Source organism: Rhipicephalus microplus, chromosome 10, assembly GCF_043290135.1.
Source record: "Rhipicephalus microplus isolate Deutch F79 chromosome 10, USDA_Rmic, whole genome shotgun sequence".
Lineage (NCBI taxonomy): Eukaryota > Metazoa > Arthropoda > Arachnida > Ixodida > Ixodidae > Rhipicephalus > Rhipicephalus microplus.
Genome location: NC_134709.1, coordinates 15,772,204 through 15,892,948, shown reverse-complemented (window position 1 = coordinate 15,892,948; position 120,745 = coordinate 15,772,204). Strand labels below are relative to the sequence as shown.

Here is a 120,745-nt window from a genome sequence, read left to right as displayed (position 1 = left end):
ATGACCGCCTCATTTTTTATATTTGTGGTTACGTTGCAAGGAAGTTTTTGTTGAAATCACAGTGTGATGAATGCCACAAATTGCTTCTCGCAAAGAAGGATGATGTGGATTGTCTTGCTGCTGCTCAGTACACCCGGCTGCGAGACAATGGTGGCCTACTGTACCCAACTGGATGGCTTTTCAGGTTTATTCGAAGATTAAAAAACCTGTTCACAGCCACATTCAGTACACAGGAGCTGCATCATGAGAGCATGATGGATATCATTGCTCTTGTTAAGAGAAACCGCCAAGACCACATTGGATGTGCCAGCCATGCGGAATCGTTGACAGTGAAGGTTATAGCTTTTTATGTCACCACTCGGCTGCACTTTTTTGTGAAGTCTTTAAATCGTTCCAAGAGTAACAGTCGGGAGACTTCAAAATACCTGAAGTTGAGCCGCTGTACATAAGTATGTATAATGGTATTGCGTGCTTTCTTCCGTGGAACTCTTCGCCTGCAGTATGTTTTGTGAATATGCCTCCCCCTGCCATTGATAATGTGACCTAAATAAAAGTGTCTGCAGGAGGCTCGTGCTTCTGAAATGTACGTTTATTGCATGCATTCATTCAGCAGAAAAATATTTTTTGTTTCCAACAGGACTTTTGACTGGTGCAGCTAAATAAAGTTTATAAACACAAAGTGAAATTTCTATGCGTTCTGCTGCAGCAGCACTAAGTGCATGCATCCCGATCAGATATTGCTGCAGGTAAGCACCATGTACTACCATCGCATGTTACAGATTTTAGGGTTGCTTACATAACACCTTGCTGACATACTTGATTAAGAGTTCGTAGCAGCGCAAAGGACAAGAGTGGTCAGAAGAGAAGACACATCAGCGCTCTGTGTCTTCTCTTCTGTCCCGTCTTGTCGTTTTGCACTGCTACGCACTCTTAATCTTGTTGTACCAACACGTCCAATCCTACTGTCCTTTAAGTGACATATTTGGCACGAGGAAAAATAAACACGACATTCTACAACGCTTCGACGATGCACTCGCTCGTGGTGGCCAGCCTGGAGAAGGAATGAACTATTAGATACTTTCAGCTGAGCGTCGCTTACGCTCAGCCTCGCATGCTTCAAAGAACTGCATACATTTCGCGTTTTTCAGGAGCACATCTTGCCGAGACGGACTCAGCTTGGCTGCAAAACGACGGCAAACGCTCCGGTCAGTTACCTTCAAGCGGAGCGAGAGATGCGTTCTGCGTTCCACCACTCGCACGATCGTCCTGCGCACGTGCTTTACACTTCATACAACGCGCTTGTGTGTAAACGAGTATTGAAAAAAAATGCTGGAGTGGAAACTCGCAAGCGCTCGCAATGCATAGGCGGCAAAGGTGAAGCCACGAAATAGGGGAGCGACCAGCCGCTGCTCGGGAAACGAGCTTGCGCGCCATGTGGCGACCTTTTATGCACGATGCATCACGCCTAGGCCGCCACTCCGGCCACTACCCAATACTTCTAGTACACTGTAGCGTAACGCTCTAGCAGTATGGGTCGAGGAGGACAAACGCCGCCGCCTTGATGCTCGCGTCGTGTAACCGAGTCCATCTCCTAAAGCCCGACGCCTTCAGGCAGCGTCTGCTCATCAGCAGCTTTGTAGCAAGCTTGCAATCCCTCCACTCCAAGCGCATTGAGCAGCAACGCTGTCTTTGCGTCTGGCGTAGCCTCTGGGGCCGCCACGTCGACGTACACTTGCAAGACGCGACGCCAAGTCTTTTACGGAATCGGAGGCACGTCAGGGCAATGCAGGAACGGAGGTGGTGGAATTGCGGGGAACATGCTGCTGCCGAGACAGACCGGATGCAGAGGAAATAAATGTGGAGCCGCCCGACGTATAAAGATCTGCAGTCCCGTAAATCTGCCAAAATATCCTTAGGTAGTGTTTTGAATGCGAGCCGCACAGCAGAAGAATGAAGAATGGCGCACATTTCGGCAGGATAGACGGGGGCAAGGCAGGTATAGTCTCGGGGTCACGAACTCGTGATCCGCAGAAATTGAGTATCGGTGGGCTGTATCCAGGGTGCTGAACATGGTAGCACAAGTAGCAAATGTCGTATGCCCACCTTGGCCGGATGCACACAGATCCCATCTTTGTCACTAAAATGTAGTATCGTGCGGCGGACGCGCCACACGGAGAACACAGGGCATGGCGCTGAAGCGCCGGCCGACAAGCAGTACACAGCAGCCGGTAGCCAAGCAGGAACTCCCTTTATATACACAAACATCACTATATATACATATGTACAAAGCCCCCTAGGGGCCAGCCAACTGGTTCCAAAACCGGAACAGAAACCCCGACACCACAATTCTAGAGTGCCAAAGCGAGCAGATTGATTAAACTGCAGAAATTTTAAGCATTTAACATGATGATGCTTTACAAATGTAGGAAGACCTAGCTGGGAAAGGAAATTGTTGGAGAAAAATCTTCATCTCTCTTGCCTATATGCCTATAAAGCACACAGCTCTTTTTTGAATGGTTTCTAGTTTCTTGATGTCACATTTCTTATGGGGGTTCCAAACCACGCCACCATATTCAAGAATGGGTCGAATAAGAGTTTTGTATGAAGGCAGTTTGGTTTCACAAAAAGCAAGACGTAACGTACGATGTAAATAACCTAAACTCTTAAGGGCTTTGTTGTATACGATATCAATATGTTTGGGCCATGATAAGGATACCAAGGTACTTAAATTTAGACACCCTTCACAGACTGACATTGTTGGAATTGTAGTCGAAAATCAACGGGCATGAACGTCTGGTACATGACACGACTGCCTTGGAGAAGTTAATGTTCACTTCCTAAGATTAGGACCAGCTACAAAAATGAGAAAATGAATTGTTAAGAATGGTATGACCCAGTGAAAATTTAACAGTATGATACAAGATGCAGTCATCAGTGAAAAGGCTTATTTTCACAGTAGTGTGCAAGGGGTGGGCATGAGAAGTCCTAGCACAGAACCCTGGGGAACCCCTAATGAAACCAGCATCAAAAGAGGGTTAGTAGAGCTGAAGCACACATATTGTAAATGCTGCAAAAGAAGGCTTGATATCTAGCCAACCAATGGCGCACTCTTCACTATAACAATGATACTGTATCAAAGATCTTGACAAAGTTAATGAATATGGTATCAACCTGGCCACCTATGTCTAATGAGCTGCTGATGTTATGGGCGAATTCTGTCAGTTGAGTAATGGTGCCAAAACTACACCTGAAACTGTGCAGAGAAGTGCTCAAAATTTTGTTTGTTTCAAGGAATTCCACAATGTGCTTGAAGATATCCTCTAGCATTCTACATGAATGTGCAGTTAAAGAGATGGGTCTATAATTGCTTAATAATTAAACAATATTTTATTTAAATAAGGGGGAAATGAAAAGCATGTTTCCACACAGAATGAAGTGTCGCTGTCGGGAAAATTTTCCAAAAATAACAGAGGTATCTGGTACACCAAAGAGCGCATCTTACTAGCAAAGCTGTCTGGATGCTGTCAGGACCGCATGACTTCTTGGTGTCCAAGTTAAAATAAGATCGAATTCGCCCTCAAGTGACACTGACACATCGTCGATACCAGAACGAGATTCTTAATGAAAAGTAGGAATGTACAAGTGGTCAGTAGTCAAGTCTGGGTGGAAGTAGGAGTTGAAGGTTGAAGCGATTATGCCCAGATCAGAAACTGAAACATTGGCAATTGTGATCGTGTGTGAAAAACTCGATGGTAGGACAACATTCCAGAATTTATGGGAATTTCCTTTCATTAGCCTCACCAAGGTTACCCTGTAGCAATGTTCTTTAGTAGCCTTCATTTTAGCAGATAATTTTTAGGTCATCGCACACATTTATTTTCGATGGACACCGTAAGTGCCAAAGATCAGGTCCGATTTGTCCACACCTAAAATTCCAGCATAGCTTTTGTGAACCAGTAGTAACTTTTCGACAACTTCAAGAGCTCGAAAGGTGCTTCCTTCTTAGTCTTCTATATGCCAGGACGTGCTTATTTGCTGTGCGCATCGCTCCCATCAAGTTCACAGCATGACAGTCTTTCTGCTGCATGTAGAGTATGCTACCCTTCTCAATCCACTGAATGTCTCCACACTGGCTTTTTTTTTTCAGCTGCAAACAGTTCAGCTGAAAAAATTGCCCGCAGCTTCCCTCGGGGGAACACTGAGGAGGATGCGGACCATATAATTGGTTAACGGGGTGTTAAAGTGCGACTTACTTGGGTCGATGGCTAAATTGGTTAACGTGGTTGTGAAATGGGGTGTTAAATTGCGACTTACTTGGGTCGATGGCTAAATTGGTTAACGTGGTTGTAGGAGGGGGTGTTAAATGAGTGAACACGTACACACGTATGCGAAAGGGCGGCGCTGGTCGAAGAGACGTCGATCATTGTGTTTGTGGATTCGTTGGAATTCATTTCACCGCGACCTTGGACGTCGACGCGCCGTACAAACCAACCGACGAGCGGCAACTGAGCGAGCGAGCGCCGACCTTGAGTATATATACAGCGCGACGGCGCATGCACTGTCAGCTGTTGAATGTTCTCGAAGCGCGACGCCACATGCGCGTCCACTGGAGAATCAGGAGAATTGTAGATGTCCAACGCGGTGTGTAGAGGAGGAAGGGTGCACAGATGGTGGAGGAGTGAAGCGCGCGCGGTGTGTAGAGGAGGAAGGGATGCAAAGATGGTGGAAGAGTGGGCGACGGCGCATGCGCGCGCGTCAGCTGTCGAATGTTCGAGAAGTGGTGCGGACGGCGCACTACAAGGCGCGAGTATAAGATGCTTCCGCATCTAAAACAGCAGAAGGTTTAGTTCTGTTGGAAAGCAGCGACTGTCCTTGTGAATTGTTCCACTAAATAACTTGCGCTTAAGCAGATGTTCAAAACATTTTGCCGTTTTAAGAAAAGGATTCGTGTAAACCTCGTATCCCTGATTGGGGTAGTAGGGGTGCAATCGCCTCCTGCAAGATCAATCACTCCTCGTGTTGCACATGTGTCTCACAGACAGGCTGCATTTAAGATTAACCATTGAGCGGTAGGCGGCGCAGTGCTCGCGAGTGTATCACAATCATCATAATGGTTAGCGAGGTGGCGCCAGAAGCAACATCTAGCAAGGAGGCTGCATGGCAGCATGTGAGACATGAGCGGCTTTCTCTTCACAATCGCATCATCATGGTTAGTGTTGTAGCACGAGCTGCGACAACTGGCGGGAAGGCTAGGTGGCGGCAAGCAAGACGTGAGCGGCTCTCTTTTGCGTGTGGTGGCTAGCAGCGATGGTCGTCTCCCAACAGGGTCCCCCGGGATGCGGCGACAGCATATCTTTTCTCGTGGGTTCCTAGCAGCGAGTGACATCAGCGAAGTCTTGCATTTGTCTTTTTAAAGTGTAGTAGAATATTGTATAATGTTTATCATGTTGATCCCTAGTGATGTATTTCATTTAGCTGGCGATATCGTCGATGTAAATGTGGTTCAATAAATGTTTTTCTTTGGTGTGGCTTCGAACATGATGTCTCTGTTTTGCGAGAGCGGCTCTCATCGCGAAACCCCTACAAGGTGCTGCGTACAAAGGCAGTTTGCTATGTCAAGGGCCGGGTATGAGGCTCTGATACTTCGCACCTGCCAGTGTACACGAAGAAATCTGCTAGGACCTAGAGTTTATACAGAAATGATCACTTTTTTTCTAATAAAGCGCATAATTTCCGATTGGGCTTTAAACCTGACCATGCGCATATTAACAGATATGCTGCACTATGGCTTGAGAAAATTAAGAGATTGCCAATTTCAGTGCATCAGAGGCAGGACACTGTCCCAGCGATAGAAAACACATTTTGCTTTTTGGAGCAGATGCTATAGCTTAGGGTTGCTATTCGTGTTTTCGGAGCAGATGCATGTTCCTAACGACTCCTGAAATCTAAAAGATCACTTAAACATCTCAAATATTTATATTTATTATTAAACATCCCATATGCTAGCACGCAGCCAGTATACAAGAAGTATAGTAGCATCATTGGCGTAAATCATGGGGCGAGGGGGGGTGGGGGTGAAAGTAGTCTGGTTTTTTGTTGTGTTCAGGCTGGGGAGTACAGCCCTTGCAAGACCCTTTAGATTTAGCTTTAGCACATGGTATAATTGAGTTAACAGTTAAGTATAGTGCAATCAAATTTTTAAAAGGCTATTTATCTTTTACTGTGTAGATGTGGTAAATGCCCCCCCCCCCCCCCCCCCCTCCCCGAGCAGTGTGAACTATGCAAATCACAATAAAGTGAAAAAAAAAAAGACTTAATATAACAATGCAATTTCTCGAGCTTGGACCCCATGCTCCTTTTTGAAAATTTTATTTGTAGGCTTGATTTAATTATTATATAAATAAAAATAACACATTTTAAAAGCCTTTGCACAGAGTTGGCCGCCATGGCCCGATATGTGTCGCCCCTTGCGATTTTTCTGGATTTACGCCACTGAGTTGCACACTAGGATGATAGTGTGTATACAGCTTTCTTTTGGTTTCGCTTAAGCTCACGGGAAGGTCCCATGGCTCAACATCACCCTTTCTAGTTTGCCAACATAATTTCCGAGTAGGTTTGGAGCAGTTGCGAGCAAATATTGCACTTTGGAGCAGCATTTCTGTTTTGAAGCAGGTTGGAGCAGATCTTCCATCACTGCTGTCCAAGTCTTGCCATTGAATGCAGCAGGCGTCTTCCGGGTCCTCAACATTTAAGACAAGCAATCAATGTGAAAAATGCATCTCATGACATTAACAATTGGTGGCGAAAGGCCCCCGAATATTCAGTGGTCTGCCAACATATGGTCAGTTGTGACACTTCGACAAGTCTCATGCAGGTGATGAACCCAATTAGTTGTAACATCTGCAGTGAACTTGCTCCTAGGAGCAGTCATGCCAAGAACAGGTTCGATTTTCACAAGTTCCTCCAGACATGTATAACTGCGCTTCCACACAATCTCTTGATTACTTCAGGGATGAAAAACAAAAAAAAACCCAGGGCTCTAGAGAAGTGACGTTTGCGATAGGCTTATCGAAATACTGAATTTAGGTTCTAGGCGAATAGCGATTTTGATCCAATAATTTGGAATCAAAGTCTTAGTATATATTGCTTATTATAAAGCATTGATGATTTGATATGTGGGGTTTAAAGTCCCAACACCACTATACGATTACGAGAGATGTCGTAGTAGAGGGTTTCGGAAGTTGTTTCAACCACCTAAGATTCTTTAACGTGCACTCAAATCTGAGCACAAAGGCCGACAGCATTTTCGCCTCCATCGAAAATACAGTCTCATTCAGCCGGAGTTCGATCCCGCGACCTGCGGGTCAGCGGCCGAGTACCGCCGCAGGGCTATTATAAAGGAAAATGAGCATAATCGTCCTATGTTACCCGCACAGGATTTTAAGAATTAAAACCGGGCCTATGCAAGTGCCATCCTTTTTGGAAGTGGAAGCAACTTTGAAACAATGACTTTCAGTAGAACGCAAGTGATAGCCTTAAATATCTGTCAAGATTTAAAATTTAGCATTTCAGCTGGTATAACAGGCTTTTAGGCTTTACATATTATGAACCTATGCGAGTGTAATATGTTCATTTAACCTTAAGTTAGGCTTCATGACAGTGCTTTTTTTTTATTAAAATGTTTTCACGGCTTAGCATCCTTTCACTGCAGTGAAGCCATCTTTGCAGAAATTGCATGCGGACTGATGTACACTTATTCGTTCACTTCGAATACATCAAAATTTTCAACAACTTAAATTCGAACCGAAGGGAATTCAAATACAAAATATTCATTCAAATATTCAAAGCATTCGGAACATTTACACAGGCCCAGTTTGCTCCATAACACTGCTCCAACAAAGGCAGCACCTTGTGTGCTTGGCAAAAACTTGACATGGCACAATGAATTGGGCAAAATAGCCTGGTGCCATAAGTTGAGGCCCGAAACTGTAGCCGCTTTAAGGAACATGTAAAGGCCCGTCCTCGCCAAAACCAATATCTAATTATCCCGAATTGTGGCTCAAGCCATCGCACTACTGCTGGAGGTCAGAAATCTGAAGCGGCTGAAATGCTTGCAAGAGGGGCCTTTAGAGGGGCGCGGCTTGGCTGGGATGTCATTTTAGCACGAAGCTAGAAACCCTTTTCAGTTCAAGTTTTGTTTTCAATGGGACGGTGGATCACGAAATGTCACGAAAAACGGACAGTGTGAAACTGCCAGCGAGTATGCCAGATGGTATGTGTTGCCTGTAAGGTGTCACTTTGATGTCTTGCGGGAAATTTTAAGTCACCGAACATCTGCGTCCAATGGTCAAAATTATTATTCGTGTTTAATGTCCCAAAACCACCATATCATTATGAAAGACGTCGCAGTCGAGGGCTCCAAAAATTTCGACCACCAGAGGTTGCTTAACGTGTGCTTAAATTCAAGCACACAGGCCTCAAACATTTTCACCTCCATCGAAAATGCGGCCACCATGGCCGGGATTTAGTCCCCCGACCTGAGGGTCAGCAATCCAGTGCCTTAGCCACTCGACCACCGTGGGGCGTGTCCAATGGCCAGTGAAACTTACTGAAAGTTAAGGTAAACTGTTGAGCGGCTTATCAGAGACTGGCCTTCAAGTTCACAGCACACAATACAAAAGCTCGCATGAAAATCTGGGTTTAAGCCAGAACTGAAGCCAGGCACTTCGAGAGACGGTCAAGCATTCTACCGTAGAGCCACACTAGCACTTGAAGGTTCTCTGTAAAAAGACCCTAGACCAGTGTCACGTCGGACAAGCGGTCCCGTTGACACACGTAATAATGCGTGGCAAAAGCTTGGAACTGCATAAGAAATCAATGTGAGCTGGATAACTAGTTCGTTGGTGGTTTACAACTGACCAATCCGGTACAAAAGGCTTGGCCTTAATTTATCATCAGGCACAGAATTAACACAGTGTGCAGCTATGCAGGTACACAAATTTCCTTACAGACACATTGTGGCTACTTTTCTACTTTACAAAATGATGGGTTATAATGCATCAAACGACTTTTGGTTTTGAGCCATCTTGAAAGAATGCATAAGGGACTGTTTCCATCTTGTATATATCTACCTCTATATTTCACACGTAAAAAATGGTGGTGTGCAGTTATATAAAATGACTGGATTTCATAAAAACAATTGTTTATATACATAAATGCATAAAGCAAAATAAAATGCACACATAATAGATGCATATTAAAACACAAATAAAATGCAGCGTGCACTCTATATAATTAACCACTAGTCAGCTTTTAATGTTTCAAGAACACTCGGGACTAGCTACATGTTCACTGCATAAATAAAAGAAGTAAGGAAGGCTAATCACTAAAAACGTGATTTAGAGAAACAGGAAACACACCAACATTACATTTACCATAGAATAAAGAAAAATCACAAGGGCTGGCGAGTAGTAGTGTTACTTGATGGAGCATCAAAAAAGGAACGAAAGGTCATTTCTCCTGCAGAAATCTTCGAAGCTTTCTTCTGCTCTGCAGACCAGCACTGACGAGGGCAAAGTGGGCGGTGGTTCCACCATGTCAGCACTGGCAAGGGACGACAGGACAGCTGAGGGGGGGCGGCAGGATGATGGTTCGATGCCCTTGTCGAAGGCCTGCTTGCGGTTCCAGTGCTCGGCCGACTCGTAGTGGTTAAATGCATCATTTGCGCACGAAAAGCTGGGGATGTTGCATATGTGGCACTGAAAGTAGCCTGCAGGCAAACAAACACCAGCAGTTTTGGTTGGAACAGTGAACCTATGTATACCTATGCACACAGTAGGTTTCAAGAAATGTGTTCACTACGCGTTTACACAAAGGAGGAATCTGCGTGCTATTTGTGGTGTTCTCTGTACTGTGGCAGAAGCCACCCTCAGATGCGTACGAACAATTACGGCAGCAATTATAAAAATTGCTGCACACTTGACCTTAACCCGCGAAAATTAGCGGTCGAGTCAAATGGGGGAAGTCAAGTCCTTCAGGCGAATAGTCTAGATCCACTTTGAAATGTTTGAAAGGCAACCACTGGCAATCGCAAGAGATCGGGTTATAGTCAAATGCCTCTTTTGTTTCTTGCATTCCTATCATGCCACTTTTATATGTGAGCATAAATTAAAGATTAGGAAGAGCTTTTATAGTGTTTTTGTACTGCTTGTAATGCCCATTTTTTACTTTAGTGCCGAAATTCCTTTAAGTGACTACATATGCTCATTTAGAAAATTGGTGCCCATTTGAGCTCAATTTAACTTCAACTTTTGCTTTCAAGGACAGTTGGACACCGGTATTTACGTTACCGGGCAAAATTGAGCTTTCAAAACTATGTGGCGTGCAACCTATACTTTATCTCGCCAAGTTACTTTCGGCGCTATCAAGGCTACAAGGCCTCCTAGCTAAAAGAAAGGCCGATTAGCTATATTGAAGTTGAGGTCGGACCGATGGCCCAGGTCTTCTCGCGGTCAGGCAGGCTGTCGCAAACATCCCCTTCTCGAAGAGCTGCTGTATAAGGGGATCGGACTGACGAACGGAAGAAGAGAACGAGAGGTTTAATTACATATTTACAGAAAGAGAATTTAAAACAGGAATCAACGCTCAGGCATTTGCCTGCAGCGTTTTGTCCTTTCACAGTCCCTAGATGCCAGGCCTAGGGAAACGGGGAAAGCCATTTTCACCCAAGCAGGTCAGCACTGTTGGGGGTCATTTTGCCGGCACCACCCGTAACACACACACACACACACACACGCACGCACGCACACACACACACACCCGTAACACACACACACACACACACACACACACACACACACACACCCGTAACACACACACACACACACACACACACACACACACACACACACACCCGTAACACACACACACACACACCCGTAACACACACACACACACACACACACACACACACACACACACACACACACACACACACACACACACACACACACACACACACCCGTAACACACACACACACACACACACACACACACACACACACACACACACACACACACACACACACACACACACACACACACACACACACACACACACACACACACACACACACACACACACAAAACCAAAAGCAGGTATTGTTCCGGCCACCCTGTCGTATCCGGAGATCATGCTGCCAGCAAACATGATGTAACGAGTCCGTCGTGTCGCTGCTCGGGCTGACCACCCACATGGTCAAACGGTGGTCGCAGGCCAGGCAACTCCAATTACATGTGCTTGATCATCTGGCGTTTCAAGCTTCGGCGACTTATCAGCCAGAGACTCGCAGCGTGGTGGTCCGTCTTCGGCGGAAACTCTGCGTACCGGCTTCAGTGCACAACGGCACGATGTGTCGCATTTCTGCGACGGCACAAACGACAGCCCTGCTGCATGGAGTAATTACAACCATGCACCTCCCAATAGATGAAAAACAACACGGAGCCTTCGCGTTCCTCCTTATCGGTGGCTGCCTTTCTTCCGTCTCGGCATCCGCAGCAAAGGTTGGCTCGCCGATCACAACAGCCTTTGCACAAGTATTCATCCATGTCCGAGTCTTCTGCTCGGCATTTATCAGGCGTCTGCTTGCATGCATAGGGAACAGGATGCTTCTGTGCAGTTGCAGGATGACAAAGAACGAATGCGATACCGTAGAGTCATCACAGCAAAGTAGAGTGGAGATAAAAAATAAAAGATGTTCACGTGGCGCTTGTCATTTCCTTTTTAAACAAGGCTTCGCTAGGTCGCATGAGAAAAATTACTCGTACAGTGGAAGTTGTTGTGTGACCAAGTCAATGTTTTGTACCACTAGAATTTTTTAATTGGTTCATTACAGGCAGTGAAAGCAAGATGCGAGGAGGTGAGCTTGAAACCTTAGCCACACGCCCGGTGTAGAATTTGCAAGCCAAATTTTTTTCCTGCCCTGTTCAGTATCGAAGCAACTCTAAGCCGCATGAACATTTCATTTGCAAACAAGATACATTCGCATGACATGCCGAGATCCACGCAAGCGCCGTTTTGTCATTTGGACGTTCTCTGCACTGTGCTGCCTGTTTCTGTGGGATGTATCCCTCTATGCACGCACGTTTGGAGATGCTGGCATGGATCATGTATTCTTACCTACGATACAAAGCGTCACACCGCTGGAACTGCTTTAAGGAACGGTGCACCAGAAAACACACCGGCATGATGTGAGAACGGCGAGAACACCGAACCAAACGAAATGAAGGCAGCTTAATCTCGCATCTCGCTGGATACAAAGTAAAAAAAAAAAGACAAACATGCAGATTCCATTTGTATATTTTAATATTTCCGTAAACATTCACACTTCCATTCAGGCAACAGATTGAACAAATTATGCACGTTACCTCGAATAATTCTCGGAGTGTCACGTACTACTTTGACGCATGCAGGACCATACCATGCTGTTTACGCAACCTCCACCATGCTGGGTGAACGCCCGAGAAATGAAGTTCTAGTGGCATTCAGTCGGACATTCACCTTCTTACAGGGCTCGTAGCATTGCAAATCTAAGCAGATGAGACCATGAGCAGCCAGAGCACGCATTCCTTTTGCCTGCTCGAAGTTCTCAAACTTGGTGAATTGCCTTTAAGGTGTCCACAGACAGAAAATAAAATTGACCATGTGCGAATACACCAAGTTAATACGAGGTAAAAAAAAACCTTTTCCCCTATTATTGCTTTATGTATTTGCTTTTGTGTTACCCTTCTCAGCCATGCAAAAAAAAAAAAAAAAAAAAAAAAAAAACTCGGGAGGGTGTTCATTCGACAGTGGACACTTGACTCTCCATGCTGGACTAGAAAAGGAGAGGCCGCATTCTGCAAATCTTGAGGGGGGGGAAAAATGCATGACTATGGTAGACTATTGACGCCTTTGTACAATCCTCAACTAAAACATTTTTGGATGCTTTCCTGCTGTAGACACGGATACCAGATGCAAATTCCTCGAAAACTTGAATTTTGTCAAAGTTTACTGTGCCTATACTTACAATTTTGAGGCCTAAAAGAATGTTTTGTCCGCCTGTCTTCGGCATCTAAAATGCGTGTTTTTTAGTGCCTATAAATCCGGCCACAAAAAATCATGGCCGGGCACTGAAAAGCTGGCCAATTTAGCAGGCGAAACCGACGCACCAAACGGCACATATGCCATTCGCTTCTAAAATGCTCTCAACGGCAACTTACTGCTTTTGTTAGCACTCGAGCTGGCCAGCCTAATAGACTTGGTTTCCACTGGTGAAGCTGGCCCCATCAATGCCTGATGCATGGCCATGGCTTTGGCGTGGCCTGCACTGGCCATGTGTTCCCGCATGGGAGCGGGACCCGTGAAGCTCATGCGGCATGGCTCGCACACGAGGCCGGACTGGAAGACTGGACCACTTTGAATTTTCTTTTTGTGCTTCTCGGAGGCTATGTGCTGGTTGTACGGTTCAGGCCCCGTGAACGTTTTCCCGCACGGTGTGCAGGTGTAGGCAGAGGAAATCATGTCCGTGAAAGAACGTTTCCTACAAGATCTGAGAGAGAGAAAGAAACAGCCGCCTGTGAAAGACACATAACCGTCTTGTTTATAGAAGAGGGTTTGGCATGTGCATACATATGCATATCTATGAGCTTGTCTAATTACTTCATGCCCACATGCACATGCACCAGTGATGCGACAGACTGAAGCAGCCAAGATCTCGTTTTGGAGCAGCACAACCTTTTGGAGCAGTTACGAAGCAAACACTTGCTAACAAACAAGCATCTGCCTCAAGTAGACCTGATCAGTTGTACTACATGTTGAATAAAAATCAATATATGCATGAATACATGCATTCTCACTTGGAATACCCCTGAAAAATGAAACTTTACTGCTCGCAACTTTTCTACAGACAGCTTCAGGTTCCTCCCGAGTGCCGACTTTAGGCCGCCTAACATTTTCCCAGAGTGCACCGCATATTTGTGAATGAAGACGACTATCTGATTTTTCAGTTACACTGCTGGAAACAATTTGTGGAAAATTTCTATGCACTCTGTTTACTACTATCCAGAAAGTCTGCAATATTCATACTTTCATAGCAACCAAGGGTTTTGCCGAGTGATGCAGTGCCTGTGGTTTCGCTTGGGCAAGAGAATTGACAGGATGCTAGTTCATGAAGATTTGATAAAGCATGGCATTCAATAATAAGTGGATAGCAAAATGGCGCATTTCTTACGGTACTTCCAGTTCATGGTACTTCCAGGGTTTTGAACGCAGTGCGAGATTATGCTTTGAAACATGTAATGTTTCCCAGAACCACCTCAATTCAGTAATTTTGATCACAAACGACGACCATTTCAAAATCGCTCGCACTCGATTGGACGTACTGCCGAATGTCAACATACGTTCAATGACAACAGAAGCATGCATACTCCGAGATTTTTGCCCCGCCGTGGTGGTCTAGTGGCTAAGGTACTCGGCTGCTGACCCGCAGGTCGCGGGTTCGAATCCCGGCTGCGGCGGCTGCATTTCCGATGGAGGCGGAAATGTTGTAGGCCCGTGTGCTCAGATTTGGGTGCACGTTAAAGAACCCCAGGTGGTCGAAATTTCCGGAGCCCTCCACTACGGCGTCTCTCATAATCATATGGTGGTTTTGGGACGTTAAACCCCACAAATCAATCAATCAATACTCCGAGATTTATGAAAACCGCTGAGCGCATAAAAGGCCCACGGGACAAAAAGGCCACTCTATTAGTGGTATCGTGAGACTCAAAACTATCGAAGTAGCTTTTTAAGCAACGAGTAGCATACTATGGCATATTTATTGGGTCACACTTGCAAGCGTAAAGTGCCGATAGGCTGTGTTTTGTATGTTGTAAGCAAAGAATTCTTCCTGCTGGTTTCACCTCTTGGCTCAGCTACCTGTGCGCACACATACTCACATACACAGCAGAAAAAGAGGGCTACAAGCATACAAAACAAGCTTTACCAATGCTTTGACTGAAGGACCTGTCTTCGTCATAATCACGCTGACGGAGACGAGGGTGTCCTATTTTCTTCTCTATAAATGCTAGGACTCTACGTGCCAGAATCTTAATGATTATGAGCTATGCCGTAGAAACAGGCTTCCAAATAACTTTGGCCACTCCAGATTTCTTGATGTGCATTAAAATGAAGGCCCCCCCGCCCCCTTTTTTTTCTCTCATTCTCTCCATTGAAAGGGGGCCACTGGGGCTAAGAATCGAACCCGCGCCCCGTACTTTAGCAGCACAACACTGTAGTCATTAAGCCACCATTATAGCAGACTAACCTCATTATCAGTGAGCAGAACCATACATTACACCTGACACACCTCGAGCCAGGACCAGGGATGCTGGGGTCGTGTCAACAATGAAATGTGCCACCGAATCGAATGATCAGTTTCACCGACACTTCCGTTGGCCGAGATTAGTAATGGAGGGAGTTTCTCTGCCCGATGTTAGCATACTTGGACTAGCGAGCAATGTCACAATCGCCTGCTGTGGTCCAGTGATGACCAAAATGCATGCAGTGCCGATTTCGCAATCCTTCTAGAGGCAAGAAACGGCACAGGCACATACTCCCGCAACAATGAGATACTAACACCTATCACAAAGTGTCATGCATAAGACGAAATAGGGCGCATTCATAAGATGACAATATGCAGCGCCCAATCGGAAGGAATGCACACATGCTGCATACCTGTTCCAAACTCCAGATGGCACCACTATGAACAGATAATACATAGAGTGGGGTGCACCATCTGATACTAAACCAAGTTTCGTGGCCATGCAGCAATCCCATTTCAGCACATATTTATCATGTCCGATGAAAGCAGACTCATCAGCTGATGCAGCAAGCATGACGGTCATATTGTTACCTTTAGAAATGTGTATCATGCTGTGGCGTACTGGTAGACCTGAAGGGGTCGTGCACCAGAGGCCTATCTCGGTGCATGACCCCTTCAAGTCTAACATGCACCGAGATAGGCCTCCGGTGCACGACCCCCCTTCAAGTCTACTAGTACGCCACAGCGTAATAAACACATTTCTAAACGTAACAATATTATTCATGGTGTCTGTATGCCAGTAGCAAACTTGCAAACATGCAAACTTGCAAACATGCAAACTTGCAAACATGCAAACTTGAAAACATGCAAACTTGAAAACATGCAAACTTGAAAACATGCAAACTTGAAAACATGCAAACTTGAAAACATGCAAACTTGAAAACATGCAAACTTGAAAACATGCAAACTTGAAAACATGCAAACTTGAAAACATGCAAACTTGCAAACAGCAAACTTGCAAACAGTGGCCGACAAAAGGTGGACTCATCTGCAGCAGATTGTAGGCATGCTCCTTGTCATAACTTCGGCTTCAGGAACATACATTGCTCAATCGCTGCACAAATGTCCAAGTTCCTTCAAAGCTTTTTTTTTTTTTGGTTGAACAAAATTAATTCAATGAGACAGTTAAAGGTACTGACAATAGTTTTTTTATGGTACCTATTTTCTTTAGCGCAACATAAGGTTTACCAGTCAGAGCGTGTAACCACGAAACTAACACAGAAGACTGCGTGAAACATTTGTAATCGATTTTTCAATCTGAGGCAAATATGAAGTCTCATATGCTGGCGACGACACATGCCGCAAAAAGCGAAACGCGAGAGCAGTTCATGTTCAAGCGCAGCGGCTTGCTATGCATGTGTGCACTTCATGCGCATGCGCCGTGGCTCGACACAGTCTGCTGGCTTCGAGCAAGCAGAGTCTCTTTTCAATGCGCAATTCCTTTACCATGCAAGTAGCAAAGAATACAGCAAGGATGAATAGCAATATACATATTAGAATTCTGATTATTATTTAAATACACATGGTGGCATTGAACTACACGACAACATGAAGCAAAATTAGACTTTATAATCCAGCTCCAGGTTATTCCACTAGGTTTTGAGACACCCGTTTTATTATTTCTAAGCACATTTAACACTTATGTATCCTACTCGAAAGGCAATATGATTATGGAATCCGTCACTAAATTTTACAGTTTGTTTCATTTCCACCAGATCTAACCACACGTTCTGACCACTTGTCAACGACTTGCGAACAGAGCAGTAACATTTACCAGCAGCTCCTCTCGCCAAAGAGGGAAGAGAATCGCTACGCTTCCTTGAAGACCAGCTGGATGCTGTGAAGAACAAGATAAAACAGTCACAGATATGACTTAACAAATATGCAACAATGCAAGCAACGGGTCTGTGGTTAAGACTAAACATTGAAGCTTAACATGCGGGCAGTCAACAGTGTTAACTGCCACCGTTGATTGGCCCATTCCCACTGACAATCCGCAGTGGTTGTGACGTCAGTCATAATTAAAGCTGTAACTAGATGTTACTGAACCCGATTTTGTGGAGCTCTTGATCCAACAAAGAAATTTCCATTCCCCAGCAGGTACCCATAGCTTTTGATGTAGTCATTAACCCCGTCTTCAGACTAAGTTGGCTGCCAAATCTGGTATACGAAGATTTTCCTAAAACTGAGGGGAAAAAAAAAAGAAGAGCTTTCTTTGCAATTTTGAAATATAACTTTCTTAGAGTGTCTCAGCTCGGCTGTCTCATAAGTGATGGCAATAGGGGTGGTCGTGGCTGCTTTGGTTACTTGTGCAACTGATGGCACCGATAACCTCCTTTCTTGCATGGCTTGCTAACACAATCGCTGCATTTGTTTTCCCCACCTTTGCATATTGGCCCCATGTTAGCTTCATGTGAACATCTACCCGACCTGCATTGCCTGGATGAGGAGCCTCCCATGTTTGGGCGCAGTGGGAGGCTCCACGTGGGAACTGCCCTTGCACACTTTTCACACATGCAGGCATGGGTTAGTGTTTAACACAAAGCCACAATAGCCTTTTGGGTAACTGCATTGCAATTTCAGACTTCATAGTCACAAATTCCATTCTCGATTTTACAAAATAATTTGAACACGATCACGATTCATTGAATTGATTTTCAAATAGTCTTTAGTTGATACAATCGCTTTGAGTCAGCAGCAGTTGTTGAATTATGCAACTGCAAAGCATGTGCACCGATTAAGACGTGCAGGAACAAAATGTTTTACAAGAAGGTGGCGGCGAGAGCAGACATGATGATGATATATGGTGTTTTTTGGCACAAGGGCCACTTGATGGCCAAAGAGCGCCAGTTCATGGGACAAGGAATGTGGACGATGATTGTGATTAGCGGCTGTATAAGGGCCATAAAATTCCTCGCGGTAAGGCGGGTAAAAAACATACAAGTAATAAAATCATGACCATGCCGTGAAAGGTGTGTGTGGTGCGAATAGATGACAAAAGTTGGTAATAATAAAAGACGATGGTGGATATGTATGGCATTAGCAAGCACAAGTGCCTCACTCGTTCATACCCTTGCGTACAAGGGCCGTGAGGCAAGTGCTTTCTTGTGTAGCCACCGCAACGAAAACCTCTCAGGAGAGGTCGTGCTGCGGAATGCCCGGGTATATGATATGAAAACTATGAATTTCTTTTAAAAACGCTAACAATGATTTATAACTAAAATGCGGCTCCCTACCGACGAACATTGCAGGGTGTAAAGGTATATGTTGTCGGTAGGGTAATGGAAAGTGTTTTCTTATAGTGTCCAATTGTTTGCACTGAATTAAAATGTGAAGAACTCTTAGTGCTTCACCACATTTGTCCCACAATGGTGGGTCGGCACCGGACAAAAGATATGAGTGTGTCGTGTATGTGTGTCCTATCCTGAGTCTCCTTAGTATTACCTCTGTATGACGCGATTTTGATACTGGCAGCCAATAACCAAGGTGTGGCTTAATAATGTGTAGTTTGTTTTGTGTGTGTGTATCCCACTTGCTCTGCCAGTAGTCCCTGAGGTTTCGTTTGAGAGACGGCTTAAGATCAAGGGCCGGGATTAATATGGGTGTAGGGGCAGTGCTTTTGTGGACGAATGCAGCGAGCTGATCCGCCCTCGCGTTGCCTTCGATCTCACGGTGCCCTGGCACCCAGCACACTACAACATGTTGTTTGAGTGTGTAGAGTGTGCACAAAATGGAGTAAAGTGAGACAAGGACCGGGTTTTTTTGTTTTTTAAGACTGTGCAGAGCCGTTACCACACTGAGGGAGTCTGTATAAATTACTGCTTTTTGTATTTGTAATTGTTTGATGTGTTTAGCTGCCACAAGTATCGCGTAAGCTTCTGCTGTGAAGATACTTGTGCCTGGATGTAGAGGGCCAGCATCCGAAAAGGATGGGTCGACAGCAGCGTAGGACACAGAGGAGTTGGACTTGGAGGCATCTGTAAAGAACTCAAGACGTGTGTATTTGCGCTGAAGTTCCAGGAAGTATGTTCGGATATGGGCAATAGGCGCGTGTTTTGTAACTTCTAGAAAAGACACATCGCAGTCTATAGTCTGCCATTGCCACGGTGGCGGATATGCGACAGGAGCCATTAAACTGTGTTCAAGTGAGACTCCAGTTTCCTCAGCTAGACTTTTCACGCGAACTGAGAAGGGCTGCCTCATCGAAGGCCTGTTTTGAAACATAATTCAGCTCGACAAATCATTAAGAGTAGAGTATGAGGGGTGGTTCTTATCCGCTTTCGCCTTAAGGAAATAAACAAAGGACATGTAAGTTCTCTGCAGATGAAGCGACCACTCATTTGACTCAACATAAAGGCTTTCTATGGGGCTCGTGCGAAAAGCACCCGTAGAAAGGCTGATGCCCAAATGGTGCACGGGGTCCAGCATGTTCAAAGCACTTTGAGTTGCAGACTGATAAACAACGGCCCCATAATCTAAGTGGGAGCGAATGAGGCTTCGATACAGATTCATGAGGCATTGCCTGTCACTACCCCAAGTAGTACGTGACAACACTTTTATAACATTCATGGCTTTTAAACATTTTGTTTTTAAATACTTGATGTGTGGTACGAAGGTCAACTTGTTGTCCAAGATTAAGCCTAAGAATTTATGCTCTGCTTTGACGGACAGACGTTGCCCGTTCAGTCGAATGTCAGGTTCCGAGTGCATGTCTCTCTTTCGAGAGAACAAGGCACACGTGCTTTTTTGTGGGTTAAGTCGAAATCCGTTTTCATCTGCCCATTTGGCGACCTTGTTTAAACCCAGCTGAACCTGCCGCTCACACATTGCCAAGTTGCACGACTTGAAGCCAAGCTGAACGTCGTCGACATATGTACAATAGAACATATTGTGGGGGATGGACAAGTACAAAGAATTCATTTTGATAATAAAAAGTGTGCAACTAAGCACACCACCTTGTGGCACGCCTGTTTCCTGGACAAATATTTGGGAGAGAACACTGCCCACACGGACACGGAATGTCCGGTTTGACAGGTAACTTTCGATCATATGAAACATTCTTCCGCGCACACCAAGGTGGGACAGGTCTCTTAGAATTCCAAAACGCCATGTTGTATCATAAGCCTTTTCGATATGGAGGAACACAGAGAGAAAATATTGTTTATGGACGAAGGCGTCTCTGATCTGTGCCTCGATACGAACAAGGTGGTCTGTGGTGGATCTACTTTCTCGAAACCCGCACTGAAATGGGTCTAGCAAATTGTTTGTTTCAAGGATAAGTACGAGTCTGCAGTTTATCATTTTTTCGAAGACTTTGCACAAGCAGCTTGTAAGTGCAATAGGCCTATAACTTGAAGCTGAAGAAGGGTCCTTGCCCTCTTTCAAAATGGGAATAATAGCCTTTTTCCAGGAGGTAGGGATAGTGCCAGAAAACCAGATAGCATTGTACAAACGAAGTAAGGTTTTTCGTGTTTCAGCTGGTAGGTTTTTTAACATTTCATACACCACACGGTCAGAACCTGGGGCAGAAGTACTGCAGGAGTTTAGAGACGTTCGCAGCTCAGCTAGACTGAAAGCTTGGCTATATGCCTCGTATCTAGTGCATTTGTGTTCGAGTTTCTGCTTTTCTATTCTTGTTCTGTATTTTTGAAAAGTGTCAGTATAGTGGGATCAGCTGGACACCTGTTCGAAGTGTGCACCGAGGAAGTTTGCCTGATCTTCCAAGGTATCCCTGAGTGTTTACGAGTGGAAGTGTGTGTACTTGTTTTCCTGCTATCCTACCGACCATGTTCCAGACTTTAGCCTCCTGTGTGTGTGAATTAATCCCTGACAAAAACTTCTGCCAGCTTTCTCTTCTGGCCTGCCGACGCGTTCTCCTGCCTTGAGACTTTATTTTCTTGAAGGTGTCAAGATTTTCGGCTGTCGGTGAGTTCCAAAGCAGCCTCCAAGCTCTGTTTTGCTGTTTGCGCGCGTTTCGGCATTCAGAGTTCCACCATGGCACACGCCGTTTTCCAGGGTGTCCATTTGTTTGTGGGATGCATTTTGTTGCAGCATCAATCAAAAACGCTGTGAAGAAGTTGACAGCAACATCAATGTTCAAAGTACATATGTCATTCCAACCTAGACGAGCGATGGTATAAAACTGTTCCCAGTCGGCTCTGTTCATGAGCCACTTGGGAACACGTGGTGGACACTCAGTTACTGTAGTTGTGCTCAAAACTACGGGGAAGTGGTCACTTCCGTACAGATTAGTGACAACTTTCCACTGGAGTAGAGGCACAAGAGATGGAGATACTATGCTTAGGTCTATGGAGGAGTAGGTGTTATTGGCGAGATTATAATAGGTTGGTTCTTTTCGATTTAGGAGACACGCGCTCGACGAGAGAAGGAACTGTTCAATCAGTCGACCTCGCGCGTCATACCGAGAGTCACCCCATAGCCTGCTATGCGCATTAAAGTCTCCAAGGAGAACATAAGGCTCCGGAAGTTCATCAATTAAAGAGTGTAAATCACGTTTTTGCAGCTGATAGCTAGGAGGAATGTAAATAGTGCAGATTGTGATCAGTTTATCAAAAAGAACCACTCGAACAGCCACTGCCTCAAGGGATGTTTGGAGTTGTAAGTGTGTGCATGCAATTCCTTGATTCACTATGATGGCAACACCTCCAGATGATATCATGGCATCATCACGGTTTTTTCGAAAAGTAACGTATTTACGAAGAAAATTTGTGTGTTTTGAATTAAGGTGTGTTTCTTGTACACAAAGCACTTTTGGTGAGTGCTCGTGTAAGAGTTCTTGGATGTCGTCAAAGTTTCTGAGAAGGCCCCTGACGTTCCATTGTATAATTTGAGTGTTCATGGTGAATGTAAAATAATGCTGTGTGTACGAAAAGCGAGTAGCTGTTTAAACGGGGAGTTTGAATTCACTTAACAGGGCCGTCACCAGGCCCTGTTATTTGCTTTTTTGTTTTCTTGGCGCGCTCCAAGGAGCCACGCCGCTCTTTCGGCACCAAGGGTGCCGACGTATCCATTGCCTCCTCGGAGGCACTGGATGCCCGCACGTGCGGGCTGTTAGTTCGGATTTCGGGCCTCGCCTGGTGAGGGGAGGCCTTGAGACCCGAAGACTCTGGAGTCTCCGGTCTCTGTTTGGGAGTAGGCGGTGTAGCCTGGGCTACAGCCGCCTTGGGGGCAGGTGCCACAACCGCCGGCTCGGTATGCGCGGGCCAAAGGAGTGGCGAGGGCTGGTGCGGCGGTGCCCCCTGACGCGCCGCATCAGCGTATGTAGGTCCATAGAATGGAGCGACTCTTCACCGTGCTTCCTTAAATGATATGTTCTTCACCTTTAATGTAATTATTTCTTTTTCTTTTTTCCAGTATGTGCAGGAACGTGAATATGCGGCATGGTTTCCTTCGCAGTTTACACAGTGTGGCGGTTGTTTGCAGTTCTCAGACACGTGGCCTAGGACTCCACATAGTGCACAAGTCTGGCGACCACGAGAGGTTTTAGAGCCATGGCCATACCTCTGGCATTGGAAGCAACGACGAGGGTTTGGTATATACGGCCTGATAGATTGTCTTCGTGTACCCTGTTTGAATGGAATCTGGTAGTTTACTGGATGCAAACGTATCAAGTGTTTCGTTGGTATTTCCTTATTATCTCTTCTGATGATAATTCTCTGTACATTATTGACATTTTGGCTCTTCCACCCTTCTAAAAGTTCAGTTTCGGTGAGGTCAAGTAAGTCGGCATCAGATACCACTCCGCGAGTGATGTTCATAGATCTGTGTGGTGTTACGGTGATCGGTACGTCACCAAATGTTGAGAGGCTGTCTAGCTTTACAAATTGTGCTTTGTCCCGAATTTCGAGAAGAAGATCTTCGCTAGCCATTTTAGTTACGTTGTATCCAGCCCCGAGAGTTTCAGTAAGACACCTGGCAACTACGAAAGGAGATACGGTCCTGGCTTGCTTTCTGGTTCGTTCACAGTGAATGACGTGAAAGTGAGGAAAAGTTTCTATTGGCTGGTTGAAGAAATTTATGTCGTCGGTGCGTACCCGCTTTAGGCCGGTACGATCAGCCAGTTGAGGGAATGCTCCATGCATGCCGGTCTTATTTTTGTTCAGCAGCGTTGGCGGCCACCCACCACGGAGCCCAACAAGGAGACGCTGCAAGTTTGCAGGTGCTGCAAGCTTGCAGACGTCAGCCGTACAAGACTGCCATAACCCAAAGCGCCTAGACCAAGGTAGGCTATTTGCACAGGGTTAACCCTTGCCGCCGAGAAAATTGGAAGTAAGCAGAAGAGAGAAGTAGACAGGAAAGCTAAAAAAGTAAGAAAGACGAAGATGTAGGGAGAGAGAGATAGGAAAAGGCGACTGCCGATTTCCCCTGGGTGGGTCAGCCCAGGGGTGCTGTCTACGTGAAGCCGGGGCCAAAGGGGTGTGTTGCCCCTGCCGGGGGGCCTTAACGGTCCAATCACCCAGCGTCGGCTCAACCCCCACGATCCCCTTTTCCCCGGACACGGCAAAGCCACGCACGGCTAGGCGTGGGAGGGAGTAGAAACTCCCCCGTTAGCTTGGGTCCGTGGTGTCGCTACACACCAAACGCTTGCTTTCACAGGCGCCCCTGCGGGGGGCGAGAGCAAACATCAACAGCGTATTACGCAAGTGCTGCGGCATAAATCGTGGAGGAGTCAGGAGAGCCCCATCGCCGCTTGTGTTCAACCTGAGGGAAAGTGTCACCCCTTGCAAATATTCCCTTTCGAGATTTAGCTTTCGAACATCATATTTGAGTTGACATCTAAGCTTTACACATTTCTGAAAACTCTGAATTTGAATGCTCCTCCAAAAAGCAGAAACGAAACATGAAAGTGAAGTCTGCTTTAATTTCAAAAACTGCTGGGAGCACAAGCTTCCAGGAATGCTACAGGTTACTTCTGATGTGTCGCATATTTTCCTTGTGCTGCCCTTTCATATGCGAAGTAAATATAAAATCCTGGTCATCTATCTACCGTTATTTTTATAGTAGATGTCAATATGTTACAATCCATTCACAAGTAAATGAATCCGATTGTTCTATGCACCACGATTGGGTTTTTGGGGAAAAAAAGCAATCACCGGTGAATATCCACATGCTTGAAGAAAATGTTTCTAGGAGTAAATCATTGGAGGCTATGTGAAACAAGTAAACAGGATGGGCCATTGAGCTAAGTTAAAAAGATGTACCTTAACGCGTTACAACAAAAAAGTTTCCATTTCGCAGCACACCCCGAATGGCATATTAAAGGACCCCTGACAGTAAAATTTTCGCTGCAGACTTTTTACTGTAATTTGTAGCCTGGTGTCTGGTAATGCTAAAATAAAATGCTAATTGCTCCAATGAATTGTGAAATTAATGCCAGCATCCCCAAGTGTGACTAATTATAGCACAACTTCGGAACGCCCATCTAAAATTGTAAGAAACTAGCACCCCACTGCCCTAGACCAAGCTTTGGCACGCAGGTTTTCAAATTTGGGGCTCCGCACGTGGTGAAAAATGAAATGATGCGAGTGTCAAGCATATCCCCTGAAGAAGAAGAAAAGCACTCTTAGCACAAGAAGCCAAAACCATCTTGAGAGAAACCCGACAACACAGCGAGAGGGGCGAGGCACAATAGCCCTCTTTGGGCACCAGCCATAGTTTTGTGGACGCCCTGAAAATGTTCTTCAAAGTTGACAATACGCTCTTTTCTTGCAGAACATCACCCGGGCTCTCATCCACGTCACACTAGTGGCAATGTCGCGAGGTGCTGTCATCTCAGATGAGCACTCGTACCGACTAAGACCAAGTTGAACAGCCCGAGAGGCTACACTATACTAATAACTGGCCACAAGAGCCCACTTATACATGGCAATAAAGAAACACAAACATCTCAAGGTTTCAATGCTAGTGCCAGTGGTTTTTTTTTTATATAACTAGAAACGTGCTAGAAACTGGTAGCTCGGTGCTTTTAGGTCAAGCTCCCTCACCCAGCATCGAGGCACATACTCATCTTTTTTTCTATTTGACTGCATGATTTTAATTTTCATATAAGTAAACATAAAATTACACCATGTGTAAACATTCATTTCACTAAATATATAATTAAACAAAATCCGCAGTCCTGCTCTTTGGATATTAATATTTTTCAACAAGGTGTACTCAACATGCCTCTGCAATTGCACACAAAAACTTCTTTGATCCTGATAACATTCCCAACTCCTTCCTCCAGCGTTATACTGAACTAAGTAAATTTCATGTAGTAATCTTGCAGGCCTCCTCTACATACCGATATGCTTACACCCAATAAGAAAATTGCACGTATTGTACCAATTCTGAAAAAGGGCAACCTTTCTTCAGTCTTATATTATCATCCGAATTCTATTTTATAATCGTCTGGCAAAATAATTGAGCATATTGTTGCACACTACATTAATAACTTTTTAAATGGGCATAACATTCCAACTCCCTTTCAACATGGCTTTAGGAAGGGTCTATCGACAGTCACCCAATTAGTACGGTCATCCGTTTGCTTCTGTCCTTTCTTTACAGGCGTGACCAAATTGACAGTATATTTCTAGATTTTTCAAAAGGATTTTCCTGTAGTCCCGTGTGACAAATTAATCTGCAAATTACATTTCCTTGGGTTTCCTGCCTTCATCCTGCCCTGAACATTTCCTTGTTTATTGCATCTGAAACAGCCTGTTGCGGTTGGTAGACCACATTCTCTGTAACCTCTGGCATGCCCCAAGGGTGTGTACTTGGCCTACCTATGATTTTTTTTATTTGCTATAACATAATAGATGTCATACAAGCCCTTGTTAATATTAATCTTTACACAGACGACTGCATTATTTTTAATGATATTAATACAGCTGAAAATCTGCTGTCGCTTAGTTAAGCCTTGAACAGTATTTACGGGTTGAGCAATAAATTGGCATTAAACTAAACTTCTAAATCTGCACTTCTGCTATACTTAGGAGCACAGATATAGAAAAGTTTAGAAAAAAAAAGTGCCCCTGAAATTTTCATGCTCTATTGGCCAAGACCCTTTGACAGAAGTTATTGAGTACAAATATCTTGGAGTTACCATTACTGACAAGCTTATTTAGAGCACCTATATTATGGCCTCTAGAGCTTTTAGAAAATTGTCTTTTTCACAACAAGCTTAAACATGCACCTCGTGACATGAAAACTTTAGCCTATACGACTCTTATCAGACCGAAATCAGGATATGCCTGTATACTTGAAATCCCTTCAACAAAACCAGTACTGACTGATGCTTTTGAAAGAATACAGAGAAAACCCATGCAATTCATTTTTTTAGATACAGCCGCGATGATTCTGTAACTGAACCTTTACATTCCAATGAATTTCTAAGACCTCAAATGAAGCACGAGATGTCCCAACTGAAGTTCCTGCATTTTTTAATGATAATGTTTTTTCATAGATCCCAGACCTCACATAACGCTTTCCAGGACTAGGAAAACTTGCCATTCCCACTCCTTCCCACTCACCCCCCCCCCTTATTTCGCCTGAACTGAACTCTATTCTTTTTTTCCCCCGAACTGTTGAAGAATGTAACCTGATACGTTTTCATAATTGATTTGATATGTGGGGTTTAATGTCCCAAAACCACCATATGACGCGGTAGTGGAGTACTCCAGAAGTTTTGACCGCCTGGGGTTCTTTAACGTGCACCCAAATCTGAGCACACGAGCCTACAGCATTTGCGCCTCCATCAAAAATGCAGCCGCCGCAGCCGGGATTCGATCCCGCGACCTGCGAGTCGGCAGCAGAGTACCTTAGCCAGTGGACCACCGGAACGGGGCTACCTTTTTATCATCCAGACTTAACTGAATGAACACAGAATTACATTCTCACTGTTTCTTAATTTTTTTTTCGATTTAGAGATGTTTGTTAACCCAATTTCGTTTTAGACTTTAAATTGTGCATTATACGTCTATTTTGCAGCTTTCCACTCCTGCTTGGGCCACATGGCCTGCATTATGTTGTGAATAAAAAATAAATATAAAATCTATACAGCATTTAGGAAAAGCAATATGGCCACCATCACATCACGAGTGTCCTGCCTTGGAATTCTTTCGATTTACACCATTGATTAGTGAAAACACCTTCGTATGGAGACAAGTTGCACTAGTCAGTGTGACACTGCCACGAGTCAGTTTAATTGGACTCCTTGTCACATGCAAGTGTAAGTGCCTCTGCCAATTGCCAGAGTGACAGATTAGTAAACTGGTTAAAAACGCATACACAACTGTTATGGCGTTATAGAACAGGGAGGTGTGAAAAGTGGCGTTTTCTCTGCCCCCCCAAGTGCCACCTTGCGTGATCACTCTTCTAGGCTGAGATATATTGAAGCAGTCGGAGGCACTGCCAGCTAGTGTGGGCAAGACTGGACGCGAGCTTGTCAGCTGCATCAGAGTTCTGCATGGTTTAGGGAGCGATTTTAGCCAATGCACCTCCAGAGGAATGATGTCTACAAATAAAAAAAATTGCCCCACCCCCCTCCCCCAAAGAGGGATACCTCTCCCTACCCCTGTCGCCATTAAAAACTGGTCTACATCCACAAATACACAATCCTCCTGATGCACAAGTGCCTTAATTACCATCGAGCAGGCTGAAGGCATTTTTGACGGCAGCATCACTACAGCGATATTATGAATAAGGGCCAGCTTGGAACGACCAGTTTGCACACCTTCCAATTCTAGCAACCCCTGCTATGTTCGAAAACCTTGAATTATTAATCCCTAGTTAACAGAATGAAACATGCAGGAACAAGAAATGAAGCGACAATGTAAAAAGGAAGCATGCACAGGCATTAAGCCATGCACAATTGTGTTAACACGTCACAACAATGCAGTGAACTAGATTATTGACAGTGAGGAGGTTATTAACAAATGTTAGTCTTGAAACATGGGCCTGCGAGTAATAAAGTTAAGCAAGGCAACTAAGCTTGGCGTCTTTTTAACCAAGTAGGAATCAGAACTACTGCGCATCTCTCTTCCGGTCTTCAGTGCAGCCGCGCTGAGGCGGCTATCCCTTTTAACCACGCAACGGTTCTTTGAAGCACAAGCCATGTCCCGACTCTACACATTGGTGTTCGAAAGTAAGTCACCGCCGGCGACAGCATCGATGAACAGGAAGGGATGATCCGACATCAGTCCTTCCACCCCTCTGGAGTTTGTCGTAACTGTTCTCAAAGAGTGCAGTTTAAAAGAAATTGTTCTTTGTGAACCAAAACCACCACATGTATGTGGGACACGCCAATGTGGGGCACAAGGATTCACTATCACTATCTAGGCGGATGTTCTTGCATTATTCCGCCCCCGTCTTCATGGCCCAGCGACGCCCGCGTTCCAGAACAGCTGAGGCGTCTGAACTCGCCGGTCACTACTTCGCCCACTGAAAGTATAACGACACCCACTAAGCTTGGGGCTTTTTTGCACTTGCCTCTTGGGCATAGGCGTGCGCACTGGTGGGAGGGGCGCAAAGTCAGCCACAAACATGATAGGGAGAGGGGACGCAGCGACGAACCCCCCCCCCCCCCCCCCCCCTCTGACGGTGAATCCTGCGCACATGGTCTGTGGTCTTTCGCACGTCTGCCCGGTGGCAACAACGCGACGTGAACGGTTCGGCTTAAGTGTCGAGGAAGGGAGATAAATGCACGTGTGTGCTCAGATTACCATCCCTGTCTTCACGTGCCGTCTTTATCGTTTCGAATATGCATCTAAACCAACCGCCGCGTCGGTCTGAGCCGCAACTACAGGCGCACTGATGCAGTCGAGTAAGAAATGTCACCACGCTGTTGCACTTACCCCCGTATTCAGAAACGCTGCTTGACTCGACTTGCCACCGACTTCAACGCAGCAGAAACGCGTTTCGAACGTACTGCCTTGGCACGCGCTTCATACGCGCTGCATTGAAGGCGGTTTCAAGTCAAGCTCAAAGTCAAGGAGCGTTTATGAATACGGGGGTTAGCGTTGGAACATCAAGACATCTTGCCAACAATAACGGAATACCAACTGCCGTAAAGAAACGGGCAACAGCATGGCCGTGGCGGAGCGGAAACCACAAGCTTCCGAACCGGAGGAACGCACGAGCTATCATTGCCAGATGACCCGGCCGCCACCAAAGCAGTTAGAACACCAGCACATCTGCAGACTAACGTAATTCAGATCTAAAGCTTCCACGCGACCGAACATTAAGGAATTTTCGCAACTTACGTGAAGACAGGCATGCTTATTGCGCTTCAGAAATCGCTCAACATTCGAAAGCTATGCGCCAAAGCCAATGCTCAGCGACCACTGCCCCACAGAACACTTACCTACTGACCGCGCTTGCGCGATTTTATACATGATTTGTATAATGACGACGATGACACTGTAGCTGTGCTGCCGTGCTTTTTACAACAAATATTGCTACATTTCAAACTGTTGCTTGAAATAAATATACTAGCATCAAAGAGCGTTCAAACGAGTATTGTGGTGCGTGAATGCATTAGATATGTTGTTACTACCGTGATCTTAAAAAAAAGGCAAAAAAAAAATTCTATGTCATGAATGTTTCAGCAGCGCTTCCTCTGTTTGAGAAAAATAGGGAAGGCGCTAGTAAACAACGTTACTAGAAACGTTGCTAGTAAATATATTCCAGGCACTGTGGTACACTATAGTGGTGGTGGTAGTAGTGGTTAGAAGAGAAAGGCACCTAATTTCTGCAGCCCAGTCGGGAGCACGGCGCAGTGCCTACACTATTGTGCCTAGCAATGTATTTCTATGCCATATAACCGTAGTTTTCATGAATGAAGTTTTTTCCTTCCTCTATGGTAGTTTCAGGTTCATCGGCTTGCATTGACTTGAAGCCGGTTACTTCGTCGGCTGCGCCGCCGCGCGCGCCATCTTATGTGACGCGGTTGAAATCATCCGCGGTCTGTTGCATTGCAACAGCGACAACAAACTTATCGTTGATCGTTATTTACTACTTCACACAGGCCTGAGCCAGGATGAGTGGCGGTGTCTACGGTGGAGGTGAGCCCGGCGTGTCGTCCGGACACTCCGATACATCCTTACTAAACTTTCGCATCGCCGCTGCGCACAACGCCGGTGCGCCTACGCTATGGCGATCGCATTTGGAAACAGCATGCGGTGGTTTTTGCCAAGCTCATGAGGCCGCCTTTTCAATTGTGACACTCGCTTAAGTAGCTGCATTGCTTCGCCGAGTAGCGCAGTCCGCGTGATACCACTGCTATACGCGCCAAGGCAGCCTTATGGCACGTTGCCGCTCATCCAAAATAGTCATCCAATGAAAGGATCGCCGATCGAAAAGTACTAGCAGCGCTCGGAGATACCTATATGTGGACGTCTAAGACTGCGTTAATGTTCTTCACCTGCTCGTTTGTTACGTGCTGATATGCTTAAACGACCCGCCGCAGTGGTTTCGGTGCTTGGCTGAGCCGGAGAGCGCTGGTTGGAAGCAAAATACTAGAGACCCCCGTGCGCTTAAACTTAGGTGCACCCCAAGTGGTCGAAATCTCCGGAGCGCCCCACTGCGGTGTTTTTTAGTCATGTCGTGGTTTATGGGCATAAAAAACCAACAATTATACACATGTTTACACGTAAGATGAAGGTTCATGTGTCTGTGACATGCGGTTGATTCGGTTGAGCAGCGTTCTACATTTTTTCCATCAGGTACCATGTCATCGGTATTCCTCTTCTCGGATAACGGGCTTCGCAATTTTTTAAGCCAGATACCGAAATATATTCCGATTACTTCGTAAAGTTTCTACCTGTAACAATTCTTCACTTTAAAAGTGTACGCCAGGATGGCTATACTGATATTTTTCATCCTGAGGACTTAAATGAAACTTGTACGAGTGATGGTATGACATTCATACCCCTGCATTTGTAAGCACAGCTTGATCTCAAGCATTTGCTCCAACTGGAAACCTGTAGCATTCCCTTCCTGACCGATAATTATTACAGCAGCCTTATCCACAGCAGTCAATAAGAGCGTTCAGTCCACCAGAAGAGCGAAATATGATGAATCGGCCAATGTGCCATATGAAAAACACCTTGTTGTTTGATGTCAAGTTGGTCAAATTGACAGTAATCCTTTCAGGTGTGACGTACCTTTAGAACTTTCTGTAAATGTGCCACATTTGCACATTTTTGAAAGGCACCCAGTATTTTATTGCAACAAAGGTTATAAACTATAACACATTGATTTAAATGTTTTATAGCCTAATTTTCGGTTTTGTTTGTTTTGGGCACAGAAAAATTATACTTCGAACTTGCCTTGCAGAAAGCAGTCTTGTGAATGGCTCGTCGAGCATCGTGATGCCTTCAGCAAAGTAATCATATGCAAAAGTACACATCAGCATGAAATGCAATGAAGACACGTTTGTAATGCAGCACGTTCACTTCATTCAAGTCTCGATGTATCTTGTCTTGTCGACACAACCAGCGAATGCAATTTGTGTACACCAATGCAAACATACAAAGGGTTAATTAGGTGAATATGCTCGCTTTTCATATTTTCAGATGAGGTCGGAGCCTTGGTCTTTGACTTCGGACACTACTCCGTGCGAGCCGGATACGCTGGTGAAGACTCTCCAAAGGTAAGTGCACATCCAGTGGCATCCTGTTTGCAGTCGATACCGGTTATGAAGGACAAGCTTATGCTAAAGAAAAATAGTGTTGTCCTTTAGTAGTAAGAAGTCGTTGGAGCCAGCATCTTAGTATGGCAACTTGGCTTTGCCAGGGCAAGGACGAATTGAACTTTATCTGAATACCTGTTTTGTTAAGGCGGCATTAGTTCTACTACGTGCACTTGTCATTTCACTTATTTTTGGGTTTTAATATATCGGGTAATTGTGCACAACTAAACTTGCCTGTAATGAATCTAAGCAAACCTTCTGAATGTGCTCATGGATGCCCAATTCGTATCGCCATTTTGGAAAGAACCGAGGAAAGCACATATACCATAAACTGTATTCAATTGTATTCGAACACAAAATATTGTTACAGGATGACGGAAATATATGAAGGACGTGTGAGAGTCGCTCACCAACACGTCATAGTTCTCCAGACCTCCTTTCATCGCTTTATTACATTATAAAAGGGCGAATGTTGTATTTGCCTGGAATTGCACCCTCGCATAACTCACACTGATAACTCAATAGTATCTGAATTTTTTCAAATACTGCAAAGACTTTTGCGACAGACCTTACTAATACTTGCTCGTGAAGAGAACAGGATACGGCAAGGTTATTTTTGCATCATATGCGGTTCCATATTAAGTGCCATGAAGTACTTTTCATGTTGAATTCAACTTCATAATAATGAGGTGCAAAACTGTTGCTTTCTTTCCCCCTCCCCCCATTCAGGCAGAGATTCCTAGTACTGTTGGAGTCATAGAAGAACTACTGGCTGATGGACCTGACACAGAAACAAAAGACCTCGGTGCGTCAGCACCGGCTCCTCAGAAGAAGTACTTCATTGACACGACTAGCATTCATGTTGCAAGGGCTAACATGGACACTGCCTCGTTTCTCAAAGACGGCATGGGTATGTTGGCACTTCAACGTCAGCTCTTTCTGCGAAAAATTGAATTTCGATCATAGTGGACACAGATACGCAAAGTCAAAATATGAAATACCATTTTTACATGTAAGCTTGTAACAAGTAATACCCTATGCATGTAATTACAGAAACAAGTTTCCTAATATTTGTGAATTCCTTTTTTGCAAGACCAAAATCACCACACTTGCCACGAGAAGACTTTTGGTCAGGGAGATAATGCTCTAAAACAAAATGTTAGTGACGATGCCATCTTGAAGTTCCAGTATTAATCGCCTTGTCACCATAGATTCTAACAGCACCTACTAGGGCCTGCGTAATTAATTGCTTACCCAGTGAGCATTTACAACCTGCAGGGTCCAGAGATATAGCATACCAAGGTTCAGGATATCTCATTGAACCAGAGTTGCCAAAATACGAAAAAAAGCTGTTTCGAATCATTGACGTTGCGTGCAGAGATTTTGGCACGAAATTTAATGATGATACTTTTGACATTGATTTTCTGTTCTATTAATAAAACATATGGTGGTGAAACTAACAAATATAGTTTTCAGAGCATTTCTGATCAGTCTAAATTGATTCATTGTTAAACTTTAGTCTATATTTAAGGTAATTTCTTGTTGAGTTTGTCGTCACTGATCAGTCTAAATTGATTCATTATTAAACTTCTACATTTAAGGTAATTTCTTGTTGAGTTTGTCGTCATCGTAATGGGTTTGACTCTGCCATGTCAATATGTGACGGCTTTCACTGCACACTGGTGTGGAGAAGTAAGGTCCGAGAAAGCGATGAAAGGCTCATTTTTGCAGACTGCATGAAGTTCTCCAAGTTTGTAGGCAGTTTCAGTTCAAGTGTATGGTTCTAAAAAAATGTTCTCAAATAAGTTATTTTAATGCATCAATTAAATTCTGATAGATAGCTATGCCTTTTGTAAGAACACTCAAAAGAAAAATTATTGCCCTTGCAACATAAATAATTACCCTTGAAAAATGTTAACAATGCCACTTTTGCTGTGAGAGGATGTTGTGTCAGAAATATTTCAGAAACCAAAACCACACAGGCAGAAATGATGGAGTGAAATTCTTGCATCATCTCGCCATGACACCGCAGTTTTCTACTGCTTCTGCTGAGACCTACACTATGCCTCGTCTGGCTAGTTTCTGGAAATTTCGTCTAGCCTGCGTGGCCAAAGTGTGAAAAGATGCCTTGAAGCCTGTGACATTGCACTGTCGTACAGGTGTGTGGGATCCAACATAAAGATGTTAAATGAGGGAATCTCAGCTTCATGTCTCAGTTTGATAAGGAGCCTATGGTCACTGGAATAACTGAAGTAGAGCTCTCAAAGATTGGATATATATCAGTCTAAACAGATTTCCACTTTCAGGAGATGCCATTTTTCTGGACTTTGATGGCCTTTCAGTTACGCATGTAGCATCGAGCTTACGACCACCAGGAGAAGAGTGTGGGGCCTTGTTTCAAACATTCATGGCCATGCATATTGTTGATAAAATGTGTTCTTCCAGTTAAGGGACGTCATAGCCACACGTGCGCTACACACTTTCTGTTGCAGTTGAGGACTGGGACCTGTTCGAAAAAGTGCTGGACTACACCTACAGCCGACACGTCAAGTCCGAGCCACACCTCCATCCTGTACTCATGTCTGAAGCATCGGTATGTCCAACTTGGTAACAGTTTTGTTCAGAAGAAAAGAATGTAACGGCTGGTATGTAGTCAACTGTAAATACAAGCGTACGGTCATATTCATAATGTTGCGCCAAAAATATCAAGACGGACACAAAGAATGATACACCACAAGTGCTACTAACAACTTTAATGGAAAAAAATTGAAGGCACACATATCTTCCAACCGTCCTGTCGTTTTTCGCGCTACATTATAAATGTGATCCGACACCGACTAAGTCCAGCAACAAGTCCTTCTACGAACATATTGATTGCATATCAAAGTGAGGTATTCGGATGGCTGGTTTTGCATGATTAAAATAATGCGTGCTACAGTTACTGGGACATCAGAAGTTGGAGAGGACACATACTATGAAATAGGCACGACAGTTGCTAAGTGGACACAACATTGTGCTTGTCGTTTCCACTTTGTAATGTGTGTACTCCTCGACTTCTTATGTCCCAATACAACTGTAGTGTGGTATATTAATTGTGGATTGCATAGGGCACTCCAGCCACTGGTTAGAGCAAGCGAGGTCATATTTCAGCAAGTCGGGAGCCATGTTTCTAAACGTGATGGATTTACTTCATGTACAGCTTTATGAAAGGTGTGCTACAAAATAGCAATCTTAGTTTTGACATTTTAAATATTTCTGTTATTTTACACTGCAGTAACAACTTGGCTGATGCTGAATGTTGCTGTATATATGCGTCTCTTAGCCTGCGTGACTCGTCTCGAATCTCGATACTGTATAACAAGCCTGGATATAACGAAATATCAATTATAACAATGTAAATTAAGAATAGTTTTGCAAAGGCTATAGTGTTATAAATACACCTTTATAACGAATTCTCGAGTATAACAAAGTTATTTCCTTGTAAGATGCAACTCGGTTTATATGAGGTTTCAGTGTATAACCTTTCTGGTTCTCAGCAAGCTTGAATAGCAGCACAATTGGAATGCTGGTAAGGTGCAAGTTTTAAGCGCTGAAGTAAATTTTAAAATTTGTTGTACTAAGGCCATATAAACTTGTAAGAAGTGTTCCAAACTTATGTACCAAAACAATGTGCTTGGACATATAATATCACTTAATGATGAAGTGTGGCTTCGTGACAGGGCACATTTTCCCTCAGTAGGCAGCTTCACAGCGCAGTGGCTGCATGCTTCAGTCAAGCTGTTTTTTCAAGTGGAGTACTTCCAGTAAAATTCGTCCATCATTTGTTCATTTCTAATATTTTAAAATTTGGGAAATTGTAAAGTTGTTGAAGCAAAATGAAATTGTCTAATATTTTTTTTGAATATTCGAGATTCCCAAATATTTGCACAGGGTTGTGCATGATGCTTACATGTGTATGCATGTTTACAGCTTTTACTTTGTTTCTTTCTTACTTGAGGACTTTAGAACTGCATAGGTTTCAAGGTCACGCACGCCATTTATAATTAATTCCACTAAGAAATAAGGACATCAGTGAACCTCAGGGCGACAGCAAACACCAAGACATCTATCAACCTCTCAGTTTTACTGGACACGTTCAAATATCCCGACTTGAATAAGAAGTAGAACTAATCGAAAAAAGAGTGGGGATTGATTGAGAGCTTATTCCTTTTTTTGACACAATCTAATGAAGCCGACGGACAGTGAAACTAAGGAAGGTATTGGGACATCATTTGTATGCTTTAACTCTAGCTAAGTAGTTATGAATGAAAAGAAATCAAAGTGGACTAAAAGTGAACCCGACATAGCCATAGACTAAACCTACAACTATTGAACAGTGCCTCTGATTCCCCGCCACTCGAGTATAAAATCGGTTGTCCGAAGGTTGTGGGTTCTGCGTGGACGGTTGATTTTTAGTCCATTTTGATTCCCTTCCATTTGTTTCATAGTTACTATGCTACAGCTAAAACATACAAGTATGTCCCTTGTACCTTGCTTCATCTGTTGGTTGCATTAGATTAATGGTGCCTGAAGATTTTGTTTTCAAAATCTGAATTCGGTGTGCTACACCTCAGCATAGTGCATGCAGCGCCCGAAAGGAAGAAAAATTCTTTGGCGGAGATGAAACACTTACGATATTTCTCGCAGTGGAATGCCCGAACAAAGAGGGAGAAGCTCACTGAAATAATGTTCGAAAAGTACGGCGTGCCGGCATTCTTCCTCGTAAAAAACGCCGTCTTAGCAGCGTTTGCGAATGGACGCTCGACCGGCATCGTTGTCGACAGCGGAGCCAGCCAGACCTCGGCCGTCCCTGTGCACGATGGCTATGTTCTGACACAAGGTGCGATTTTGTTTTTTAAATCCGCGTTTTATCTACGCTGTAGTCTTCATTCCTGCCGCTCCTGCAAGGCCTAGTTGCCCAGCTTTGCACACCGGCTTCTGTCCTTAATTTGATGAGCTGATTTGTTCTCATTGCAAGTTTGCAGAAACATATAATCATTTCCGTCTTCATTATTCAGTATGGCATGTGGTCAGTCGATCAGCGTTATTCGTATGAAAAGCATTAATAAACATCTTGATGACTGGAGAGTCGGTCATCATCTCAGATAGGGGTGCAATTGAGGCTATAGATGGTTGATAATTGTCAAAGGTGCATAAACAATGGACAGGGACATAAGTAGTGAGATACTAATGTTTTGTCACTTTTTATTCATTTGTGCACTGTTTAGGCACTGTTTTGACCATCATCACGAACTCAGGACATGTCCATTTTGATTGATTCATTTATTCATTCATTGATAGATCAACTAGCTCTGCAACAACATTTTTACTGCCTAAAACAGGTGTATTGATTTCATTGCTGTGTGAGCTCTGTAAGCAAGAATGTCTAGCATTTGATTCAGTGATGCACACCAAAATATAACAGCTTCTCACAAATTTGAATGAAAGCAAAGCAGTGACAAGCAAAAACAAGTACACTCCTGATGTTATCAAGGTTGGTCAATGGTAGCTTTCCTGCCAAGAACCTGTCTTTGTGTCCTGACAACAATGAGCCTTTTTGTCAAAACATTGGTTAGGGTTGACATGCCTTTTCCAATCTTTGCTGAATACTTGAAAGCCTCCGTGTTCTCTTTGAGTTCTGGGTGATTTTGGATTCTCTCTATGTTGAAATAAAAAACACGCTTCACTATATAGGGGCAGGAAGTGATTTATGTCAGTTAATGGCAATTGAAGTTAAATATTCTTGGTGTCTCTCACAATCGTATGTGTGGCTTTGAAACGTTGAACCCCATTAATTGTGAATTTCAAATGTGTATTTCCTAACGTATCTGCTGCTTTTACTATTCTTAGTTACTACACCAAGTAGCTAGTGCATTTATTCTTGACACCATGCCTTTTTGAACATACCAGCAACCACCGATTAATTATAGGAATGACAGTGTGCGCTTTTTAATATTGCTAGAAACAAGTAATCATAATAGAGTGCAATTGCTTTTTAGTTTACATTTCAGGCCTGCCACTGTGCACTTGGTGTCAGTGCAAATGCTCATGTACTTTTGTGTTGTATCGTCGCTGTCTCATTACAATCAAACCCACATATATTTAACCCACATATAAAAGATTACTGTGCACGTCAAACACTTGTAAATCTCCTTGAGTACATTTTTGGCACAAATATTTTTCATTTTGAATTATATGTACATTTATATAGAACACTTTTGTGATCACCTTCTGATTAGATATATCGGGGCGCAACTGCAGTTTGAAATGATCACCCGCATAGTGGGCATCGGGACCGCATAGTTCTGCAGCTGTCATGCCGTACTTAGTAAGCACTGCATAAGAGTACCATTCTCACTCTTTCCAGCTGTCGTCAAATCGCCGCTGGCCGGCGACTTTGTCACCATGCAGTGCAAGCAGTTCCTCGAAGAGCAGGGCGTCGACATCGTCCCAACGTACATGCTGGCCGGCAAGGTATAATGTTGCCTAGGCTTTTCTTTTGGTCGCTATAAGTCCTCTCACACAGCTGTAGTAGAGTGTGTGCCAACAAAGTCTCGTTGGGTTTCTATCTGATTATTCCTGTTGCATGTTTACTCTTCGTTTCGAAATTCAGGCCATCACGGTGAATGACCGCAAACAAGAAGTATAGTTGGATACGACTTGGGAAGTCCATAAAGGCCTTGTCCGTATGACCGAAGTGTGGCAGCTGATCCCCTTCGCGAAGAAAAAGATGGTCCCGGCTGGGCTAGTGGCTGTTCGGCTCATGTCATACTGGAGAGCGGGCCCGCACTCCAGCATGACATTGAGAAGGAAATGCCGGGGACATCTAAAGCTGTATTCGACTATAGAGCGCAAGCTCGGTTCACGTGTTTTTGCTCGAGATGTCTGGCTGAAGCACCTGTCTTGTTTAAGTTCCAGCAGTGTCATGACCTGTGTGTTGTGGGTAATCATTTTTACTTTGTGTTGCCTGTAACAGCCTACTGTCGACGAGCTGCGACGGCACAACACTTACACCCACTTGCGCAGCCTTTTCCACCAACAGCGCTTACAGTAGCACGTTTTCATTGAATATACACTCAAACCTGAATATAACGAACTTGGATATTACGAAATGTCGGTTATAACATAAATGAAAAGAAGTCTTGCATTAGATGTAGTGTCAGGAATATATCTTTATAACGAACTCTCGGATATAACTAACTTATTTTTGTGTGAGATGTAACTTTGTTATAATGAGGTTTCAGTGTAGTCAGTTTATGAAGCTTCCATACAGTGAAACAGAATCAGCATTGCCGCTTATGTATTGTTACCGATTGCCAACCTTTAGATGGCTCTCAAAGGCAAACGTGAAAAAAAAAAAAAAAAGCACCAGCAGGGCACACGAGCTTTCTTGCTGATGTGCTCAGGTGCCTTGTGCAGGCACATTGTTACAGTAAAGAATTGTGTGGAAAGTGGCTGTGAATGTTGGAAGAGACTCTCATTAATGTACATTTGATCCATGTGTCCAGATGGACATTATATGCTCTATTTAATAAGCTTCACACTTTCAGTTGGTCCAAAAAATGTACTTGACATTTAATTCCCTAATCACCTAACAGTAATAAATAGTATTACTGAATAGGTTTTCTATAGTTTGCTGCCTTCCTATCAATGCATTATGCAAGTATTGTTGCATTTTGCATGTAATCGCAAGTGTAATCATATTTTCTATTTTCTCAGAGGGGACATTGTTAAGCCATGGTTGTCTATAAATGTATGAATGGATTTTTACAGCTTTTTACCCCCCGAGGGTGAATTTCAGTTTTTATCAAAGTTCACCATTCTGTCCTATTTCTCCTATGTCTGAACACTTCTCCTTTTTTTTTTCTTAGAGGGAATGGTTGCCTTTTCTTTTTCCAGCATCATCCTGCAAGCTTTTGATTAAGCTACAGCTTATGCTGTTTCGTTCATGTTACCAAAGTGTTGTCACTTTCAAAGCACTTAGCGAAGGTTCTGGCATTTTACAGTACCTTCGCGAGTTTGCTGTCTGGTTTGCTAACCCACCACAAATTATGTGCGCTTGTCACCTAGTCACCCTAGTAGATTTATGTTTACTAGTACACAAGAATTCTTTAGGAACCTTAGTTTACCTCTGTGAGGTAAACCGTTGGAACACCTTTGCAGGAGGCCGTCAAGGAAGGAGAGACGCCCAAGTGGACGAAAAAGAACAATTTGCCTGAAGTGACCAAGTCGTGGCACAACTACATGGTCAAGGTGAGATGCACTTAGCCTTCGAGGCTCAAACTCGCATTGCAGTTACTGTGTAGTGTTTAAGCGATGTTTTTCTCTTTAAATAGGATGTGTAATTGACTCCTGCGTGGTGTAATATAGTAAGTATAAAAATGAATGTAAGCATAGTACACATCATGCACAATATGAACATGCGGTGAACATATACCTGTCCTGAATTTTAATCGTAGTAAGGATATCAACTTTGTGATAACAAGGCCTGACACTACTTTGCATAAAGTAGGCCCGCATGACAATGTGTAACCTTAGGGCACCCTATCGTGGTATTTATTTTGTGTTGTTATAATAAAAGCTGGGAAGTACCTCGTTATTGGACTAACCTTATAGCATTCCAAAAGGGCGAGTGTTTTGTCACACGAGTGCTTGCCATGCGACATTGTGTCGCTTTGCTTTATTGTTTGTGTACCAGCCCCCCAAAACATGGCATGGTTATTAACTGTCACTACAAATGTGATAGTGTAGTGTCGAAATCGGTTCCTCCAAATAAAAAGTCTTGTGTTGAACCCACTGTCTGCACCGTCATGACGTGACAGTATTGGTTACCTTGAAGAAGGAAAAGTAAATTATAGGCTTGTGCGAACTTTAGATTTGAAGCAAATCCGAAGTGAATTGTGGTATCGTCAAATAATTAATTGAATTCAGATAGTATTTATCACAGTTATAAAGAAAATGAGCATATTTCTTATGACCCTAGTAACTCGCACGATATTTTTTTAACGAAGCATGTTCAATTACATTCAATTACATTTAGTGGTTCAAAGGCAAGTTGAAGCAACTTTGAATAGTAGCAGAATTCAATTTTTGGTGGAATGCTAGTGATAACCTGTAAAATAAGTTACGGTTTAAGCTTTACAATACTGAGAGTGTATAAGCCAGCATAACAAGCATTTAAACAATAAAACTGATGGATCCATGTGAGGGTAATATGTAGTGCAGATTTTTTTCTGAATATTCACGGCTTCACACTCTTCTACTGCAGTGAAACCACCTTTACCAAGGATTCCATGTGAATCAATATACACTTATGTGTTCATTTCTAATACTTTGAAATTTCTGATAGTGTAAATTTGAATAGAGGAATTATAATATTGTCATATCTATTCGAATAGTCTAACTGCTCGAATGTGCACTCAAGCCTTGTAAATATGAGAGTGATCAATAACGTGGACGGGAATGGATGACATAAAACAATGGCAATATCATCAAGCTGGGTAGTCGCGTGAAGGACTACCAAAGGGAGGCAATTTTTCCATTTTTCAGGAGGTTATCCAAGATTTCCAGAGCTCCGTTCTTCAAGTTCTAGACTCTCCTTATGACAAAGAGTAAGTTGCTGCTTCCATGAAAACCCACAGTTATTCAATCATGCAAAACTGCGTTCCAAAATTGGAAGCGTGGCGGTTTAGGCTAGTTGGTATGACATGACGATTGATATAGCATGAGAACTTCTTCTTGTCTCTTTGTCGTCGTTCTGTTCTCGTGCTATAACAATCGTCCAAATATGGGACACGCAATAGGCCCGATTTTGTGGGAGTTAGCAGACTGTCACGCCATCTGGGAGCGGCGACACCAAAAGAAACAGTGCGTTTAATAGCTGGTGTGCTGATCAACATGTTGCGCAACAATCTGCACACACCCGATACGTTGGCCAATGGCGCGTCAGGATTTCGATACATGAAGCTTATAGGGAGTTTTGCAACTCATATGATTGAATAACTGTGATGAAAGCCTTTATGCGTGGTCATAGCAGATATATTAGGTGCTGTCTTTTGTCAGAGGAATTTCAATGTATGTAAATTTAAAAAATCTAAATACCAAGTTCTTTCGATGAAAGCTCCTCTGCACTGCACGTGTCGAACTATATTTCGTTTCATTCATCAGGTGCAATGCTGTGTAAGCTAGAAACAGTTTTTGCAGTCAATGCATTCACATCAAGAAATAGTTCAATAGTTTTGTCACCCATAATGTGATTTTTAATTTTTTTTTCTTAAAAGGCTTTGTAATAAATGAAGGTGCCTTAGAAATACTCAAACCCCATTACTTATATGCCTGTGAACAAGTTTCTCTGGATCGTTTAGCGTCTCTGTGTTTTCAAAGTGTGGCCTCTGCAGTTAGTTGCGTTAGTGCGCAGCCAAAGCCAGTTGCGGAGGCCAGGTTTAGTATCACGAAATCAAAGTGTGAGACTCGCTGATTTACACACCTTGCTGACCGAACCTCGTGGGTAGCGTGAAAAACATGAAAGCAAGCATAGTCTCGAAAGTGTTGATGTCTATAGTGCATTAGGATGGCTTCCCCTCTGCAGAATTAAGCAGACATATTGATTGCGGTAAGCCAATGTGCTCATTACTTTTAGAGGCTGATGAGTATACCACAAGGCCAACAAAAGAGGTTTTATTTTCTAAGCGCCTTTTTTGTTTTTCCAGAAAGACAGCTGAAACGGCACACACAAAATCTGAAGACATAATTTGTATTTCTTGGATTCTAGCTGATTTATTCATTTATTTTGTCTCTGGTATCAAGGTCCACAAAGAGTGCACTTCTCTTGCATTCAAAGGGTGGTGTACAGTTGGAAATCACAGAATTTTGTAATAGTGCTGTTACACAATCCTCAGTCTCTTGTGTGTGACTTCCACATTAAAGGTGCATTCTGCAAAGTGTTCTTGCATGACGAACGCTTGTGTCCTTAAATCACACATGCACTGCTTGCAACGAATTCTCACTTTTGCAAATTGACTCGGTTAGCACTATTTGATGTGGCAGCAAGTCAAAAGTTTGGGTAAACAATACACCAATACATTTTAGGCATTATTCGTAGTTTGCTGAGTATGCTCACAGCTACAGGTACTGCTATATTTTTCAGTCCTTGGCTGTAACCTTTGTGTCGCCTACTAATCACTGCTAACTGAATTAGGTAGTAGGGCTCAACTTGTAGGTGCAGCTGTTTTATTCATAACTTGAGCAGTTATAGTAGTTATCGTACGTTGGGCGCTCTGTTGCATGCAGGATGACGTGATGTTTCGTGCGCATTCAGGAGTTTAAGTAAGGAAGTCTTGGACTGTTTGGTTTATTTATCCCCCCCTCCCCCGCCAAATAGTTGTTGCAATTAAATGGCATGTCTTATGTACGCATATCAGCCCTTCCTCTTACTGTGTAACCACTACCTCTGCAGTGGTTCCCAGAAATACCGAAGCACCAGATCAAGATTAACAGAGTAGCATTGTGAAACTTGCAGTTCATTAAACATGACCACCGTAATCTTTGAACTTCGTGCATCATTTCTAATGATCGTTGACCAAATTCAGCTTGTATGTGTGTATGTATGGGTGCATGTATGTATGTATGTACATGGGCGATGGAAAGCAAGGCGAACATTGTGGCTTTTACATCTGCTATTTCGTGCTTCTTTTCAAGCGGCTGTGGGATGGATGGTTATAAGAAGCCATTGCAGTCATCCATGATGAAATCAAGGATTTCACTAGCATCGTTTTGTTGCCACCAAGGACGTATGGTGATGAAAACACCGTGCTGCCCTGTTCGCGTTTCGTTCTATCACCACTGCACACCTCGTTGTAACAAACTTGCAGGTTACACCAAAATACCCTCATTATAGGCAAAAATTCATCATAAATTTATATTCATAACACTGTGGCAAGACTTGTGACTTATATATCATAGTGACATTTACTTCATTACAACTGATAATTTGTTATATCTCTGTTTGGTACATCAAAATATGAGTGTACGTATGTATTATGTAAGCATGCATATTTATTTTTCTCGCTCTGCCGATTGTGTACCAGGACAGTGGAAAACATGCCCACAGTGCATTACGAATTCCCCAACGGCTACAACCAGGACTTTGGCTCAGAGCGATTCCTCATCCCCGAATCTCTCTTCGATCCATCAACAATCAAGGCAAGTTGAGCAGCCCTAAAAAAACCACTGGACATTGTTGGCCAGTGGAGACCGATGACTCATCATGATATGTAGCAACAATGGCTTATGCTTGAGGTCATGCCACTGATTGGGAACTTCTTGCTCCAACAGCTTTCATGCGGCACCTCTGGAAATGCAGAGCTTTGCATTACTGCTTCATGATAACAGCATGTTTTTTTATTGACCCAGAGGACTAATTGAAACCGTTAAATTAAAAGATTTGGTTCCTAATCAACCTTTGTATTTATACCTATTGCTCCATTTTTTATTTAATTGACCAATTTTAGAAATTTTACGAAATTTCCAAAGCCTCAAATAAGGAAAATGGAGCTTTTCCCCTCAGATTCTATTTTATTTAAATTGGTCCTGTGTGGCCTCACTAAAGCATTTAAAATATTTTCAATAGAAAACCCTCAATCTTTCGCCTAATTTCTATTTCACATTTATTTGCATTTTAATTTGTTGTTTATTTTTTACACTTTTGCAGAGTGCACCCGGTCAGACTATGATGGGCGTGGCGCAAGTGGTCACAACCAGTGTCGGCATGTGCGACATTGACATACGGCCCGTAGGTGTATTTCAATTGACCGCCTTTCAATTCATTATGCGTAACATTTCCACCTGTGATAAAGTAAGACTGCAATGACATGAGCCGTGACACTTTTTTTTTAATCGTTAACCAGAGTTTGTACGGAAGTGTCACAATCACGGGAGGCAACACCCTTCTGCAAGGTTTTACCGAAAGGCTGAATCGTGACCTGTCTGCCAAGACTCCGCCTGTGAGTCGAATCTCCTCGATGATTTGCTTAGAGTTACTCATTGAATGTTTGTGCTGTAGGCTCTGAACACTGTTTGTAGGCTTGTGCGAATAGTACATTTTAGGTTCAAAGTGAATAGTGATTTTGGTCAAATAATTTCGAATCGAATTTGAATGGTATGTAAGACATATGAAAGAATGGGAATATTCATCATGACCTAACTAACCTGCACAATCTTTCTTTTGAATTGAAATAGGGGCTGTATGCAAATGCTTTTTTTTTTCATTCAAAGGAAGTCGAAACAACCTTGAGTAGTAGTTTTGGTAGGGTGCAAGTGATAACCTGTAAGATACTTAATGTTTGAAAATTTATTATACTTGGAGCATATAAGCCATCATAGCAAGCTTAATAAAATGAAGAATTGACCTGAGGGTAACCTGTTCTGTTAAAGAGGTCCTGCAACACTTTTTCAAGTAGCCATGGATCGAGTAAACATGCTTGTTGCTTCACGAATTCACCGCCACATACTTTCTAGAATCAGTCCGGTATGAGCGGAGTTCTCAAAATTTGTCGCACGCTGCAATTGCTTTCTCTCTTCTCATCCCGACGAATTAGCTGGAAGCTAAGCGGGGAGGAATGGCACGGCGAAAGAAAGTACATCACACGCACCTCGTGATCTTGAGCACCACTCTTTTTTTTTTTTCGAATACGTGGTCTTTCAGTGCGATCGCGCATGTTCTTGTGGACAAGCAGCGGCATCCCGTGGCGGCCCCAGTAACGACGAGTGCATTATGCTCAAATCAACTAATAGCTGTGACCAGAGCCGTATATTTCTTCTTGACTGTGACAAGTGATTTTTGAGCTTGTAGTGTCATTTACCGAGAGAAGAAAGCAAATAGCCTCGACTACCGATTGGTAGCGTTTTCTGACCATGCTCAGTAAGTGTTGCAGGGCCCCCTTAAATTTGAAGGGGGCTTCGCAGCAAAGCGAATTTTCCCTGAATAGGTGTTTTCACGGTTTAGTACACCGACATTCTAGTGAAACCACCTTTACAGGCGGGTACATGCGGACTAATATACATTTATTCGTTCATTATGAATACTTCGAAAATATTCGATAATTTCAATTCGAATCGAATCAAATTTGCTCAACTATACGTTCAAATATTCAAAGCATTCGAATATTCGCACAAGCCTAACTGTTTGCAAATGTCCGCTCATCGCGCGAGGTATAATACAATAGTGCATCCTGCTCAGCTCACGGTGGTTTTGAATGACGAACTGTATTGTTGAAGTAAAATGATTTCGAAACATTTTTTTATAACCTCAATATAATAAGTGATGGGGTTCAGTGTCCCAAAACTAAGATGTGGTTATCAGGGACGCTGTAGTAGAGGGCTTTGGAAATTTCTATTGCCTAGGTTTCTTTAATGCCCACCCGTACCCAAGTACACAGGTCCCAAGCACTTTCTTCTCCATCGAAGATGTGGCTGCTGTGGCTAAGATTCAATACCACGACCTTAGTGTCAGCATTTGAGCACTGTGATCATTTAACCACCGTGGTTTGTATGCCTATAATGTGGGGTGGTCTGAAATAATGCCTTGCGCTGTTTAAAGAAGCGCATAATCTCAGCTGCTGTTAGTGGAGGGCAAGCTTTTGCTCAGCTCTAGTGGTTCATTCCTTCAGGTCACTACCCTGAGCATTATTAATAATAAACCAGTGTTCTCTTTTGAATGGCCCTCAGAATAGAGCTACTGTGTTATCTGATGTGACACAACTACTTTCAGAGCATGAGGTTAAAGATCATCAGCACAAACGGAACTGCCGAGAGGAGATTTGGCGCCTGGATCGGTGGATCCATCCTGGCATCTCTGGTGAGCCCGAGCCCTTGTCATCTACCTATGCAGCTCTTTCAGACTGCTTTCCCATTTTAAAGACACGCTAAGGGCGAATGTAAAGGAGACGAGGGTAGTTGAAATAGCATTTCAAGTGAGGGAATTTCAAACTGCTCCTGGATGCTCTCGGCGCAGCCGAAGCCCCCTCGCTCTGCCATTGGATGACGGTGCTACCACTCCCGTTTGACCAGTTAAACACGCAATCTCTAACGCATTTTCAGCATGCTTTCGAGTGCTCCTGTCCTGCCAATGAAATTTGCCACTTATTTCTCAATGTGCATTCGCACCTCATTGCAACAAAGTTGCATCTTATGCCGAAAATAAATTTGTTATATCCGAAAATTTGTCATGAAGGTATATTCCTACCACTATGTCTATTGCAAGACTATTCCTTGTTTACTTTGTTATACCTGATATTTCGTTATATCCAGGTTCACTATATTGAGGTTTAAGTGTAATAGTGCCGTGTATGATATTGAAGATATACTCATTCTCAGGCATTGATCTTTTACTTTGAAATAAAATGTTATTTTGCTTTAGTTTCTTTAGGTGCGCTTAACCAGGTTTGGGCATCATAAAGTAATAAATTCAGCGCGTGGATCATTCATTGGCAGTTGCGAAGTATAAAACGGCCGCTTGGCATGAAAATGGTTGAGATTTCTATGCGAAGGGCAGGGCTCATTTCTTTTTAACAAACTTTGCGTCGAGCGAGATTTGAAGTCATACGCTTTGCTACCACTGAGAATCCATGCGAGAGCAAACTAGTAAGGAAAGGACAAAAACAAGAAAGGCTGGCATTTGTTATGTGAATATTGCACAGTGCCTCGGCTGCGGTATTCAACAGACTACTGTTAAACGAATCCTACAGGCGCCAGGAAAATGTGTTTCGCTTACCGAGACATAAACAGGGGCGCAGAGTTCAAGTGCAGAACCAAGCCTATTATAGACAGTTCCATTCAAGGAGAGATGCGGGTCAAAAAAGCGAGACTTTTTTTTTTTTTTTCGAAAAAATTCTATAATGTGTTTTGTATTCCTGTTGTGTTCTAAGGTAAAATGTTTTCAAATGTTGTTTTCTAATGTAGCCAGAAGCTTAACGTACCATGTTTCAGGAAATTTTGTAGAGAAAATCTCGGTTAAAAAAGAAAAGACGAAACCACATTGAAATCTGCGACATTGCCATCTGAGATTTCGGCAGCAAATGTAAAAGTGAAATTTTTGTATTGATTTGGTGATCCAATAATGAATTCATGATGATGAAATTATTGACACTGAGGTTTTTATTCTAGTACAATTTATTAGTACACTCAACCCTCAATATTACTAACCCAGCTATAATAAATTATTGGTTATAACAAAGTAAATGAATGACTCAGCCACGGGTACAGTGCTACAAATATGTTTTATAACGAATTATCGGATATAGCAAATTATTTTCGTGACAGGTGTGACTTTGTTATAACAAGGTTTGAGTGTTTAGACTAATTTGATTTACTTTAGTGTGCCTTTGCATCACTTGAAGCCTTCTTCTTGCTGTATATCTGGCTCTTCTCTCGGACTGCATTGTTTACCTGCTGCTTCCTTGATTCCAGGGTACGTTCCAGCAGATGTGGATTTCTAAGCAGGAGTACGATGAAGGCGGCAAGTCTCAGGTGGAAAGGAAGTGCCCGTGAAGGTAAAGGAGTGAGCTCCTGGAGATTGAGAGAAAGAGGAACACTTAAAGGCAGAAGGATGTGCCACCCCTCTCCCCCTTCCCCCATGTTGAACTATTGTGTTTCATTTGTACATACTGTAGACGACCCGAGATTGACACCATTTCGAATAAAATGGTTCTTTCTTGCTGCGGAGTGCTCACTGTGCTAATACTGTGACCGATCGTTCAGTAGATTGAGCTTGGCATTCCCCAAAGCAATGTGGGGTCTGGCAGAGACAACGTAGTTGAGTGCTTCAAGTTAATTGGCAATAAGTACTTCCTTAATCCGTGAGGGGTGTGGAAAAGTGTGAATTTGCACCCCCAAGTTTTATTACATTGCAGTCAATGCATCGAAGCTGATATATATAAAATGAAGACCAGCTGCCCAGAGTCATTTTAAATAAGATATGGAAATAGTCTTACTTCATTTTCATTTAATTTTTATTAGCAGCAATTATACATGCTGACTGCTTTCCAAAACATTAACTGTGTTGACTATGCCGTGTTTTGTACCAGTTTTGGAAATTAATTGCCTATGCCTGTGTATAGTAAAGCAACAGCAGTAAAATGTGGATGTGGAAGTCCTTTTAATGAATATGATTTATGCTAGTTCGCACCTGACGGCTTTTATTGTGGCCGAAACCAGCACTGCGGAATCGAACCCACGATCCCAACCCTAGCCACAAATGGCGCAGCTTCTGAATAGCCATGAATAGTTTCAAAACTTCAGACATTGTTTGGAGCGATCAATAAACTGCCTGCCATTAAACTGATCAACATTTCAACATAAGATTGATGATTTGCATCACTTTTATGAAGGAAGTAGAAAGCTATCTTGATTAACCGTTTCTTTTTTAATTATTGTGGTAAGCTATTGTCTGAAGCCCTAATTCTGTTGTTAAACTACAGTTAGGCATTGCCATAGCGAAGCAAATTGTATTCCTGTTGAGACTGACGAATTTAAAGTAGCGTTTTACTGGAAATAAACTAAGCGCAAGAAACCACTCGAGTTATTTTACAACGAAGGTTTGCTGATCACTACGCGCCTACATGCTCGGCTGCTGACCCGAAAGTCGCCGGTTCGATCCATGCTGCGGACGTATGATTTTCACAGTGGGCACTACTTTGAACTCGGGTAAACATAATTATCCACTCTATCGAACTATTTTCGATCACGGCAGTGCTTTATCGTCAGTGAATAGGAATATCTACGGCTACATCGAACAACCATTCGGCTTTTTTTCCCGGAAAGGGTGTTTCCCGTGTATTTCGGGGAACGGGCAGTGTGATTTGGAAGACGTCACGGGTAGCGAATAGAAAGTTACTCGGCCGCTGACCCGCAGGTCGCGGGATCGAATCCCTGTTGCGGCGGCTGCATTCCTGATGGAAGCGGAAATGCTGTATGCCCGTGTGCTCAGATTTGGGTGCACGTTAAAGAATCCCAAGTGGTCGAAATTTCCGGAGCCCTCCACTACGGCGTCTCTCATAATCATCTGGTGATTTTGGAGCGTTAAACTCCACATATAAATCAATCAAGCGAATAGAGACTACTGCATGTCATCACGTGTTTTCCAACCGCGATTCCTCCTTGTAGTGTCACCGGCCCGTTGTGCGCGAACGGAATTAAGTTCCACTTCTGCTCTCCCATCATGAATGCAGATACGCCAGGGAAGGGCAGTGGGGGGAGGGGAGGTCATACCCTCGCCTCCTGAAATTTTCAAATTTGCTTGCGTAAATATGCACGCGCACACACTGACACATGCACGAACATACATAATTAACATAGCTGACCCCCCCCCCCCCCCAAAAAAAAATCTCACCACGCTATCGGCTCCCATTGTTAAATTAACGCCAAATTGAAGCAATCAACCGTCCTAAACTGATAGATTGTAATGTGAAAACTGTAATGTCTCAGTCGTTTTTAAATTTCGCGCCAAAACCTCTGCGTGTGACGTCACACAATTCGAAGCTTATTGTTTTCGTATTTTGGCGACACTGGCTAAACGAAATTTCATAAAGCTTTGTATGTTGACTTTATGGCCCAATCAGAGAACAATAATTCAATTTCACCGATAAAGATCTTGATCGATAATTAAATGGTTTGCGGTAATACAGAAATGGCGCTGCCTCCAACATTTTCTTTTGGGGCGTTTTTTTTTTTTTTTTTTTTTTTGCTTGCCAACGCTGTTAGCAGTAAAGCGATCGGCGCGGAGAGGGCCCTTTCGGCGGCCGGAATGCTCAGTGTGAACACGGCCTAAAAGTGGCGTTTTCGGTACTGTGAAAGTGTAATTTAATAAAAGCGAAAAATCGTTTTTTCTCTTTATTTTCCTTTAATGCGGCGGATAACCGTAAACAACAAAAAACCCAGCTGCCACATAGCAAGTACAATAACTTCATTTTTTAAGTTGTATATAGTGCCACGCTCCTTCTTCAAAAGTGTGGCAGCTTGGGCTAGTTGGTATGGCATGACGATAGTTATAGCGCGAGAACAAAATGACGACACAGAGACAAGAAGGTCGTGTCTTTCGTGTCCTTCTTGTCTCTGTGTCGTCGTTTTGTTCTCGCGCTATAACTATCGTCCTTCCTGAAGTTTTGTTACCGCCCCGCTACACTGTCAGTATTGTGAGCGCAAACCGCGCCTGCACTGTTCGAGAAGCTTGAGGACTGTAGTAGATCGTTTTGTTAATATTACGCCCACTTCGCAAACATTACAGATTATTCGAGAGCCTGAGTGGCCGCTAGCGATAACGCTGGAATATTCGACGGCACGTGCATAAATGCCGGCGCGCTTCACCGCTTGTCAGTTGATCGACTGTCTACGCTCACTGTGCATCGCTGTGATCGGACCTTCCGCTATGAAGCAAACGCACGATTTTGGGTAAAATGTGTTGATACCATAAGGCAAATTAACGAAATAAACAGAAAGTACGCGGGAACTCTACGGCATTTCCTGCTTGAAATGCGGCCACCGGGGACCGGGATTTGATCCCGCGACCTGCACTATAGAACACCGCAACGGGCACAAACGAAGCGGCGTGGGTACTCGTCATTGGCCCGCTAGATAGAACTTGCAGCAGAATATTTTTATAGAGAAATAATTTTCAACCGTCGAACTACTGGCGTTGAGACGTTTCTCTCTTCAGGAAGGTAATTCACCGCCATATTTCATTAGGTTTTTGAACGCGTACTTTTTCAGGGTCCCATTACAAACGGAGAAGAATATTGGTGCTCGTCGCGGGCGGTCGAGATTTAATTTAAAATTTTTCATGATTTCAGGTCACTGCTTCAGTGACCTGACAGGTCACTGGCAGGTTGGAAGTGGGCACGACACCCAAACATTTGCGAAATAAAGTGTGGCAGCGATCAGAGGCGCGCGCATGCACGGTTCCCCACCAAGTGGGAACGGGGGGGGGGGGGGGGCGAATGTTCGTCGCTTCTTCCCCCTATTAAACCAATGTAAGGGGCAGACTTGGCGCGCCAAGCTCTTCTATAGTGACTTGTAGGGGGAGGGGACGCCTATGGCGGCGATGGTTTACGTACGACGTCGATCAACGTTACTAGAATCTGGTAACGTTGACGTCGATAGCCGATTTAATCTTTCCCTGCCAATAGAACTGTCATTCAACGTGTCAGGTTTGTTTATGCCCAGGTCGGCGTCAACATATATGACGCTCCTGGACATGGACAAACGTGCGTAAACGTACAAGCGAATTACGTCGCGCACCACAACGGACTCATGCATAGCAACATAGAGTGCGACAAGTTGCCCATAATAGTGCAACGTTATCAACCCCGTACTGACAGTCAAATTCATAATTCAAAAGGCGACGGACAACAGCCGATGAACGCAACGCTTGCCGCGCTATCATGACCATCTTGGGCACCCAACATCACTGCCCGAGTTTGAAGCGCCTTATCGTGAATCGTCGTTCGAAAACTCGTCTGCGATACACACATCCGCCCACAGTGCGGAACGCCCACCGTATTCCATCACCTAGATGGAACTTTCAGCTAAGCCTAACACGAGCTAGCGAGCCTTCCGTGTACACGCGTCGTCGTGTGACCGGACGCCGAGCTAAGCCTAACCAACTTTCCTCCGCGCCGTACTTGTTGAAGCATGCCTTCGCTGGCCGACGGTGCAGCGGCAATAAGCGACACGACTACGCCCGTACCTGCTGCCAGTCTCGGTCCACCTCTGTGCTCCCCGGACGAGAGCGTACTCGAGAGCCTCGTCGCCGTGTTGGTTGCGGCGATCATCTTCCTCGCAGCTTTGGTTCTCGCCGTGCTCCTGTTCGCCTGTTCGTCGCAGCAAACGAGGCGCGAACTGCACTGCAGTCACGACCACCACCGCCACTGCAACAAGAGACGGCGCCGCCGAAGCTTTCAGGAGGTCCGCTCGCGGGCTTGCTGTGGCGGTGATCGCGACGAGGACGTCGAGCTCTTCTGCGATGGTCGCGAGGCGACGGCCGTCGGCGGGCCGCCTCGGCGCTTCGATTACGGCAGCAGCGCCGGACGGTCATCCTCGCCCGACGCAGCGGCAATTAAGAGGTCACCGTACCACCCGGGGTACAACAGTCCGGTGACAACGTCGAGGCCGCCGCCGTCGTCCAGTCACCGCGAGGGATTCCGAAAGTCGAGATACGCGAGTCCCGGTGGAACATGCTCGGACCCGGCATTGCACTCGACAGCGGTGAGCTCATGCATTCGTGTTGAAAATCTGTATTGCGATGCTGCTGCGAACTTCTCTGTTTCCTTGGCTTAAATGCTCTGTTAACTACTCAAGTCTTGAACATTCACTCTCACAAAACATTCACTCACACGGTCAAGTTATTCAAGTCATTCTATAAGCCGATCTGTCCTGCGCAATGGAGATAATCATTCAACACAGTTTGTCGTCAGAGATGTTCGCATTCATTCGGTTCGATGGAAGGAGGGGTCTGCATTTCGTATAATCATGGCACGATAATCACATGCATAAAGCTTCTATACAGTTTTTAAAGAGCGAACCTCTTAAGGTCGAGGTGTGACCGCAAAAAAACCCACGGCGCCATTGGCCATGAATGCAACACCTGAGTTTAACTTCGCCTAGACTCCCATGCGCTGAGGAGCAGCCGCCGCTAAGCCATGTACGTCTACAGACATTAAGCGCAGCCGCATTGCCGAGTTTGCGTACGGGCATTAATATTTGGAGGTTGAGTTTGAAATTTTTAGCATGGCGCATGCTGTGGTTCAATCCAACTCGGTCTTCTCCGAGGAAAGACCTTGAATCAGCCAAGAAGGCTACAGTAAGGGCCAGTACACGCGCTTTCCGAACAGCCTAGGGCAAAAGGGCGAACGTTCTTTCGCTCTCCGCTTGCGTGCGGCAGGTGTCTTGGCACGTGCGGTGCGGCTGTAGCGCGTGTACAGGCCCCGAGCCCCCAAGATCGGCCAGCTTTGCTGCTTCTTGACCGGCTAGTGTAATCTACTTCCTTTTAAAAAACATTAAGCAGGAGTCGGCGACTGTCGAAGTTGAAGAAAATTGAACTTAGCTTCTATTAGCGCGGCACATATGAAAAGGAAAGAGGAAAGAATACAGAGACGTCAAGACAGGTAGGCGCTAAACTTCCAACTGTTTATTTCATGCCCTTGACACCCATCTTATACATGCGTAGAAACACGACTCATCTTGCACGTGGTGACATCCCAAGAAACGTCATTTCCTTATCTGTCAAAGCAATCGAAGGTGAACTCACACACAAGTTTCCCATTTTTTCTATTGCCTCGGCTTCTTTGATCTCACGTGTCAGCTGATTGCGAGACCGGCTGATAACGGTGCAGCTAAACAGATCAGGGGAGCACCCACACCCCTTGCAGTGCGCCGCCAAGAACCCTCCCGCTGAAAGTTTATTTCTCGCGTTGTAAGCATGTTCCCGCAGTCTATCATTAAGACACCGCTTAGTCTGTCCTATGTAATATCTTCCACACGATAACAAGAACACGTACACAACGCAACACACACAATCTACATATCTAACCTGATGTTTCTTATCACATACTAAGCGAATAGAACTAATTGGGCAGGTCAACTTGCAAAGCTCCCCTAGTTTTTTGGGGGCTGAAAACACCACACGTACGTGAGCCCGCTGGGCTACCTTCTTCAAGTTATGAGAGACAGTGTGCATATATGGGATTACGCCTATTCTGCTACCCGAACACTCCAACACTTGTTGCCTATCTTTCTGTGAAGCTTTGAGGATACGCTCAGCTACAGAGACCTGCAGCAGAACAGGGTACCCTGCTTCGGTGAGACGCTTACTCTGAGCCTCGAAACTGTGTGCCATTTTGTGATGACACGATTTTGCTAGGGCGTTTTTAAAACACAAGTTTGCGATTCCTCTCTTTATAAGCTTAGAGTGCGCCGAGACAAAAGAAAGCAGAGGCTTATTTGCCCGTGGCTCATACGACCAGCAAGTGTGATTTCCTAGAAAAAACAACCGGATATCCAAAAACCGCAGAGAGGCACCTTGGGGGAGCTCGCAAGTAATTTCAAGGGGTGCGAGACATTCCTTAATCGCTGGTAATACTTCTTCAACCTTCGCTTCTAGGTCAACTGGTGTACAGTCCATCAAAAACAGGAAATCATCGACAAAACGAAAAGATTTGCACACTGGAGTGTCGTCTAACGTTGAGGACAAGGAAGTGCTAAGGCTGGATAAAAACAGATCACTAAGAATGGGTGCTATGCACGAGCCGATGCATACACCGTTTTTTTGCAAATACAACGCGTTGTCCCATGAGATAAAAGTAGAGGAAAGGTAAAAAGATAAAAGTTCTAAAAAGTGACTCAACGATAATGAAGCTTCATTTTGAAAGCGCGTGACACCGTAATCATCTATGGCATGTTCAATAGCAGACAACAGAGCACCATGAGGTATCGAGTAATACAAGTCTTTTATGTCCACCGAGAAGGCTTGGTAACTGTCATGTGTGTGGTTATTCAAGAATTCAATTACCTGATCGGAGTTCCTAATCAAGAAAGGATCATTAACGGGTAAACAAGCAAGCCTGGCTTGAAGAAACAAAGCGACTGACTTTTGCCATGTGTCATTTTCTGAAATAATTACCCTCAACGGGACGTCTGGTTTGTGGGTCTTAGCGCTGAAGAGAACTTCAAGGTGACCTCGTCTGCTGTCATTGACACTTTTCTTTAGCTTATCAAGATTCAGCCTACTACACAGTTTCTTGGCCTGCGCCTTAACTTTTGTCGGAACGACCTGATCATGCACTTTGAAAACACTGGAGATGGCTTCCTTCGCCTTAGCACAAAACGTGGCTGCAGGCAAAACAGCAAAACCACCTTCCTTGTCGGCAGGCAACACACACAAGGAATTGCTTGTCAGATACTCCGAAACACGTTTTACAGAGTGTTTTGGACGCGGCATACGATTACGTGAAATAACATCTACACCTTCAGATACAACGCGGGACGCTTCCTCCTCAGGGACGAGTTTAGCAAGCTGTCTCACCATGGACAACAGTTCTTCCGGTGGCCTCCTCTTTTCGACCGCGAACTTCGGACCCAGTGAGAGCGCATCGTGGACGAACCCTGGACGAACCCTGGACGAGCTTGCTAAACTCGTCCCTGAGGAGGAAGCGTCCCGCGTTGTATCTGAAGGTGTAGATGTTATTTCACGTAATCGTATGCCGCGTCCAAAACACTCTGTAAAACGTGTTTCGGAGTATCTGACAAGCAATTCCTTGTGTGTGTTGCCTGCCGACAAGGAAGGTGGTTTTGCTGTTTTGCCTGCAGCCACGTTTTGTGCTAAGGCGAAGGAAGCCATCTCCAGTGTTTTCAAAGTGCATGATCAGGTCGTTCCGACAAAAGTTAAGGCGCAGGCCAAGAAACTGTGTAGTAGGCTGAATCTTGATAAGCTAAAGAAAAGTGTCAATGACAGCAGACGAGGTCACCTTGAAGTTCTCTTCAGCGCTAAGACCCACAAACCAGACGTCCCGTTGAGGGTAATTATTTCAGAAAATGACACATGGCAAAAGTCAGTCGCTTTGTTTCTTCAAGCCAGGCTTGCTTGTTTACCCGTTAATGATCCTTTCTTGATTAGGAACTCCGATCAGGTAATTGAATTCTTGAATAACCACACACATGACAGTTACCAAGCCTTCTCGGTGGACATAAAAGACTTGTATTACTCGATACCTCATGGTGCTCTGTTGTCTGCTATTGAACATGCCATAGATGATTACGGTGTCACGCGCTTTCAAAATGAAGCTTCATTATCGTTGAGTCACTTTTTAGAACTTTTATCTTTTTACCTTTCCTCTACTTTTATCTCATGGGACAACGCGTTGTATTTGCAAAAAAACGGTGTATGCATCGGCTCGTGCATAGCACCCATTCTTAGTGATCTGTTTTTATCCAGCCTTAGCACTTCCTTGTCCTCAACGTTAGACGACACTCCAGTGTGCAAATCTTTTCGTTTTGTCGATGATTTCCTGTTTTTGATGGACTGTACACCAGTTGACCTAGAAGCGAAGGTTGAAGAAGTATTACCAGCGATTAAGGAATGTCTCGCACCCCTTGAAATTACTTGCGAGCTCCCCCAAGGTGCCTCTCTGCGGTTTTTGGATATCCGGTTGTTTTTTCTAGGAAATCACACTTGCTGGTCGTATGAGCCACGGGCAAATAAGCCTCTGCTTTCTTTTGTCTCGGCGCACTCTAAGCTTATAAAGAGAGGAATCGCAAACTTGTGTTTTAAAAACGCCCTAGCAAAATCGTGTCATCACAAAATGGCACACAGTTTCGAGGCTCAGAGTAAGCGTCTCACCGAAGCAGGGTACCCTGTTCTGCTGCAGGTCTCTGTAGCTGAGCGTATCCTCAAAGCTTCACAGAAAGATAGGCAACAAGTGTTGGAGTGTTCGGGTAGCAGAATAGGCGTAATCCCATATATGCACACTGTCTCTCATAACTTGAAGAAGGTAGCCCAGCGGGCTCACGTACGTGTGGTGTTTTCAGCCCCCAAAAAACTAGGGGAGCTTTGCAAGTTGACCTGCCCAATTAGTTCTATTCGCTTAGTATGTGATAAGAAACATCAGGTTAGATATGTAGATTGTGTGTGTTGCGTTGTGTACGTGTTCTTGTTATCGTGTGGAAGATATTACATAGGACAGACTAAGCGGTGTCTTAATGATAGACTGCGGGAACATGCTTACAACGCGAGAAATAAACTTTCAGCGGGAGGGTTCTTGGCGGCGCACTGCAAGGGGTGTGGGTGCTCCCCTGATCTGTTTAGCTGCACCGTTATCAGCCGGTCTCGCAATCAGCTGACACGTGAGATCAAAGAAGCCGAGGCAATAGAAAAAATGGGAAACTTGTGTGTGAGTTCACCTTCGATTGCTTTGACAGATAAGGAAATGACGTTTCTTGGGATGTCACCACGTGCAAGATGAGTCGTGTTTCTACGCATGTATAAGATGGGTGTCAAGGGCATGAAATAAACAGTTGGAAGTTTAGCGCCTACCTGTCTTGACGTCTCTGTATTCTTTCCTCTTTCCTTTTCATATGTGCCGCGCTAATAGAAGCTAAGTTCATGGATAACCAACTCGCCCGAGCCACAACACTGTTGAAGAAAATGACTGCGTGGATGCTTGCTGTATCCGCAAATAGATGCGATAAGTGTAAGAGGCAAGCGCATGATGCGAACTTACGAAAGATGCGCTCTTGCCGAGCCCAGAGCACCGCCACATGCGGACGGGACGCTGACGTTTTTCTGCATAATTCCACGCACAGTCGCTTGCGATGTGAAGGTTATCGGTTAGCGTCGACCTGCCTAACGTTCCAGGGGCCTTGCGGCACGTTCCGGAACAGTCAAAAATCAAATCTGTGCATTCTTCTCTCCCTCGTCGGCTTTTCCATGCTACAACAGTCGCCCCCTACTGCGCCCCGACTGGTCTGCAGAAATTAGGTGCCTTTCTCCTCTTCTAACCACTACCGCCACGACGAGCTCTTTATTTTGAGTCTTCTATTTGTTGCGGTTAAGTGTATTCTTTGAGGGTTCTTATCTACGCTGGCGATGACAAAATTTCCCGCGGGGAAAAAATGTGTTAGAACTATATGCTTCGCACTGCTTCGTTTAATCAGCTTCCTCGGATGGGAATGATCGCAGCTTAAAGGAACAGCAAAAAAAAAAAAAAAAAAAAAAGAGAAGGAATTAGCTTGTTGCGTGATACCACCCTCTCTTCGAAAGAGCATTATTGGACGTGGCGCTGTTGTACTTATTCGTCGATGCTCGCGCGATAATCTTCGAATCGCACTCGACGGTACCCTTTCGCCTAAAACGTTTGCGGGCGTCCCTGTGTGCAGTGGTCAACAGTGCCACTTGTATAGAACGACGGAGCGTCGCGCTAGGGACAGCACGAGCGACACCTGCAGTTCGAAACGGGCCCCATCTGAGCATGCGCGTCGACAATAACGAGCCTGTCTATCAGTTTCCGTCCTTTTTTTTTTTTTATCGCCGCGGCAGAGGCAACTCCTTTGGCCTCAAGATGCGCAATCAACTGTACGGAACCGAGAAAAACAGTAACAACAAAAGAACAGTGCAATCACCCGGACTGGCGCCTTATGTACTGCGAACTTTATGTTGGTTCATGGTATGACATCATAGTGAGAACGGCTGTCTTCGATATTTGTACCCCCTTTCTTTTTATCTTTTTTTTTATTTTTGCGCTAAACTGCTGAGAGCGCTTTCGACGTTCCGAGTGGATTTTACATTCGTGGCGATTAAAAAACAAAACAAAGAGCAAGGCAGGCGCGTATACGCGCGCATGCTCAAATGTGGCTTATCTTTATTGCCGCATTGATTATGCGACTGAACGAGTACACGACTGAAAATGTCGCTCGTGCAGTTCGGAGCGCAAAGCTCCGTCGACACGAGGGTTAACTGTAAAACCTTGTTCCGATAAGCGATGTCTTGCGCGCGCATTCACTCCTTCCTAGAGGTGCGCGAACGGTAAAATTTGGAACCAGATCGAATAGTTATCATGTCTAGTACGAATATAATACTGTTCGAATAGTAAGGCAACCATTTTCAATGCAGCCCTAGAATTCTAAACTTTTTTTTTCTTATTTCAAGACGGATATTCACAAACGTTAGCTCAGGAACATTACCGTTACATTTAACAGACGAAACACACCGCAATTATGTGAACTGAAGTAAGCTCGTATACAACAGAGACTAGAGCCATCGAGGCACTACTTAACTGTAACATTAACGCAGCAGTTACTTCAGTATTCCAAGTGGTACTTCATCGCCCGATTTTAATTAGCAATACAGTACCCGAAAGTCTAATAATGCTTCATTAATTTGCGTAGTTAATATCGTTATAATGATAGTGGATTGAAGACATACTCGCCTTGGCGGCACTGGAGTTTAAAGCAAAGAATTCGTTCACCTTTTGATGAATAAAACATCGATTGTCCCGCGAAAGCTTTAACAGCAAGCGACTTGGCAATTCACTAATTCAAATAAGAACTTTGATATCCTTTGCTTTTTCAACATGTTGCCCCCTTTGGGATTTTACCGCTGGTGCTTATAATTCGAAAAATATTCGCTTTGTAAGATACGCACTATTCGGTCCGAGTACCGAATCGAATAGAATGCTGCTCGATTCTTTGTTCAAAGATTGTTTAATATTCGCACGTGCGTATTCTTTCCGTATCCATGAATGACTGACACTGCATTCGACAGTTCCGGAAAGGAAGATCTTGGTTTTCTCGTTTCCGCTCACTCTCATGAACTATAACGTTTAAATTCACATATAAACCCAATAAAGGGTCTGCGGGGATAGCCGCCGTGGTAGTTCAGTGGTGAAGCATCGAACGCGTTATTCGAAGATCGCAGGTTCGGTTCCTGCTCACGGCAAGTTATCTTTTGACCCACTTTTCTTCACATTTTACATTATAATTGGATCTAATAACTTTCCCTATACATTCCTTGGCATTATTGCCTGTTAGATCTCATGAATATATTGTCTCAAAACATGGTAAAACGAGCCCTTAGGTATACCGTGACTTCTTTAATATATATATATATATATATATATATATATATATATATATATATATATATATATATATATATATATATATATATAGTGGGAGTAATAATTCAATGGGCCAGTTAGTCTTCTTGCAGGTATGGGATATGGCACTACGGGAGCGTTGTCAACAAGGATAAATATATTTATTTCCCAACAGTTTCGGGAGGGGTCCTCCCTTCTTCAGGGGATGAGTTTGTCTACGCCAACTCATCCCCTGAAGAAGGGAGGACCCCTCCCGAAACTGTTGGGAAATAAATATATTTACCCTTGTTGACAACTCTCCCGTTGTGCCATATCCCATACCTATATGTATATATATATATATATATATATATATATATATATATATATATAAAAGGAAAAGGGTGCCTTCAGTTGGCGTAGACAAAGAGGAAAAAAGTCAACTTTATTGGCGGCCGAAACGTCGACCAATAAACAGTTTTGAACAAGCGTAAACCCTTTTCCCGACACACACACACACACACACACACACACACACACACACACACACACACACACACACACACACATATATATATATATATATATATATATATATATATATATATATATATATATATATATATATATAAGCGACCCAATCGTGTTTGCCCCCAGCTTTCAACTCCCACTGCATGCTCTCCGCCTTATCACCAATTAATGTAAGGCAGAATACAACTTAAGAACGCAGCAGAGGCCCCGTCCTGATCACCGAAGCACGGCAGCAGGCGGGCGCTACGACTTAACTAGTACTACTGATGCTGCACTGAATGTTTTCCAAAGCCGGAGTCACCGACATGGTCACCGACCGTCCGCCTTATGACGTCAGTCTAGCGCGCGCTCTCAATGGTTGCAGACTTGAGTGCATGCCCCTTCAAGGCGGATATGCCACTGCCATCTGAAGCTGTGCTTATCTATAGTTTCTGTTTATCTTTGCCCACAGTTCCGATCGGGCGCTTCACGTCAGCTGCCTCGAGAACGCCGGGCCGCGCCGGCCGGTACGGCGAAGCCCCCTAGCGGCGAAACGAGCGACTCCTCGCGGCCGAGCGCGGGGACCGGCTCGGACACGCGTTCCCTGGAGTGGGACAACTTCCAGCCGCCTCTGGCCACGACGTCATGGCCGTCCTTCAGTGAGCTGTGCACCGATGAGTCGTTTAGCGGCGCGGCCGCGGATGGCTCACAGCAGCGACAGCCACTGCCAACTCAAAGAGAACATTGGGTGTGACGCCAGTATTGCAAAGCAGCTGGACGTTACATTGCACCGACCACTCCTAGGTCCTCGCTCGTGTCAATCTGATTCTTCCTCACGCACACACGCCTGAGTTAACGATCATAAGTATCTGGTCGACCATCCAGATTTTCAATGGATGTACAATAAAATGAGCGTCCTCATCAATGGTGAATCGTCTCCTTAGGTGGGACTATATACCCGACGCGGTGGTCTGGTCCCTACTGTTCTCGACAGCTGAACCGAAGGTCGCGGGATTGAATCCCGGCCGCCGTTTTTCCACGTGGCTTTATTGGTCTAAATGGTTGAACACGTGAAAAGGTGCCACAGCGCTATAGCCACACGGACGAGAAAGAGACAACGGGACGAGCGTTAAACGAGGCCGCATTCTGATTGATGCGAAAAGCTGGAGGCCTGTGTTAGGGTGGCTAACTCTGTATCAAGAATCACCAGGCGGTCGAAATTACCGGGGCCCTCGACTACGGCTTCCCTGTTAATGATATTGTGATTTCGAAGCGTAAAAGCTCAGCAATTATCAAGTGCGAAACGTTTCTTTGAATACTATCTATCTATCTATCTATCTATCTATCTATCTATCTATCTATCTATCTATCTATCTATCTATCTATCTATCTATCTATCTATCTATCTATTTCATGGTATAGTGTTTTTTTAATTCTATCATGTATACCTACTGACCATACGGGCTTACGTTACTTGCGTGAAAACCTCGATTTCATCCATTAAGCCGTTGGTTTTCTGACGTGCGATGGCAGATCAGCGTAAAGAAGATGACGACAACAGTAAACGATGCTCGAGACGCCATTATCATCATCATCGTGACGCCATACTTTCTTTGCCAGCACCTAGAGGAGAAGAAACACAGCTCCGACTACGACAGACGTCCGGCAGGCACGGTGCAACTCGACTGAGTCAACATGAGTAGTATACAGTCATCCATGACATCCAAGTGAGCGCATATGTCGAGCTCGCTGTGACACCCTCCGTGAGCCTCGCGATATCGCGTATTCGTCTCACGACGATAAATAAGGCCATTAAATGGACCAGTTATATTGGCTGAATAATTACGAGAAAAAAAAGGGGGGAGGGATAACGCCGAATTCACACCGCGAAAGCTTCGAAAATATGTTATTTAAGCACATGCACTATAAGCGTAACGCTCTCTTGGCAGCTCCCGCTCTGGTTTCTCGCTCGTGTATGCTTGCAAGAAGCGCACGCCATCTACGGCTCGCACGGGGTTCTGCTCATCCCCATAGCCGGTCGGGTCTCTGGTTTACCTCTCCCTATGGTCGCGTCGTGGAGTCTCCTCCGCGCATCGCGTTGGTTACCGCTTTTCCTCCTCGCACCTGGCGCGGCCTCTCATTGGTCGCCTCATCTCCCCGCCTCTTCCGCAGCGGCACTCTCCTTTTGCCGAGCTGCGTAACGACAACGGCGACCGGTCGACAGAGAACTATCTTCGCTGTTAAAAACGACGCGAACGCGAAAGGGCTCTGCAATACTTTTCCTAGTAGCCATGGAAAGAATTCACTAAAAGAGCTTATTGCCTCACGAATTCACACCCGCAAAAATCTTCAGAATACACCTGGTACGAATGAAGTTACAATGAATTCACTAAAGGAGCTGCCTCACCAATTCACCACCGCGAAATATTTAGAAGCCGTCTAGTACGAGTGGGGTTAAAACGGATTCACTAAAGGAGCTTATTTGCCTCACAAATTCACCGCCGCAAACACTTTTACGATCAGTACAGGACGGGTGGAGTTACAAATATTTGTCACACGCTGCTATTGCATTCTCTTCTCTCGTCTCGAAGAAGGCGCAGGAAACTAAACAGGGAGGGGGGCACGGATTAAGAATATACGTCACGCGCGCCTCGTGACCCAGAGCACTTTCTCTCTCTCTCTCTTTTTTTTTTCTTTTTCGAACGGCTCTTTAGTGCGATCGCGCGTACGCGCGCGGACAAGTCGCGGCCTTTACGGCGGCCCCCGTAGCAACCGAGCACACCATGCTCAAATCGGCCAATGGCTGATACTTGGCCTGTGACGTAGTGGTTTTCGAGCCTGTAGCTCCATTTATCAGGAGAATATGAAGTTATTTTTTGCTGACTTAGGCAATTTATTGTAAATTCCAGGTCACGTGCTGCGCTATAACCTTCGGTTCGCGTGTTCTCGGGAGCCTCGAGTAGAACCGATCGGCAGCGTTTTCTGACCATGTTCGTCGGTTTCCTAAAGAAGCTTTGCAACGCTTCTCGAGTACCGTCAAACAATGCTTTATATCAGCAGAGGGGGATCCTATCAATGGCATTTTAAATAGGGGAGGCGCTCCTTTTACGAACATGCAAGGCAGGTATTGCATCACCGCTCGCGGCAGGGAATTTGCCAATCCATATCACTCCCTGTTCTCTCGACAAATTACGTTCACTGAGTAAAGGGCTCTGCCTTAAGTATGCGCACGGGGTGGGGAAAAGGGAGGGGCGCGAAGGCAGCCACATACATTGACATGATAGGGATGCGGCACTGCGACGAATTTTCGCTTAATTCCCCCCCCCCCCCCCGCTATTGGAAGGGGAACCCTGCGCACGCTTATTTACACCGCCATTGCCTGATACAATGATAGCAGGAACACGCTCAAGGTCACGGCGCACGCCGACCTTGACCTCTAGCCGAACTTGACCTTCTTCTACCTCGGTCATTCGCCCCCCTGAGGAGCTTTCGGCGCGTTCCTTGGGACGAAGTGATCCCCTGTAACTCAACTATCACTGCTGCGCATTCCAAAAGGCTCTGCGGCGATCGAATCACTCGGGAATCAACTCCGATACAGAGGTCATTGGAAGATTGCTAGGAAAAGTGTTACACGGTCCTTGTGAACGCAGGGAACAACCGAACGAGATTTAGCACGAGTGAGTCCCAAGCACTCCCATGCCTTTCTGTAACTGACTATCCTGTGCGCACCTGTCTCCAGTATGCGAACTTGAGACTCTAAACAAAGGTTGCACCTTTGGGAGCTTCATTAAATGCTTTGGCCTCAAACAGTGTTGTGATCACGAACGGCCTGCTACATATACTAACATGATGTCTAGAACTTCTTTTGAGGCTACTATTGTCTAGGCTCTTTCTGGTGCAAAGACTGAAACTTTAAAAAGATCACAGCATATCCGCGAAGTGAATGATGACGAGTGGGGTGAAGCATTCGTCGTTCATCCGTACGTGTGTCCATCCGTCCGTGCATGCGCCCATGCATCCGATCGTGTTCGAGAATGCAGACGGCGCGCGGATAACACCGACGAGACGCGAGCCAAGGAAGCCGAGCGCAAGCGTCTTCAACGCGCCCGCCGCTCTGCTTCGTCCATGCCCCACCAACGATCCGCCACGTACAGTGACTATCCAGAAGAATGAGAGATGCACTCGTTCTCCACGTACTCAGGCAAAGCGCACGTAGCAGCCAATAAGGCAGTATCGGCACTTCGGAGAGTAGCTAAAACTTTTAGCGGCTTTAAGAATAGCGGTTGACATGACGTCATCTAGGAAATAAGACGAAAAACGGTCGTCCATTTCTTTTGCCTTACCGTCTCTTGTTTTCTCGGTTACGCTTGACCAGTGAAGAGCTTAGACTGTGAGGAGCTTGGCCCCTAAAAAAAGTTCAGCAGATCCAAACTATCATGGAAATAGACGTTATGCCAAGCATGCGGAGTGAAGGCGATTGTAGTGTAATTTTTCATTGATGTATACATTACGAAATGGCACTGAAGACATGTATCGTACAAAGGTTGTATCACGGACTTGTTGAACAGTTGCATATGTCTGATATAACGAATTGTTTACAGTTGAGTAACATAACAGTCACGTTTTCAGTTGCGTAAAGAAGAAATGGGCTTGGGCCAGGCATGTAGCGTCGGCGGGATAACCGCTGGTCGCTAAGGGTAACTAACCGTATTCCAAGAGGAGGCTAACGCCTGATGGGGAGACCGAAAATTAGGCGCGCATATTATACCAAGAAGTTTGCAGGTATAACGTAGCAGCAGAAAGCGCAGGACTGGTTTGTTCGGTGGAACATGGGAGAGGCCTTTGCCCTGAAGTGGGCGTAGTCAGGCCTATGATGACGATGAACCATAGCAACAGACCAAGCTCGGTGAATAGCACTTAAGCATACAAATGACTCCAGCCGAACGTGATGCCCCTATGACAGGATTACATATGTAAATTTCATAAAGTTCGACAGCCAGCATTGCAACCACAATTGACGTGTCACCAACTATACGGCTCTTTTTTTCCAAAGCAGTTTCCAGACCTGGCGTGGTTCTGTGGCATAGAACGCTTGACTGGCACACAGAATGTTTGGGTTCGATTCTTGCTGGGATCCTGACCTTTATCATTTGCATTCATCGGGACAACGCTGCCGATGTCAGCATTTCATTACGCTCTCGAATGTAACTTCCGAATGTCTGTTTTCACCGTTCCTGACTAGATATAAACTATCAATCACCTGTGGCGCATACCGCGAACCGTCGTATATGGGTGTGCGCCGCACGGCTCAGGAGGAAAGGGTTCGAATACGTAAGCGACGGAATTTTCACGTCATTCGTGTTTTGATCAGACACACATATTAGTCAATCCTTTTTACCGTCCCAAACTAATTTTGGTTCACACATAGTTAAAGGGGCAATCACGCGAGCACCCATGCTCAGGCAGCTAGATAGATAGATATACGTAGATGGAAACGCTCAAAGTTCCAGCAATACGCGAGGAGGGTACGGGGGACGGGACAAGTAACAAAGGTCACTTTCGGATAGGGAAGGGCTCCTGCTCTTTATTTATTTATTTTTCACTACCAAGAATTACGTTTGCAAGCTTTTCGTGAAGCATTCAATCGCACTTCGTGTATAGTAACTTGCATTAAAGCGGTTGGTTCCATAAGAACACGACGTAAGTAGACCGATGTATTGTTGTTACATGTGTTGTGTTTCGGGGCACTTTCGTTACCAATTGAGGGTAACCTCGATTAGCCAACAGTAGAGTTCGCCCGCGTAGGTCCACTTTGTGTTGACCAGGTGGGCAAGTAAGAAAGAAGTGTCACTCGCTGCTCGCAGCACTTAAATAAAATGTTTACTACAGCAGAAATATCAGGCATGTCGTGCAACTGAATTTACGCGTGTCACGCAGGCGCAAGAAGGGCCACCGCAGGGGTGGCGTGGGCTTCAAGAATGTACCGGCCGATGAAAAGCCCATGTCCAAGGCCGAAGAAGGTAGTGATCTTTCCCTGTCCAAACAATATTGCCATGCAGTGTTGAAGTATACGATTCCGGGACTTAAAGGGAGTCAGTCAACAGGCTCCGGCTTCTTTTTTTTTTACTCCCACACAAAGAAGTTCAACAATTCGTAGAGCAGATCACGGCGATAACGTTTTTTAAATATTACATCGCCGCCCAGAGCCTACCTTTAGAAAAAAACTCCCAAGCATTTCCCCGAGGGTGAACATAGTTAAGTGCGAATACACGGGGTGATGCTATGAGGGGTATTTATTAATTCGCACTATTATATTTATTAATCACACTATGGTGCCTTTATGGTGTAATGGTTCCTGGGAATCGCAATTTGTTCACACGGGGGAGTTTACGTTAACTCACTGGCGAATGCCAACGGATTTTAACTTTACTCCCCCTCACGACCAGCTCTCGACGGGAGACTGAGAGAGAAGGCGGGCGCGCGAGAGAGAGGGGTGCGCGCGCAGCTGCAGCGAGCGAGGAGAGCGGAGGAGCGAGCGAAGGGGGAGGGGGTATAAGGCGCGTTACTGACACCGATATCAGCGTCGCGTCCGTGGCTTATTCGGTAGAGCGTCGCGCTGCGGCCCGCCAAGTCCTCTTTCTTTTAAAGAGAGAGAGAAGACTGCGGACGCCGCCGACGGCGGTGGATGGTTTGGGGTCGCTTACAAAGTGTATTCAAACTTAAAACAATTCCTGCGTTCCTTTCCTGCGCCTGGCCAATCCTCCTTTCACGCACAGTGACGCGAAGTCACCGATCGGCTATCTGACATAGAACAGAGCTCGATTGATATGTGGGGTTTAACGTCCCACAACCACGATATGATTATGAGAGACACCGTAGTGGAGGGCTCCGGAAATTTTGACCACCTGGTGTTCTTCAACGTGCACCCAAATCTGAGCACACGGGCTTAGAACATTTCCGCCTCCATCGGAAACGCAGCCGCCGCAGCCGGGATGCGAACCCGCGACCTCCGGGTCAGCAGCCGAGTACCTTAGCCGCTAAACGTAGCACAAAGCTCGTCGGCTGGTCTGAACCAGTCACGACAACGGGCTGCGCCAACGGAAATGCGGCACGCAAATACGGTGTGCGCGGTCTCACCCTACCGCTCCTTCTTTCTCGCTTGTTGTGCTTTTTGCCGCACCCAATTGCATGGCCTCCGAGATCGCGGGCGCGTGGCGAAATTAGCCGGCCGCCCGCAATCTGGGAGGCCATGCTAGTTGTATAGAGCTTCCTAAAATTAACTGCAGAGGACTCTGGCAGTGCGATCTTTCAGGGACTCAAGATCGTTCAGCCATCGTGGGAATTATGGGTAGTACACAAACTTACATAGTCTTGCGTAGTGTTCGTACTCGCGGGATTTGAACGCATTCTCGTTGCTTTGTTTTTTTTTTGCTGTGTTTTGGTTTTGTTTCGAATAAAAGAACGGACCATTGGGAACGTCGTGACGCGATTTGAATTCGTGATCCAAGAAGTTCAAGGTGGTGAAGTGTAACTGCTACACCTTTGCTGAAATTCGTATTGCGACAAAGCAGATTCAGGTCACACGGAGCCGAACGGAGGCAAAAGAACGAATGGGGCAAGACTAGGGAAATATATACCCATCATTCCAATGCTCGCTGGGGCGCCGTGCGTTGCAGCCGTGCGTTGTACTCGGGCCCATAGTTTCCTCTAGTGTACTTATAACACACTCTACGCCTAATTCGAGCGAGGTCACTGGAACACCACAAATGCATTTCCAAAAATTACTGTGTGGATGTAACAACTAATTATTGTCTCCACGGCCTTCGAATCGTTAACGAGGAAACCGTCGTTCAGGTGACGCCTTCTGTCACTGGATCTGGGAGCGTCTTCAGCACAACGAGCCATCGGATGATTACCGTACCGTATTGGGGTAACAAGATAAAAGATCCTAATGTAGTCATTTCAGCCGTCAACTAAGCATGGCAGTTTCGCTCTTCAGAAGTTCAGACTCGCTGTTGAACCTCGTGGAATTTCGTCAAAAAGTGTACTGGTGGGCTTTCCGTCGAATCGCTAGAGGTCTCTCCCTCTCTCTCTCTCTCTCTCTCTCACACACACGCACGCACTCTCTCTCTCTCTCTCTATCTCACTGTATGTCTGTACATTTGTCTGTTTGTCCACTCCTAACGGTATCAGGTACTTGAAACGCACACACACTAGATATTTTAGCCCGCCGCAGAGAACTCTCGAAAGGGCAATGAGTATAATAACTGTTGTAATGAATAATAATTATATCTAATAATCTCTACTAAACAATAGAAGTTTGAGAACACAGAAAAGCTAACAGCAAGCAAAAAAAAAAACAGAATCTATTTTCGGGGGATTTTCACACAACGCAGTTTTCGCGACACTCAGATGAGCGTTGCGTTTAAAGCAAAAAAAAAAAAACCCTCGAAGCTGTGCGAGGGCTGACGCCCGAAACCCCGTTGGTTAACGTAAAGGCCTGACCCCATGTATCCGTCGCTGCGCGTCAGCGCGAGGCTTTTTGGCGCGGCACCGCGCCTACGTGGATACGCGAAGGCGCTATTTCTCTCTCTCTCTCTCTCCACATAGGAGAGGGCTCGACGCCGCGTCAAAAAGACACGCGCCGGCGCGCTGCAACGGGTACGTGTGAAACGTTTTAGGGGCGTTAGGTACGTGTGGTCAGACCTTAAACGTGGTTCGCTCGCGTCGTTTCCCCGTTTGCAGAAAAGCACCGGAGATTCTTGAAGATGCGCAACGAGCACTACCACAACGAGTACATCAAGGGGAAAGACATGCCGCCGCTGGAAGACGACGATGACGATGGGGACGCGAACAACTCATCCGCGGAGGGCACCTCGAGGAAGTGAAGAACGCCGCCACACAGAAGGGCCGCTAGAGTGTCCCATCACTGCAAAGTGACTGATGACTGTTTTTTTTTCTACGTTTTTGTTGTAAATAGGCCTTTTTTGTTTCTCCCCACATTTTCCCCGTTTCTTTTCTCTTGTTCACCAATAAAAAAGTCTTAACGCGATAGCGACAAAGAGCTCGTTTCGCAGAAATTTAGGTGTCGGTGTTGGCGTCGTTTTCAGCAAAAAAATCATCTTGTCCGCCACTGAAAAATCAAAAAGGTGCAAATGAAATAAGTAATGAAAGATTAGACATATCCCAAGTACCGTGGGAACGAGCGGTTTTTGAAGGAAGGGAAAAGGAGCTAATTACTGTCTGCCTAATCTGGCGACACGGTTGAGCTTCGTGTAGGGGAGGGCATAAAGGGACACAGAGTAGTGGATAGATGAAGAGAAGAGAGAGGAAAGATGACGGACGTGGTTGAAGAAGTCAGTAGCCCCATTACAAAAGCTAGCAATACAAGTAAATCTACCAGTAATTTTATCACTTGGCGGAACTTCATTTGGTTACTGCCACAGGGATGTATGCTCCACTGTGTTTGATTACATCAATGCAACTAAAAGATTACCGTGCTAGTGAACCCCAACCTTTTCAGATTTTTAGTTTATAATTCGTAGTTATGTCTATCAAAAACAAGAGATGGTTTGACCGCTTGCTCAGCAAATATTTTTGTTTTTTTGGTAGTATTATTTTTGAACTACTTTTTCAGATTGGCTTCATTTTCATTTTAGTTTCATTTAATTATCCTGCCGCCCGGTTCCTGGCCCATCCCCCTCTGTGGGTGAGCGCCATCTATGAGAGGTCATCATCATCATCAAGTCCGAGCATGCAGCACCGATCGGCGAGAGCTATGTGAGATTGCGGACGGCGGCCGAACGACAAGCTACGCTGGCGTCAGAGATCGCGGACGACACAATCCTTCAGCACGAAATCCACCGAGCGTTTCCCACCATGGGAATCGATGTCATGCGCAGCATGCGGATGGAAGGTGACAAATAAACACAAAGCACATAAACAAATGTTCGCATGTTGCCTTACGGAAGCAGTGTGGGCGCAGCGGTATTATAATAGTGATTATGTTTTTTGCGTTTTTGTTACTTAATTTCCCACTTTCTGGATCTTTTTTTTGATAATGTCTTCCTTCTTGTACATAATTTTTTTTGGTAATCAATAGTGCAGTACCGTTCATAGAATGCTATATGTTTTCTTGATCATACCCTCAGAGTGGGTATATGCCACAGATTCCAGGCTACAAACAAATAAGGAATGTAACACAGTTGCGCTCATCTTAAGGCTTAAAGGGTCCCTGAAACACTTTTTCATATACCCATGCAATGGATTCAACAAAAACGTTTATTGCCTCACGAATTCAGCACCACAAAATTTAAGAATCCGTCCAGTATGAGCGGAGTTACCAAAATTTGTCGCACGCTGCAAACGCATTCCCTCTACTCTCGTCCCGACGAAATCGCTGGAAGCTAAGCAGGGAGGGATGTCAGGGGCAGCGAAAATACGTCACGTGCACCTCGTGACCTTGAGCACTTTTTTCTTTCTTCGAATACGCGACGTTTTCAGTGTGATCGCGCGCGCGCGCGTGGGCAAGTCACGGCCTCTCACAGCGATCTCTGTAACGACCAAGCACGCCATGTTAAAATGAGCCAATGGCCAATAAATGGCTTTCTACGAGTGATTTTCGAGCGTATTCCGCCATTTTTCGACAGAAGAGAAAGTAATTTTTGCTCACTTTGATAATTTATTGTGTTTTAGGTCACGTGATGTTCTATAATATTTGTCTCACGTGTTCTTGGAAGCCTCCACTACCGATCGGCAGAGTTTTCTGACCACGCTTAAAAAGTGTTGCAGGGCTCCTGTAAGTCACTACCTTTATAACCACTCTTCTTCTTTTTCAGCCTAAGATATCATACATGTACACAGCTTCAGCAATGACGATGAAGATAAAGTAAATGATGATGAATAAATGGTTCTATTTTCCATAACAAGCCATAAATTACTGTTAGAACAACTAATCTTCTCGTTTAGCTAAAAAAATGTCCCTTTAGGCCTCCACTCCTCGTCTCCTCCACCCCAAGATCCCACTGCCGCATGATTCATCCCATCCCCCTTGGTGGGTAGAGTCACTCCTCTAGTGTCCAACCATCCATTGATGTGTCCTAACTTATATGCACGACACAACAGCTTGCTTGCTAGTAACTCTGCTTTGGCTCATACCCACTAGGGGGAATAGGCCATTAAACCGGCGGTTAATATAATAGGGAAAAAGAACTTCGAATTCGATGAAGGTGAGTGAATTGGCCAGATATCCAGGGAATATAGAAACATTGAAGAATTATGAGGTGACGTCCGAATAAAGTAAGTAGACGTCTTCCAGCGGCGGCATGTCTTTCCCCTTCACATACTCGTTGTGGTAGCGCTCGTTGCGCTTCTTCAAGAATCTATGGTGCTTTTCTGCAAACGGGGCAACGACGCGAGCAACCACGTTTAAGGCCCGATTTGAGGTGAATAAATGAATGACAAGTCTACTGAAATTTCTATTACGAATAACCTAACAAGCAATTTTTCTTGTGTGTCTAACAAATTCGCAGACGGCTATACAGATGCTGCTGTTGCTGTGGACCAGAGAAGAAGCCCCCAGGTGAAAGGATCTTTTCAGAATTAAGAGTAGTGCTCAATTTTCCGAATAAAGTTTGTCCCGACCGGGGAGTAGAAACGGCTTTCTTTTTTTGTTCTTTTTCATGGTCAATGAATGGATGGATGCGAAACTTTATTTAAAGCCCGAGGTGCACGACTCAACGCGCAGTGGCCCGCTCCCACGTTTGCACAGTCAGGCCAAGCCCGACCGCCACATCATGGACCCTCTGGCCTGCCCACAGTTGATCCCCGACATCGGGGGATCTTGATAGCGGATAACCACTTTTGTTCATTCGATCAATTCGATTCACGGATGGTAGAAATTTGAAGAGTTATGAAAGAGGCGACTATAGTGCGCTGTGCCGTTCCCTTAATTCTATCATATTACTACCTGCCTACCAGACGCGCTTCCGAGCAAGACCTCGATTTCAACCAGTCCATCGCGGTGGCGTAGCGGCCACGCTTCCCCGATGCTGACTCGCAGGTCGCGGATTCGATCCCGGTCGTAGCGGTCACATTTAGACGGAGGCGAAATGTTAAAGGCCCACGAGCGATGCCTGTGCGTGTTAAAGATGGTCGAAAGTTCCGTAGCCCTCAACTACGGCGTCTCATAAGCATATCGTGGTTTTGGGATCTAAAACCCCAGACAGTATTATTATCGATTTCAACGCTCAGGCAACTTGTTTCGTGAAATACAAGGGGACGTTAGCAGAAAGAAAAAAACAACGGTAAACAATGCTCGCGATGCCATTCCTTCTTTGCCAGCACCCAGAGGAAAGGGAACCCAGCACCGACTATAAAGACGTCCGGCAGACAAGGTGCAGCGCGGCTGAGTCAACATGAGTCACCACCAGTCGGCCTTGGCGTCCAAGTGAGCACACATAGATGTGTCGATCATCATGCCGAATTCTCCATGAGCCTCGCGATGATGCGTGTTCGTCCCGCCACGATAAGCTCATTAGATGGATCTTTTAGATACGTTGAATCATTCCGGAAGGTACACCACTTTCACGCCACGAAAGCTGTCGAAACTATACTATTTAAACGATCTTGCCGACTGCCGCCCTTGCTTCTTTCTCGTGTGTATACAGACGGAATCACGGATGTTTAGAGCGCCAAGCAGGCCGCTGCAGCTGCCGTTTTGCGCAGACATATGCAAAGACCGACGCCGTAATGGTACCAAACATGGTCATACCGCATGCTAGGCCCTTGTGCTATAATTCAAGCATGAACGGAGGCTAGTAGTTGACGTTAGGTAGAAGCTGTGGGAAACAACAGTGTCGACAGCCACGAGCTCCACTGCTCTGTGATTCCAACCGTACTGATAAGCCTATATCTAATCTTAGGCCCACATGAAGTTCCGCGCATACCCATCGCAAAACACCCTTGCTGGCACACACTCAAACGACGAAAAAAAAAAAACAGGGTCGAGGATGCAGGCAACAAACCTTTTCCGGATAGAGCAAAGGCTTTTGATTTTTTAGCTTATTTTATTTCACTACCAAAAGCTTCTTTTGCGAGCTTTTCACGAAGCAGTCACTCTTACTTCGTGAAGTAACTTAATTGCATAAAGACGATTGCTTCTAAACGAACACAACCCGAATATACACCAAAGCTTCGCTGTAGCATTGCTGGGTTTCGGGACACTTTTGTTACCAACCACGTAGCTTCGATCAGCCTGTGGTAGAGCTACCATGTGTAGCCTGTACGTGTACCTTGTGTTGCAAAGTGGGCGAGTAAGAAAAAATTTTAAAAAATCTGTCACTCGCTGCTCATGGCACTAAAAATGTTTACTGCAGCCACCAATAACAAGTTTGCGTGCGTGTCACGCAGGCGCAAGAAAGTTCAACGCAGAGGTGGCGTGGGGTTCAAGAATGTGCCGGACGATGAAAAGCAAATGTCCAAGGAACAAGAAGGTGGGGATCTTTACCTATCCAAGCAAAATTGCCAGTCTGAGAAGTGTATCGTTCCGGGACTTCGCGCACTTGAATCACCCTAATAAGATCGTGCATGAGGCAGCCTGTGGTGAGGTAATGGTAAAGGGCCTGTGCACGGGCTACCCACACAGCCGCACCGCACGTGGCGGGAGGGACACCTGACGCACGCAAGCGGAGAACAGAAGAGCGGACGCTCTTTCACCCTCCTCTTGTATGTCACTATTTCGTCACCCGCTTGCGTGCGGCAGGTTTTCCGCCACGCGACACCTGCCGCACGCAAGCGGAGAACAGAAGAGCGGACGCTATTTCACCCTCCTCTTGTGTGTCGCTATTTCCTCGTCCGCTTGCATGCGGCAGGTCTGCCGCCACGCGACACCTGCCGCACGCAAGCGGAGAACTGAAGAGCGGACGCTCTTTCGCCCTCCTCATGTGTGTCACTATTTCGTCGTCCGCTTCCGTGCGGCAGGTTTTCCGCCACGCGACACCTGCCGCACGCAAGCGGAGAACTGAAGAGCGGATGCTCTTTCGCCCTCCTCATGTGTGTCACTATTTCGTCGTCCGCTTCCGTGCGGCAGCTCTCCCGCCACGCAACACCTGCCGCACGCAAGCGGAGAACAGAAGAGCGGACGCTATTTCACCCTCCTCTTGAGTGGCGCTATTTCGTCGTCCGCTTGCGTGCGGCAGGTTTTCCGCCATGCGACACCTGCCGCACGCAAGCGGAGAACTGAAGAGCGGACGCTCTTTCGCCCTCCTCATGTGTGTCACTATTTCGTCGTCCGCTTGCGTGCGGCAGGTTTTTCGCCACGCGGCACCTGCCGCACGCAAGCGGAGAACAGAAGAGCGGACGCTCTTTCGCCCTCCTCTTGTCACTATTTCGTCATCCGCTTGCATGCGGCAGGTTTTCCGCCACGCGACACCTGCCGCACGCAAGCGGTGAACTGAAGAGCGGATGCTCTTCCGCCCTCCTCATGTGTGTCACTATTTCGTCGTCCGCTTCCGTGCGGCAGGTTTTCCGCCACGCGACACCTGCCGCACGCAAGCGGAGAACTGAAGAGCGGATGCTCTTTCGCCCTCCTCATGTGTGTCACTATTTCGTCGTCCGCTTTCGTGCGGCAGGTCTCCCGCCACGCAACACCTGCCGCACGCAAGCGGAGAACAGAAGAGCGGACGCTATTTCACCCTCCTCTTGTGTGTCGCTATTTCGTCGTCCGCTTGCGTGCGGCAGGTTTTCCGCCACGCGACACCTGCCGCACGCAAGCGGAGAACTGAAGAGCGGACGCTCTTTCGCCCTCCTCATGTGTGTCACTATTTCGTCGTCTGCTTGCGTGCGGCAGGTTTTCCGCCACGCGACACCTGCCGCACGCAAGCGGAGAACAGAAGAGCGGACGCTATTTCACCCTCCTCTTGTGTGTCGCTATTTCGTCGTCCGCTTCCGTGCGGCAGGTCTCCCGCCACGCAACACCTGCCGCACGCAAGCGGAGAACAGAAGAGCGGACGCTCTTTCAGCCTCCTCTTGCGTGTCGCTATTTTATCCTCCGCTTGCGTGCGGCAGGTCTCCCGCCACGTGCGGAGCGGCTGGACGCGTAGCGCATGTATGGGCACTTACGAACGCCCCGATAACAAAGAAGTTTGAACGGTTAGCTACAGGTTGGCAACACGAATGAAGGAATTCTCCAACCCAGGTTACCTATGGCTTCTGATGTGAAGCAAAGTCGTTAATTGAACTCGCTCAGCATTACTCGAGTAACAACCGTGCAACTGTGAATCTTCTGTTCGGTGGTCTGATGGTTATGCAAGGCGCTCGACTGTCAACCCAAAAGACGTGTTATCGAATCACGGCAGCTCGCACAGGCCGCATATCCATGGAGGCTCGAGGCCCGTTTGCTTACATTCTCGTGCACGTGAGAGAATAACAGACAGTGAAAATTTCCGGAGCCCTCTACTATACGGAGGCTCCCACCACTTCGTGGTTTTGGGACGTAAAGCCCGAACAATTATTATATTCCTCTGATCTGATCCCTTCCTTGTTATGTGCCAAACAAAATGTTCCTCATCCCGTTTCTGGAATCCGGTCATTGAAGTGTTGCGCCGGACACGTATCATTAACTGAATAGTTAAATGTTAAACTTAGAGAGTTAATTCATACTAGATTCCAGAAGTTGGCAAGTAACGAAGAAGTATGTTGTCATAAAAGTGTGTTATCATGAATGCACTTATTGCGCACGTAAGTTGACGCATGCAGGACTAACATCAATGCAACCGTTCTTGGAAACAGCGCAGACTCCTTGGAACTTGATGTTTCAACAAGCGGACTGGTAATTCTGCATTCAACTTTCTGCATTCAACGACAATGCATTTAAAATAAACACACACACACACACACACACACGCACGCACACGCGCACACACACAAACACACACACACCCACGCAACACACACACACACGCACACACACACACACACGAACTCCAAAAACTCAAGTGGGGGAAATACACTGCTGCTGCATATCGACCTGCTCATTCCTGAGAAGCTAACTAGTTTATTTATTACAGTTTCATGCTGCACTCACTAGGTTTTACCCATGTTATTTTTTTTAACTAATTGGCTTTTTCAAATAAAAATAAAAATTTGGGAAGTTTCCCCTCTTCATTTATGTTAGATTGGCTTGAGCCCGTTATACCTCCTGGTGGTACGGGCTACCCCCCTTTTTCCTTTTAGTTATTTTTACATATAGGGGGCGGAAAAAGCACACACACACACACACACACACACACACGCACGCACGCACACACGCACGCACACACACACACACACACAGAGAGAGAGAGAGAGAGAGAGAGAAAGAGAGAGAGAGAGAGATGAAGAGGGATGAAGAGAGATGAAGATGAGAAATGCAGATAGACTATCTCGCTTCAGAGAAATCTCTAAGTGGCAATGGGCTCTTCACAGGAAGAACTTCCTTCTATTCTCTAGGTCATTTGACCCACCTGTCTGTCATCCGAAGATATAACTGCTGTAATTAACAATAATTATATTCTTTTTAAACATTACATGATTGACATCATGCACAGAAAATGTAACTGTTTATATATGGAGGCAGCAAGTAAACATCGCTATTAAACAAATTTTCGAGGATATTCAGACGGCGCGTTTTTTCGGAACACCGGGGTGAACCATGCGTAATAAAAAAAAGATCGTCGACGGGAGGGAGGGGGCTGAAGGACGCCCAAAACCCCGCTGGTTACGTCAACATGTTTTTCTTTTTTTTCGTTCGCGTCATTGCCCCGTTTGCAGAGAAGCACCGGAAGTTCGAGAGCCTTCGCAGGTTGCACTACCACAACGAGTACCTCAAGGGGAAGAACCTTCCCCCGCTGGAGGACGACGAAGACGATGGAGAGGCGACAACCATGGAGGGCGCCACGACGTCCAACAGGAAGTGAGGAGCGCCACGACACAGGAGGCCCACGGTGGACCGAGTCGCCACGACATGGCCGGAGCCCAGTGTACCGAGTAGCCCATTGCCGCACACAGTGACTGATGAACTGTTTTTTTTTCTTCTCGACTTGTCTTGTAAATAGACCTTTTTTATTCTTTTGTCTCCGCATTTTGTTACCATTTTTTCTTTAATTGGTATGCCCTTCAACAAAAAAAGTCACAACTTTGCCGCAAAGGCGAAGCAACGAACGCGATAGCAACAAATTGGAAGGTCACTCGAAGACTGGCAAGCAGATCCAAACGTGCCCCACGTTTCTCACGCACAAATGACGCAAGGAACGTACTCACAGGAAAAGATGAACGCGAATAAGCGTCTCAGTTGTTACTTCGCTGTGTCTGAGCAGAGCGCCCCCTTAGCAAGACGAGACTGTGCAACAATTGCAGTGAACTTTGTGAGCCAGGTAACTACAACAGAATCGTTCCGGTAAAAGCCCAAGGCCAGCCAAGACGTATGATTGTCCCCACCGCAAGATAAGCGCGCGTTAGCGTTCACCCTGCTCCCTCTCCGCAGGGCAAAGTACGCGTGGGAGATGAGAGCGCGCGCCGCCGCGTCGTGACAATGTGGCGACGCGCGCGCGTAGCGCCATCTTGCAGGTCCTATTCGGTGACTTCAACCTCCCGCTGATTGATTGGACAAACTTCTCATCACCATGCTGCCTTTCCACAGAATTCATTAACTTAGTCTTGGACTTTAACCTCTCGCAAGTCATTGATCAACCAACCCGTGGTTTAAATACGTTAGACCTATTACTAACTAATGCTCCTGATTCAGTGAGGACAGTCTCTTGCCTAAGGGGCTTCAGTGATCACAATTTAATCGAGGTAACGTTGGACTTACCTGTACCATTTGCAGGAATATCCAAAAAGAAAATTCGGGACTACAGCAAAGCAGAGTTTGACAAAATAAGTGCACAGCTCGAAGAATTTTTTAGCAATGTCATCTTTCCGTCATTCTACAACAGGTCTGTAAATGAAAACTGGGTGCTTTTTATGACAAGATGTCTTCATTGATAAACCAATATATCCCTGTTATCACTGTTTCTAATGATCTATCTAATCCCTGGTTCACTAAATCCCTCCGTAAGCAAAGAAACAAGAAAAAAACGCCTGTACTGCAATGCCAAACGCAGTGCTACGCCCTCCGCTTGGGAAAAATACAAGCAGTACTTGACTGACTACTGTAAAGCAATATGCAACGCCAAAGAAAAATATTTTCACAACGACCTACCTTCTCTTCTGCAAAATAATCCAAAAAAATTCTGGCGCCTCATATCCCCTAACCACGGTTCCAACCAGTTGTCATTACTTAATGAAAACAACATTCCGCTTTCAGACTACGAGTGCTCCACTACTTTTAATACCTTTTTTTCATCTGTATTTAGCCAAGAAGATTCTTCTGACGTACCACATATCCCTGATTACAACTTCCAATACATGCAGCCTATTGAAATTACGGTGGAGGGTATCGCGTGTCGAATTAAACAGATTAAGGCATCCTCATCAGCTGGTATAGATGATATCAACTCTAAGGTAATTAAAAATACTGTTTCCATATCTAGCATTACATTATACCACATTTTTCGACAGTCGCTATCGTCTGGAAAACTTCCAGACGACTGGAAAATAGCCAAAGTAGTACCCATTTTTAAATCCGGAGATAAGAACTCACCTAAAAATTATCGCCCAATCTCGCTCACATGCATATGTTGCAAACTCCTCGAACACATAATCGCCTCCCACGTATACAGTCACCTCGAGACTAACAAATTCTTCTTTTCAAACCAGCACGGATTCAGAAAGGGCATGTCATGCGAAACACAGTTACTAGAATTCACTACAGACATTCATTACAACATAAATAATGGCCTACAGACTGATTGCATATTTCTTGATTTCGCCAAAGCATTCGATCGTGTCGCCCATTGTCACCTTATTTCAAAATTATCTGCCCTCCGATTAGACTCCCTCACTTTATCTTGGTTACGCAATTTTCTGTCACTTCGCAAGCAGTTCACAATCGTTAATAATTCTTCCTCTCCCTCTTCGTATGTCTCTTCTGGCGTCCCACAGGGGAGCGTTCTTGGCCCATTACTTTTTCTTATCTACATCAACGACCTCCCAACTAACATATCATCGCATATCAGAATCTTCGCTGATGACTGCATGCTCTACAGACCTATAAACTGTCCTAACGATCACTCCATCCTTCAAGATGATCTGAACACTATTTCTAATTGGTGCAGCACTTGGCTTATGAGGTTGAATACTAATAAGTGTAAAGTTGTTTCTTTTGGACGTAAACAGGTCATATCTAACTTCACTTACCATATGCAATGTGACAGGCTCTCCACGGCGACTTCTTACAAGTATCTTGGCATCCACCTTACACCAGGGCTTTCCTGGTTTGATCACATCACTAACGTTTGTGCAAAAGCCTCCAAAACATTGGGGTATTTACGCCGAAACCTTCGTCGTTGTCCCACTAACATTCGCAAAATGTCTTACCTAACTTTCGTCCGCCCGCAACTTGAATATGCCTCATCTGTTTGGTCCCCTTCCGCTCAGTATCAAATTAACATGCTGGAAACAATCCAGAACAGAGCCACCCGTTACATTTCTAGAAACTATGACATCAATTCCAGTGTGACTCAGCTTAAACTCCATCATTCCCTCCAAGCATTAAATGTTCGTCGTCACGTGTCCTTGTTATGCCTATTTCATAAGTACGTCTACAGTAACAAAACATCGTCGTTGCACCTTCAACGCCCGCTCTACACGTCACGCAGATTACATAACCATCTCAGCTTCACTCGCATTTTTGGAAACACGAACGCGTTCAACACATCCGCACTACCACAAGCCATCCGCATGTGGAATGATCTTCCCGACGATATCGCCTCTGATAGCAACCCCAACACGTTTCGGCAAAAAGTTCAGACGCATTTCCTTAATATTTCATCTTGACGTTCTTTTACTTCTTTTCCGAGGGTTTTTATGTTACGGAGTGTTCTTATATACTTCATCGCCATGTTTACGTATTGCTGACTTATTGCTTTGTTAATTTTTTTTGTTATTACTAACCGACATTGTACCGTTTTTATTTTGAAATTTACATGCGATTTTTCACTGTAACCCCCCTTACTCAATGCCTTCTGGCCTGTAAGGTATTTTCAATAAATAAATAAATAAATAAATAAATAAGTAATGCTGAAAACAATATTTCCCCTGAGATACCCGTCACCAGCGGTAAATGGTAGATATAAAGAGCTTGCAGTTTGAACGTTGATGAAGGTGCTCCTTCATGGCTCAGTGGTTAAAGCCTTGCACTCATGATTCAGAGGTCCGACGCTCAATTCCACGCGCCGGAGTCGTTTTCTGTATTTTCTTTCTTGCGTTTTCATATATATAGAAACGTATACATAAACAGTGAGTGACATCGACGCCGGCGGCGAAATCCAGCCGAGAGTTTCTGTATAATTGTTATCGCCATAAAAAAGATTTGGTGATTATCATAAACGACTGGCACTGTTGAACGGAAGGATCGAAAAGTTTCGGCGTTTTGCCTTAGTTCCTCAATAGCTTTTGCATTGTTGAAGGAGTAATGAAGGACTTCGGTTTGGCGGACGCCATTTTTTAAAGAGCGAAGATATGTAGCAAGCAGGTGTATTCGCTGTCACAAAAAGGCTAAAAATAATACAATAGTATAATAATAAGAAATTAGAAATGTATTAGTAAACAGCTGTCTAGCCCCTGCCAAGTCTGCTTTAGATCTGTTCATTCAATGTGGAATGCACACTTAGACCTCAAACGTCGAGCTCACATTGCCCGGCATAAAAAGCAATCAACTTTAGTTACATTAGACATATGTAAAGCATATGGCAGTGTCGAACATCCTGCTTTAATAAATCAATTACAATGTCACGGATTCCCTGCTTATATCGTAGTACGGGTGACGGAATTCTTCTGCAAAAAGGGAGTTTTACTATCAAGATTACTTTTCTTCCTGCAGACACAAGACGCGAGGTGTGCCTCGGGGGGGGGGGGGGGTGTCACTACTTTCACCAGCATTATTTAACATCCTGATGATGTGTACTATCCCCATTCAATCATGGGTGCGGTCTTAAGTTTATGCGGAGGACATTGCTTTTTTTGCTATGGCCGCTGCCATATACATCGCACTTACAATACTTTGGCATCATACTTGAGTGAACTCGAAATTTGGCTAGCTGGTGAACAGTTGAGTCTGAAGATTAATAAGTGTGCTGTTCTAGCTATACCTATTTATGACGCAGTGCGCAAATCTATTATTTACAAGCTGTAGGATATCCCACAAGCGGATTCATTCAAATACCTCGAAGTTATATATCATGAATGTCCATATTGAACATAGCACAACAAAAGGAGTACGCGCAATGGCTGTTTTGCATAGGCTGAGCAGCCGCGCATATTTGGTATGAGAGGGAAGACACTCTTGATGGTCTATAAAATGCATGCACATCCGGTATTAGAATTCGGCTATGCTCTTTATTCCAGGTGCGCCAGCATACAAGCTTCGGCCATTAGCCGTTTCGGAACGAGAGGCTTTATGGTGGTGCTTCAAAATATGTGGAACATGCTGCATTATACCAGGAATCGCGCCCGCCGTGGTGGTCTAGTGGCTAGGTACTCGGCTGCTGACCCGCAGGGCGCGGGTTCGAATCCCGGCTGCGGTGGCTGCATTTCCGATGGAGGCGGAAATGTTGTAGACCCGTGTACTCAGATTTGGGTGCACGTTAAAGAACCCCAGGTGGTCTAAATTTCCGGAGCCCTCCACTGCGGCGTCTCTCATAATCATAAAGTGGTTTTGGGACGTTAAACCCCACATATCAATCAATCAATACCAGGAATCGCGAACACCACTCCTTTATCTTACGGTGCAGATTTTTTTTAAAAAGTTTCTACAAATCATTGTCTAATCATACTCACATAGTTTTCGTCTCTAATCCCGACTTATTTTTCTTCGAGCACTGCTCGTTCAGATTCCACAAGATATTTGTTCAAACATTACTCCCCAAATGTACAAGTTCCCAATGTGCTTCCTTTGACTATGCAGCCTGACTCTATATAGACGTTTTCTACCTCAATATCTCTCCGAACAATGCGAAATTACTACCTCGTGGTATTTTAAGTGGGCGGTCGCCAGAGTACCTAAATAATTTGCCAACGAAGGTTGTTATTGCAACGGGGACCCTTATGAAAATGACTGTTGATTTTCCATTGTCGGACTGTGATCAAATGATTGACCCTATTGATCATAAATGGTTCCTCAACACTCATTGACTTGCTTCAATACTTCGTCGACAACATTTCTGTTGAGCACTTTGCAATAAAAATGTCATGGACGGATTTTCGTTGAAATACAATTGAGTAATTAAGTATTTCGTAAACAATATTTCTATTGAGCACTATGCAATAAAAATTTTATTGTCTCATTTCTATCAAAAAACCATGGACGAAGTACTTAAACAATAATTCTGTAGAACACTTTGTAATAGACATTTAATTGTCTCATTTCTATCGAAAAAACCATGGAGGAAATATTTCGTAAGCAATATTTCGTAAGAAAAATTGAGACGCGCGCCCGCTCATGCTCTCCCGCGGGCGCGCGTGAAGGAGGGAAAAAAGAAAACAGAGGCAAGAACCGCAGAAGCGTTGTAAAAAATGATCTATTATGAGGTACAGTGTGGCTAATCCCCCATGTGGGTATGAGCCAAGATCTCCTAGGAGACAAGACAAGACAAGACAAGAAGCCGAGAAGTTTCGGGTTCGCGGTGCGGCCGCTCTATATAGTGCATTCGCGACAGTACAGAATCACCGGCCTATATGTTGACGCTCGTGTTCTACAAAACAAGTTTAACTGATGATTTCAGGAAAGCATTTTAGGAAATCAAACGGCGGATTCTTGAAAGGCGGCGCTTTTGGCGCCGATCATTCGGAATTTTCCCGCTAACAACACACATCGCAATGGCAAAAGACTTCGCGAAATTGCAGAAAAACATTTGTGAGATCCCTGCATTGACGGATTCTCCGGAATATAAACATCTCTTATTTCCCTTGCAAAGCGATTTATCTAAGTCGGAAATAATGGAAGTGGCCACAGCCGAAATTCGTTGGCGCGTCACCTCCCGTAATTTTTACCTGCATAGAGGAAGTTAAGTACCTTCCCCTCCGTGAATCTTCTGTAATGAGGAGGATACGATTCGTCCTTTTTTTCCTATCCTGTCGCCAGTTTCCGTTATTGAGGACAACATTCATAGTACCACCTTTTCGAAATCTAATTCTGGAAGTATCAGAAAGAGCTATTCTTTCGTCTGGCACCTCTGCACTGGGTTGCAGCCACAGGGATGTTTCTTTCGCCATTAAGGGTTGATTTGTGGGCTTTAACGTCCCGAAACCACCATATATATGATTATGAGAGACGCCGTAGTGGAGGGCTCCGGAAATTTCGACCACCAGGGGTTCTTTAACGTGCACCCGAATCTGAGCACACGGGCCTACAACATTTCCACCTCCGTCGGAAATGCAGCCGCCGCAGCCGGGATTCGATCCCGCGACGTGCGGGTCAGCAGCCGAGTACCTCAGTCATTAGACCACCGCGGCGGGACTTTCGCCATTAAGGAATTCATCAGCCAGTCTAAAAGAGTATCTCACTAAATTATGCCTCCTTTGAATATTTCATGACCAAAAATTTGCGCTTCAATTAAATATATTAGTTACCTATAGCTTCTTCGAGTAAAAACACTGAAAATACCCCGAGTGGGTATGTGCCATATTCGGTAAGGCTCAAACAAACAAAACAGGTTTTTTTTGGGGTATAATTGTTCAATAGTACTGAAAATGCCCCAAAGATTTACGTAATCAATACTCGGCCACTATTTTTGTGTGGGTATGAGCCATGTTAGAGGCATCATCATCACCACCAGAAGAAGAACAAGCCCCGGGAGGCGAAGGCACGCAGCACCCAGCACCGACTACGACAGACTCCCGGATGGCACGTTGCAGCTAGACTCAGCGCCGAGTTCAAGGAACGGCACGAGGAACATCAGCCACCGAGGACGACAACCGTCGGCGCCTGAGTCGACGTGAGGCTACAGTCGGCCTCGACGTCCAGGTGAGCACACACGGTTGCGTCGAGCTCACGGCAACTTCTCCGTGAGTCTCGCGACATCACGTCTCGCGACGATAAGGTCATTAGATGGACCACTTCGATATGCCGAATCATCCCGGAAAAGGTAAAAGCCCGTTTCACAGCGCGAAAGCCCAGTAACGTAGGTGAAAGCTGCCGCGATGAACGAAACGCTCTCGTTGCAACCTCCGTTGCTGCTTATTTCTTTCTCGTACGACGTACAAGAAGCTCGGATAAACTTTCGCGCATACCGACACCTGGTCGAGTTTCCTCTTCTATATGGTCTAGCTGTGACGTCGTTTCCACCACGCCCAGTGCGGCGCCGCGTTGTTTACCTCGTCTCGTCTTCGCACCTAACCCGGCCTCTAATCGGTCGCCCGATCTTCCCGCCTTTCTCACGTCGGCACACGTTCTCTGGGGTAGGCTCCTTTAGCTGTGCTGCGTAGCGACAACGGCGGGGCGAAGGATCGCGTCGTTTCTTCTCCGTTATGGCCTCACAGCACAGCTAATATAGTTGTTGAGGTGACCTCTGGAACTTCTTGCGGGGCTACTTTTGTCTAAGCTCTAGGGCGCTCTTTCTGGCGTCGATTTAGAGGTTAAAAAAACAAAGGGGGGGGGGGACAAGTAACCAAGGCATTTTATGGATAAGGCAAGGGCTCCTGCTTTTTATTATTTTTTGTTTCACTGCCAAGAACTATTTTTGCGAGGTTTTAGCGAAGCATTCACTCAAGACTTTGTGTAGCAACTTGCCTAAGGTGGTCAAGGCGGTTGGTTCTACATGAACACGACTACAAATATAGAACAAGGTTTCGTTGTAGTATGCCTTTGTTGGATTTCAGGGCCCTATCGTTAACGACAGAGTAGCCTGGGTGAAGCTGTAGTATAGAGTTCCCGTTTGTAGCCTGTAGGTCCACTATGGGTCACCAAAGTGCGCGAGTAGGAAAAAAGAGTATCACATCGCTGCTTGTGCCACAAAAGAATGCTCACTACACCGTCAAATAACAGGTTTGTCATTGAACTAAGTCTGTACCACGCAGGCACAAGAAGGTGCACCGCAGGGCCGGCGTGGGCTTCAAGAACGTGGCAGACAACGAAAGGCCCATGTCCAAGGAACAAGAAGGTAGGGATCTTTCCCGGCCCCGCCGCGGTGGTCTAGTGGCTAAGGTACTCGGATGCTGACCCGCAGGTCGCGGGTTCGAATCCCGGCTGCGGCGGCTGCATTTCCGATGGAGGCGGAAATGTTGTAGGCTCGTGTGCTCAGATTTGGGTGCACGTTAAAGAACCCCAGGTGGTCGAAATTTCCGGAGCCCTCCACTACGGCGTCTCTCATAATCAAATGGTGGTTTTGGGACGTTAAACCCCACAAATCAATCAGGGATCTTTCCCAAACCAAACAACATTGCGAGTTTTGAAAATATAAAATTCTGGGACTGCGCATGCCCGTGCACACCGATAACACCGCGTGCACCCCGATAACACCGGGATGCACGCTGTGCTAAGACAATCGCTACTACCAACAACAAGGAAACGGCACGAAAATAAAATATATTTCGTAAAAATATTTGAGCTGAAGGTGGGACACAAATAAAGCAAGCTTCACCCGAGGTCACCTATGACTTCTGATGTGAAGCACAGATGTGAATCGAGCTCGCTCACATTACCGAAATGACAGCACAGCGACTGTGAACATTCCATCGGTGGTCTGGTGGCTATGAATGATCCCACAACCTGAAGGTTGTGGGATCGAATTTCGGCAGGGCGCGATGGTCGCACACCCATGGAGGCTCAGGCCCGCTTGCTTAAACGTAGAGGTTCGTGTAAACATTTCGACGGAAATTTGTCTGGCAACGTGAAAGAAGAGGGAATGCTGAAGCCGAGGTGCAGCAAGACGAGATGTCTTTATGACAAACGCAGTCACCCCCTGGGGAAGGGACCTAATCGGTCACGAAACGTTGGGCTCTTCAAAACTTTACTGGAACCACTACACAGAGGTGCACGTACGAAAATACCAGACAGTACCGTATCTGTATACTGTAAAATACAGACTTTTAGTAAGTCACGTGTCTCTTAGTAAGTGACCGAAATATGGTACTCAAATGCGGTAAGGCAGTACGGTAGCGCTCCGCCTTTCCAGTGACAGTGTGTCCCCCGCAAGACAGGTCACCTTTAACAATTGTTATGGGTCGGAAGGAAGGTCGCTGGAGGATACGAAAAAGAAAACAGGTTCATGGCACTATTTACACATATTTACAGAAAAGAAAGGTTAGGGGTTTCACAACCCACGAGCATGGTGGTTGAATGTTACATAGTTCAGAGCGACGTCCAGCACTCTGTGCCGTCGTTTTAAGCCCTGTCGGGCTCCTCCTCTCCGGGTGGAACACCAATCACACACACACAACAGGTGAGGGGGACGAGAATGCACGGTCCACGTGAACGTCCAACAGTGAGTCGTGAACACGGCACTGCAAGGTGGCGCCAGCAGGGCTCTTCCTCGTCGTGTGTGTGCCGCTAGTCGAGAGGTCCCACGGTCCTGACAGCATACCTCAAAAGGTCCGCCGATCGGTTCGCTCAATTAGCGGGGTGATTTGCGGTGGCCGCCGCGGTCTCTTCCAGGAAGATGCTTTCTTTGTTGTCCTCTCTGGAACTGTTTACGATGTCGTGGCGACACGACGTCTCATCCTCCGGCTAGCAGGGACAATGCCTGGCGGGCATAGGCAACCGGCCGGTCGGCTACTTGATTGGGGATTAGAAGGAGCGCCGCTCTCCTGTCAACTCTGGCGTCGGTCGCAACAGCTTCCCCGTCGCCAGATGAATCACCGAGGGCATCAGTCACCGCTTCTGCTCGAAGAGACGACAAAAGGGTCCGCATTTGAAAGACGGGAACTCGCCTTTGCTTGCCGCATTGTCTGGGTAATTGTTCAAATATTCGACAGCGTCTGGCAGACTGGTGCCAATGGGATTGAGAGCCTCCCCCATGGACTGGCTTACGCACAACGGCGACTGCCCAGACGAATTTCCAGGCCAACCTTAACACAATGCGTAGCCCGACAGGCCACAGCGAGGCGTGACAAAAGATCTTGTGTTGGGGTGCTTTCACCGGTAAAAGGTCAACTTACGCGAAAGGAAGAAGGGCGCGGGAAAACCATACCATGTGTGCGTACCGTATTTCCATAGCCTGATAAAAGCCCCCAATGTAGTCATTTTGGGCGCCAACCGGGGCACGGTAGTTGCGCTCTTCAAAACATCCATCTCGCCGTTGAACCTCGTCGAGGAAGCTTTGCCAGACATATTAGCCCGCTTCAGGGAAATCCCCGAGTGACAATGTGTTCTTCACAATAAGTGCTTCTTTCTATTCTCCAGACCATCTGACCCACCCGCCTGTCACTTAATATCACACTCATTGCTGTAATTAGCGATAGTTACAGTCACTAGTAGACATTAGATGTTTGACACCACAGAAAATGTAACCATGAAGGTAGCAAGGAAACATCGCATTTACACCGTGTTATTTTGGAACACCACAGTGTACCATGCGTAAATGAAAAAGAGATCGTGGAAGCGGGGTGAGGGACGACCCAGACCCCACCGGTCAAGGCCTGACCATACGCACCTGTTTCAGCGCGCGGGGTTTTTGACGCGGCGTGGCGCGTCAGAATTCCACGCGCTGAGGCACTGCAGCGGGTGCATGTGGTCATGCCTTTACGTCAACGTGTTTCATTCGCCCCGTTTTCCCGTTTGCAGAGCAGCACGAGAGATTGTTGAGCCTCTGGAAGAACCACTACCGTAACGAGTTCATCAAGTTGAAGAACATGCCACCACTGAACGCATCGACGAAGACGACGGGGACACCTAAACCACGGGAGCGCTCTTCGACGACCACGAACCCCGTGGCCCAGGCGATGCACAGTGGACTGAGTTGCCCGTCGCCACACACAGTGATTGATAGATAGGTAAAACAACTCTACTGAGGTCTTCAAGGAATCCACACCCGTTTTATAGTGGAAGGATGGCGAGCTGCTCCCGCGTATAAAATGTTTTTTTTCTTCACTCTTGTAAATAGCTTTATTGTTCTTGGTTCCCGAATTTCCCCTTCTTTCTCTTGTTAGTGTGACATCGACTAGATTGGGAAGCAGTTGGAATAAATATCGCCAAATAATATATGAGCAGGTTACGGTTTATGGCAATGAATTGATGCGATTGCGAAAGGGAATGGGATATTTTTTTTTAATCTTGAAAGTATCACCACTTCTTGAGCAGCATCAAAGACGGAGAAAAAAATCGGTGCAGAACACCTCATAAGTTTTTTTTTAAGTAATTGAGGTTTTTGTGTGCCTCACTTGTCCTGAAAGGTTTGCCTTAATTCTTACACAAGTAAGGGAAGCACCGCAAGTGCGTCGAACCCAAGTTCATTGTGTACTAAGTTCTCTACTATACGTCTTGAGTTACCGCTCGCTTCCCTGAGCAGCAGTATTTAGCAACAACGTGAGCCGAATGCGGCGCATTAGGCGCCGCAGTAGAAAGTAATGCCTATGCCTGCGGTGCGCAGTCACGACAGACTATATATGCACCATTCAGTCGAGTTTTTCAGTCTGACTGCAGCGCCACAATACATAGCCTAGCTGATAAAAAAGAAACCTTGAGACGGCGTCGGTGAAAATGGAACGCGACAGGCGCGTCTCGCGCCCTGCATCTGTCGGCGGATTGTGCCCGGAATATATTGGTAGGCCACCCTAACATTGGGGTCGCGAGCACACGTCTCTTTTCTGCGTGCCCCCAACGGCGAATGTCAAAGACTCTGAGACGGCACAGTGGGAGCACCGCAGCTCCCTCTGGTCAGTGTGCGGTGAACTAGAATTTTCTAAATATTCTAGTCGGATGCAGTGTTACAGTCCGTCGTACAATTGCACGGAAACTCCATGGGCAAGCTCCGCTATTCACCACGGGTCCACTCAAAGTGATAAAGTCGGCGGCGGGTTAACATACGCATTCAAAATTGTTTTCGTTTGAATCGTACGTAGCTATTACGACAGCAAATGCATGCGCTGAACGCAAGCAGCGTTCTATACGTTCACCCTCAGCGCGTCTATACGCACGCGTTGTCCTCTTGCCGAAATATACATGTGAAAGAGTGAAATAAAGGGATCATCGCTAATCGTTGCCTAACCACTCGATGTGTCGTTTCATGACCCGCATGTGTCTAGCGTGCGGCTTACGGCCAGTTTTCGTATGGGACGGCTTTAGGCTTTCCCATCGTCGAGTACTAAGTACTTGAAATCGTTCACCACTCTTTCTAAACGCATAGACGCTAATGATAAAGGTCAGAATAATCCTTCGAGACGTTTTTAGGCCCGCACCCCGCCATCGCCTGCTGAAATCTACATTCGAATGCGGTAGCCTGCGGTAGTTTTCGGAAAAGCCGGCATCAGGTATATTTGCATACTTTGAATGTTGTGGTTCATCCACAAAACAATCTCACTTCCAGAAAACCCATGCTCAGCATTTTGCACTGTTAAGTCAACCTGATGCGGACTCGAGCTTGCCAGATCCTTTTGCGCCCATTTACCAACGGCGCAAAGTAACTTCAAGAGGACATGCTGCATTACACTTTCCGGAGGAATACACTCTAGGCATGGCATTGTTTACTAAATACTGTAGCCATCAACTGATGCAGCTTTCGGTAGCACTCAATTATGGCGCTTTTACTATAGTAACCTGCGCTTCGCCGATGACATTGCATTGCTGAGTAACTCAGGGGCCGAATTGCAACTCATGATTACGGAGTTAGACAAAGAGAGCAGAAAGGTGGGTCTTGAAATTAATCTGCAGAAAACGAGATCGCCTTTTAACATTTCACGCTGCGCGGGATCGCCTTTTAACATTTCACGACATCTGTAGTCACTACCGCCTTGGTCGTTTATCCTTACCGCCGCTAACGTCGAAATCCATACGAAGGCGCGAAGTACTGTGGCGACAGCTGCAGACTCACACCTTTCCTTCTCCTTACATTCTTCACCTCATGTACCCTTCTCTTTACCCGTCCTCCTCCTGTAAATATTGCTCCGCACAGAAAGCAAATCTTAATCATATCATGTGGGGGTGCCCTAAGCACCCCCCTCCACCGTCCCTTCGAAAACTAATTAGTAATGAGGAGCAGTGGGAGGCTGCCATGCGCAGCTTGAAACCCGACGTCCAGGAGGCCATCCTGGGTTGGGCAGAGAGGGTTGCGGAGGACTATCGAGCGTAGCAATCTCTCCTCATCTCTCTTCCATTGCACCTTTCCTTTACAAAGGAAAAATAAAGTTTATACCTACCTACCTGCAGAAAACGAAAGTAATGTACAACAACCTCGGAAGAGAGCAGCGCTTCGATATGGGTAATAGTACACTTTGAGTTGTAAAAGACTATGTCTACATAGGGCAGGTCATAACCGCGGAGCCGAACCACGAGATTGAAGTAACTAGAAGAATAAGAATGGGGTGCAGCACATTTGGCAAGCAGTCTCAAATCATGACAGGTATATTGCCACTATCTCTCAGGAGGAAGGTATATAACAGCTGCATCTTGCCGGTACTTAGCTGTGGAGCAGAAACATGGAGGCTTACAAAGAGGGTTCAGCTTAAATTGAGACGACGCAGCGAGCAATGGAAAGAAAAATGGTAAGTGTAACCTTAAGAGACAAGAAGAGAGCAGAGTGGATTAGGGAACAAACGGGGCTTAAGGATATCATAGCTGAAATCAAGAAGAAGAAATGGACGTGGGCCGGGCATGTAGCACGTAGACAGGATAACCGCTGGCCATTAAGGGTGACTAACTGGATACCCAGAGAGGTCAAGCGTGTTAGAGGGAGACAGAAGGTTAGGTGGGCAGATGAGATTAAGAAGTTTGCGGGTACGAATTGACAGCAGCAAGCACAGGACCGAGTTAACTGGCGGAACAAGGGAGAGGCCTTTGTCCTGCAATGAACGTAGTCAGGCTGATGATGATGATGATAATCAGTGAGGTAAAGCTGCTGCTGACCACTTACGTCAAGCGGCACTTGGACCGAGGCTCGTGAGTGAACTGCATCGGGAGCTTGCTGCGGTGACTGGTGCAGCCGATGTCATCGCGGCGCGAGGCATGGCCGTGTAGACCGTCACCCCCGGATTTTCCGGGGGTGACGTGTAGACGTGGCGTACCACGTGGTGGTCCAAGGACCTCGAGCGGTTTAAACACACTTGCCATACTGTTTTTTTCTTGTCTGCCTGTCTGTCGGTAGAACTAAGGTCCCTAGACTTGTTTCATCTAGGGACCATAGGGAGACCATGACAACTGGCGACGAGAGATTAAGTCTGCGAGTCGGGCGCGGCAGAAAACACCCGCACCTGGATTCAACAAGGATGCCATCAGTGGGCAGATTGGAAGCCTTCGACGCAAGCACACAGGTGAGTGGCCGGAATATTACGAGCGTGTTTTGCTTTACTTCGCTGCGAACGATGTGAGCGAGGATAAAGAGACAGCAGTGGTCCTGACATGCAGCGGAGCCTCAACGTGTGTACTCGTTTCTACGGGACCTATACAGTCACTTACAAAACCAAGTGAATAAGCGACACTTGCCGCAATCTTCGCGGCCCTCGGTGCACACTTTAAACCCAATGCTTCTGAAGTGATCGGAGGTTTCAAGTTTTTTTTTTTTGTTTTTCTAGGAAGGTGTACGAAGGCGGCAGGCCATCGGCGACTACGTAGCTGCACTTAAGAAGCTAGTAGAGATAGGGAGTTTTAAAATAACGTTTGCAGGCACTGCGGGCGTTGCGGTCATGGCGGGCAACACATGAGCTTTAGTATAACGTTTGCCCCTCCAAGAGAACAATCTAGGGACTTTAGCTGCCCTGCAAACTCAAATGCACAAAAACTACACACAGCCTTTGCACCATGCAGCACTTCGCGGGCCTCGCGGGCCACGATCGCCGCACGCTATTTCGGATTTTCTGCGGGCGGGCCGCGAACGCAAACGCCGGCTCGCGCACGACACATGCGCAGTGGCCGTGACCGCACCGCATGGGCTCGCGGTGCGTTATTCTAAAACTCCCTAATGACTGCAGTATGCAGACACGTCTTCTGGAAAGTGCATGCAGTATTAGACGTGGAAACGGCGAAAAATCTTGCGCATGGCAATCGTGTGAAAAAGCTTGTGGCTTGCGCAGTATATGATGTCTCGATATGATCTGCGATGCATTTCGTGTGATTAGGAACAACCACCAACACCCAGGGGACCATGCACACAGACCTCGTCTTTGTCAGCTTCAGGCTAGACGACATACCACAAAGTGTAGCAATAAATAAGGTAAAACGAAATTCGGAACTCAACACGACATACCATCCATTTATGACCAATAAACCTTTTAAATAACTGTACACCGCTTTCAAAAAAAAAAACGGTGTAGAAAAGGGGAATTGGAAGCGTGCGATAAAAAAAAAAAAACGTAAACAGGGATTGTGTCGATTCGACATTTCGACATGCGGACTTGAGGAAGTCATGTACGTTTCTCGAAATGTCGGCTCGACACATCCCCTGTTAACAGATTTTTCATGTACACCGCTTTGTCGCTCATTTCTAAGAGTGAGTGGTCAATGTCACGCGTGATTTACGGTAACACCAAACGATCCCGCTGTTTTGTCCACTCATCATCATTCACTTCGTGGACATGCCGTGTTTGTTTTTTGTTTTGTAGTCTTTTCAAAGGTCAGTGACTTTTTCTTTTTATTCTATCACGTTACTTCCCGACCAGCAACAGCTTCCGCGAAAACCCCCGACTTCAACCGCAAGGCAGCTTGGTTTCTGAAATGCAAGGAAGAAAACGACTGTAAACGATGCTCGAGACACGTGACGCCATTCCTTTGCCGGCACCCGGAGGCGAAGGCACGCAGCACTGCGACAGACGCCCGGCTAGCACGGTGCCAGAGCTCGACTCCCCCGTCGAGTTGATAGGACGTCGCCTACGAAGGACAAGAGAGTCGGCGCCTGAGTCGACATGAGTCTGCAGTCGGCCTTGACGTCCAAGTGAGCGCATTGAGCTGTGTCGAGCCCACGGCGACTTCACACCGCGAGCCTCACAATATCGCTTGTTCCTCCCACGACTGTGCTGATACGCTGAATCATCATGAAAGAGAGAGAGAGAGAGAGAGAGCCAGTTTCTAACAGTGGAAGCTGTCGAAGCTATAGATGTAAAGTTTGAACACACTGTAAGCGAAACGCTCTCGTGGCAACTCCCACCGTCGTTCGCGTCTCTTTCCTCGTTCGTACGATAACTCTATCCCACCTTGGGCTCACGAATCTGGTCGCATAGTTTGTATGGTCGCGTCGTGGCGTCTACACCGCACATTTATAGGTCTGTAGACGCTCAACGGATTTCGCGCTTGACGGTCGCTCAATGCGCGGCGTCCTGCCTTCGAGGACCGCTCGCCGATCGGGGTTCCCGTCCGCGATTACCTCTAATCCTGTAATGCCCACGAATAGTTATGCCTTCAGAAAGATTGCGAGAGAACGCTGCCACTCTTCTTGTACAGTTCACTTCACAAAAAAAATATGAATGAAGTTTTGTTTGAGGCATGTAACTTAATCAGTAATGATTTGAAATGATTAGTTACTATTGTATTATATATAAGCCACTGTACCTTCCTCGTATGATGTCAAATCTGCAATATCTGCTTATCATGACACCTATAGTAGCTTTTAGTAGTTTTATTGGGGTATTTTATTCAAAGTATCAAATATGACACATGGGCATTGCAGGGCTAACCATTTCTTAATCTTTACTTTTCTCTCTAACTCTTAATCTCACCGTATCCCTCTTTATGTACAAAACTGCTGAGGTGTCCTACTTTGACGGAGACAGTTGTTGTTTTCCTCCAGACGTGGCTCACACCCCGCGTGGAGGAGATATAGAGACAGTTGCGGGGTGCTCTTTTATTTTCAATATTAGAAAAAAAAAACATTCTTTTTCCCCTCGCTTTGGCGCTGCTTCCTGAACTCCCGTTTTCGGGCTTGTCTTCTGCGTCTGCCTTGCCTTTCGGGGGCGATAGCACGTTCACGGTCGTTTTCATCCATGACAGAAACAGAATGTGTGGTCTCTAACGCGCTTACCCTTCACCGTCGCAAGCCACAGCTCAAAGTACACATAATGCCTCACAGGCGTGTAGCGGGTACCGCGCTTATCACCAGAATGACGAATGGCATAGAGGTATATCTATGCCATTCGTCATTCTGCTGATAAGCGAGGTACCTACTAGACGTCTGTGAGACACTGTGTACTTTGCGCTGTGGCTTCTCTATGTCATTCGTCATTCTGCTGATAAGCGAGGTAACCGCTACACGTCGGTGAGGCATTATGTGTACTTTCAGTTGTGGCTTCTCTATGCCATTCGTAATTCTGCTGATAAGCGAGGTACCTGCTACACATATGTGAGGCATTATGTGTACTTTGAGCTGTGGCTTACGACGGTGAAGGGTAAGTGCGTTACCCAGACCACACATTCTTTTTCTGCCATGGATGAAAACGACCGGCACCCACTACGGTGCCGAATGGCACCGTAGTGGGTGCGTCCCGACTTCATGAATGTTAAGGTAGGTGTATAGTGGGTACTTTGCAGGTGCTATGCCGGACAACGGACAGCACATAACGGAAAGGCCTAGGCCCTAAGATGCTTTACCTTAAAAAGAAAAAAAAGAGGAGGAGGAGACTGGTAACGAACTTCTTCCTGTTCCTGTTTCCTGTTCCTGTTCGCGTTGATCCTGTTCTGCGCTGCTGCTCACGGGTTGGAACGGCTTGAACGACGGGCGGCGGGATTGCACTTGAGTTTAACGTTTGCTTCTTTGTTGTTTTAGTGATTTTTCAGAAGTTGTTTGTGGTTTGTGCCATATGATTTTCTGAGTTCAAGCGACTCAGGCTATCTAGATGTCGGTTTCTTCGCCTGGCCAAGGGCCTTCTCCTTGGCTAGCATCTATACCGGTCAAGGATTGGCCAATTGATTCTTTTCTTTGCAGTGGGGTTATTAACGTCCCCGTGGCTTTGGTACCGACCAATGGAGGTACGATACTTATGAAGAACCCGAAGATGATTCAAATGGAGCTTCGGAAAGCCACAACACACTTTCAAAAGATCACTGAGGTCCGGCATTTCGGTCGTGGTGGTATTTTGTGCTGCTCTGCCGATCAGGAGTGCGTCCGAGAGCTTCTCAACTGTTCCGAATTTGCAGCACAGCCGGTGAGCCCGTTTATTCCAGCGCATCTGGCATGTTCGAAAGGCATAGTCCGCGGTGTAGATACGAGCCTGACCCCTGCAGAAATTCTTGAGTTATTTTCAGTAGCAGGTGCAGTGTCAGTATACAGGTGCACGCGTCTGGTTGACAATAAAAAATCACCTACCGAATCGGTCATAGTAACCTTTGCGGGAACGATAAGATTATCTGAAATTAAAGCTTGGCCTCTTATCTATAAGGTAGAGCCTCTATCCCCTAAGCCACTGCAGTGCTTGAATTGTTGGAGATATGGCCACAGCGTGAAAGGGTGCAGATCAACTGCCAGATGTCGACTATGCGGAGAAAATCACGACAGCCGTAAGTGCAACTCGACGGAAGAGAAGTGCTGTTTATGTCATGAGGCGCATCCTGCAGACTCTTCAGATTGTGAGGCGAAAGAGTGAGAAGTTAAGCTGTTGGAAATTGTGGAACGCAGGCGTTGCTCCCGGAGGAAAGCTGTGACTGAATTACAAGAACGCTCGAAAGGTTACGCAAGCGTAACAGCACGACACACCACTGCTATGGATGCATCGTTAGCAAAATATATAGCAGAGGCTGTAGAGAAGGCAACGGAAAAGGCGATGGAGCGTCTTGCCAGCAGTATTATTGGAGTCGTGGCTGAATTGTTAACATCTCAGTTGACCCAAATCATTGCTTCAGTGTCTATGAAAAATCAGACTTCACAGGATTTGGAGGTTTCAAATTGTGCCGGGACAGAAAGTCCGATAGCTCCTACACGATGCTCATCTCCTAAAGCAGGACCCTCCAATAAGATACTGCGGACAGATCTAGAAACCGTATCAGATGACACTGATGAATTCACAGATATGGATGCGGAATCTCATAATTTCTTGAAGCGCGCCAGATCTCCCCTATCGAAAAAGTCTTCACAGAAATCAAAATCTAAAAAGTTCCTGTCAAAGAAAGACGTTTTGGAGAACCTCTCCAAAAAAGACTTTTTGAAGAAAGATCTTTTGGATCAAGCAGTCTCTGCGGCGGGTTTATAGAATCAAAATAGGCTCCTTAAAAGTATTACAGTGGAATTGTCGATCAATAGGGTCGGCTACCACAGATTTATTGTGTATTTCTTCGCAAATTTCCCCAGATATTATTACTTTACAAGAAACTTGGCTTACAAACGGACAAAAATTTTACCTAAAAAATTATCGCTTATTTCGTTTAGACAGACCTAGCAGAGGTGGTGGACTTGCCATTTTTATATCAACTAAATTTAGTCATAGAGCGAAGATTAACTACCTGTGCATGGATTCTAACTATGAAATTATGGTATTAGACATCACTCTGCCAGGCTGTTCCCCTTTTTCTTTTGTTAACGCATACTTTCCGGTAGGAGTACAGGACACAAGATGCTTAGATGCAATGTTAGCTTCCTGCAGGAAGGGTGTAATATTAACTGGTGACTTTAATTCATACCACGTGTCTTGGGGTTTCAAGACTGATGTAAATGGAAGACGCTTGTGGGAATGGACTGTTGATAATAACTTATCTTGTGCAAATTTCCCCACTGTTACGTTTAGTAGGAGACAATCAAAGTCGGCGATAGATCTGACCTTTTGCAGCTCCTCACTAAACATTTCGTCGTGGAAAACATTAGATTGCGCAACAAACAGTGACCACCTTCCTATTAGCTTTGATATTAACTTTCCCGGAATATTTTTAACTGGTAAAATTGGCTCGTTTGTAAATTATGAGCGCTTACAAAAAGACTTGAAGCCCACTTTGGTTCTTCGCAAGGACATGCAGGAAGACATTCGGGCTATGAGTCTGTGTGCGGTACTGAAAAGAGCAATAAAAAAGTCAACTTTTTCAATAACTTCAGGCACAGGCGGGTCGTTTAGCCCATGGTGGAACGCTGATTGTACAAGGGGGTATAGAAAACGAAAAGCGGCGTGGAAGCAACTTATCCACAACCAATGCCCAAAAAACTGGTGTGACTATAAATACGTGGCAGCAGATTTTAAACGCACAGTACGCAAAGCAAAAGATGACTATGACACTAACAAATTTAGCTATCTTTCAAAACCATACAACAGAAAGGCGCTTTTTAGATTTTTGCGTTCCAGAAAAATGATACCACCATCAGACAATACTGATTCTTCAATTCTATCGCCTAGCGAACTCACTGAAATCTTAGAAAATGTTGCTAAAGGATTAGAAGAAAGATTCAGATCAACAATGCCAAGACACATAGTAAAGCCAATTGCAGGGGAGGAGTTCAACGAGGTGACATTAGCGGAACTAGCGGGTGTAGTGAGGCACTTACCTCCTACAGCACCTGGACCAGATGGAGTAACTTCAGCGATGATAAAAGTACTATATGACATTTCCCCACATGAACTCTGTAATATGGTTAATTACTCTTTGAAAACTTCTTGGATACCGGCGGATTGGAAACTTTCCAAAATAATTCCGATACTTAAAAAACAGGGGCTTGGGTATACACTTGACAATGTGAGGCCAATTTCTCTTACATCTAATTTGGTTAAACTAACTGAAAGAGTTTTGAATGCACGTGTGATAAAATACATTGAGGAGAAATCAATATTGAACCCCAGTCAAATTGGTTTTAAATCGGGATGCTCCATATGGTGTGCGCACGCGGATTTGGAGAGTCGTATACAGTTGGCTAGGCGTAGAAGAGAGTATTGTGCATTAGTTACTCTAGATTTGGCCAAGGCGTATGACAAAGTGGAGCATAAAATACTAATAGAGCAGATGGAAAGGTCACATTTACCAAAATACATGACATCATGGGTAGCAGAGTTTTTAAGGGAGAGAGAGTTTTATTGCTTTCAAAGGGGTTGTTTTTCTAACAGATATCGACAATACCGTGGCGTACCACAAGGTGCAGTGCTCTCACCGGTGTTGTTTAACATCTTCCTCAGTTCGATTCCAACACATAGCGATATTCATTTATATCTTTACGCAGATGACATTGCTTTCTTTGCGACAAACAGTGATCTGCAATTACTTTATCAGACATTACAGAATTACCTAAACATGATAGAGGAATGGCTTCAAAAAATTGGAATGTCTCTAAATGTAAACAAAAGCGCGCTTCTAGCGTTCTCGTTCAGGGATCCTGTTAACATCTCCTTGATGTATGGCACAGAGCAGATTCCCCAGGTGGATTCACTTAAATACTTAGGCATCATATATAACAGCTCGTTAAATTGGAAAAGCCACATCGATCACATTGCGTCCAAAGCAACACGAGCCATGGGGTGGTTACGCAAGCTCAGCAACATAAAAAGGAGGTTGCGAAGAAATACATTGGTAATGGTCTATAAAATGTACATTCGTCCTATCATGAAATTCGGCTGCGTCTTATTTTCGGGCAGTGCGACATATAAAATGAGACCGCTAATACTATTAGAAAGGGAGGCCTTACGACTGTGCCTTGGACTGCCCAAGTTTGTTGCTAACAACGTGCTATACATGGAAGCGCGTCTACCGTCATTGTTAAATAGATTCAAAATGCTTACTATCCAAACATTTTTAAAACTATACACTGTGCCCCAGAGAGCATCCTTTTATGCTTTTATTAAAGAACCAAGTTTATTTTTTGAAACTTGGTGGTCACGATTCCACTGCCCACAGATCTTGTTCGTTCAAGCGCTGCTAGAACCACTGAACGTCAAAATAAAACATATTTTCACAACAAGAGACGTTAACTTAGATCTTATGATAGAATTTGAGAATATTTATCCCTCTAACGCAAAGCAAATGCCATTTCAATATTTAAATGACCGGCTGCAGGATTACTTGGCGCATTTGAACTTGAACAACATAATTGCGACCGATGCATCCGTATCAAATGAAAAGGCTGGGGCAGGTATCTTCTCACGTTCCCTTGACTGGTCCTTTTCGGTTAGACTCCCAGATTACACACCAATATTCATGGCAGAATTATTTGCTATTGTACTGGCACTACGGAAACTTCCTTTGGGCGAATCGGAAGCAGTCGTAATTACAGATTCTTTTTCAGTATGTGCTGCTCTGTCTTCAGGAGCCAACTTAACACTTATGCACATGTTTCGACAACTCATACCGACAAACTTGAAAAAACTGCAGCTCTTATGGGTACCAGGTCATCGTGGCATATATCTCAATGAGATGGCGGATGCACTAGCCACAGTATCTCTTAGCGGTCCCATTATCCCGATTTTGCCTGATACGGCTTACGCGACAGCAATAAGGTTTAGAAACCTCTGTTTGCATGAATACGACTGCTACTCATTGGATAAATATCGAGATTTCGCACATCTAAGATGCCGCTGGAATAGACAGTGGTGTGCAACACGGCACTTGGAAGTTACTTTTACAAGATTGCGTTGCAGAATTCCTCAACTGAATTATTATTTGCATAAAGTTGGTCTAAAGGCGTCACCTTTATGTCAGACTTGCCAAAAAATGGAAACGATAGATCACTTCTTTTTGTTCTGTCGCCGGTATTCTCATCAGCGGAAAAGATACCTGGTAGCTCCACTTGAAAAATTGGGATTAGAATTAAATGTGGCAGTAATTTTGTCGTTTGGCAGCATTAAATTCGGTTATAGCCACAGGGACGTCTGCTCTGCGGTATTTGAATACATAATTGAAACAAAGCGATTGCCATGTTAATCTGCCTATATATGTATGTATATGTGTGTGTGTGTGTGTATGTATATATATATATATATATATAGACCCACCATTACCTCTGTCTCAAATCGCATCTGATGGCCTGCATCGCTCCCTGCTCAGATATACTCCTTTTTCGATTTTCTGCTTTCCTTTCTATATTTTTTTTAGCCCAAAATTACGTTTTCTTTGAAAAACCATTAGCCTTTTAGTTAAGATCCTGCCGCCCGGTTCTTGGCCGATCCCCCTTTGTGGGTGTGCGCCAGAGTGTCAAGGATCATCATCATCATCATCATCATCATCATCTTCCTGATACGGCAATGGCCCCAGATTTTTTTTTGATTGTTTTGTTTCTCTGTCCAGAACTACTTTTGCGAGCTTTTCGCGAAGCATTCACTCTCGCACTTCGTGTAGCAACTTGACTAAAGGTGGTTGGTTTTATACGAACATGACTTGAACATAAACCAAGGTTTAGTTTTGGTATGAGTTGAATTTCGGGTCACTTTCGCTGCCGACAGCGTAGCCTCGATTAGGCTGTAGGTCCGCTTTGTGTTGACAGAGTGAGCGAATCGAAAAGAAAAAAAGTGTCGCATCGCTGCTTGGGCCACTTGAGACCATTCTACGCGCTTCCCGCACAGCCGCAACTCACGTGCCGGGACACCTACCGCACGCAAGCGGGAGATAAATAAGCCGATTGGCGACGCTGCGGAAGGTGAAAGAGCGTCGCCAATGGGCTTATTTGTCCCCGCTTGCGTGCGGTAGGGGTCCCGGCACGTGAGTTGCGGCTGTGCGGGAAGCGCGTGGAACGGCCCTTGAGAATGTTTACTATATCGACAACAATAACTGGTCGCGGGACTGAGTTTGCACGTGCCACGCAGGCGCAAGACGACAGGCCTCCGCAGGCCTGGCGTGGGCTTCAAGAACCTACCGGCCGAAGAGAAAGCCATGTCCAGGGAAGAAGAAGGTAATGATATTTCCACGTCCAAACAATATTGCCAGCGTTAAAAAAAAGTATATCATTCCGGCAATTCACGTGCTAAAGCGCACCGATAAGACCGTGAGGCACGCTGTAGTGACGCAAACCTTACAACGGATCGATAAGGAAACTGAATGAAAAAAAAATAAGTGTCTTTAGATAGTGGTGGGCAACACCGATAAAACAATCTTCAACCCTGCAACGTCACCTATGGCTTCTGATGGCAAGCAGTGGCGGGAACTTAGGGGCGGATCCAGCCACTCATTTTAGAGGGGGCGGTCGCCTAAAGTAAAACGGGAGAAGGAGGTCGTGGTCGAACTCTTTTTTTTTGTTTTTACTAGCAGAAAAACCCCTTCGCTGCATATTGTTAATGTGTGCTCACAGTGATTTCACTAATTTGTCCTAATTAGTGGTAGGAGGTGGACTGCGATTACTGAATAGAGGTGGGCTGCTGACAAAAAGTTAGGGGGGGGGGGGGGGGGCGATCGCCCCCACCCCACTTCTGGATCCGTCACTGCGTGAATTGAACTCGCTCAGTATTACCCGAGTGACAACCCTGCAGGTGTGAATATTCAGCCGGTGGTCTTACTGTCAACCCGAAGGTCGTGGAATCGAATCCCGACCGGTCACGACGGTCGCTTTTCTATGAACGCTCGAAGCCAATTTACTTACACTTAGGTGCACGTTAGATAATGTCAGATAGTGATCACTTCCAGAACTCTCCACATACGGCGGCCCTCGTAATCATATCGTGGTTTTGGGACGAATAATTACATTCCACTGATCTAATCACTTCCTTTTCAATATAATGAGCCAAACGTTTTAATCCTCCTGTTTCGAGACTACGGTCAGTGACGCGTTCTGCCCGACACTTATTATTAACTGAATATGTTAATGTTAAGCTTAGTGAGAAAATTCATATTACCGGCCAAAACGTTGGCAAGTAACGAAGTGAAGTTGTGTGTTGTTTGTGCTATATAACGCACATCTACAAAGCGATAAGACATGCTGTTTCCACCAGTGGCAGCAGTTGCAAAGCCGTGTCGTAATTTTATCGAGTGACACGTCATGAAATGACGCTAAACATATGTATAAATGTTGCGCGCACATATATATCTTGAAGAGTTTCAGATGTTTATATAACCAGTCATATGCACTTGCGCAACGATGCCAACAGGAACACGAGTATTAGAAACACCAGAAGCGATAAGCTGATATGAAGCGTTGGTGCTCGCGAGGGTGGCAGCCCTTGACACTGCTACATAAATCAACTTCAGCGTATGGTACCTAACTACAATTTACGTTAGCCCGACGTGACGGCTGTATCATAGGAGTATTATGTAATGTGTTATAAAACTGATAAGCACTGCAGCCGCATTTGACGTTTCACGAACATTAGTGTCTACTTGAAAAGGAGTTCCGAGACGTGGTGCGACTTTGTGGCAGCATGCTTAATTGCCACACTGAATGCTTGGGTCCGATTCCTGCTGAGACCCTGATTATTCTTTGTATTCATTGGGTCAACGCTGCCGATGTCAGGATTTTTTTTTAACGGTCACTAGTTAAAATTGTTTATGTGTGTTCTCGTCGTTCCTGGTTCGATTTTAAATGTTAACCACCTGCGGCACATACCCTTCCGCGGTTATATATCACTGTCTGGCGGGAAGTGTTTGACGACGTACGCGACGGGAATGTGACATTATCCAGGTCTTGACCAGCGCGTCGTATATTCATCAAGCCGTCTTAACCTCCCGTAGTAATTTTGGTTCCCGCCAAGGGGGTGATCCCGAGAGCACCCAGGCGTAATCGGCTAGATTGATAAGCAGACAGACGCCAAAAGTGCTTGCAGTTCGCAAAGAAATATCGCATTAAAAAAAAAAAAAAAAACGTTGGCCGCTTATCTGCGTGCCTCGCTGAAAATGTCGTCGCAAAATGATAGGCTTCCGCCGACCGTACTACAAGAGTCCTGGTCTCATCCACGGCTAGCCATGATGCTATTCTCGTATACCACTTTCCTCCTGACATAATGCGACGGAGGTTTGTTTGAACAGACTTAATCTCACCGCATTATCACTGCTGGCATGCTATGTGTTCGTACCTCTACGACAGGATAGCCATGTTTTGGTCGCGTTTGGTACTGTATGGCACGATTGTTTACAAAGAACTATATGAGACATGAATGTACTTTATTTCGTGGAAGGCTCAAAGGCTGTGCGCATGTACTATACTGGTGCGCCGAAGTAGATGCCTGCCAAAGTAGGCAGCACCATTTCATCCGCAGAGCGTCCCATTTTCAACGCAGCCTAAGAAACACTAGGGTCCTTAGAATTATGTCCCCATGTATTTTCTAGTAAAAGAACACGCCTCTTGGTACTTACGTATTGATGTTGCGCCTCAGATATGCGTAGTACTTGCTTTTTGATTGCCAATGTTTACGAGTATGAACGCAGCCACCAGATCAAGATGGCTTTCATTCCCACCGTGCCCTCATTTGCAGAGAAGCATAGGAGATTCTTGAAGCTCCGTCACGAACACTACCACAACGAGTACATCAAGGGGAAGAATGTGCCCCCGCCGGAGGACGACGACGACGATGGCCAGCCTTCACCCAGGGAGGGCGCCTCGCCGTCCGCCAAGAAGTGAACACAGCGGCCCGGCAGGTGCACAAAGGACCGAGTGGCCCGTCCCCCACACATTGCGACTGAGGAACTTTTTTCTTGTCAGCTTTTCTTGTTCTTGTAAATAGACCTTTCTTCTTCCATTTGTTCCCGCATTTTCCCTTTTATTCCGTTATTGGTTTGACATTCATATTCATTAAAACGTTTTTACCGAAAGCCGCAAACTGCCCTAATGTACTTCAGAATTCATTTCGTTATTTCAATTTTGTTTATTCCTGTAGCAAGCGATTTCTTCCTCATCCATACAAAAAATAGAAAAAAAAGGAGACTCTTAAGCTTTTAAGAGCTGAACTCGATGGCGATATTCTGTTCAGAGTGCATACTTCGTTGATAGCGTTAAAGAGCTCGTTTTGCAGAAATTTCGCAGAGCTCGTTTCGCCCCCCCCCCCCCATTCTTTTATGCTTCCCCGCATAACACCTCCGCATTGCGGTGGAGCTTGCATATTTCCCCATCTTCATAAGATAACTGTAAAGCTTTTGTTGCAGTTTTTTACGACATATGCATGCTTTTGCCAAGCTTACAAGCATAGCTAAAAGCAGGCTGGATGCAGACGCAGACCGCACAAGATACTGACAAGCTTTCGCGAATGTAAATCGTGTGGCCTTTAGATCAAGAATTCTGTGCCAGGGAGAAATAAAAAGGCCCCTACACCACGCTGCATGTTGTTGCAGCAAGGGGTAGTGTTCCCTCTCACAGTGTTCCTGTGAGAGTGACTTCTGTGGATTGCGGCTAGAGCAGTTTGTCATACAGCCTGCAAAAACGCATGAAGTAAGCAGCAACTAGGTTCGCAAACAGATTTAATGGTTCCTGAACAACATTTTCAGTGAGAGAGCTTTTGATTTTCGTTTATGCGTGCTTGTCAATCTACAGCCAAGGACACTAAGTTGCCAGTTCCCCAGAGAGGCCATCAGGTCAGAACAACAAAGCCAAGGAGCACTGGAAGCTTTCAGTACCTAGGGAGGGAGACCACCTGGGAACACTTCGAAAGCTGATGACATCAGCCAGCGGCCATGAATCATGCTTCACAGGAGATCTGCCGCAAGTCAGTGTCCATACGGATCAAGAGCCATTTTTTATCCTGGGGAATAGAAAGGAAAGAAAAGATATCATGCAAATCTATGTGAAGCAAAGCTTAAAGGAACACTCAGGGTATTAAGTCTAAAAGTGAGGTTTCCAACTTTGCATTACATATGATTGCACAACATAGCACTTTTTTTTTTTTGGAGTGAAGCTTTTTAGGCCCACACACCCCACTGTCGAAATTCCCCACTGCAGCACCCCTCGCACCCCTCTCCCACCAGTCTCCCTCTCTTTTCCTCCTCTCTGCCATCTCTTCTCAAACTGGCAAAAAACTATTGCTTCGGCATAATTGTGCGTCGGTCTGTCACTTTGTAAATTCCAAAGTGTATTAAGCGAACGCCTGTGCCCATTGAGATGAGGTCGGTCAAAATGGAACGCGATGCGGGCGTCTCCCTTGCATGATTGGACACGCTGGGCACTGTGATGTTACGCAAGAAGAGCGTGAGAGCTGTAAAGTCCGACGCAAGGTACACACGACGTCACCAGAGTTTGTCAGCGCGCAGTGGCAGCCACCTGACACCGTCATAAGCATTTAATAAATATTTCATAAACATTTCGTAATCGTCCGAGGAGCTTCGCTCCATCGTCAAAATTCAATTCGTGGATTGGCTGCCAATTTTTTTCTCTCTCTCTCTCTCTCTCTCCATTCTGGAGCAACTTAGCTGTAATGGTTTGTTTCAATCATGAAGGGCATTCTCAGTTCTGTCACTATGGCCCATAACGTTTTCCATGTTGCGAGTCTCTGCTAACACAGTCTCTCACTCGCCATTCTGGAGAAACTTGGCTGTAATGGTTTGTTTCAATCATGAAGGGCATTCTCAGTTCTGTCACTATGGCCCGTAACGTTTTCCATGTTGCGAGTCTCTGCTAACACAGTCTAGCCATATGTCAGCCCCTTTAACCACTAGTGGGCCCACCGTTTCGCATACATACCAGCCCAGGGACTTCTGAAATCAGGAGATATGCCACAGGGAGAGAGGAGATAAAGCAGCAAAAAAAGGAAAAAAAAGCTTGATCATCAGAATCGTCCTCATCTCAAATGATCACTTCGAGAGTTTTTGAAGGGACACTTTCTTACGACACTCTTTTTTGGAAACAACCAGAAATTACTGCAGATTAATAGTCGAGGTTCCTGTGGACATTCAAAACAAATACAGCACTGCACGGCACACAGGATTTGTACTGCAATTTCACGGACAGCTGAAAATGGCTCGCTCTACTCTCGGCAAAGCGAGACAGACTTGTCAAACTGCTGATTTCATAAACATGGACACATTCCCGGTAATATTCATACTGGTAGTTCCAAGCTAAATAGACAACAGATATATATTTCTCACTCCAGAAACTGCAGAGTAAGCCTTAAGTGCTTCTGGATGTACTCGCTGAGCTTGGCCGTAATTTAGAACAATCATAATGCAGCTAGAAGTGCCTGTGTGCTGCCTGGTTACCAGATGTATGAAGGGGATACTATACGCCGAGTACTATACAACAGTGGTCTCTTCATTACGCGTGATCATACTGGTACTGTAGGTTTTCTTTCCGCTCCACTTTTATTTTAATTAGGTAGGCAGTTTACCAGGAAAGTCATGATTGATTGATTGATATGTGGAGTTTAACGTCCCAAAACAATCATATGATTATGAGAGACACTAGTGGAGGCCTCCAGAAATTTATACCACCTGGGGTTCTTTAAAGTGCACCCAAATCTGAGCACATGGGCCTACAGCCTTTCCGCCCCCTTCGAAAATGCAGCCGCTGCAGCCGGAATTCGATCCCCAACCTGCGGGTCAGCAGTCGAGTACCATAGCCACTAGACCGCTGCGGCGGGGCAAGGGCATAGTGTTGAACTGTGTTTAATCTTCACTAAGCGTTTTGAGAAACTAACCATTGAGCAGCCACTAGGACATGTTGGGTTTCACAAGCTTCTTTTGACAGCATACTGCATTTGTTTTTTCGAAAAACCAGAGTAATGACAATATGCATGCCAGGACTGTAGCCCCAGCCCCTCCCCCCCCACCTGCTCCCACTCCAAAATTCAGATGGAGGGGGGTGCTTCACCAAGGACAAATATTTTTAAGACTTTCAGCCAGTGCCCCCCCTCGCCCCCCAAAAAATTCCTGGCTACAGGCCTAGTGCACGCATATTTCTTCACCTTGTGTGATGTAGTGAGAAGAAAATGGCACTAAAATGTGCACAGAATGTCCTCAGAAAATCGCACACCTCCCAAAAAAGTAGCCACTGCGTGCCACAACGGCAAAAGACACGGTTGAGCACAATGTGATTAGAGCGTCAGCGCGCCTCCACAAACTACGCAGCTGCAGCATACCGATGCCCCCACACTCTCACAATTTAACCCTTAGTGTGAAACGACAAATACATAACGTAAACAAGAGCATCTTTAATTTAACACTTATCAAGCAGAATTGACAAGTTCTTACGCATTGTACACAATATGAAGCACTCACCTTAGTTACATTTTACATTAGCCAAGCGAAAATACGTCGTTCAAGCAAAAATACGTCGATGGTGCATCTTGTAAATCCCTGAAGAGAAACAGGTGTGCGTGCATTTTGGAGGGCCTGAAAGAGTGACTGCAAAATACAGAAACAAAGCAGAATATTAAAAAAAAAGCAATAACTTGAGGAATGTTGTTTATCACGTAAGTTGCCCCTTTTCGCGAACTGGTTTTAGTGCCCAAACATTAATTCACTCCACATCATAAAATAAGGCCCCCAAAGACTAGGCACAACAAAACTTCACTTTTTTATATTATTGTTGGTACTGTACATTAGCTAAGCAATACTGGCAAAGCTAGTAATTCTACAGTTTTCTTGTTATCAGGTTTTAAAAACACGCAAGCAGACAAGAGCAGCTGGTGGTATTTGATGCAACCGAAGTTCATGCGAACTGCTTCAGAGATAGCAGTTTATATGCCACTTCATTTCAAAGGTGGCATCAAAGAGCCATGCGTTCCAAGCTATGTTCTTGTCATGGGTCATTTCCAGCAAATAATAATATTGGTGGCATACTACTTAGGCTTCAAAAACAGATATCTCAGCCAGCTTTCCACGGAACACTTAGGAGATACCAATAAGTTTATCCTAACGATAATGCTACACAATCGAACCAACGTGACTTTTTACAATAGTACAAGTGAATGATGCTCGACAAACAAGAACATTGCACAAACAATTTTAACCCTTCGAGTGTTTTGCATACATGCAACAGTGGTTTTCTGTCTCGTTGGGTCGCTGCCGTACGGGTAAGTTTCTGACCCTCTGCTTGAAATTTCATGCCATAATGACGATGCATGCCCACTGGGAATTGGCGCTGCCCCATGATAGGATTTACAAGTGTTGGAAATGATTGTGTTGCCTCCTTACGTGGATAAACAAAGCTAATTTCAAGTGGCACAGTCAGTGGCAATGTTGATACGCAATGCCATTCTATGGTTTTAGTTTCACCACGCGATCGTAAAGACTCGGTAGGCAATCGTTGCGCCAGGACATGTATGAGACGACCAATGAACTGATTGGTGCCATTGGTGGATGCAGCCCAGGAAGGTTTACTTGACAGCTTCTGGCACTAACTACATGGTGATTCTGCAGGCACGATGCTCTAGCTGCTCCGAGATTGCCGATGTATTCAGTTGGTACGCTACCTCTCGCCCTTTGATTGCAAGCTGCCTCGGCATCTGGCGACTCCGAGCCAGAGGACCAGGGCGGCCAACAGAATATGCCATTAGAAAGACTGTGACATTTTTTGCTGGGAACCCACTTTCTGTGCTAGAGCACGGCTCTCGTATGTTGCTTGTTGCCACCATTGAACACCATGGGCAGCATGAAAGCAAGCAAAAGCCTCTGTGCCCACGTGGCCAGTGTTGGCACAGCGGCCGCACTCGCCACTGGACAGTGCGGGTACACCTTTCTCACTGGTAACCTAGAAACTGGTTACGGTACCATGGTTAGTGTCCCATAGAATGCTTCTTTTTAAAATGGCGATTTGGCACAGTGAATCAAGACTCCCTATTCACATATTTTTAATGCCACAAAGGATAATTAAAAGCACTCAAATTTTCACTTGCAGCCGCACACAAAAGCAGACACATACACAACACACACAGAGACTCTTGATACGTCTACCACACAAAGGGCACAGAACGTTTACACAGAGGGGTCTGAACTGAAATACAGATAGAATTAATTGGTTTGGGCGGTCTTACGCGCCACAACTTTGATATGTGTTTATTCTAACGACACAGGGCGCACAAATACGGACGCAGGAAGGATGTGTGGCATGCTGACCTCTTTCTTGTTTGTTTACACGCTAGTTGTCTGTTGTCCTAGGCTTTCTGTGGTTATGAACCTAGATATGTAGCAAGGAAATACATTTCGACCCCCCGAGAGTTGCACCTATGTCTCAGTACAAGGATCTAATTCGTTTTGCCACCCGTCGAAAAGCGGCCATCATGGCTCGGTTCGAGACTGCGTCCTTGAGATAACCAGCAAAGGCGGACATAAGAACGGCTGCCCGTTTCTTTCACTCGTGCTTCGCAGTTTTTCTGATATTGCAACAATTAGCACTCCAAACAAAAGCACGATTGCTCTGCGGAATACAGAACCGTTTTGTACGCTAGACGTTCGCGATGAATCCGTCAATCCGTGAGGCGGTTTCCAAGTTATCTACATCGAGCAGCATTCTTACCAGCAGATAACAGCTGCGAGTGCGCACTTCACACAGACATCGCATGGTAAGCATTTAGAAGAAAACGTGGCATCTCCTTACCTAATCCTTGGGTGACACATTCATGACTTTGTATGAAGTAAGGACATGTTTGGCGTGCACTTTAGCGTGGAGCAGCGCTCCACGCCCGTCAACGTGGTGCTACGGCGGCCATGAAGAATCTTACAATGGATTTGACTGGATTTGGCTCATGTGGGAATAAATGATGATGATGACACTTGTTATTAGTTTTGTACATGACCATGTTTTGAAAATGTCATTAGAGTGTATTAAAACTATAATGTCGTTTTTACTTTGGACTGAAAATTCTGTTACAAATGCAGCAAATCTAACAAAAGTTTTAGTTGTCTAAGCCGTGGTATCTGCGGCCAATTGTTTCACCGTCATCATCATAATTCAACAACAACACGTGATTAGAGTGTACTAGAACAAGGGGAGTGCCCGGACCGGCCGCAGCACCAATGCATTAAAAGTGAAGCCCAAACGGGGTCAAATCCGCTAGTGGCGCTGCGATCGGTAGTCTGTGACCTGTCGTCGTTTTAAGAGCCGTGCGCAGCTCCGCCGAAGTGGTCGAGGGGTAGAATGCTCGCATACCACTAAAAAGACCCAGGTTCGAATCACCGCTGTGACCATAGATTTTTTTTTTAATTTCACGTGTACAACTGTATTGTTTGGCTTTTTTTTTAAATATGCCTTCAGTTTCTACATATTGCTACAAAACATTACGCGAGATATGAAGTAAAGGAGAAAAAAACTTGACAGCAAGCGCATTTATTTGCAGCGCCACCGCACGGGATTCAACGAAAACTTAAAAGCATAGCTTGCGAGATTTTAGCGAATAAAAGAGAGACGGTGTGCTTTCACTCGCCTGCGGTCGCCGCCCACTGGCTCGCTTAAAAAAAGAAAAAGAAAAACTGAAAGTAAACGATTTTCAGTCGGCGGGAAGTCGCGAAGGTTTGAATACTGGTAAAGCAGCGATGTTCTGTCTGCTCGAGTAAAGCGATCACGAGGTGTGCGGAAAGAGGTGAACGTGTTGATATTTTGGATACATATGTAGTATTCCTGTACAACTGATATTGCGAACATATATCTTATAATTATGGCCGCCCTCAGCGAAAATAAATGATGCAAACCAATGCTTGTGTTTTGCGGGCGCATCTATATGTGATCGGCGCGCTTTTTGTTGTATTTAGCTTTTGCGTCATTGGCGCCTGCATCGTTTTCAACTCTCTCAGCGGCAGCTAAACGGCAAAACTAAAGCGCGCCGGTTGCCTGTGCTTTTGATGAAGTAGTATTGAAATACAAATGTACTTTTCTTGTACAACTATTTTTTGTCAACGTATACATTTTGTCTTTTGAAAGCATATTTAGTGGTGCACACTTTGTGCATACGGCCGATGGTCACTAGCGTTTATTGTAGGGATGGGGTGGCACGGAACAGTGCTTAAGACGCGTGACACAAGGTAAGAATGACAGATACGTCATGACCATTCCAGTAGTGTACCAACCAGGCCTGCCCATTACAGTTGTAAAGGAATCGGTTTTGATGTCAATGGCACAGTGGTGATTGATGTGCACGAGGCTGCTGACCCGCAGATAAGGATCGCATCCCGATCTCGACAGTTGCATTTCGATGGCGTGGAAATGATAGAGGCCTGCGTTCTTAGATGTAGGCGCTAAGAACCACAGGTGGTCGTAATTGGGAGAGTGCTACACTGAATACGGCGAGCCTCACGCGGTATATAGTTTTATCACGCAAAACCATTGTCGTCGTCGTCGTTGTTGTTTTGTTTTGTTGAAAGTGCGTTGGTTCTATTCAGACGTGATGCCAAAAATGTAGACATGAAATGATCCGCGGTTGCATGGTAGCTACGGGAGTTTTCGCAGTCAGGCTTAAATGTGAGGTCTCCTAATCCTAAGTATAGCGTGCTATGCCGAAGGCAAGCAAGTGGTCGTGGTTTGTTTTGTCTTGTTAGTGACGTACATAAAAAACACGCTAGCACATAGTACAAAATCATTCGTTGAACGCGTATCCGCATAAGTTGTGTTCAACTGGCGAAGAAGTCATAGGTGTACAGCAAACAATGAATGAAATTTCTCTGTATTTGCGTTGAGATTTCGAAAGGAGACGACTTGCATACGCAATTGCACGGTCGTTGCCCCGCTGAGTTTGCGCCAAAACTGCACCAATGCCGTGACTACACGTGTCTGTGCGCGCTTCTGTAGGAGCATCGGGGTCGAAATGCGCAAGAATAGGGTTGTCGTGAGAGTGGTAATTAGTTGAGAGAAGGCGTCAGTTTGAAGAGGGCCCCAATGAAATGGGGCATCTTGTTTGAGAAGGTCGGTAAGTGGCCGTGCGAGTGCCGCAAAGTTTTCACGAACCGCCGAAAGTAGGAGCAGAGGCCCACGAAACTGAGAACATCATGGACAGAGCGGAATATTATAGAATGGTAGAAAGGCGTTCAAGGTGTGTGGCGAAGGTGGGTGAGAAGTTATCACGTCATCCAAGTAGCACAAGCACGTCGCCCATTTAAATCCTTGAAGTAGCGTATCTGTCATTCTCTCGAAGGTTGCCGGGGCATTGCAGAGGCCAAACGGCATGACCTTGAATTGGTAAATGCCGTCAGGGGGTAACGAATGCAGTTGTCTCACGATCCATTTCGTCTACAGCAATTTGCCAGTAGCCAGATCGGAGGTCGGGAGATGAAAAGAAGGTGGCGCCATGCAGACAGTCAAGTGCGTCGTCAATACGGAGAAGAGGGTACACGTTTTTTTTTTCGTAATTTTTTTGAGGTGCCGATAACTAGCGCAGAAACGCCAGGAGCCGCTTTTCTTCTTTACCAAGACCACTGGGAAGGCCCAAGGGCTCGACGATGGCTCGATGGTGTCTTTCGTTGGCATTTTGGCCACTTCCTTTTGAATCACTGCTCGTTCTGATGCGGACACGCGGCAAGGCCGACAGTGGATAAGCGCAGAGTCACCATTGTTAATTAGGTGCTTGACAATATTAGTCTGGCCCAAGGGATGACCACGGATACCAAAAATGTCACCGTGATCGAGTCCGAAACCTGACAGAGAGCATCGGCCTGATCAGGCGAAAGGTCTGATCCAATCATACTTCGAAAATGGCTTCGTCAGAACTGGGTAACCGTGAGACGTCTACCGATTCGGTAGACGCCTATACCCGAGTAGCCGACTGATTTAGTGCAGTCGTCTGCCGTGCAGCAGTGTCGCCGAAAAGGTCACGGATCGTCTCCTTGAAAGTGTCCCAGCTGGCAATGTCGACTTCGTGCGTCTCGAACCACAACAAACGCAGTAAATGTCACACTATATATTCTACGTAGAGGAAATTTGGTTTAGCCTTGTGAGCTTGACATTTCAGTAACGTGTTCGAATAACCTACAGGAACCACATCTGCAGTGGGCCATCAAGGTAAAGAAACACGTTGGCGAGCATGAGTGTCGGGCCCACCTATAGCCGGCGCTGATCTGTTCGTACACGTTAAGGCACTTGTCAACGTCAAAGCGTGCCCCGCCATGGTGGTCCAGTAGCTAAAGTACTCGGCTGCTGACCCACAGGTCGCGAGATCGAATCCCGGCTGCTGCGGCTGCATTTCCCATGCGGTCTGAAATGATGTAGGCCCGTGTGCTAAGATTTGGGTGCACGTTAAAGGACCCCAGGTGGTCGAAATTTCCGGAGCCCTCCACTACGGCGTCTCTCATAATCATATCGTGGTTTTGGGACGTTAAACCCCCCATATATATCTAACGTCAAAGCGATCTATATATCCTGGAAATATGCCAGGATCACGAGCAGGAGGTATACGACAACGTAGGTAGGAGTCACAGAAGAGGCGGGTGGTGAAGACGATGTTCCTTGAACCTGTGACATGGTTGGACCCGTGATGATACGTCCGAAGTGGAGCTTCGTGATGGGTACAGGGAAGAGCCAGCAGCTCCACCACAAATATGTCACGTAAAATGACTATTCGCGAGTGTAATAACACCGAACCACACAGAGCACAGCAAGCACGGCGGGCAAGTCAGTCCATTCTTTCGTTGTCATCTTCTGATCGCTGATATGTCAGCTACGTAGCACTGCACGAGTACTCCCAATGCACATCGAAACCGAACTTTCAATGAATTTGTTTTGATGGCCACTTCTTCATTTATAAACAACCCTGGCTCCTTACGAGCACCTGCTCTGTTTTCTTTGTTGTGCAGACTTCCGCCTAGATGGCTGTGCACGATTCAAGGCTTTGACAAAGAATCTCAGTCTTGTCAGCACATAAAAACCTACCACTCGTGCCGTGACATGTTCACGGTGCTCCTCGCATCCAATTAGTTTTGCTTTTTTCACCTTCAGAAGCTCTATCACATCCATGATGCTGTCATGGTGCACGCGGCGAGTGCTAAAACATTCAGTGAAAGTGTCTTCGAGAAAACCAATAAAGTTGGACAAGGTCGAAGATGGGTACAAAAGGCCCCCGTAATCACACTGTTGTGTGAACTGTGCGATAGCACTTTCAGATTCTCGTGAAGTCAACAAGTCGTTTTCGCAAGCAGAACAGTGCAACGGCACGATGCATTTCCTTGCAACATACCCGCTTATGTAGTGGACCAGTCTGCGGTCACTTCTGACAGACACGTATGCCTCATGGTCACTCTCATGTGTCACCACATCATCCAACATGTCGTTTTCATTGCTTTCAAAGTGAATTTCATCTAGTGCATGAGTGAAGCCGGAGGTCTGCGGTGGCGGTGACGGAGGCGAGCACAGTATAGGGGACAAAAGAGAGTCAAGTGTGCCAGGAGTCACATTGCCCTTGTCCGGCGAGCGCACAAGGTTGCAAAAGCTGATGCATGCCATTGTGTCGAGGAACTGCTGCGGCGTAGGATGATCATTATTCCCGCTGCACTGCCGCACTATACCAAAAGTGTTCTCCAGGGGGTCTTGGTTGAGCCGGGCTGTCATCAGGTAGGCATAGCCTACTTCCGTCGTCAGGTATTCCAGCAATAGCAAGGTGCTTTTGATGGTTACTCGAAACCCTGCTGCTGTGGACTGACTAAGGAAGCCCCGCGTGCCTTTTACGTGCGACTCCCATTCAGTCAAGTACGCAAGAAAGGTGTAGAGGCAGTCGACCGCACTTGAGTTCAACCGCAGCGCTACTCTCGCGTACCGAGAGGACATGATGTTGATGATGCTGTTTATCATCCTGCATAAAATAAAAGAAAATAAGAAGAACGTTACTCTCTGCACGCCGTTTTATGTATTTGTACGTGTGCAAGATAATTTTACCAAGACCGCGCAATGCACATCACACTGCATGCCATCGTGGGGATTCGTGCCTCACTATTTCAGGTGCATGAAGGTGTCGCCAAATTAATAGTATGATATAATTATGCTGTTTGGTTTACGGACAGATGTACACTGAGTACAACTTAGCACAGGTAACGTTGCGAAATTTACTACTAAGTTTGAAAGAAACGCTGGGGGTTTGGGCGACAAGAAACGCAGTAAATGCCACATGTTATAATCTGCGTAGAGAAAATTTGTTTTATCCCTGTGAGCTTAACATTCTAGTAAGATGTTCGAATAACCTATAAGAGCGTTTTATGTGGTTTCGGAACATGCCACAGGCTTCCCTTGCAGCATGTTCGAAGTGTCCTGCAATATATCACAAGGAGAACAAAACGCCGTAGTAATGAGGTGTCCGTTGACGACAGTTCCTAGGCTTGCCGTTTCAGGTGACTCTGATATATACACACACTCAGCACGGTACACTCGCTCTAGTGTATATTGCATGCTCAAGTGCCCAGCTGTGCAAACATATATGTCCTTCTACTTCCCTCTTCAAACATATCGTAAGCTTTGCTGTTAATACCAACACAATTAGGATGTCGGACACACTTACTCAAAGAACCGCAAAGTCGCCTGTATGCAGCTGCGTCTCGACGGTTCGACATCTTGTTGGTAGAACCGCAGACCACGGGTCACTTGTGGACCGAACAATTGGTAGGCGTAGGGGACGCGCATCTTCTCAAAGTTGTTCGGATTGAGGTGGGCCTCCCGTATGCCATGCATCACGCGAAGTGTCACGATGCTCCCATCCATTGCGTAGACGTCTTTGACAGCGTCCAAGGAGACCTGAAACATAAATCATATGTAATTGAAACTAGTTCTAACAATTGATGGGGAAGTTCGAATTATGTTGTAAAACCCGGAAACTCTTCAACTAGAGGAAGTAATTTTATGGCTCTTCAAGGGCTCAAATATTTAACGAGGCAACGAATAAAAAATATCAGGTCATCGTTAATGCCACCAATCTAATCCTGCGTATGTGAAAATCTGCTAGGGGGTTCTGACATGAAGCCTCCTCTAATGTCACCCGGACAAAAATGGAACCGTTTCCGGGCGAGGTTTCCATAACAAGTGAATTCATGATATGTAAAGACGCGGTAAACGAAGGAAGTTACCGTGTGAGCACGGGCGGATCTAGCCACTTATTTGAGATGGGAGGTCACATTAAGTAACACAGGAGGGGGGGGGGGGGGCGTGGTAATGAATTTTTCTTTTTACTAGCAGAAAAACCTCTTCGTTGTGCCAACACTGTTACTATGTGCTCACAGGGGTTCCACTCATTTGTCCTAATTGGTGATAGGAGGTGGACTGCGAGCATTGAATTGAGGGGGAGGAGCGCTGACAGAAATTTAGGGAAGGAAGGCGATCGCCCCTGTTCCCCCCCCCCCCTTCCCCTGGATCCGCCACTAAGGCCGATGCACAAGCTTGGAAGGAGACGGTTACTGCCATGAAATCATGAAACGAAACATCGCCGCACGCTTCATACGGTACGTAAAAGGTCGACTACCGAGTCCAATGCTCAATGCCGGTAGGTGGCGTGCGGCTTCGTCAAACGAAAGCTAACGTCGTAAGAAGTATAGACTTTTCCACTGAAGGCTGCCGGAGCGCCGCCATAGTCCTCTTTGTGGGCTGTTGTTACCATGAGTGACACTCCCCCCCCCCCTCCAAGAAAAAAAAGGAAAAAAAAAATGTCTGCTGAACTTGAGATGTCGGATTTAGGGCTCCCATGCAACAGCCCAGAAGGGACGGGGTCCTCGATCCTCTCCATTCAAAAAACAATAAAAGAAAAGAAAAGGTTTGTAGACGTTTTAGTGCGACAACGTTAGAACTGTATCTACAAAATAAAAAAAGAATCCTGTGTTCGAGTGGGTTTGGCGGACAAATTCGTACAGTTTACGAATCTCGGATCATTCCCGACTCTTCCTCCTGCTGAGCAAAGGCCTTTCCTTAGCATATAGCAATAGTTTATTGTAAAGTGTCAAAATAATGTTATATATATATATATATATATATATATATATATATATATATATATATATATATATATATATAACCATATATAACCACCGTGCACCATATATATGGTGCACGGTGTGTCCAAAGTAGTGAGAAAGAGCCTCGAGTCGTTGATAGTGCTATCGGTCCGATTTCTGTGTGTTGCTCATTGTTCTCGTTAGCGAGTGAGCAGAGAGTGTTCCGATAGACCGTTTTAGGCAGATATTTTGTGCACGTGGCAAGGTTTTATTTGCGAGACACCATGGATCTCGAGAAGTTAGTAGGTCTCGGTGAAAAGATGGGTGGCCTCGTGGCAATATATATATATATATATATATATATATATATATATATATATATATATATATATATATATATATATATATATATATATATATATATATATATATATATATATATATATATATATATATATATATATACGTGTGTGTGTGTGTGTGTGTGTGTATACTTGATTTGGCGATGTTCCAGAATTAGCGAACGAATTTGTCCGCCAAACCCACTCGAACACAGGATTCTTTTTTATTTTGTAGATACAGTTCTAACGTTGTCGCACTAAAACGTCTACAAACCTTTTCTTTTCTTTTATTGTTTTTTGAATGGAGAGGATCGAGGACCCCATCCCTTCTGGGCTGTTGCATGGGAGCCCTAAATCCGACATCTCAAGTTCAGCAGACATTTTTTTTTCTTTTTTTTCTTGGAGGGAGGGGAGGGGGAGTGTCACTCATGGTAACAACAGCCCACAAAGAGGACTATGGCGGCGCTCCGGCAGCCTTCCCAGTTTGTTTTCCTCAACTGTAGTGAGTGAGTGCTATCTTACATTGACATTTACCCAATGAACCAACTGGACGCGAAGCATACATTTCTCAACGAAGTGTATCTCCATAACATAAACGCAAAAATTATCGGAAAGCATTCGTTCAAGTTCTATAACAAACACACAACAATAAAACAACAGAAGAAAAAGGAATAAATGGGAGCTTGAAAACCTACCAGCCCATCTGGAGTGTTGAAGTCGTGGAGGAGCAAGTTGTTGCGAAGACACTTTATGAGATGCGGAAAGTCCGAAAGGAAGTGGACGTAGCGACTGCTGTCTTTGGGATGCCTCATTCTGCATTGAATGTTCTCAGACGTTGCTTCGATTCCAAGTACCTTCCACATCTTCCTGTTCCATGTCGCACCGTCGCAAGTGACAAAGTCCACGAAAAGACCGGCATCTTCTGCAAGCAATACAGCCTCCACTAGAATTTTCGCGAGGAGCTCTCCTTTAACGTTCCCGTGTGTTGCGAATACTGCTAATACTTGTGTCCACTTGCCGGTGAAAGGTGCAAACATAATCACCATGCCATGGTCGCATGGCTCACATTTATCTTTTTTTGATGTAAAATGGCCTAAATCAACCAAACCTTCAATAGTGGCGGCGGATGTGACTGACAAGTGTTCAGATAGTTTCATTTCATCAATTAGCAGCCCTCCGTGTCGCTTAAAGGCGTCCATAGATCTCGTCTTTTTTTTTAGAGCACTCAGGACCCTTGTGCAGAAACCGAACCCTGTCTTGTACGAGCTCAAATATTTCCTCAAGGTGTCTTCACTTGGTAGGACTAAGATCTTGTTGCTTCTCATGTATTTGTAAAGCTTTGGACTTTTCATCTTCATGAGCAGACACTCTAAGATCCAATTCTGAGTGAATTTTAATCCCCTGGTACTCGCTCGTTTGGAAGCGCGGAAAAAATGAAGTGCTGCTTCTCTTTGTTTTGGAGGCATGTCAGCAATACTTTCTTCAAAAGTGCCTTCCTTTATAGCTTTGTTCTGCTTCACCATTTCTCTCAGTTTTGATTTCAAGTTTGACACCCGTCCAAGCAGTCGGCGATTTTGCTGTCTCAAGGTTTTCGTTTGGCGACAAATGGCTCGCTTTGCAGAAGTGGCACCAGTAGCAGCAGTGGTACGCATCACCTTACATTTTTTCCTAATCAGGGACAGCCTTGCCTTGGCGCATGGACGGCATTTTACACCTGCACAGTTAAAAAAAAAAGGTCTGATTACATGTTTACGCCCCACAGACAGACACACACAGACGCCTACCCACAAACAGTCGCATTAACGCACACAAACATATGCACGCACGCACCGTCAACCATCAAGCTTTCTCGATTTGAGAGGAGTAATGGGAAGAACATTAACTCACAGTAGTGTTAAACAGTGATAAATTTCACTCGAGTTCTTTTTCTTTTATTTTCGTGATAATAATTGCACACATGAAATGTAAACTTGTGCGATCTTTTTTTTTTATACCTCTGTAAGAGAAACACCCCTGCCCGTTAGCAATTAAAACATGCAAATGGAAATAAGATGTGCATATTAATGTCGTTTCCTTGCATATATTTTGACAACTCGTTCAAAATCACCATAAATTTTATCAAAACGTCCCTCTCCTATACGCTTTAATTTAAGCTCTGTCCGTATCGGTGAAGTACATAGACCTACTTACCTCCGTTAGGTACAACACCTTCACAGCTTCTGCTGTAAAACGCTCCTCCATGG

General features: G+C 45.4%; 3 protein-coding genes and 1 long non-coding RNA gene across 11 annotated transcripts; 2 read left to right on the top strand and 2 right to left on the bottom strand.

The window, feature by feature from the left end:
• Window positions 1–9,109: 9,109 nt before the first annotated feature.
• LOC119180576 (uncharacterized) lies at window positions 9,110–29,809 on the bottom strand. 5 transcript variants are annotated; one of them, XM_037431680.2, is made up of 4 exons: window positions 29,764–29,809; window positions 17,176–17,238; window positions 13,261–13,614; window positions 9,110–9,769 (listed from the first exon to the last, which is right to left on the bottom strand). In XM_037431680.2, exons 1-4 carry the CDS (start codon window positions 29,792–29,794, stop codon window positions 9,492–9,494), a joined length of 726 nt encoding a protein of 241 aa, XP_037287577.2. In that variant the 5' UTR covers window positions 29,795–29,809; the 3' UTR covers window positions 9,110–9,491. The 5 variants fall into 5 exon arrangements, with proteins under 5 accessions (XP_037287577.2, XP_037287576.1, XP_037287574.1 ...); XM_037431679.2 differs by lacking the exon at window positions 29,764–29,809 and adding an exon at window positions 29,663–29,759; XM_037431677.2 differs by lacking the exon at window positions 29,764–29,809 and adding an exon at window positions 29,663–29,759 and having other exon boundaries at window positions 13,261–13,589.
• Window positions 29,810–30,308: 499 nt separating this feature from the next.
• Bap55 (Brahma associated protein 55kD) lies at window positions 30,309–48,845 on the top strand. The gene is made up of 13 exons (XM_037431736.2): window positions 30,309–30,463; window positions 31,976–32,052; window positions 32,821–33,001; window positions 34,584–34,684; window positions 36,778–36,970; window positions 38,498–38,604; window positions 40,294–40,383; window positions 41,680–41,741; window positions 44,217–44,331; window positions 44,840–44,920; window positions 45,036–45,131; window positions 46,898–46,984; window positions 48,595–48,845. Exons 1-13 carry the CDS (start codon window positions 30,439–30,441, stop codon window positions 48,673–48,675), a joined length of 1,296 nt encoding a protein of 431 aa, XP_037287633.1. The 5' UTR covers window positions 30,309–30,438; the 3' UTR covers window positions 48,676–48,845.
• A 3,436-nt stretch (window positions 48,846–52,281) lies between these two features.
• LOC119180626 (uncharacterized) lies at window positions 52,282–72,912 on the top strand. 4 transcript variants are annotated; one of them, XM_075875100.1, is made up of 3 exons: window positions 52,282–53,385; window positions 67,194–67,276; window positions 72,788–72,912. In XM_075875100.1, the coding sequence occupies exons 1-2, from the start codon at window positions 52,813–52,815 to the stop codon at window positions 67,248–67,250; spliced, it is 630 nt and encodes a 209-aa protein (XP_075731215.1). In that variant the 5' UTR covers window positions 52,282–52,812; the 3' UTR covers window positions 67,251–67,276; window positions 72,788–72,912. The 4 variants fall into 4 exon arrangements, with proteins under 4 accessions (XP_075731215.1, XP_075731214.1, XP_037287634.2 ...); XM_075875099.1 differs by lacking the exon at window positions 72,788–72,912 and adding an exon at window positions 70,002–70,139 and having other exon boundaries at window positions 52,283–53,385; XM_075875101.1 differs by lacking the exons at window positions 52,282–53,385; window positions 72,788–72,912 and adding exons at window positions 62,885–62,983; window positions 70,002–70,340.
• Window positions 72,913–105,784: 32,872 nt separating this feature from the next.
• On the bottom strand, window positions 105,785–111,026 carry LOC119180974 (uncharacterized). The gene is made up of 3 exons (XR_005111130.2): window positions 110,870–111,026; window positions 108,550–108,675; window positions 105,785–106,082 (listed from the first exon to the last, which is right to left on the bottom strand). It is a non-coding gene; the product is annotated as an uncharacterized LOC119180974 (long non-coding RNA).
• Between the last annotated feature and the right edge of the window lie 9,719 nt (window positions 111,027–120,745).

Bases quoted from the DNA above. Each gene is read 5' to 3' on its own strand.
- LOC119180576 (XM_037431680.2), bottom strand. From the start codon at position 29,794: ATGTATAAAATCGCGCAAGCGCGGTCAGTAG. The intron at 17,239-29,763 runs GTAAGTGTTCTG...TGTTCTTCACAG, and splicing joins CGCGCAAGCGCGGTCAGTAG to CATCCAGCTGGTCTTCAAGG. The intron at 9,770-13,260 runs GTAAGTTGCCGT...GTTTGCCTGCAG, and splicing joins CTCGAGTGCTAACAAAAGCA to GCTACTTTCAGTGCCACATA.
- Bap55 (XM_037431736.2), top strand. From the start codon at position 30,439: ATGAGTGGCGGTGTCTACGGTGGAG. The intron at 30,464-31,975 runs GTGAGCCCGGCG...TCATATTTTCAG, and splicing joins TGGCGGTGTCTACGGTGGAG to ATGAGGTCGGAGCCTTGGTC. The intron at 34,685-36,777 runs GTATGTCCAACT...TATTTCTCGCAG, and splicing joins TACTCATGTCTGAAGCATCG to TGGAATGCCCGAACAAAGAG.
- LOC119180626 (XM_037431737.2), top strand. From the start codon at position 52,813: ATGCCTTCGCTGGCCGACGGTGCAGCGGCAATAAGCGACACGACTACG. The intron at 53,386-61,728 runs GTGAGCTCATGC...CTTTGCCCACAG, and splicing joins CGGCATTGCACTCGACAGCG to TTCCGATCGGGCGCTTCACG.